This window comes from Dermacentor andersoni, chromosome 3, assembly GCF_023375885.2.
Source record: "Dermacentor andersoni chromosome 3, qqDerAnde1_hic_scaffold, whole genome shotgun sequence".
In the NCBI taxonomy this organism is placed as follows: domain Eukaryota; kingdom Metazoa; phylum Arthropoda; class Arachnida; order Ixodida; family Ixodidae; genus Dermacentor; species Dermacentor andersoni.
This window is the reverse complement of record NC_092816.1, coordinates 23,320,838-23,452,474: the sequence shown is the minus strand read 5'-3', so window position 1 is coordinate 23,452,474 and position 131,637 is coordinate 23,320,838. Positions and strand designations below refer to the sequence as shown.

At 46.3% G+C, this 131,637-nt stretch overlaps 4 protein-coding genes and 1 non-coding gene across 5 annotated transcripts; 4 read left to right on the top strand and 1 right to left on the bottom strand.

The window, feature by feature from the left end:
* The first annotated feature begins 15,455 nt into the window (after window positions 1–15,455).
* LOC129388319 (protein I'm not dead yet-like) lies at window positions 15,456–30,165 on the top strand. Its single transcript, XM_055078464.2, has 4 exons — window positions 15,456–15,706; window positions 25,213–25,362; window positions 25,676–25,791; window positions 29,967–30,165. The coding sequence occupies exons 1-4, from the start codon at window positions 15,611–15,613 to the stop codon at window positions 30,163–30,165; spliced, it is 561 nt and encodes a 186-aa protein (XP_054934439.2). The 5' UTR covers window positions 15,456–15,610.
* A 1,174-nt stretch (window positions 30,166–31,339) lies between these two features.
* On the top strand, window positions 31,340–54,544 carry LOC126518949 (solute carrier family 13 member 1-like). Its single transcript, XM_050168564.3, has 9 exons — window positions 31,340–32,427; window positions 40,695–40,877; window positions 42,519–42,641; window positions 43,361–43,438; window positions 46,786–46,890; window positions 48,312–48,492; window positions 49,030–49,191; window positions 49,901–50,038; window positions 53,606–54,544. Exons 1-9 carry the CDS (start codon window positions 32,408–32,410, stop codon window positions 53,765–53,767), a joined length of 1,152 nt encoding a protein of 383 aa, XP_050024521.3. The 5' UTR covers window positions 31,340–32,407; the 3' UTR covers window positions 53,768–54,544.
* An 8,607-nt stretch (window positions 54,545–63,151) lies between these two features.
* LOC126520759 (Na(+)/dicarboxylate cotransporter 3-like) lies at window positions 63,152–93,441 on the top strand. Its single transcript, XM_050169539.3, has 13 exons — window positions 63,152–63,373; window positions 66,615–66,764; window positions 74,578–74,693; window positions 75,171–75,337; window positions 76,191–76,260; window positions 76,794–76,982; window positions 77,203–77,325; window positions 78,970–79,047; window positions 84,804–84,908; window positions 87,926–88,106; window positions 91,291–91,452; window positions 92,373–92,510; window positions 92,658–93,441. The coding sequence occupies exons 1-13, from the start codon at window positions 63,242–63,244 to the stop codon at window positions 92,817–92,819; spliced, it is 1,773 nt and encodes a 590-aa protein (XP_050025496.3). The 5' UTR covers window positions 63,152–63,241; the 3' UTR covers window positions 92,820–93,441.
* LOC126521003 (U2 spliceosomal RNA) lies at window positions 63,642–63,826 on the bottom strand. The gene has a single exon (XR_007597172.2). It is a non-coding gene; the product is annotated as a U2 spliceosomal RNA (small nuclear RNA).
* Window positions 93,442–99,112: 5,671 nt separating the features above from the next.
* Window positions 99,113–128,833, top strand: LOC126518919 (metabotropic glutamate receptor 2-like). The gene is made up of 11 exons (XM_050168556.3): window positions 99,113–99,233; window positions 107,872–108,182; window positions 111,348–111,509; window positions 115,298–115,528; window positions 116,580–116,948; window positions 119,493–119,727; window positions 120,564–120,710; window positions 122,405–122,580; window positions 124,293–124,708; window positions 125,471–125,894; window positions 128,552–128,833. The coding sequence occupies exons 1-11, from the start codon at window positions 99,122–99,124 to the stop codon at window positions 128,768–128,770; spliced, it is 2,802 nt and encodes a 933-aa protein (XP_050024513.2). The 5' UTR covers window positions 99,113–99,121; the 3' UTR covers window positions 128,771–128,833.
* The last annotated feature ends 2,804 nt before the right edge of the window (window positions 128,834–131,637 follow it).

The following is a 131,637-nucleotide window of genomic DNA, read 5'->3' as shown; positions in this document are numbered from 1 at the left end:
TACGGAGGGCGGTAAGTTCAGACCCTGTAGACGTTGTTACATGGCTGATCTTCAACTTCTTGCAGTATAATGTCGACGGAATAACTACCGCACCAGTAGAGCTGGGTAGAGTCGAACAGCCATCTGTATAAATCTGGTTCGTAGAGGAACTCGACCTCATACTCTGGGGGGATGTCGTCGTCGTCGTCCATGTGTCCGGGCGACGGCGTCTGCACCTTGTGATCGGTGTAGTATGTCGATGCCTATCTTACTTGGTGCACAGTGCGTGGCGTGTTCTGGAACGCCAAGTCGATTCCGGTGCCTCGCGAAGTGGTGATTGCATCTATTGGAGAAGCAAGTCTTAACTTGAGATCGGCACGCATCGTGCCGATGAACTTTGATGTTGAACGAGCGCCCTGATTGAAGTCTCCTACGACGAGCATGGACGTGCCGCAGCGTAGAACCGAAGACAGACTTGTGTACGCGTAGGCTGCCGCGTCCGTTCGAGACAGACTTGGCTGCACGTATACGCGCACAACCACGAGTCCCGCTTCGACGAACTGCACCGCGCACATCCCTCCGTCTGCGCCGAAGCAGTCTCCGAGCTGGGCAGGTCGTAGTTGACGTCCTGGCTTGACGTATGTGGCGGCGCCGGCAGCGACGTTGTCGGGTCGCTGAGCGCGTAAAAATACGCGCTCAGCGACCCGACAAAAATAAGTGGTGTACGCAAGGTAGCGTTTAACATCAACTCACCATCCTCGTGTTGGACTAAAAGTTGAAGAAAGTAAACATGCGCCATCAACATCACCGCTAATTATCAGCGATCAGCGCGAACAGCATAGAAAGCTTCACTCAAATCGATTCCCGCAGTGAGTGGGATCTGCATAATTTATACAGCTGTTATTTATTCTTAATTTTCTCGCTTAAAGAAAAAAAAACTGAAGGATGGCATGCCCTCCCGTTTTTCTTGTTTGTGATTCCACCAAAACGCGCGGAACACCGAGCGCAAGATATATATACGCTTCACTGCTGTAGCCACGAGAACGAATTAAAATACGTGTAACGCAAGCTGCATGGATGCCGGATAAATATATAAAAAATAGCAAAAGGAAGGAAAACAGAACCAAACTTTGACATGTTTAAATAAAAAAAATTATCGGAGGTGATGAAATTTGCCGTTCCCACATGCTATACCATCTGTGCACGTGCAGTGAGTGGACAAACATGCAGGGAGTCGTCTCACTCTCGTTCTTTCATTTTTCGATTGTATTTTAGCAAAATCAACCACTGAATTTCACATATTTTGTTTTGGAACTAATCCATTTGGTGTAAGCTTACTCCCAATATTATATAAAATATTTACCAAAATAATCTCCAATAAAATAAGGGCAACAGTAGACTTTAGTCAACGGGAAAAGGCTGGCTTCAGGAAGGGATACTCTACAATGGATCGCATCCATGTCATTAATCAGGTTATCGAGAAATCCGCAGAGTATAATAAGTCTCTCTATATGGTCTTCATAGATTTCGAAAAGGCATTTAATTCAGTAACGATACCAACAGTCATAGCGGCATTACGTAATCAAGGAGTACAGAACGCTTACGTAAATACCTTGGAAAATATCTACAGAGGTTCTACAGCTACCTTAATTGTATACAAGAAAAGCAGGAAGATACCTATAAAGAAAGGGGTCAGACAGGAAGACACAATCTACCCAATGCTATTCACTGCGTGCTTGGAAGAAGTATTCAAGCTATAAAACTGGGAAGGCTTAGGAGTAAGATCGACGGCGAATATCTCAGCAACCTTCGGTTTGCCGATGACATTCAGCAACAGGATTCAGCAACAATGTAGCATCAATGTAGACGAGTTACAACAAATGATTGAGGACCTTAACAGAGAGTGTGTAAGAGTGGGATTGAATATTAATGTGCAGGAGACAAAGATAACGATAAATAGCCGGGAAAAGGAAGAAGCGTTCAGGATCGCCAGTCGGCCTCTAGAGTCTGTGAAGGAGTACGTATACCTAGGTCAATTAATCACAGGGAACCCTGATTACGAGAAGGAAATTCACAGAAGAATAAAAATTGGTTGCATCGCATACGGCAGACATTGCCAGCTTCTGACTGGAAGCTTACAATTATCATTGAAAAGGAAGGTGTACAATCGTGCATTTTACCAGTGCTGACATATGGGGCAGAGACTTGAAGACTGACAAAGAAGCTTGTGAACAAGTTGAGGACCGCGCAAAGAGCGATGGAACGAAGATTGCTAGGCATAACGTTAAGAGACTGAAAGAGAGTGGTTTGGATCAGAGAGCAAACGGGTATAGACGATGTTCTAATTGACATCAAGAGAGAAAAATGGAGCTGGGCAGGTCATGTAATGCGCAGGTTAGATAACCGTTGGGCCATTAGGGTTACAGGATGAGTATCAAGAAAAGGGAAACGCAGTCGAGGATGGCAGAAGACTAGGTGGAGCGATGAAATTAGGAAATTCGCGGGCGCTAGTTGGAATCGGTTGGCGCAGGAGAGGGGTAATTGTAGATCGCAGGGAGAGGCCTGTGAATGAATGCTCGCGCCGTTGGGCTGACTCCAATTGCTGTCGCTCTTGTACGACTGCGCTAACTTTTGCTGCGTCTTTCGGTACGTTGACGATTACTTGGTTCTATGTGATGGCTCTGGCACGAATTCAGATGACGCAGTTTCGGAGGCACTAACATGCTTTAGTCATGCGCTTCAGCCGCTTGCTGTTACCCACGAGGTCCCCACGCAAGGGTCTTTGAGATTCCTTGATCTCCGACTCGAGCTCTCCAAAGGGAAGGTCTGCTGGGCCTATGAACCCAGAGGCGACAAGGCGCCACTGCCATTCGAATCAGCGCATTCAAAACTAGTGAAGAGAGCAATTGCAAACCTTTGTCTAACAAATGCGCTCAAAAAATCATGCATCCACGCAATGGAACAAAGTTTTCGTCGGCAGGTTGACCGGCTTACTAGGGCTGGTTACCCGTCGCACCTTCTTGTGTCCGTTGCGGGAAAAATGAGCAAGAACCTAAAACTCAAGCGTGCCCATGGCGAGCCAGGTAGCGAGAAGCCCAAAGAAAAACGACGGACCGTGGCCCTGCCATACGTGCACAACGTATCTCACCGCCTGAAAAAGATTGGGCGCAAAGCTGGTGTTAATGTAGTGCTTACTGCCCCGAAAAAACTAAAAAGCCTCTGCCGACGCGTCAATGCTGAAGAGCCGACAAACCAGGAAGGGTACACGACTAATCACCAGAATCGTTTTGTGGAGTGCACGGAAGCCGTTGTGTATTCAATACCTCTGAAATGTGGAAAAAGGTCAGCGCTTGTGGTGTCTTCTTGTCTCGTCCCTTGTCTACATTTTGCGCTGTTACTAGCAGGGCGTTAACTAAGCTGGACGGCGTCGGCCGTGCACGCAGGAGCCTCGAAGGAAAGAACTTCACTAGTTGGAATCCGTTTCGAGACTGGTTTATTTACAAAGGAAAGATCGAAGAAAGAAAAAGAGAGAAGAAACACAAAGTGCACGTTCTCTGTTGGCCGCACCGACACCTTAAGCGCAAGACACGCGGTCCGATTCGGTGTCCGATTCGGCGTCCGACGCGCCGGAACGGCAGCCGGAATCGAGGTGTTTTGCCGTGCCGAAGCGCAGGATCGGACGCCCGGCGTGCGACAAACCGGGCAGACTTTCATCACGGCCGCTCGATTTCATCGATTCATCGAGCGGCCGTGCTTTCATCGTCCGACGCGTCCGACAACCGCACCGTCGTTTGACCGCAGCCAATGAGAGCGTGGCTGGCATGTGACGTCTTCTGACGTTCCCTCCACAGAGGCGGGCCGGCGGGCCGGTTTCTCGTCGTCTCTCTTTTTTTTTTCTTTTTTCTTGCCGGCTGCAGTTACCGGTTCAGTTACCAATAGTTACCAGTTCAGTATAATTATATATCCCATGTCGTGCAGTCGCGCGCGCGGAGAACGAAACTGTCATTTTCTACCTTGTTCCAGCGCACGATCACGCTCTGTGGTGCTCTTGCGTCTGCCTCCGTGTTCGTGTAGAGCTAACTTATACCGCGAGTCAGGTGTTCTCGTGCACAGCGCGCAAAATCAGGCGCTACGTGAAACGAGACAAACGCAACAGCTCGCGCGCGAGACTGTCACCAGAAGTGCGGCGCGCGGGAAAAAGAACAAAAAAAAACGGAAATTGCTTTGTATCTAGAGGCTGCAGTCCATACACGCGAATAGTAAACATAATGTTGACGCGATTCATATTTTCCTAATTTAAAAAAATTGGTGCAGCTAAAAAAAAAAAAACGCCCTGTATACACACACAGAGAGAGACCTATTAGATGCACACGCCGCAATAACAGTAACCGTTCGCTGCAGAACATCAGAACACTTATATGATTCGTAACACCCATTTTATGTCCAACCAATCATGTCTGGTATTACGTAGATGTCAAGTGAAGTTTAGATTGCATATTTTTGTTATAACCGTTTCCTTTGCAAATAAACCATGGATAAAAAGTTAGCCTCACGCACTCTGCAAGAGCATGCCCAGATCACAATGATTCTCTGGACCAATCCGGACCTAAGCGCCGTGACAAAATGTTTCATTTATTTCGCACCTATGCCTCCCGGAAAGCAGCTGGTAGCACTCGCCCAGACTGGCGCCTTCGCTTGCACGATAGGAAAACAACGTTTAAACATATGTCTATGAGAAATCGCTGTGACGTTTAGCGTTGCGCAAACACGCCTGTAGACGTCAACTCGAGGTCAACTTATGTCGCTTGTGTGGCGTGCGTCGGATCATCATCATCCTGTCGAGATCACATGTTTTTATTGGTATTCGTATTGCACGCTCAACGTTTTCCAACGCGTTGCGACAGCGTTTTCCCACAGACATCCGACGGCCGACCGTCCACTGTGTTCCGCTGCGGCTGGAAGGAAGTCGGGCCTCACGCCTTTTTGGGTCCGACTGTGCAAACTGCTGTGACCGGCATGAACTACAGTCCGTCCACGAAGGACACGCGGTGAGGCAAGCAGAACACGCTTTTCTACTAGCCAGAATTACTGCTCACCCAGTTTCACTACTGTTAAGGGTATACACTGACATATGTTCGACCATTCATTCTTATGCGTTAAATGAAGGTTCTAGACCTCTTAAATGCAAAAAAAAAAATTAATGACAGACATCAGAGCGCCATTACAAATTTAATGCAATAGTTCTTTTACAGCTAGTTATGATTCAGTTTTCCAGGAGGAGAGAGAGAGAAGTAATTATTATGAGAGAAAAGCTGAGAGGTCGGCCTGAATCAATGTTCTGACCTGCGACTCGGCGTTGGGTGAAGGGGAATGGGCCTAGAAAGAAAGAATAGAGAATACGTTGATTATGAGGAAGAAGATGGTGGTGAAAATCTTGCATGCTGAAAGACTCTTTAATGCCTCTTCTCCAATTACAAAAAATTGTTGAGAGCCTTCAGACTATCAGGCTGATGACGAGGATCAGGCGAAGGCCCTCACAGAACTTTTTCAGTTATTGAGATGCAACCATATATGAGCGCCGACTACGGGGGCGCTCCAGGGCCCGAGCCCCCCCCCCCCCCCCCCCCCCCCCCCGGGCTATGCCGGAGACCCCCCAGACACATACACCTAAGGTGCAATTACCAGAGCTTTGTCACCCACATCATTTGAGATTTCGTTTGGCTTTCCTCGACCTTTTTACTTGAAATCTTACTGGGGCTAATAGCTTACTGCATTATTGTTAGTGCCGACGTGCACGGCTTTTAATTCATGCTTTCGCTTTATTTCTGCAAATCCTGACAATAGGAGGAAACGCGTATTAGAAGCAGTAGCGGCGGCTGCCTCATCCGTATTTTCTCACCTCAACGTTGTTTGAAATTTCCACTGTAAACACCATGCACATACACAATATATTTAAATATACACACAGGACAAAATTTATACATTTTTGAAAGAGATGGAGGTAGCCAATTAAAGCTTATTTTTAAAAGTAGGGATAACCTATGCCTAGGGAATGAATATGTTGCTGTATAGGGCTCTTTGTTTCTTTTTTTCTTTTTCTTTTTATTATAGCGACACACTCTGCTCCCTTTCCACCCTTCGCCATGCCCCGCGCACCTTTACTTTTGCTTTCTTTTTGCCTGTCCGCGCCATGTATTTTTTCTAATCGCGCGCGCGCGCTAGGCCAGACATTGGCATTGTGAACTGGCGCGTGATGCGCCGTGGCTTCTTTATGTGTTTACACGCACGCAAGTCTCGTCCATACTTTCAGAATGCCAGCATATGCCAGAACAGTTCTAAATTCCACATCCAACACAACAGATTTCGGGCCTCGTTTTATTGACCTCCGTCTCCGAAAACAAAGATTTTCGCATAACTTGGTATGATACACGCTCAGAAAATGAACAAAGGTGAAAAATGCATGACATGTCATGACTACTAAACAACACAAAAGTTCAGAGACAGTGAAAAAAAAATGAAACTCAAGAAAACGCGAAGGCCGTTTCAAGTACGCACATATAAAAAAAAGAATTTTATATTATGCCCTAAATACCAAAGTGTAGAAGAGATTCTGATATGCGCACTGAGAGCTTCTGATATACTCACTGAGATATTGCACAAAACTGGAAGACGTGTATGACATGGTCATGACAGCTAAAGAAAAGAAAATTCACTGGTAATGGCAAAAACAATGACACGTAAGATACCTAAAAAACAGAATAAAATGCTAAGATTGTCTTATTGACTGTCATACAAAAAAAAAAAAACAATTGCTTACTTATATACCTGAACAAAAGTATATGAAATGCGTGACATGTTTATTACTACTGAACAAAATGAAAAAGACATGGCGTAACAAAAATAACATTGTACTAAAAACGGAAATACACATTATCACATTATTTTGCACTTTGCCACAACTAGAGTAACGGTGGCAAGGGGGAGCAGAAGGTAGTCAGCTTTTGCAGCAGCACATAGAAATCGTTCGCCGAAAGCCCTATTCTTCAATCAAAGAAAGGTGAAATAAGCCAACAACACTGCTTTTCTTTCACCACGAATGCAATGCGTAGTAATAAAATTACGTCACTTAAGGCACTAAGTCATACCTACTTTCTGCAATAAACACTAACTGCAAAAATCTGCATATAGGACATTTGCAATGCTCATGCTTTCCATAAAAAAAAAGAGTATCATGCCTACACATGAAGGTTGTTCGCACGGTTTTCCTATCGGCAATTACTGAGATAATACATAAACACGAACAGTAATTTTTCAGCTGTTAGTACGTTTGTAGAATGGTGACACACAGAAAAAGCAATGAGGGCGGAATGTAAAGCAGGGCGAGTTACTGAAGTTGCAGAATGAGTCATGGCCCAGAAAAACAAGACATAGACCAGGTGACAATGAAGAGGAACATCTAATTGTCAGCTTTCTCTACCGGTAAGAGGGAAGTGTAGCACAATCAAAGTGCAGAGACGTCTGGAGACTCATGGAACACACACATGCACAGGGCCGTGTTCGTGTACATGCATCTTCTTATGTCCTTGGGTCTGCGCGCTCACCTATTGTCTTTAGGCACCCGGAAGAACCTTGCAGGGCTTGTTTTTGAGGTATTCGTGCACCACTGCACGATGCACGAGCGGTGCGAGTCGTGAAACGGGTGAAACATCGTGGCGCAAAAGGACACAGCTATCGAGAACCTCGAAACCGACGAAACTGCCGCCCCCCCCCCCCCCGGTCAACAAACAGCAGCGCACGCTTCCCGATAACAGCAGATAACGAAACATGAAACTTCATGCAGCGGGCTAAGCTGGCGCCGGCCCGGCGGGCGCGCGGGGAGACAGCCGAAAGTAAGATAGTTGGAAGGGATGGCAAGGGGAGAGGATTTAAGAGAAGGGCGAAAGCGCGCAGCCACCTGAATGTTTGAAGTAGTAACTCCTGAATGGGCGCGCAGGAAGCCGTGCAGGGGTAGCGAAGTTGCTTTTCCGCCCTCCCGATGGATGGCGCTAATTACCTCTGCCACCGAAGCGGTGGAGTTTCCGAAACCGAATGCGTGACGTAGACGTGACGCGAATAAAATTGCGCTGGTGGCCCGATTTTACTTTCGTAACGTGACGCTAACTTGACGTTTTGCCTAAGAAACTAAAACGAATGCACTGAATGTAAGGTTCTCGGTAAAGCAAAACAGTTTTCCTCCGCAGTAATAATAAAGCAGCTAGCTCAAAGCGCATGATTATTCCGTCGAAAACGCTTCTCGCTTCCGTCGTCTGCTGTGTACAAGCCGTCGTCTGCTTCATTAGCTAGGGTGCGTGTCCCCGGGAATGAGTCATCGTATGGTGGCACCAACGCTATTGTTTTTCTTCCTTGAGACAATGGGTCTGTTCGATTCGCCTGCACCACTGTGAACCAGTTCACGGCGGTTCACGAGTAGTACCCGCCGTGATTGCTCAGTGGCTATGGTGTTGGGCTACCAAGCACGAGGTCGCGGGATCGAATCCCGGCCATGGCGGCCGCATTTCGATGGAGGCGAAATGCGAAGACGCCCGTGTACTTAAATTTAGGTGCACGTTAAAGATCCCCAGGTGGTCAAAATTTCCGGAGTCCTCCACTACGGCGTGCCTCGTAATCAGAAAGTGGTTTTGGCCCGTAAAACCCCATAATTTAATTTCTTTTTCATGAGTAGCTCACAAATTGTGCAACTCTATTTCTGAGGAGCAGGCCCAGAGAAACTCTCGAAACGAATGCAAAAGTGCAGACACGGTGCAGGCGTTATGTTATGTCAGACTAATGTGTACTGAGTGTGTACGTTTGAGGGACCCTGAACTTCAGGTATGATCGGCTTCTGGGGCGCAAATACACACCACATTTGCGTAGACACATCAGATGTGCGCAAGCGGAGTTTTAACGGAGTTCGCGCCCGTGTGCTGCGTTGTCTGCTGCGCCGCTGCTTCGCGCCTGTACGCCTGCACCAAGTCAGCACCGACAGTCGGGTGGGTGCAGCAAAATCATGAACCAGCCCTGCACCATATATCTGCACCTTTTGAAACGAATGTCGTGGTTCAGCAGGCGCCATTGCCGCACCGCTAAAACAAATGGCAGGGTGCAGCGCCTCGTGAACTGGTTCAGGTGGTGTAGGCGAATCGAACGTACCCAATATACGCAACCTACTATAGCGGTGATACGCGCACGTTCTAGCCATGTTATCGCTATTATGTGAAATTAAGCAAAATAAAAAAAAAATTGCGTGACACACTACATACAAAAGTGAGCAACATGCATTTGGTCGCGCCGTCTTAGAGCGCATCAGCGTATTTTTAAACTCTGGCTAAAATTAGCCTGAACAGAGAGAGAGCTCCCGGAAAAGGGTGTCTTGCGGTGCTTTCTCACGGGCCCCAGAAATCGTCACAGTCAATGGACGGACGCGGCGGCTAGTTGCGGGGTCAGCTCTGAAATCAAGAGGCGCCTGCTTGGGTCAAGCGTATCAACCCCTGTCTACGAGAACCCTCTCACCTCGGTGTGTTCAGTGAAACCAAAGTGCGGAAGTGAGTGTGTGAACCCTACCCCTCAAAGGCGGGTTGATTACGATGACTTTGGACCCTCCCATTGGAAGAAGGTTGAACGGCAGTTTTCCTTCACCTAGGAATCTAGGGAGGACAGAGGGTTTTTAAGCAGCCATTTGTGGCTGTTCGGGGTGCTTTCTTTTTCAGTCATGCTAGACTAATGAAATGTAAAGTTCTCCACCCTTCATGCAGATCTTGTAAATAAATCCCATATTCCTCGTTCTCGATGAAAAGAAGTCCCTCCCTTCAACGTCCATAGCGTGGATGAGTCGGATGACGGCATGGGCCAGCTGCCACTTATTTCATACCCGACCCCAGCTCTTAAAACATAGTCTGTCTCGGTGCTTCTTGAAGCAGTGACGCCAAATCAAGTCGCGGACGTCAGAGTGAACACACGAAAAAATGTATTGGCTATTGATGTTGTACATAAGACTGCACTGCGAACTTTGAGCAAATTTACTTACGGAACTTGGCGGCATGAAGGTCCGCTGGTATATTCCTCTGGACAGTGACACCACTACTGGTGTCATCTACAACGCGGACGTCTCCATCTCCAGCGCTGACTTGCCTCTTCTAGTGAAGCCAGCCGTTGATGGCTTCGCCATACCTCACGTGTCTCGACTCGGCGAATCCCGCTGTGTGAAGGTGATTTTCAAGGGTGAATCTCTTCTCTCATACGTCAAGGTGGGCCACTTTAGACACCCCGTGCGACTCTTTATCCGAAAGCCATTCCAATACCGCAGTTAATTGCCTGAGGCTGGGATGATGATGATGATGAAAAACGTTTATTTGCTCTATTTTGCAGTGATTTTTGCGGCTTCAGATGGAGTCTTCCATCTTCTCTCCAGGGTCGGTTCCCCTAGTGCAGGGCTCCGCTGAGGGTAGCTGCCCTGCGTGCACGCCTTACTAGTCCTTGATGGACTTTCAGGATTTCGCTGGATAGCATCCTCTCCCACTGTTCCGCACTCGGGTTTTTTATTATGGCTAGCCCATCTATTTTCTGGCAAGCCCATGTGGTATGGTATAGGGTTGGTTTGTCTCCACACCATGGGCACTTGCTCTCGTACTGCGTGGGGTAGATCTTGCTTAGCATGTTTAGGCCACGTGAGCGCTGTGTGCGAGAACACGAGAGTTTGCTCGCGCTGCGCAGAGCCTCACGCTGCAGACTCCTGTGTGTACATACATGGGTAGCGATGCGCCCGGCGAAGACCAGAAAAAAAGGATGAAGGATGTTCGAAAGCACCTTGCACAGAAGCCGGGCGACGTGCGACGGAAGTGATTGTTTGTGCCGCAATCTTTTTTGCCGACTGTGGTATATACTTTCTGTAAATAAAAATAATTTCAGGTATTCAGAGAAAGACTTATTTTCTGCCAAATAACACAAGGCTGTGTATCTGCAGGCCTAATAGGCTTAGGCCATGAGCTCCAGCATGCCGATAAGCATACAGGCCGATACGCCAACAGGCCGATAAGCCAGCAGGGCTATAAGCCAACAGGCCGATAAGCCAGCAGGACATCAAGCCAACAAGCCCATATGCCATATTTCCGCATAGGCAACAGACTGGTAGCTTGTTGGAATTTTTGACTGGGATATATATATATATATATATATATATATATATATATATATATATATATATATATATATATATATATACAGTAGATTCCCACAACATCCTCTTTTTATATTTAGATAGAGACAGAAAAACACGCAAGAAAGCACGAAAAGATAGAGAAAAGGAGAGAAAAAAGAAAGAAAGAGAAAGTAAAGGGCATGAGGGAGAGAGCCTAGCGCCAAAGAGATGATTGTTGATAACGGGGTTATTCATGGCGCATTCGTCATTCCCCTCATCATTGGCAGTGTACAGATCGTTGAGGCGGTCTCCGTTACGAGCGCTTTCATATGATCGACGAACACGCAGGCCATTTTGTGGTGTCTTGATCAAATATATATGAGAGAGAGAGAGAGCAAAGAGAGGAAAGGCAGAGAGGTCAACAGACGAGCGTCCGCTTTGCCACCCTACACTGGGGGTGAGGGAAAGGGGGAATATAAAGTAGAAAAGAGGAAGGAAGTGATGACTGTGTGCGCAGTGAAGCACCGTGACACCAAAGTGGAGTTCCAAAGCTGGTGATGTGAGTTGATCACATCTGGGACGACCAAAGGGCCAGTGGTCGTTTCGCGAATAGGAGGCTGCGGGTGAGCTACGGGGCTTACTCGAGAGTTGCAAGCACTGGATTAAGAGCATCCAGTATTTACACGGCACTTCGCGCTGACAGAGTATGCAACTTGCTGAAAAGTTCACGAAGGGTATTTGTGAGGGACCGAAGCATCACAATCACTTGCTGGTCTTCGGACAATTTTCAGGAGTCGGCGCTGTGGACTCTACCGCAGTGCGCTGTATGATTTTATGTGACTGTGGCTCCGGCTGTGGCACCGGCTGTGGCATCGGCTGTGGCATCGTTCATGGCTCCGGCTGTGGCTGAGGCATCGGTCATGGCTCGCTCTTGAAAAAGGTTGGGTAAATAACCATAGATAATCGCGAAGTTGTACTTCTCAGCTTTCTGAATATGTTTGGCCTATTAAAAACCCAGTCACCTTTACAGCAATGGCTGCTAACTACTCCACTTCCAAGCGGTTGTCTCTTCGCTTCCCTCCCATTACGATAAGTTGTGCTGCAATCGAAGACGCCACGATCAAGTATGTCCACGAGAACTTCAATCCCGTTGAACGCGAAGCTCCACCTTTCGTGTGCTACAGCGGCTGAAGGTTCCGCGATGTTCCAGGTCTCCTTCAGCATGTGGCACCGAGAGTGCCGATGCTGGTGCTACGGCGTACAACGCCACTCTCTCAAGACAACTTTAAACCGACTGGACTCGAGACCGTTCTCTGAGTCAAAGATACTCGGACCATGACCACACCCGTCATTGGCACAAAAAGCGATTCGCGCGCTAGTACACTACTTGAAGTGCCCCGGCTTAAGAGACGGCTTATAGTGTCCCGGCGCATCCTCCCACATGCACTCAGTGCTCAAAGCTATGAAGGCACTTTCGTCTTTCTTGAGAGCGACTGGCATATGTGACCGTCTTAGACTCGCTCAGGCCCTCCGCGTGCGTGCGCGAGCTCACCACGATTTCCTCCCTCTCCCCTCCCTCTCTCTATCTTATCTTTCTATTCCCTCTTTCCCGTCCCCCCAGAATAGGGTACGTAGCCAACCAGACGCATTTCTGGTTAACATCCCTGCCTTCTGTATGGTAAAGAATAATAAATAAATAAATAAATAAATAAATAAATAAATAAATAAATAAATAAATAAATAAATAAATAAGTAAAAGCGACTACGTCAAAGAAGCTCGCTTCTGATGTCACTTCATTGAAGCCAGTTTGTTAACCCGTCCCTGCATACCAGCACTGTTAAGGCCATTAAAGGTATTTGCAGCTTTTACGGCGGGACCACGGGTGTGTTTTTTCTGTAGCCACAGTGGCGCAAGTGCCGGCCTGAGCGAATGTGCTCTTGCCTGCTACTCTGCACAGCTGGGGAGGGGAAATTGGGGAAATATGGCGGGTTTGGTTGACGATAACGTTGGCAAAAACGAATGCACACGTGGCACGACAAGAGATTTTCGCAACTGAACATGGGACTGAAAATTCGATTTGATAGGCACCATGAAAGGCACTTGCAGAGTAGCAACAACCTAGGAAGGCAGTACGTGTTTTGTTCACGTTCTTAAAGTGCATGCGTGCTGTGCCTATCCTTCTTTGACACCGTTGACCCGAATGTATTCATGTAAGCGTCACAAACGAGAATATGGTGCGCCCGTTTCCTCACTACGAACTCACTAATACTACGAACCTTACTTCGTGTAGTTGTCTATTCTTATCAGGCTTCGTGCTTTGGGTGAAACTGTGAAATTTTTTTTTCGTTTTAGGCTTGGTTCGGGTTCACGCACGTTCTAAGAATCTCGATTTGGATGCACTTCCAGCTTAAAATTCCTGTTGGCCTACGGCTTTCGGTTAGGGCTCGTCTCGACAATCTGCTTATAACGTACCCCATTCTCCTCCATATGTAAAGTTCCTGCCGCATTTGCTTCTTCCAGGACACCGCTAAAATATCCTAAGCGCTTCGTACATGTTACGCCTCAGAACAAAGAGAAAGCGAGTGTTTAGCGATTCAATTAGCTTCTAATAAATTCAAACTCTTTAATCTCGGCTCACACATCACCTATAACGTGCTCCCAATTCCCTTCAAACTTAAACTCGGGAGAATACTTAGCTGCTCCAGTACATTGCAAAACATACGTACAAGGCTTTGAAACGCTTCAAGTATGTCCTGTCAACCGAGAGGCTGCAAATGACAAGCATCTAAGCTCATATTTTCTGGCGTGCCGTCGCAATGACTAAAATGAAAGAAGAACAGCGCGTTATCGGATGCACATAGTGTACTGTGTTCGTTCAAAAAGCAAAGTGCAATGCTACAGCACATGGAACATCATGTTCAAGTTATGCAAACAAATGGAGAAATCACAAGCTACCCAAAAATTAAAAATGCTTATTGATTGACTTGAAACTGTAGTTGAGAAAACGCTAGCTGCTTCATGCATGCACGGCTTCCCTGCAGCAGAGTTCTTTAAAACATTCATATAATAGACTATGCTGCTATAATATGGGACCCCTATACAAAAGGTAATATTCTGAAACTATAGAATGACCAAAAAAGGCCGTACAGTTCATCTATAACAACTTTCGACGCAGCTCAGTGCCTGAACTACAAGCTCGCGCTAACCTAACCCCGTTATCCGATAGAAACCGCTCATAACGACTAAAATTTTTATATCAATTAGTTAAGCGGAACTATAAGATCGACGTTAGCGAATGGATTACATTTTCTTCCGGTTATTCAACACGCCAAAGACATTAACTAACAATAACACCTTTTCGTTCTCATAATAACTCTTTCAAGTATTCATTTTTTCCACGAACAGTCAGAGACTGGAATAACCTCAGCAGCTGCATCGTTCAAGCAGACTCTTTGTCAGCTTTCGCATCCCTTCTTGATGGGCTGAAATATAATTGGTTATCTCATAGTGACTGTTTATATGATATCTGCGTTGATTGTTCCTCTGTTTCATTAGCACATTTCATAAATGCTTTGCCCAAATTTTTTCGTGTTCTTTCTTTACAGTGACCTAGGCATGTATATATATTTTGTTTGCCATTATGTTGTATTTTCTCTCATGTATTGTATCCCACCTTGCTAAAATCCCAGTGGGGATTGCAGTATCAATAAATAAAAAATGAATAAATATGAATTTGGCCTCCTCCGTGTATGTATTGTTATCCTTTACACTCGAACAGAAAAAAAAGATTCAGCACCTTCGAATACAGGATTGTCGACTCCAATCTGAATAGCAGAGTTATTTCTACGTATATAAAAGTTGGAACATTCGCACAACCTTTTCAGAAGGCTAAAAGTATGCTATGCGTTTTTAAAACAAACTTACAGCAGACTGGCCACTCATGGTGACAGAGCAGGCGCAAGACTGCCGTTGAGTTTTCAGCTTAAGAAGTGTGGCGCCGAGCTCTCATCGAGTGTATTTTGTTCACTGTAAAATATTTTGTCTTCCCACAGCCCTTACAGGTCAGAAAGCTCTCCACGCGCGAAGATCGCTTCAGCGGAGGACGCGAGGAGAGAGTCGTTTAGAAAGAATGCTAAAACACGTGGCGTCCTGCAGGCGTATGCGAGTTCGTATCAGCGGGTGACGCAGTCTGTCGTTCGGTCACCTTATGCCTTTTTTTACGATTTTTGTGGCGCGGCAGTCTTTATCAACAGCGTAACCATCTCGTGCATGATGCTGTCTCAGCGACTTTCGGCGCTATAACCAATGGTACATTAGCTCGGAGGTTTCGGCTAGCCGATATACGCTTCTTCGTCCGCAGCGGTACCACTCCAGTGGAAGCAGTGCTGGGCCTGTCGCTTGCAACGCCTGTATAGAAGGTCCGCACGCGTCGACACGTCACGATTGCTAACTGGAGGATGGGTCTGCTGCCGTTGCTTCGACACTGGAAGAGGATCCTCATGGTTGCCATTCCAATCTTGCTGCTCCCTCTGCTGTCCTTGGAAGATCAGATGGTGAGTCGGAACGTTTTTGACACATACGCCAGCGATTCGCGCGCAAAGATCATTAGCCACGTCAAATTGCGTATGGCATTGATGTAGGGCTAAGGCCTTGAAAGGATGTCGCTGTTGCGGAGACGAGCGCAGTTCACGAAGAGTAACCCAGATGTGTGACAGTGGCTTACCAGGGTACAGTGATTCACAAAAGGACTTCAAACGTTGCTCCGGCAATTTGCCCAACCGGCGATGGATTTTCTTCTGTGTTCTCCGTGCCATTCCCATGTCACAAACTACCTTCGTGCGCATGTATCTCCTTTAAGCTCACCTTCCAAGCACAGTTTGTCTCTCCAGTTCCATGTCGAATTATGAACGATTCGCTGTCAACGCTAGGAGGCATGAAGCTTTTATCATTGCCTCTGTGATGCTATCCTTCAGGTTGTGGCCAAGGCTTTCTCTGTCACGCATTTGTCACGTGTAGTTTAAATTTACACCAGTCGATACTGCGTACTACATTCGACGAGGAGAAATTGTTTAGCCCCCTGCTCCGCACGCAAGTGGGAATATGGCCACTCTTATACGATCCTATGTCTGAAAACCGCTGAACTTGCGAACTGAATCATCATGATACCAGAGACAAATCCAGGCAGCTGCTGTACTTAAGGCCTCGCAGGTATTTAGAACTGCCATCATTCATGACACAAAGGTCGAGACCAGAGGCGAATGACACCAGATTCCTGCCTCTGAAATTGATTGTCGAGCTACCCCAGAGTAAGTGAGGCGCGTTGAAGTATCCAGTTATAATCCAAGGAACACTGATCTGTAGCAATGTATCGCAGCCTATCGCGTTCAAGTCGTCCTGACAGAAAAATCTAGACACCAATGAATGTGGATGACGCGTGCTTCTTTCTTACACGTAGCCAGACATATTGATTGCTGTCACGTGGTTGTACTGCGTTGTGGGGATACGCAAAATCCGTGTGGTTGTAAACGACAATTTTTTTCGCGTTCCTCGCACGTCGAAGAAGGAAAGGTTTCTTACCATGACAGTTTGATGAGAGCAAGTACGTTAGGTTTGCAATTAACGATAATGTGAATCCGATTTGTGAAAATATATTGATGGAAGGATTAGATGCGGGACCTCAGGCCTCTGCCATTCAACTGTAATATCGAAGTTTGTCTAACCTCAGTGTGAAATGGCAGTATTGGACTAGCCATGGTGTCTACTCAAAGCTTGCAAGTACTGGATATAAAACATCCAGTACCTGTAGTGCTGATGCTGTATTTAGTTTGCCGGGGAGCCCGCGAATGCCGTTCATCAATGGTCGAAGCATTAAGGTCACTTGTTTGTCCTATTCAGGCAGTTTATCGGCGGGCGCTCCAGAATTCAAGGCTGCCTATGTGTACTGTGAATTTGCACGTAGCTGTGGATTTGACAACCTAGGCCAAGCTGCATCAGCCCAAGCCTTGCTTATTTCGGTATTCTGGTCCCTATCAGCCACGGCCGGTCTGAGCGGCAAGGGAAGTGTAGAAGTAGGACACGCTGTAGAGGCACTGACTTTCTTTAACGAGCGTCGGCGACGATATCACCGTTTTTGGGTGGCTTTGGCAGCCTCCCGATGAAACGAATGGTCTCTTGCCATTTGTTTTAAGACAGCCAGCTCCTTTTTAATTTTTGGGCAGTCCTTTCACGAAACTTCATGGAATCCATGACAATTCGAGCATTTAAGAACAGGCGCCCTGTAATTATCCATGGAGTGGGTTTTAGCGCAACGAGAACAAATTGCTGTATTCTCGCATAGGCTTCTCATGTAACCCAGCTTCAAGCAGTTGTGATATTGTAGTGGCTTCGGTACAAGAGGTTGCACAGGATGTCGAACATGACCCACATTTACATACGAAGGTAGACAGTCACCCTTGAACACTATCGTCAAACAACGTGAGTTGCCCAGGCGGATAACACTTGCGATGTAGCTTCACTGGCTGACTTAACAAGAAAGTCTGAGTGAGGGCTGGGAATGACGGTAGCTACAATGCCGATGACATCGGTGATGATGTCAGAGCGCAGCGGGATGTGGGAACAGATCTTCATTCCGTCCGGGTCGGTGACGTTGCGCAGGGTATTCACCGTGGCTGCATGTGCGACATCAATCGCCAGGAAGTTCTTACGTGTATTCACTCTGATGTCGGTAATTTCATTCGGCACCAATCCCTGAAACAGCACCAGATGAGATTACCTGTTGAAACGGTTCATGTTGCCGTTCGACAGAGCTGGAATGAAAAGGATGGCGTGGGTCGTATGCCTCCGTGACGTTCTTCCACTCAATCTCCTCGAGGACCAAGAGGTCCTGGTGTTTCGGTTCTTTGGCTTGCGGCGACTAGCATGCAACTCCGGGCGACAAGCGTCACCTATGAAATGACGCCTTCATATACTGCTCAAAGGCGGTCAAAGTACATAGGCAAGCACAGCAACAAGCACAATGATAATGTATGGTCGCGGCCAGTGTCCCTGAGAAAGCCTAAGAGCGCCTCCGTTGCGCACAAGCACTAGCAGTCCTGCTCCATGGTCGAAGTACATGGAGCTGCCACGTAAATTTAGAGCAGGTTTCAAAGCAACCCTTGGTATTGTGGGGATGCGCGACCCTCGCGCCTCCCCTGATGTTTTCCCGCATAGCGCATCCCCTGATATGCTGTTTTTCCCGCACGGCTCGCGTGGCCTGGCGCCCGCGGCGCTCGGAGTGGTACAAGCGCGGTGTGAGAGATGGCGCCACCGTCGCGGCGGGGTTACTCGGGCGCCGAGGGACAGGCGCTTGCTCTCTTTCCCGGCGGGTCGGGGGACAGCGTGGACGTCCCGCGCGCCGCCGACCCATGCTTCTGCGAGACCGCCTCGCGTGGCCGCCTTGGAACGCGCCACCGTCCGCGTGACCGTACACGCGAATGACCAGGCGTTGGGATCCAGCATGGGGCGAACATATTCGCTCGCCATGCGGTCGCGGTAAGTCGAACTTCTAGATTTGTCGCGCGCCCATCGGCATGTTTTGGGGATAGCAACTCGGCTAGCTGGCATTGATCTATGAAAGGTGCAATAAATGCCCTTGTGATTGTTTGCACTACTGTGTTGTCGTTCCTTTGTCCCAAGAGTACGGAGGAGAACCCCGTATCTCCCACATCTGGCTGCCCAACGTGGACCTCTTGTGGCATCGGACGATAGATTTAACAGTTTTGCTTCGTTCAAGACCTTTGTTTGAACCGAAGCGTAGGCCTAGCGTGAATTTTGATCGCTAGCATCGGCGGCGTGCTTTCTTGAGCGAGGCGACGGAGGCTGTAGTGTGTTTGAACATGTCAACATGCTAAGCCTTTTCGCAAGTGTTTTTTTAATGACATTCGTCGGTACGAGAGCCACGTGGTCTGCATCCTGGGAGAGCGAGGCTGAGCGCCCGCGGAGCAGTGGCAAGCCTGAAGCGAGTGAGTACGGAAGCCTCGTGGGTGGTCCGAATTTCTTATGTAAATAGCTTCTTCTATCTCTTTGACTCGGATGAAGTCGCGGCTCTGGGAGCCGGGTGGCCGCGGGCCACGGGTGCCACGACGGGCTGACTGGTATTGCGGCCTGGCACCGGGCGCTCCGACACCGTCTGGGACGGTGGGCGCCGTCAACTCGGATGCTGTGTGCACCGAGCGGAGTAGGACCACCTCACAGAGCTAACGTCTCCTCGCGGCTGCCTGTTTTGCGCTCATTTTGAGTGTTGTTTTTGGATGCCGGTTGTTGTCAGAGTAGCGACGCTTTAGGCCTAAGGCTTTACGAAGCTGCCTGTCGCACGTGGAGGGACACAACCTGGTGGACCGTGGCGTTGAGGTGTTGCAAGTTGCTTCCCTCATTCTAGTTAGCCTCGCACGAATTGAAATTACTCGTTCGACTCAAGAAAGCGAGCTTCGTTCACGTGAACTTAGCATCTGAGTAGCTGCCCGATCTTTTGCTAGCCGAGTTGAACATCGTACCGCGTGGGCGATGCGCATGCAGAATTCCTCTCCCTTGCACTACTGTAGTGTTTGCCGAGTGTGTTGAGTTTACGCAGCGTGATTGGAGTCACCCCTGGCTTGCTGTCACCTGCACATCGTCTGCGCTGCTGCCCCGGACTACGATCGAGTCACCCCGGGCGATGGTGATGCTGTGGCCAGTTCGGCGCAGCGACTTCGGCGGCCTCCTGCATCCAGCTTACAACCCTCGGCGGCGGACAAAGGAGCCAGCGGTCACCGACAGCTACGGTGGCTCTTGCCAGCAGGGCGCGTCGGCGCGAGCGACGCTTGCTCGTACCGACTACTGCGTCGTCGTCTCCGGAGTCCTGGCCTGGAATGATGCCGTCGAGTCTGCAAAGCTGCTGCTGTGACCGGCGGACGCCAGCGGTGTACCCGAAGGACAGTCGGCTCGCATGTTATGGACAGCGTGTGGACATTTCCCCGGCGCGGCCACTGTTGCATGTACCACCTTGTTCGCGAAGCACGTGTTGATGTTAGACCGTGTCACATGTTTCGCCGGAATAAGAAGTGATTTAAGGTTGGGGGGATGTGGGGATGCGCGACCCTCGCGCCTCCCCTGATGTTTTCCCGCATAGCGCATCCCCTGATATGCTGTTTTTCCCGCACGGCTCGCGTGGCCTGGCGCCCGCGGCGCTCGGAGTGGTACAAGCGCGGTGTGAGAGATGGCGCCACCGTCGCGGCGGGGTTACTCGGGCGCCGAGGGACAGGCGCTTGCTCTCTTTCCCGGCGGGTCGGGGGACAGCGTGGACGTCCCGCGCGCCGCCGACCCATGCTTCTGCGAGACCGCCTCGCGTGGCCGCCTTGGAACGCGCCACCGTCCGCGTGACCGTACACGCGAATGACCAGGCGTTGGGATCCAGCATGGGGCGAACATATTCGCTCGCCATGCGGTCGCGGTAAGTCGAACTTCTAGATTTGTCGCGCGCCCATCGGCATGTTTTGGGGATAGCAACTCGGCTAGCTGGCATTGATCTATGAAAGGTGCAATAAATGCCCTTGTGATTGTTTGCACTACTGTGTTGTCGTTCCTTTGTCCCAAGAGTACGGAGGAGAACCCCGTATCTCCCACAGTATCGAAGAAGTATATCAACGTAATCTATTCAGTAGGCCTTTCATCGAATTAGTGCACCCATGCTAGCTCTCAACATAACTCACCTTCACAGCCAGCCCGGTACATCTGCATAGAAAGATGGCTCCAAAGAGGGAGCAACCCACCTAACCCTCATTTCTGGTAGAAGGGACTGCACAGTGAAAACACACGCCATGGTGGCGTAGTGCTTTTGGCGTTGCGCTGCTAAGCCCGAGGGCGCGGGATCAAATCCTGTCGGTAGAGGCAGCCGTGTCTTGATCGCGGCGAAAAGCAAGAACGGTAGGTCTTGGATATAAGCTGTTGCATCGCCCTGCTGAAAGCCTCGTGTTCAAGCAGTCAATCACGTGTAAGGGCAGTAAAGTTGTTTACACTTTAGGCCATAACATCACCAAGAGAGAGAAAGGCGTTAAAAAGATAACAGCGCGCATGGCGCCCATTGCAAGTTTTCGTGCTGCTTTATATGGTCATAGACATGCTGTGGTCCGCTAGAGCCTGAGTGGAGGAGTAGAGTAAGGCGTTCTAAAGAAAACCACAAAGTTTTATTGAATTGCTCGGTTTATCGCCTCCTAAGCAGACTGTTAAGTTTCGGAAGGCCTCACGGCTCTACGAAACAAGTGGTATATAAGTTAAAGAAACTGGCATTGTCGGTCTATGCTGATATTAATGTAAGGACATCCAGGCCTGCAGTTACTGATGGAAATCGCTGCTACTTTAGTGTGTTCATTGTACTTAAGAGTTATCCCTTATTGGTGTAGAAGAAAGGTGACTTTCTCGATATAAGTCTAAAGCGAAACCATTTCCGCTTATTGCAAGGGGCAGCCCTTGCGATAAGCAAGGCATGCTGCCTAACAGCAACACAGCCTGTTTCCTGTCTGCGTTGCAGGTTCCGTGTTCAAGCTATAGACAACAACACTTAGTTTGGTTTCTTAGCCTTTCTTTTTCGTTTCCTTTTCTTTCAGCCAGCGTGTCAGACGCCGTTGACACGCCGGCTAACTCGCGGGCGTTAACACGTGATTGACAGACGGCCGGGTCACTGGCCCTGTGCACAGTGCTCCTTTATTCTCAATTCGACACGCTAACGCACCTTCGCTCGTTACCGCACCCACCCGCCTTACAACTTCTCCCCTTTAGAAGAACCCCACCTATATATACTGTGGCGAGGAAAGCATATGCCGCCTTGAAGAAGACAAATCCACTTGTCGAAACGTTGGCTCCTGCTTTCGCCTTGTTCTCGTTTTGCCCATCGTCTTGAATTTCCGTCTCCCGCCTTCCCCGTGTTTTTCCTAGGTTCCGTGTTAGGCACACATAAAATGTGTTGTACACCTCGACATCTCCCACAACTCGCAGCTCGTCTTACAAGCATGTTGCCTGTAACACGGGAACTTGTGTCAATTTCGCCCATATGTTGCAAAGGTACATGGCTGCTTCCGTCGTGGACACGCTGGGCAATATCATCAACTGTGCTTCCGACCGGACGACGAACCCCGAGGTGGCCGAGCAAGTGGCCATTGCACTCGTCTTGCAAGACGGTCGGAGAGAAAGGGTGTATAGCGATTCGAAAGTGACCGTCAGGGCATTCCAGAAAGACCGGGTAGCCCGGCTGGCAATTCAAATTCTGAAAGGCGCCAAACACGGCGACACCTCCATACACTCCATCCTTTGGTTCCTTGCCCACGTCGGGGCGATTGAGGGGGTTCCTCTGAACCTCAATGAGTCTGCCCACGAGGCTGCGCGTGACTTTACCGACCGCGCTGCCCTCGGATCGGGCGACTCTCTCCCCGCACACAGAGACGCGCCTATCAAGCACAATGAACTTACCAAATTCTTTTACTTAGAGAGAAGGGTTTTCCCGCCGCCTCACTCCAAGCTAAGCAGGCCGCAAGCGGTCACACTCAGACTCCTGCAAACGAACTCCTACCCAAATCCGGCGTCTCTTAACAGCATATATCCCGAGATTTATCCGAATTGTTCATGCGTGGTCTGTGGTGAGGTTGCTACTTTGCCTCGTATGCTCTGGGAGTGCAGGTCGCTGGGCCCGAAGTTCACCAAGGAAGAGTGGGACGCGCTCCTGGGAAGTCCCGTCTTTGAGGAACAAATCCTGGCCGTCCAGCGCGCCCGTGATCGGGCTGGCAGACTAGATCTGTCAGTCCCGTCGTGGGATTAGACGGGTGCGCGTTTTATCGCGTTTTGCTGGACCCAATAAAGGTTTATTCATTCCCACAAAGGTACATGACTCCTTTGCCGGGAAGTCTCCGGTTTGTAAACGGTAGAGTTTTGTTAAGCGAAGTTCAAATTATTGTTGAAAGTGTTGCAACTTTTATAACGAGAGGCGACAGGTAGTGCATTGGCTAGAAATCTCTCAGCGTGCACAATATGTGCGGTACGACAGTGGTCTGAATTCACTGCACTCTTAGTCATTCTCACTGGTGGGCAGCTCATATCGAGCACATGCCTTTTCCCCCGCCGTAATGAGTTAGTACACGAGCCATCACTGAAGTGCAACAATCTTTGGTCAGAGCGTAGTGAATTAGCGATGCGCTGTTGTTGTGGAATGCAGTGGCATTGCCAACAGACTGTAACTGAGTGGTGCATCATGTTGTCGAGCGTGAAAAGATAACTTGCCTGTCCTACGCTGTCCTATTTTACCTTCAGTTCATTTCCCATCCTCAGGCAAACAGTCAATCAGGCAAACTATCAGGCAATCTATCGATCAAATTGTGTATTGAAACTAATATATCCACCTGTACTCAACCTTCAAGATTGCAGTCGAAAGCTTTCTTCATATTTTTGCCTCTAAATATACTTTCGAAGGCACTTCCTTGGAGCATACATAAGGCAAACGCGGCATAAACTGCATACTTCCGAGACAACTGTGCTGCACTGTAGCGAGATTTGCATGAGAGTTTCAACGCGAAATCGTTAAGGGCGGCGTGTCGCAGAAAATCCGGTCTTGGCTTCAGCGGCGTTGTCCGTTAGAGAAAAATCATCCTGAGCCATGTATCCCGAGCCACGCAGGCCCTCCGCGTGGCGCATAGGCGTTACTGAACTGATTGAATTTCTCAATGTAAAATGCGTCAGAAAATTCGTAAAGTACGACTTACAACCAACAGACATATTATCGGACTCTATTTTGAATATGCGAGAAAACAACATTCCGTTACGCGAAAACTTAAACACGTACCCCTTTTCCAGCTGCTGTTTGAGGTCTGTCTTTGTAGGAGCGACGCGCCCCGTTCGGTTCATTGCAACCACATCCAGGTGGCGCTCACCTCCGCGCATCCGCGACGGAGCATATTTTATTAAAATGTGAACACGTCTACCCAGCGGTCGATTTAGGCACCACTGGCCTCCTTGAAGCCCTTGGGTTCAGCGGGAGCAGTGGTAAAGCAAACAGGTCCGCAATAGACATTAGTAAGAGGCGATTGGAGGATTGGTGGAAGAAAAGTAGGGAAACGACAAAAGACGGAGACGTACAAAAGCACAATTCGCAATAGGGGATCAGAAAGTTTGGACGTGGTAGTTCATAGTGTCTTTTTTTTTTTCATTGGTTAACCTAGGTAGGATATTAGGCAGCATAGTAGCAAGAGCTTGGTGGCGCAACCCACCGCCCCGTTCCAAAGGGGACGCTCATAACATCCATCCAGCCATCCATCCGCGGCAGCAGCGTCGCCCGCCGTGGGAGGGAAAGAAAAGAACAAGAAAGCTCGCTTTCGTGGATAGCGTTCGCCGTCAGCGTTTCCGGGAAAACATTGCAGTTACATAAGCTGCAGTTGCCGGGAAGCGTGAGATGCAGTTAGGGACCTTCGAATGCTGTCGCGTTCCACTCTTAAAGGGGCACTAAAGCGAAACAATAAATCAGTTTAGACTAATGAAGCGTTGTTTGAAAACCCTGCAGGCAGTCATTTTAAAAAAATAGTTTGATTATTATATGAGAAAATGAAGGTCCAAGTATCAGTATTTGAATTTCGCGCCGAAACCCCAGCGCCGGTACGTCAGCGTGACGTCAGGGTTTCCAAAGTATGTTTTCGCATTTGGGCCGCGTTGGCCGAATAAAGGTTCCCGAAACTTGCCATGTTTAATATTTGGTTCCTTTAGAACACAATGTAGTCAATCTGTACCGCTATATATAATTAGTAGGCCCTAGAAGATGCCATCAAAATCCAAGACGTCACAGCCCCCAGGTGCGGGAACTTAAGTAGGCGTCGCCACCCGTGTTTCGTTCTTGCGCTTTATCTGGCTTACCAAACGTCTTATCGTTGTAAGAGTGGTGTTTTCGGTGTTGTAGAACGGTAATTTACTGATGCAGAAGGAATCATTTTTCACTTTAGTGTCCCTTTAAAGGTGAAGCATCCTCCAAGTTCTTCCCGCTTTATTTCTCCTACCTTTTCTTTTATTTCAGAAATCTCACTGCGCCTACGTAGTCGGTGTCGTGGGACTGTACTGGATCGTAGAGCCTATCCCACTGGGAGCCACGTCCCTCATCCCCATCGTACTGCTCCCCATGCTCGGAGTACTCACAACGGAGAGAACCTGCCAGTTGTACATCAATGTGAGCTCGTAGATGTGATATTGAGAATGCCAGGTCCAATATATTCTTGGCCAGTTTTGAGTGACGAGTAAGGGTCTTATTTTGTTACGCTGAACTGCGTAACTGAGCTAGCCTCTTTTAAGGAATAAACCTTCAGTTGTAAAATTAAGGCATGGCACATCACTGCAGAAGCTTGAAATACATTGGATGATGGCTTGTATTACTGGCCCTTAGGTTCATATTTTGGCAACGCTGCTATTTGTTTCTGTTACACTGTCTGAGAGCGAATGGCTTCAACGGCCTGATTTTTATTCCTTTTTTTCTGCTGTTTCAGGACACAAACATAATGTTTGTAGGCACATTGATAATGGCCATCGCTATTGAGCACTCGAACTTACACCAAAGAATCGCCCTCAAGACACTCTGTCTGCTAGGAACCGGCTTAAAGACGTGAGCAAGCCGTTTGATTTCTCACATTTTAATTTTTTTAAATGCGAAAGCGTCAAAAGATCTACTGAGCGAAAAATCCTCGCGTCTGTCGTCTGTAGCAGCGAAACAGCACCTAAGCTCCCATTGCCATTGGCTGTGACGCCCCGTCGCGAGTGCGCCTCGATGGAGCAGAGCGGGGGAAAGGGGACGCCTGCGGCCGCCATATCAACGCAGCAACAAAGAACGTCAAGTGGAAAGTCCGAGAGGCTGAGATAACCTCATGGATGGCGGATATGGAAAAGAAACCATCTATGAGCAACTACTTAAAAGGAAAAAACGAAATTAGGAAAGAAACAATTTATGATAACTCAAAGGGAAGCTCATTGCTTTCCGAAGCGAGATCAGGATGCTTCAGAACACGCACTTATGCACTTTGTAGCAATTCTACGATTGGGTGGATGTCTAATTTTCCATTAATTAATTACGTCTCTACACCTTGCGGTTTTCCCCAAAACTATTACGTCTAACTCATGGCTTTGCTTCGAGTTGTTGACAAATTCGACTTGGCCCTCCCATCTGCTAGACGCCTGGTTATCTCAGATGGTAGAGCGGCTGCCCCGGAAAGACGGTGGTCTCCGGTTTGAGTCCCGGACCACGACGAATTTTTCTTCAACTGCGGGGCTCTTCTTTCGAGGAAACTGTATGGGTTTCCTTTGTAGAAATTGCTACGAACGGGTCGATGTCTCATTTCATCATCATCATCATCATCATCATCATCATCATCATCATCATCATCATCATCATCATCAGCCTAGTTACGCCCACTGCAGGGCAAAGGCCTCTCCCATACTTCTCCAGCTACCCCGGTCATGTACTAATTGTGGCCATGTTGTCCCTGCAAACTTCTTAATCTCATCCGCCCACCTAACTTTCTGCCTCCCCCTACTACGCTTCCCTTCCCTTGGAATCCAGTCCGAAATCCTTAATGACCATCGGTTATCTTCCGTCCTCATTACATGTCCGGCCCATGCCCATTTCTTTTTCTTGATTTCAACTAAGATGTCATTTACCCGCGTTTGTTCCCTCACCCAATCTGCTCTTTTCTTATCCCTTAACGTTACACCTATCATTCTTCTTTCCATAGCTCGTTGCGTCGTCCTCAATTTCAGCAGAACCCTTTTCGTAAGCCTCCAGGTTTCTGCCCCGTAGGTGAGTACTGGTAAGACACAGCTGTTATACACTTTCCTCTTGAGGGATAGTGGCAACTTGCTGTTCCTGATTTGAGAATGCCTGCCAAACGCACCCCAGCCCATTCTTATTCTTCTGGTTATTTCAGTCTCATGATCCGGGTCCGTGGTCACTACCTGCCCTAAGTAAGATTCCCTTACCACTTCCAGTGCTTCGCTACCTATCGTAAACTGCTGTTCTCTTCCGAGACTGTTAAACATTACTTTAGTTTTCTGTAGATTTATTTTCAGACCCACCCTTCTGCTTTGCCTCTCCAGGTCAGTGAGCATGCATTGCAATTGGTCTCCTGAGTTACTAAGCAAGGCAATATCATCAGCGAAACGCAAGTTGCTAAGGTATTCTCCATCAACTTTTATCCCCAATTCTTCCCACTCCAGGTCTCTGAATACCTCCTGTAAACATGCTGTGAATAGCATTGGAGATATCGTATCTCCCTGTCTGACGCCTTTCTTTATTGGGATTTTGTTGCTTTCTTTGTGGAGGATTACGGTGGCTGTGGAACCGCTATAGATATCTTCCAGTATCTTTACATATGGCTCATCTACATCCTGATTCCGTAGTGCCTTCATGACTGCTGAGGTTTCGACTGAATCAAATGCTTTTTCGTAATCAATGAAGGCTATATATAAGGGTTGGTTATATTCCGCACATTTCTCTATCACCTGATTGATAGTGTGAATATGGTCTATTGTTGAGTAGCCTTTACGGAATCCTGCCTGGTCCTTTGGTTGAAAGAAGTCTAAGGTATTCCTGATTCTATTTGCGATTACCTTAGTAAATACTTTGTAGGCAACGGACAGTAAGCTGATCGGTCTATAATTTTTCAAGTCTTTGGTGTCCCCTTTCTTATGGATTAGGATTATGTTAGCGTTCTTCCAAGATTCCGGTACGTTTGAGGTCATGAGGCATTGTGTATATAGGGCGGCCAACCTTTCTAGGACAGTGTTCCCACCATCCTTCAACAAATCTGCTGTTACCTGATCCTCCCCAGCTGCCTTCCCCCTTTGCATAGCTCCCAAGGCGTTCTTTACCTCTTCCGGTGTTACTTGTGGGATTTCAAGTTCCTCTAGCCTATTCTCTCTCACCTTATCGTCGTGGGTGTTACCGGTACTGTATAAATCTCTATAAAACTCTTCAGCCACTTGAACTATCTCATCCATATTAGTAACGATATTGCCGGCTTTGTCTCTTAACGCACACATCTGATTCTTGCCTATTCCTAGTTTCGTCTTCACTGCTTTTAGGCTTCCTCCGTTCCTGAGAGCCTGTTCAATTCTATCCATATTATAGTTCCTTATGTCCGCTGTCTTACGCTTGTTGATTAACTTAGAAAGTTCTGCCAGTTCTATTCTAGCTGTAGGGTTAGAGGCTTTCATACATTGGCGTTTCTTGATCAGATCTTTCGTCTCCTGCGATAGCTTACTGGTTTCCTGTTTAACGGCGTTACCACCGACTTCTATTGCGCACTCCTTAATGATGCCCATAAGATTGTCGTTCATTGCTTCAACAGTATGGTCCTCTTCCTGGGTTAAAGCCGAATACCTGTTCTGTAGCTTGATCCGGAATTCCTCTAGTTTCCCTCTTACCGCTAACTCATTGATTGGCTTCTTATGTACCAGTTTCTTCCGTTCCCTCCTCAAGTCAAGGCTAATTCGAGTTCTTACCATCCTATGGTCACTGCAGCGCACCTTGCCGAGCACGTCTACATCTTGTATGATGCCAGGGTTGGCGCAGAGTATGAAGTCGATTTCATTTCTAGTCTCACCATTCGGGCTCCTCCACGTCCACTTTCGGCTAACCCGCTTGCGGAAAAAGGTATTCATTATCCGCATATTATTCTGTTCTGCAGACTCTACTAATAACTCTCCTCTGCTATTCCTAGAGCCTATGCCATATTCCCCCACTGACGTGTCTCCGGCCTGCTTCTTGCCTACCCTGGCATTGAAATCGCCCATAAGTATACTGTATTTTGTTTTGACTTTACCCATCGCCGATTCCACGTCTTCATAGAAGCTTTCGACTTCGTGGTCATCATGACTAGATGTAGGGGCGTAGACCTGTACAACCTTCATTTTGTACCTCTTATTAAGTTTCACAACAAGACATGCCACCCTCTCGTTAATGCTATAGAATTCCTGTATGTTACCAGCTATGTACTTATTAATCAGGAATCCGACTCCTAGTTCTCGTCTCTCAGCTAAGCCCCGGTAGCACAGGACGTGCCCGCTTTTTAGCACTGTATATGCTTCTTTTGGCCTCCTAACTTCACTGAGCCCTATTATATCCCATTTACTGCCCTCTAATTCCTCCAATAGCACTGCTAGACTCGCCTCACTAGATAACGTTCTAGCGTTAAACGTTGCCAGGTTCATATTCCAATGGCGGCCTGTCCGGTCTCATTTGCCCTTTATTAAATACTTCTCTCCACCTTGCGGGTTTCCGCAGAACTATTACGTTCAGCTACACCATGGTAACTAAATAAACCATGGATAATGACTGTTGCCTTTTGTTTTGTCATAGTTCGGGTGACTCACACGGATTGACCATGGGTCATACTTTCGCACCGTCAGTTTCTTCGAACTCTCGCTGTGGCACGACGTACCGCGAGGCATGATGTACGATTCAGGGCTGCAGATGGTCAACTGGTGTGGTAAGATGAGGCTATTGACAAGGGGCAACTAAAGGTCTGCATGCATTAAATTGGGCTAAATGATAACGACGATGTTTCCTAGCGTGTAGTCCGCTTGCGTAGGCTTAAGTATCGTCTGTTCCATGATGTGAAATCAGCACTGACGGGAGGCGTGTCCGACTCAGCATTTTCTGTCACCCCACCGCCTTCCGCGCGTTTAGAACACCGAAATGTACTGACAGTGATGCCGCCGAACCATATCGATTCAAGAGTGAGATCATCGGTAACGCCTCGTGCGGCACTACCGTGCATTGCGCAGGTTGGTATTCGGCGTCATGTTCATCTCGATGTTCTTATCAATCTGGATCAACAACGTGGCCATCGCCGCCATGATGATGCCCGTGGTAGACTCACTGTTGCAGGGCCTGCTGCAGGAGGGGCGAAACGACCCTCATAAACAAGACGAAGACGCAGAGGATACACTAGGTACATACTACAACGTCTCACATTTTTTGTAACTCAAATGTATAATATAATTCATGAAGTTGAACGTGTCGATGTACCGCTGGACTGTCATGGAGTGGACAGTTTTAGTGGAGGGTCTTAGATTAGTTCAGGGAGGATGGGATGTTAATTAATGCGTCATGTAGTCGTAAGCACATGTGGTAACAGAGCGAAAAACAGAGAAAGAGGGAGGGAGGAAAAAGAACGGGGATTACATGACCAAAGTTATTCCGATATTCAAAGACAGAAACAGACACTAACTTGGTAACTACCACCCCATTTCGCTAACATGCATTTGTTGCAAGCTTCTCGAGCACTTTACTGCCTCCCATATATCCAACCATCTTGAATCTACTAATACTTTTTCTTTCAAAATCAACATGGTTTCGGTAAAGCGTTGTCATGTGACACTGAACTATTGGAATTTACGGCAGATTTACATTATGGCATCAACAATAGCAAAATTATTGATTGCCTCTTCTTCGACTATGCAAACGCATTTGACAGAGTGCCTCACTGTCGTCTAATAGCTAAATTTACTGCTTTTAGGATTAACTCATTAACATTATCCTGGCGTCGCAATTGGCCATCTAATCGGCAACAGTTCGTATCTATGAATAACTTAAGCTCCTCCGCATCACTTGTAACGTCAGGTGTACCCCAGGGAAGTGAATTAGGCCCTCTTCCTATTTTTTTATCGATGATTTGCCGAGCGACATTTTCTCCTGCATACGACTTTGTGCGGATGATTCAGTAATCTGCAGAACGATTAACTGTCATGATGACTATCTAACTTTACAAAATGACCTTCACCTAGTTAATCAGTGGTGCCACCGTTGGTAAACGACACTTAACACATCTACGTGCTGTGTTCTTTTCTTCACTCATGTGAAATCATATCCTAAGTTTCCTTACAAAATCTGTTCGGCTGAAGTTCTTCGTGACTCTACTTACAACTATATTGGTGTTTATTTTTGTACTAATCCTGCCTGGAGCTCTCACACCGAGAAGATATGCGCTAAAGCTAACAGAACTCTAGGGTTTTTACGTCGTCATCTGCACCTTTCCCTATTTACCATCCGTAAAGAAGCCTACCAAACTTTTGTGCGCCTTCAACTGGAATATGTCTCATTGATATGGTCTCCTCATCACCGATACCTAATAGATAAATTGGAATCCATCCAAAATCGTGCTGCCCGCTTTATACCTTCTAATTACAATCGTCAATCTGCTATTACCCAAATTAAATGCGATATTCCCCTTTCTGACTTGGATTCCCACCGCTCTGTTGCCCTTCTATGCCTCTTTCATAAATGCTACTACAACGCGTGGTCCAGCCATCTGTCGCTTGAAATTCCTTCTCGCACATCTACTCGACCTCATAATCATCCTAATTTCAGGCGCATTTTTGGCCGCACACAGTCACTCAACAACTCTGCATTCCCGCGCGCCACCGCACTATGGAATAGCCTTCCAAATTATGTTGTTTCACTAGAAGATCCTGCCAAATTTCGTGAACATTTGGAACTTCACATGTTCGCTTGACTATGTTTTACGACTTTGTATTGTATTCGCCTTTGTATCATTTTTCGACTTTGTTTTGTATTGTATTCCCTTGACTGTGTATTTTTTTTTCTGTTTACCAGTATTCCTTTCTTTCCAATGTACAAATTTATTTGTTTCTCCTACTATTTAGTTCCCTTTTTGTCTTAATTATTGTCATTTTTTTCTGTAATCCCCTACCCAATGCTCCTCCGAGCCTGTAGAGTAAATTGACAAAATAAATAAATATCCAGTTGGCTACCCTACTTGTAGCTAGGGGTGATAGAGAGAAAGAATACAGGAATTTGGTTATTCAAGAGCACAAAAGAGGCACAACGTGTCTACAGCGTGTCTACAGCCGGGCGCTTAAGTTTGTTGCCATCAGATGTTGCATAAACACTCTTCTAGCTTTCTGGACTGATGAGCTGTCAGGCCATCCTCCCGGCACCTTTGGCATAGGTAAGAGGCTGATTTTGGCAAACTTTTCACCAAGTCCTTCAGAAACAGGCTCTACTCGTTCAAAAAAAAAAAAAAAAGCTAAGCGTTATGGACTGCTAATGCTAATGGGAAAGGAGGCAACATACTCTGCGATAACCAGTTAATTATAATTTCTTGATGCCATGTGAGCTATTTCTGTCGTAAACTTTGCTGTTTTTGACCGAAGGTCTGACTGAACGACATGAGAAGAGTGCTGTCGCCAACGAAAACGCCGTCATGTTTGCACACCAAGACAGGTGCGTCAGAGTACTTGTTTATGCTTATTTGATGAAGAGCAATTGTTTGTTTGACGGTATAAAGAATCTGTATACTGGAACTTGGCCGTTTATTTTATAACAAATTACTTTCGAAACAGCTGCTGCTTTGTTGCTCAGCCTTTTTTTTTTTACGTCGGTAGTAAACGAAGAGAGTAATTTCCGCATCGCTCAAACGTAACAAAATAAGAAAAGCACTGCCGTTTTGTTTGCAACAATTCGTGCCTCGCTGCTTGGGGTTTTACGCACGTAAAAACTAAAGAGGCATTGGACTAGAGTGATCAGGTGCGGCGGGCTTGTGGTCATCAACGAGGTGATCGCGGCCGAATTATTGCAGTGCACTTCGATGTAGGAGTGGCTAAAAGGAACTCAGTCTCGAACTCGGAAGCGCTCCTCTGTCTTACGACAGCGACTACAATCATCGTCAGTGACGCTGTTGCAAGCAGAGTGCAAAGTGCACTTTAGTGCTGCAAACAGCACTAAAATGGCGCGTGCTAAGTTAGTGATTGTATCCTCACGAAAGTAAATATGAATGAATGAATGAATGAATGAATGAATCTATCTATCTATCTATCTATCTATCTATCTATCTATCTATCTATCTATCTATCTATCTATCTATCTATCTATCTATCTATCTATCTATCTATCTATCTATCTATCTATCTATCTATCTATCTATCTATCTATCTATCTATCTATCTATCAATAAATCAAGCAAGCAAGCAAGCAAATATTGACACGCGCAGCGTATATATGTCATCCAAAGGGTACAATGTGTTAATGACCGAATGTACGTACCAAGCAACAGTAGCTTGTTCAGTGCATATTTAAACAACTGAAGGAGAAAGCTTATTTTTCCTAGTGCTACGATCATGTGCCTTAAGCATACCTACCAACACTACCGATTTGTCCGGGAAACTCCTGAGTTTCCACCAGTCTTCCCGATTGTATGAACACGCCATCAATATTCCGACGAACTGCCCGAACCCCACAGTGATGAGGAAGAATAAGCTTTATTTATAAAAAATGAGTCGACGGTAGAATCGTTCTACGTGAACGGCGTCTCTAGCCTAGGATGCCATGGTCCTGAGCCGATAGCTTGACCTTAGTCAACACACGACGTTAAAAAAGAAAGAAAGAAAGAAAACGTCATGCTGTTCAGTCGCATCGTAATTGCCATTATGAGCTAGGTAATCAGCCGAAATCATATGTATATTCAAGCTACTTGTGCGCAGGCAGTGTGGGCCTAACTCAGTTCGCTCCAGATCGAGTAATGCGTTGAGGAGAGCGCATGAGAGAAATGTGTAATATGCGTTGCATAATGGCTGGTGTTCTTAAATTAGTTTTGCTGTAATACAGTACTGTTATGCAGTGAAGCATACACAAATTATTTTGTTGAAGATAGAGAAATGAAGAGGGAAAGGAAGGGAGGTTGACCAATGACGTTCCCGATTGAAGCATATTGAAAGAGGAAAGGGGCCATTGTCACAGGACGTAGTATGTGTTCTTTAATTATACACGTGCTTAAGCACCGTCTGCGGTCATTTTACGAGCACAGAGACGGCTAATAGCTGTACTAACACTAATCAGAGCAGGTTTCGACGTTGCTGTGGCCCAGAAAAGAAAGCGAATTGCTTTTTGTTTTGTTGTCAAGTCGCCCCCCCCCCCCCCCCCCCCCACACACCTCCCGCCTATGCAACCTGCCCCCCTGGTCGGCAAATCTCTCGAATATTTAGGTCCATAGTTTGGGAGCTATGCTCAAGGTCTAGAGATCCCTAGAAAAGGGTAATTATCGAGGCATTTCGTTAAGAGGAAGCTTTAGCTAGGGCCTAACTCCGATGCAAAGCGGACAAACACTTTTCTAAGATAACCACTGCCGTCATTTTAATGAAATTTGTTGCATTTAAGTAAGTTAAATTTTAGTGACTGTTGGAAGCAGAATTTTGATTTAAGGCCAGAAATTTTTAAAAGGAATTTTCAAAAATGAGTAAGTATGAATAAAATAGACGTACGAACTTTACAAAATTGAAGCTCTGAATGAAGAACAAATATCGCATTTCTGTAAACGGTATCCGTTAGAAGACCCAAAGTGGACTAAGTTGATATGTCGATATATATCTTACATGAATTAGTTACATTGTTTACAAGGGTCTTGCAAACGTTTTACACACATATAAGTTATTTATTTGAGAGCCATGTATAATACATAAATATTTTAAGATTTATATTTACTATTAGATGCAGTTGACCGAACTGGGATATCCTTTCTCTTTGATAAGTTACCAGCATTGTAAACTTTATAGTATCATTTCCTGAAAACTTGAGATCTTTGCTAATTTTTTTATTAAAATATAGAAGGCCTATATCAAAACTTTGCAGTCAACAGTCATTAGACTCTAACCTTCTCGTTTGGAAGCAACAAACCTAATCAAATTTGGTGCAGCGGTTGCCGAGAAAAACGAATTCTCTTTTCCAATGTATTTAGATAGGAGCCTCAGAGCTCCTAAAGCTTGCTCTGAAGTCGTTTCAACCACATACGCCGCAGGCCCCAGCGTGTCTTTGGTCGCTAGGAGCGCTAAGGAAGGGGATATATAGGCACAGCCGCAGAGGACAGCGATGAACAACGCGTTTGCGACAACCGCCAACCAAAAATGCAATCTCCTACTCGACGCTTCATCTAGTAAACATACGAGAATTTCTGGTCACGTTGATGCGCGCGAAGCCACTGTCTTTACATTTAGTGTTGACAAAAGAAATGTTCGACAAATTCGGATAGCGTGAATTTTCTCTGATAAGTTATACTATAACTCTGGAGGAAGCTCTCGCAAGTCATTTGGGCAAGAAATTTGATCGTCTGCCAGTAACGAAGAAGAAACGGAGTTAAATTAGAAATTAAGTTATGGGGTTTTACGTGCCAAAACAACTTTCTGATTATGAGGCACGCCGTAGTGGAGGACTCTGGAAATTTCGACCACCTGGGGTTCTTTAACGTGCACCTAAATCTAAGTACACGGGTGTTTTCGCATTTCGCCCCCATTGAAATGCGGCCGCTGTGGCCGGGATTCGATCCCGCGACTTCGTGCTCTGCAGCCTAACACCATAGCCATTGAGCAACCACAGCGGGTAGAAACGGAGTTGTTCCGCTTTATTCGCCTGTTCCTTTTGACTACACTACACGTCGCCGGCCCCTGCCACTTACAATTTTTCAGCTTCTATAATAATATTCTAGTTTTTTCCTTCGGATGTAAGCACTAGTTTGCTAGTTTCTTCACTTGTAGGCGTTCGGTTTCACGATTTCATCCTGTCAGCAGTAAAAATGTAGTGAAAAATAAAGTCGCAGTTTCGCCCGGAAGGCGAAGCACCGAGTGCGATAGCAAATTAGTAGACAGCTATAGGAAGTAAGCATATTAGTTTTATCGGCCGTATAAACTTGCAAACATTCGCTTACTAACTAAATTAACAAGCACGGTGTCACGGGCGCACAGGTAAACATGAACATACTTCGCTCGATGACCGCGGAAACTCGCTGTAAAAACGCTGGAGTGAAGAAGCGCGTCCGCAGCAGCGAGTGAATTTAACGTCGTGCTGTCTCTTGCTGCAGCTCGAATTAAACGTCGATAACACAGCGCATAGGAAGCTACCGGCACTCCGCGTACTTTGTCCACATCGCAGATCGCTTTGAAGATGAGGTCCACACGAGCGCGCACTTTGTCGACGTCGGAGATCGCTTGCAAGATACGGCGCCCACGTGGCCGCGCCCTAAGCAACAGCCGCCGGAGTAAAACGCCCTCCCTCGCCTCCGCATCCCCGTGCCTCGCACGCGACAGAAGACGGCGCGCGTCCGCCCCGCCTTTCTCCCACACGCGTGCTAGGTTGAGCCGCGATCGTCGGCTGACCCTCGCAAGCTGTCACTTGCACAAACAGCGTACGGCGCGCGGCGACGATGTTACCATGTTTGGATTTTGAACATCACGGCGACGGCAATGACAGAAATGCGCTTGGAGCGTCCATATATTTCCTATCGCAATTAAAAAAAACAGAAGTTACTGGATCCGAGCCAACACGCGCCCCCACGCGAAGGTACACTCTGATAGCATTCTACTCGTAAAAAAAAAAATCTAGGGGCCAGTGGCAATGTCGGGCTTATTGACGGTGCACAAAAACAACACAATTAAATTAAATTATGGGGTTTTACGTGCCAAAACCACTTTCTGATTATGAGGCACGCCGTAGTGGAGGACTCCGGAAATTTCGACCACCTGGGGTTCTTTAACGTGCACCTAAATCTAAGTACACGGGTGTTTTCGCATTTCGCCCCCATCGAAATGCGGCCGCCATGGCCGGGATTCGATCCCGCGACCTCGTGCTCAGCAGCCTAACACCACAACACAATCCTGTCATACAATTGTATAGCTGAAGAAGTGTATATTTATATCAGTGTGCTTCTTTATTTGTACTGCTGCCTTGTACATAATGTGCGTAATGTCATTACAAATTGTATATAAGCTTTTCTTTTCTACTTCTGGTTTTATATTGTTTCTTTGGAGTGTTGTGTTCTTTTACTGTTGTCATATCGTTATGTACGCTTTAAAGGGAAACTAAAGGCAAATATTAAGTCAAGCTAGAGTGATAGATTAGTGCTAGAGAACCTCTAAGGCGTGGATATTATCGCGAACAGACCCTTAATAACCGAGAAATTGAGGTAAACGCAGGACATGATTTGAGACTCCCCCGGGGTATTCAAGTACTTGGCCGATGACGAAAGCACTCTTAAGCTAAATTTTGTTACTAGTGCTCAACCACTCGTTGCAAAGGACGTCATTGTATCGTATTGTAAGACGAAATAAAATGCTGCACGTCTAGTTGTATTTCATTTCTAGAAAACTAACTCATTGAAATTACCCTTGACAACGACGCGGGCTGTTGACAGGTTTCGTTTTCGCTCGACTCCACGCCGCCCACGCTTTCCCGTTTCGGCAATTTCGTTATCGCGTAGTGCTGCGCTTGTTTTTCCGGCTTGCGAAACTCGCACAAACTGCAACTAGCAGAGGATTCAACTTCTATGTGATGTTGCGGGATGCCCGGACGGTCTGCGCCACTTGACCAAAAAGCAGCTGCAGTGGCTCGGTACTGCCGTCTGTCTGGCGCCGATTTACTGATTTACTCACAAACTGCGGGAAAGGGTGGTGATGGCGTATGCGACGTCACCACTCCCCGGTTGGGTGGCGGGAGATTTGAATTTAGAAAAAAGGTATTCGGACCCTTCAGATGCAACTTTCTCGTAAACTAAGTCTTTTCTAGGCTCGAAACAAGCGTTGCGAGGTTTATGGAATGTTATTTAAACAGTCCACGTCGACTTAGTATTTGCCCTCAGTGTCCCTTTAACTGCAACAAACTCATTTTTCTGCACAAACTATATGCGTGTGCATAAATGTAGCGGAGTATACATGTGTACAATTGGTTGTGTTCACAACCCAAGAAAAAAAATGCCACTGCCGCATTCTCACAATATCTTATCTGATATTTATCATGCCAATACAGATATATCTTTCCTGAACTATGCCTTTTAGAGGGCAAAAACCACAAAATTATGACAGTGGGAGCGCAAATGTGCAGACAAGGCTCTCAACGACATGTCATAAACTTCCACTCAATTAACATGACTTTAACGCGCTGACAAAGATTGCGCAATAAGAATGAACGTTGTGGAGCAACACAAGCGACGCAGTTATTTTCCGGCATTGATGATGTCGGCGACCCGGCCAGCTGGGTCAACAGGTCAGAAAAATATCGAATTATTTGCAGGTAAATATCGTCAGAAAATACAATAAATCTATAATAGCGAACCCTTCAGCTTATCAGCGATAAATCTCTGTCGATCTGTCGATGATACATTTTAGTACCTTTTTAGAATGCGGTTTTTTCAAATTTATATGTGGGTAGAAAATAGTTCAAGGAAGAGATATTCCGTATTTCCAATTGATTATTTCACCGCCTTAGAAAAAAAATTCACGTCGTCGGTTATAGCTAACGTACGCAGACGAAATGCAAGCAGCAATTGACGTAGTCTGTAAAAGATGTTCACAACCGGAGACCATTATCTTGTAATTTTGCTGCGATAAATGTTCTAATTGCTCTATAATGCATACATGCTTCATGCGTATAGCACCAAGTTCTTGGTATGTTTTCTCTGTCTAAGAAAAAGAAAAGAAATAAGAAAGACACCAAGATTGTTGCTATAGAGGTCAACAAAGTCCAGTGTAAACAAGCAATGCCCATAATCTTATGCGGTACTATAATTAGTATTCTCGACTATGTGGGGCGAAACTAAACCTAAAGCGCCACTCTCTTTCCTGTTAACTAATGAACAGTTACGTAATCTTGCCCAACAAAGCACGTCATAAAATGAAGCAACATTTCATAAAATAGGCTTCGTTATACGCACAGCTAAATCAATTTAGCATGATTAAAATCCGGGGCACTAGATGCTCCACGAAGTTTTTTCTTATGCACAAATATTTCTTGGAATAGTAACAGTGGAATGTGGACCGATTTAAAGAAATAACAGAAACGCGTGAGGGCTTTCTCTCGGCTTCATGGCCCTGTCAGACGGGGTGGTTGTGTCGTATCAAGCTGTCTGTGAGCGGAACACTTGTCAAGGTGGAAAACATCTGATGAACTTAACCATTTAAGGGAAACAGAATAGCATGTTTATTGCACTCAGGGTATAAGCGAAGATACTGTCGTGTGGTAGTGACGGTCAGGAACACAGTAGCAAAATTGTAAATTGAAGTAACCTGTTGGGCGAACTTCTGCCCAGAAAACCAGGCTAAACTCAAAGCACAATGGTAGCGGCGAACACAGTCGGCGATCGTCGAAAATCTGATCAGCGGGTCAAGCACGTCGGGTTTTATACATGAGTCATCGAAGCTTCCGGAGTAATCGCTGGTGCCCACCTGTCTTCCGGAAAGTACCACAAAATTCGCGCCGCGCATACATGCGATCAGATTACACAAGATTTGGTGACAGCGGATAGAACGATCGATAACACTCGAGAAACTTCGCTGAGCGATAACATTTGTTGGAAGGCGAACCGCGGTCACCCGATAAACATGTGCACGTATCAATATGCTCTCGTAATTGGCATGCTGCACCCTTTCGACTGACATATATGCTTCAGCAAAATTTAAACTGCGCGAGGAAGGCAGGACGTATACAGAAACACAGACGCACACACAAAGCGCAGTGTGCACTGGTGCGTGCGTCTATCTGCATGTCCTGTATTCCTCGCGCACTTTAAAATTTTGCTTAATCTATGAACCAACTACCCCAACAATATGACTTACATCTAGGTATACGCACACGAGGGTATTATCAAAGTACGTTGTCTCTCTGCTAATTATTTGTTTTCTTTAGTTACGATACTAGTAATTTCTTTGTGCGACCATTGCATAATCGTTTATTTTATAACATGTGTGCGGGTGCCGAGAGAGGGAGAGAGAGAGAAAGAGAGAGAGAGCATGCACAGAAATGCAGAGTTCAACCAGAGATAGTTCAGGTTGGCTACCCTGCACGGGCGAAGGAGTAGCACGATAAAAGGAGAAAGAGAGCAGGATGCGAGAGAGAGAGAGAGAGAAAGAGAGACTAGCACAAACGAACCACGTACACTATAGAACGGTAGCGGGCGGGGTTCTTAAGTCCTCTCATGATTGCCCGTAGACCGCAGGAACCTCAGTAGCGTAAATCAGGCTTTCAGCGCGGAGTTTCTTTGAGAGCACTGGCCCAGAACTTTCAGTTCTGACAGTGGACGATCGCCCATTTGGTCCAGCACTCAGCATATCGCTTGACTCTCGGCAGACACAGATAATGTGTGCGAGCGCCTCATCACAGCCACATGTGTCACAGGTGGGGCTGTTGGCCATTCCGATAAGAAAGGCATTAGAGTTTGTAAATGCGAGGCCTAGCCACAGACGGTACATCATGGTCTGTTCACGCCGGGTTACCTCGGTGGTAGATGTATCTATATATCCGGAGGCAACGAACGCAAACGAGATATGGTGAACACGTTCGAGTCGTACAGGGGCAAAGTGCTGAAAGTAATGTGACCGTTATTAGAAACACAAATCGTTAGATTTAGCTATGCAAGGCAGGTGTAAACATACAGAAAACGTAATTTGCCTGTGCATACTAAGCATCAGAATTAATGAGTTGTTTAAAAAATTTAACATCCTGCTTTTGCATTTCAGAGAGATGTTGCCAGTGCTGATTTTGCCTATCCCCGCACGTACCAAGAGCTACGTCGAAGGGTCTGAGAAGCAGCGCATTCGCGTGCTACTCTACCTGTGCGTCATCTACGGCGCCAACACTGGCGCAATCACCACCATCACGAGCGCTGCTTCTAATATCGTCTTCAAGTTCGCCATTGAGGAGTGCGTGGAATCCATTTATAAACCATGTGGCTAGCACTTAGGACGCCCAAACTGCAGAATAAGTGACTTATGTTTTCCTCCGAGATATCCAGGGAGGACATTTAGCAGGACCTTGAGGTCACAACATTAAAAATGCAGCCAGGCAACTGAAAACTTATTGGGTCTGAATTGCTATGAAATTTTTAGCTTGCTAGAGGCAAAAATACGCTCGGGAAGACGCAAATAGGGAGAGAACGGCTGGAATTAGGCTCTCACGGCAACCTCGGAACAAATGCTAGCTCGAACTTGTTGCGGCGAGATCATACAGCTGCGCAAAAAAGTTTTCGGGACGCGGCAACGGCGAACCAACTGAAGTACACACGTCACGGCCTATGCATAAAGCCCGAAGTTAACGGGAGTGCTGCACCGGCGCCGCACTGTGGTATACAACGCAGGAGGGTGCACGCTAAGACCGAGGAATATTTTGCAATTTTCAGAGCCTCGGCCTTCCTTTAATTGTGGTGGACTGGTGTTTTCTTATTGATGAAGATGCCCATGACAGTGTTTCACGTCGGCAGCCATAAACGAATTCGAAATCAACCACAGCACGGCGATGTTTACGCGACGCGACCCTTCGTAAGCCGACACCCGCCGTGGTTGTTCAGTGGCTATGGTGTTAGGCTCCTGAGTACGAGGTCGCGGGATCGAACCCCGGCCACGGCGGCCGCATTTCGATGGGGGCGAAATGCGAAAACACCCGTGTACTTAGAATTAGGTGCACGTTAAAGAACCCCAGGTAGTCGAAATTTCCGGAGTCCTCCACTACGGCGTGCCTCATAATCAGAAAGTGGTTTTGGCACGTAAAACCCCATAATTTAATTTTTTTAACTTCGTAAGCCGAGGACACCGACACTCATGATCAGAGGGATAAAGCAGCAAAAAAAAAAAAAAGGAGAGATGATTCTCGGCGTGCGCTAGCGCACAGATGCCACTGCATTCACCCTTCCTGAACGCAAATAAGTTTTATTATTATTATTATTATTATTATTATTATTATTATTATTATACTCATTTACATAAATAAGTGCATTCACCTGCGAGCACATGTTTGACGTTGCGCTTTACAACGCAGAAGTGCACTATTCTAGATATATTAGAATATATCTAGAACAGTGCTTCGTGTTACAGTAGGGTAGACGATAATTTTTTCCTTTCAAGAACTTTCCTCCACTTTGAGGACTTCCGTAGAACTGACTGGCCATGCCCTATTATGAATACGCTTGGACACATTCGAGGATCTCAGCCGCTTTATTTTTGCCTATTTGCCTGTACATATAACTGTGTAAGCGCTGACTGTTTTTCTTGCTATTCTTCAGCGTCCATGCTGAATTCGTCTCATTAGAAAATGTTTGTGCTCTAGTTTTAAGCTAATGTAAATATGTACGCCGTTCATTTGCATATTCTGCACGCTATATGTAAGTGCTTGCAATCTCTGCGTGTACGAGTGCGAAGATTTTTCGCACTCCCTTTCTTCCTTGATTATTTTCTACTTGCGTTTCTTAAGTATTATTTTGATGCAGGAAGCTTCCTTGCAGTTAAGTTTCGCGTACTATCAACCATAAAACAGTAAGAACAACGGGTCCTTTCTATCTTATACCGCAGCTTGTACGCAGGACGGGCTCCGGTCGACTACGCGCTATGGCTGTTCTTCGCCCTGCCGGCAACGATTATCAGTACGGCCATTATTTTCGTTACTGTGCTGCCTGTGTTCTTCCGGTGTAACAGGTGAGTCAGCGAAGACTGGCAGTGAGTGAGTGAGTGAGTGAGTGAGTGAGTGAGTGAGTGAGTGAGTGAGTGAGTGAGTGAGTGAGTGAGTGAGTGAGTGAGTGAGTGAGCGAGTGAGTGAGTGAGTGAGTGAGTGAGTGAGTGAGTGAGTGAGTGAGTGAGCGAGCTAGCTAGCTAGCTAGCTAGCTTTGGGTTGCATTTTTTATACTGCAGCTCTTAGCAACAGCACTTTGACAAATACGTACACAGAGCAAGTAATGATTACACAGCATTGCTACAAATCTTGAGCCAGGCTGAATAGCTCAAGAAAAAGAAACTTTCAAAGTATACAATATAATTCGTGACATAACGGATAGAGTCGTCAAAACCGAATAGAAATGTGGTCAAATGAAATAAGTAGTTTGGAACGTTTGTGCTTGATCTTTTAAATACCGTAATAAGTTTACACATTAGTGTTGCAAAAAAGCTAGCAGCAACGAACAAATGAGTCTTTGGCACATATTTGTTGAAACTATTCGTCTGTTATGTGGTGAGTGAGTAGAAGTTTAGCTGCCATGCATTTAGAGTTAATTTAGTTCTTGGTCGACCCCTCGATCGTCTTTCGCTTTTTCGCTCCCCCCCCCCCCCCCCCCCCCCGGAGATGTCTTCGGTTGCCTTAGATGGAATGCAGTCTTTCATCTGATTGTAATGTACTCCTAATGTACTCCTTAATGTTGCAGGCCAAGCGTTGGCCAAGAAAGCAGCAGCTCTGCGATGGAATATGTTCGTCGCAACTACGCAGCCCTCGGACCAATGAGGTACGCCAGCGATTGTTTGAAACCACGAAGTTTTGTTGAGGACACTTCAAGGGGAGCCTCAATTCTGTGGCATTATAAGAAATAAGAGGACAGCGAAGGAAAACAAGACGTGTGCGCATGTGGGAATTCTCTGCCTTGTCGTCCTTGTTAGACGCCCGTTCTAAATTGAAGGAAATGAGGTCACTGGAGGAACCCACTCCAACAAAGCGCTTTTTTAGAGACGTTTGATTATCGAAATTTTCTAATCAAATCGAATACCAATATTCAAGAAAAGCGACCTGCAGATATCGAACCGACTATCCAATATTTCATTTCTGCGCACAGAAAAATATGAAGTTAGCGTGGCGCCCTCTTGGTAAAATCTCATTAATGTTATTTACATTGCTTATCTACAGGCATATACATATGAATGTAATGCTTCGCAAATTGACGCAACTGAAGGCGCTTGTATATGAGAAACAACTGTTTTCAGTTTTCTAGTGCACCATAAAAATGACAGTAATGAACAAAAGGAAGTGAACAACATGTCATCAGATGCACGCAGATTCCTTAGTTCGTTCAAGGAGAGCAGTATGACACAACAGCGCGATATAGTTTAAGGTACGAAAACATGGTGAAATTGGCCGAATAATATATTGGTTGGCCTAAAGCAAGACAACGAATTCATATATAGGCTCCCCAAAAGTGAGGCGTCCATAATAAGGGATCGAAAGCAGTTGAGCATTACTTATCTCCCTCGCACGTCCGCTCAGGAACTAGTACCTGTGTGCAGCAACCGTAGCTCTCTGGTGCAAGAATCACCCGAAACACTCCTCACTTTCATCGTTTTCTGTCCTCTGAGGCACCAACAAGTGTTATGCTATCCCTTAAATACATAAAAAAATATTTGACAATCTTGAATAGTGATATCTCGAATCGAATAGCAAAAACTACATGGTTCATATTTGAAATTTTGAATATTCGCACACCCGGATACTTTTTACGGATGGTGTCCCCAAAAGCACTTCCTGTGAGTGCCTCGCGAAGAAGTACCAATAGTTGCGCAAATAGGTGCCACGGGCACACATGACCCTCCTGGCCATACTTCTGGCTTATATATACGCATAGTACGGAGGAGGCATTTCATGGTGAATGAAGTTTTAATGGTGTACCTGCGTTTGGAGTATACATTCGTTGCCAGTTTCGCGCAGCATAACTTAGTGCACGTCGCCTGCGGCTATGCCCAAGGTTATAAAAAAAAGGAAAGCAGAATCTGCAAGGACGGAACGGTGGTGCCGCCTCTCATCGTCAAGGAGAAAGCAGAAAAACCATAGCCCATGGGAGAAACACGACGCGCGCCTTGCTTCGCTGTTTCAGGAACAGACGTTACCACCGTTGTCTCCCAGCGAATTCTACGCTTTTAAGTATGAAATGCTCCTAGTTTTCGTTGCCAGCGCCCTTCAAGTTCCCTTCAGCCAAACGCGATAGGAACAAAACTAGGATCATCCTGATCGACGACCCGTCAAAATTTAAGAAAATGCGGCCTCTAGCCCCCAACCTTCTGTGCAGGACTACATTACATCATCATCATCATCATCATCATCACCATCATCATCATCATCATCATCATCATCATCATCATCATCATCATCATCATCATAATCATCATCATCATCAGCCTGGTTACGCCCCCTGCAGGGCAAAGGCCTCTCCCATACTTCTCCAACTACCCCGGTCATATACTAATTGTGGCCATGTTGTCCATGCAAACTTCTTAATCTCATCCGCCCACCTAACTTTCTGCCGCCCCCTGCTACGCTTCCCTTGCTTTGGAATCCAGTCCGTAACCCTTAATGACCATCGGTTATCTTCCCTCCTCATTACATGTCCTGCCCATGCCCATTTATTTTTCTTGATTTCAACTAAGATGCCATTACCTCGCGTTTGTTCCCTCACCCAATCCAGTTCGCTAGTTCTGCTAGTTCGCTAGCAGAACTAGCATTCGCTAGTTACTGCCCAGATAAGCCGAAAAAAAGAAAACAACCCTTCCGAGCTCTTCCTAATGTTTGTTCAGAATATCACTGAAGCTATAACTTCTAGTACGCTGAAATATTATGTGTCACTTCCAATAGCAACGTTCAAGAGACAGATACAGGGCACCACACACTTCACTGTCATATTTTGGCGCTAAGCGCTCTATTGAACGCCAGAGGTCCGTGAGTACCACGGCGCGGGTTTTGCGTCGCCTCGAGAGGTAGCACCACGTTACTTGGCGCCTCCTTCATGCGCTTATACCTGCTGTGGCGGCTTAGCAGTTATGGTGTTGCGTTTTTCTACGCACGAGGTAGCGGGAGCAAATCCCGGCTGCGGCGGCCGCATTTCGATCAAGGTGAAATGCAAAAGCGTCTGTGACCCGTGCATTGGGGGCACGTTAATTAACGTTAATTAAAGATCCCCTGGTGGCTAAAATTGATCCGGCGTCCCCCACTACAGCATGCTCCATACTCAAATCACGTTTTTGGCGCGTAAAATCCCAGAACTCAAGTCATTCTTCTTCTAGCTGAGTAAGGCACTCTTTCTCCCTGTAGTCTTTCACTGCCTGTCGTGCGGACTTCAGCCAGTTTTCTTCTTCTAGCTGGACAGCGTCCATATGGACAAGTGCGCAGTATGGCGTTGTGCGGTGTGGTGTGGCGGGGTGTGCCGTTGCGAAGATACACTACAACCATGTTAATATTGTGGCTAGTATCATCTCCAACCAACCTACTTTGCCGGTTGCCAGTTCATGCTTACATCTACTCTTGATTACGGGAAAGCCAGCAATATCTTTATTTGTCTGACATCGATGTCATGATCACCAGCAGGACCATCAGGTTAACAAAGATCAAGAAAATCTCCTCATTAACGAGTCAATATTACCACGGTCAATATTGTTTTTTGCTGTTACCGATATTGCCAATGAACATATTGATAGGAGCGCTCCAAGGCGACACGCGCTGCTAGTTCAAATGCCCTACTTCGATCACTATCCGATAAAAAGCATGCTCGACTCGCAATAAAGTAGCAACATAGTTAGCGTTTGCCTAGTGAACAATCTATGCATTGTTCTCGCCTAGTAATCTGAAAAATGCCTGACAACATTTGCATAACACTGGAGGTCGCTTTATCGTCATATGCAAATGAATACGTTTACTATCTTAAAATTTCATTTGCCCGGAGAAAAAGCAAATGCCCTGTTCCAATGACTAAACAACCTGCTTTCATATGTAACAACAAACTAAAGCTTATTCAGGTATGGTATGGTAAAACTTTATTCTGGTCCTTCGGAACGTAGATAAAATCGCTGCTGATTCTCATTCTGTACGTCACAGATTCCATGAGGTGGCCGTCTTACTGCTGTTCACGCTGCTGGTTTTTCTCTGGCTATTCCGGGACCCCATGTTTGCCAGAGGCTGGGCGACGTTGTTTGGTTCCATGTGAGTGAATTATAACTTTGTTAAAGCATGTGACTTTTTTTTTTAGTGCTACAGTACCATAAATATATGAATCCAGAAATTTGGGGTTAAAACATGTGAACGTGTAGTTCAGTGTTACGTGGTGTGCGGTGTCGCTTCCTCTGTCCGGCGACAAATTCTAAGAGCTGTGGTAGCTTTACAGCTGCTTTTCTGTATTTTTTAATATTCCATGGTAACTTTCTGTTTTTATTGTGATAGTAATTATATGGACACTCCGCGTGAATTTGCGCCAGCACTGTCTTCATGACATTACGTATAAAGTCCATGTGCGATACGGTCCTACTGGGCCTCGTGCGCGGTGTGCTATGGGGGCAACAAGAAAGCGGGCTAGAGTGAGAAGAAAAGGTTGGCGGCTTGATGCACCCAGTACTGCAGGTCACGTGATCAAGCGCGTGACGTGAGCGGCCGTCTCCTCCTTTAGCCCGGCCGTGGCTACGCATGGCTGTCCGCACGACTGAGCGCATACGCGGCCCACGCGCCGTATCGTGGAGGTAATCTGCGGCGGGTGCAAATGTACGGCGAGTCGAGATGGTTGGTGGTTTCATGCGCGCTGTGTTCCCGCTTGCTTAGTGTTAGATTGATGACGGGTACATTTCCTGTGGCATTCAACAAGCAGTGTATCCAAGCCAATATGTTATTTTACTTATTTCATACTGACGAAACAAAGGCCCAAGCAGGAGAGGCAAGAAAAAAATACCTAACAGCGAAACATTTTCCCGAATGGGCAATATGTGCGATACACATTACAAAATATGTCAATGCAAAAAAAAAAGAAATAACAAGGATATATAACAAATTTCAAACTGAAGCAATAACCAGCACAGGTTACACGACATGAGCCGAAATCAACTCTACAGAATTAAGATAAATTTCCGGTAAACTGTTGCAGTCGACTACAGTTCTAGGAAAGCACGAAATTTTAGACAGGTTAGTACTGGCAAAGTATGGCCTTACAATTTAAATTCAAGGAGTGAGTTAGTCGGGAATCGAAGGGATGACAGCTGCATCGGCAATAAAGGCAATGAAGATTGAAGCTAGAGGTTACAAAAGGAGAAGTTGGACAGAGAAAACGGGGCATAGTAGCACATAGGATTATCTTAAGGAATTATTAATAGCTGTAATGGTTAACAGTATTACTTTACAGACAGTAGTAAAATCTAATAATTTCTTGCGCTTGACTAGTGACCCAACGGTCCATCCAAGTATAACTCTGCATCTTCACAAGAATGCGAAGTTACCGCTAGTTGGCGGCACTCCAACATTCCCTAGAACAAGATGAACCACAGCAATACGAACAACGCAGGCGTCTGTGTTGTCTTTCCCCTGCGGTTCTATAGCTAGCGCTGTTTTTCAAATCGGACTATATTTGGCGTGGCACGCAGGAAACCGAAAGACGCCACTGCGGTCATGATACCGGTCATACTGCTCTTCATGATTCCCGCCCAACCGTGGGAAGGAGCCAAGAGCCCCGGACTTGTCACATGGCCTGTTGTGCAGGCAAAGCTGCAGTGGAGCGTCATCCTGCTCGTCGGCAGCGGTTTTGCCATCGCCGACGCCATGAGGGTATTTGAATAGTTGACTGCAATGCCTCAAAGCTTTAAAAGAATTGAGCACTTTGTGGCAATTCGTTACTGGCATACTCTTGTCAGCTGCCTAACGGTAACCGTCAGCCTGCTTTCTCCCACATCCCACCATCATGAACAATGATAGGTCGAACAACAGATATCGCTAGAGCCAGCGTTTCGACAAGGGTCTTGTATACGCTCCCTTGTCTTATAAAAGCTTGCTCCAGAAATATGTCTTGTTATATCATTGTTAAAAATTTCACGCTTAAATTTTCCTATAACCATCTATCTTCTTTGAAAAATAGGTTACCTGTGTTACCATCTTCTTACGTGTACGGCGTATTACATACTTATGTGGAAGATATCTGATTCTGCAGTACCGTTCCAATTAAAGCAAATGTAAATAATTTTCCGCAGTAGCAGTGGGGCCGCGAGCTCTCGTGAAAAAAAAAATGGTGACTGATCATCGCTTTTCGTATTTCGAGGAAGGGTCCGAATGTCGTATACATACGTCGTATATATTTTCTGTGCGCAGGTCTCCGGTCTTTCTTTACTTCTCGGTCAACAGCTCGGCCACTTGTCCCACCTGCCCGCAGGTGTGCTCATGATGTGCCTTAGCATCTTGTGCTCGTTCATGTCGGAGTTCGTCAGCAACGCCGGCACTGTCACGGTTCTGCTGCCCATATTTGCAGTTCTGGTGAATAGATATAATGTCAATTTTCTCGTGCTTTGGTAGATCGCAATGATCATCGTCAGAAAGTGATCCAAACTACAATACATGAGCAAAACGCTGCTTCCTTCCTACTGTGTATGAAATGGTCTAGTATGGTAAATATGGTTTTTCAAAGCACGCAAAAAAATTATCTCGGCTTCGTAGAATATTATACACATAGTTAGGTCAAATTTATAGCGGAAAACCTAAATAACACTTGTTGAATTTCGGCAACACAATTTGTAGGGATGAAATTAGAGATAAGGGAACTGAGTTTTCTTGTGCAATCAAAGCTTGCGAGTTATTAAGCTTGTAAAATCTCGTCAGAAAATTCAACAACAGTTCTGAGAGCCTTGCTCCGAATTGGGCCCTGCTGTGCCCGGGCATAGAACTAGGGGCCGAAGGTTACATGGCGAAAATATTGCCAGAAGTAGGATATTGGATTCCTGATGGTCGAAGCGCCAAACATTCGGGACGAAGTTAAAAAAGATTAATCACCGCGAAAGCGTCGTTGATTTCTGCCTGGATGACAAAATATATTATGGAGCATAAAACCAGTTATGAAGACTCTGTACACACCAGTAGGCAAGAAATTTTCTTTGAGCAGTCACTGAAACAAATTACGAAGCTCATTACGAGTTTGTAGCATATAAACCTCAAAGAGGCGGTCTTTCTTTTTCCGTTGACCTTCAAGGCTGAAGACCTGCACTTAAACCCTCTGCTCTTAATGATACCGGCGACACTGACCAGCAACTTTGCCTTCGTGCTGCCAGTGGGGACTCCAGCAAATGCCATTGTTTACGAGCACGCACGCCTGAAGGTGTCCGACATGGTGAGTTGGCCTCATAAAAGAGAGAAGAATGCAGTATAATAGTGTTTATTTGCCACCATACATGTTAGATGGGAGGGCGGGGGGAAAAACGCTGCTCGCAGGCAGCTTGACGAGCCAACAACCCCTGGTGCCTTTATTTTGTCAAGCACAGCAACACATCAAAAGTACGCTAACAAAACAAAGCAGCAGCAGCAGCTCCTGCTGCTGCTACTGAATTAAATATAAATACAGGGTAATGATCGAACACAAAAACATTCTAATGGAAATACAAACCATGGAATAACATGAAGTCACTGCGAAAGGAAGTATCCAGAATCAAGCACTATACATAAGGCAAATATTCTGGCAAGAACAAGAAAATAAATCAAAGCTATCTAATTTGTAGGCGTTCAGAAGAGAGCGTAACGTGTAGGATAAACGCTGCTGTCCGGTAGTAAGACGAGAAGTATTTACTAACCAGCTTTCTGCATATCTAGTTGGGTAGTATGGTAATTTGTTTTGCAAATTTGCAAGAAGTTGTAAACTATTGAGGTTACGTCTTACTTCTGTTTTGAACTTCACGCTCAGTCAGTACTTATATAAGTTGTGTATACTAATTAGTCTAGAATTGTGATAAAGTTGAGCTGTGTGGGTTCGGTATGGCGCATTGTAAACATGACGAATGTATTTCTTCTGCAAAAGATGAATGCGTTGCAGGCTAGAGGGCGCTGAGGTTCCCCATGCGAGTTGACAGTAGTTGAGGTGAGAATAAAAAAGGGAGTTATAAAGAAGCAGTTTAGTTCATGTTGACAGCTGATCTTTTAATCGGCCTATCATACCGGTGATTGGGGCTATCTTTGTCGTTAGATAGTTTACATGATCATCCCAAGACATATGACAAGAGAAAATTACGCCCAGACATTTGAAACTCTCTACAATATCTATGTTGCGGAAGATCAGTACTATGGGTTGGTGTGGCGGAATGATTTTGTTAATTGGTCGGAAAATGACTGCCTTAGTTTTCTGTTCATTTATACGCATAGAGTTTGACATTGCGCATCTTCCTAGCGCGGTCAAGGTATTGTTACATGCGGATATCATTTCAGATATATTTTTTCCTGAGAAGAACATAGTAGCATCATCTGTATAAATAATAAATCTTACATCAGTATGTTTGCAATGTTGTTAAGGTACAAATCAAAGAGGAGAGGTCCTAGTATGCTAGCTTCTGGTACACCAGGTTGGATAGATTTAACTGCAGAACAGGAACTAGTTAGCTGAACCACTCGATTTCTCTGGGATAAATACGACCGTATTAGTTATAAAGCCTTACCGCGAACTCCATATTCATGGAATTTTTGTAATAATATGTTGTGATCCACGAAGTCGAAAGCCTTTGAAAAATTGATAAGTACGCCAAGTGCCATACACTTTTTTTTTTCAAACTGTTCAAGTATAAATTCTTTCTGTGCAAGAAGCGCAGTTCAGTTCACTTATTTTTGATGAACCCATATTGATGCGAAGTAAGCAGTTCGTACTTGTCAATGAATTTGGATAAACGCAAGTGCAGAAGTTTTTCAAATACTTTCGAAATCACAGGTAGTAAAACACCGGCCTATAGTTGCCCAAATCATTTCGGTTGCCTTTTTTATACATTACAGTTACCTATGCTATCTGCATTTTTCTGGGAAAGACCGCTGTTGTTAAGCATGCATTAAATATGTTCGCAAGACTTGTTGCTATGATATAAGCGACATGTTTCACAAAGGGCCTTGGAGGTCATCGATGTCACGGCATGTACTGTTTTTTAGGCTCTGTATTACAGATATTATTTTCTGAGCTGTCGCAGGTTGCAGAAATATAGAGTCACTGTTCGGAGTGTTCATGTATTCTGAGGCGTCGGGCAAGCCACTGCTTGTTGCAGTCTTATAAAAGAAATTGTTAAATGCGTCAGGTAAATCGCTTCCAGATAATTCTTCGCCATTGACTTGTAGTTTCGAAGGCGGGGCATGAAACTTACGACGGTGTAGGAGCATGTTCAGTCGTGACCATAGCAAATCATGTCTGTCGATCATGTTCCACGCTTAGAAAAGAAAAGGTGGTACTCTTTTCGTGCGCATCTCAGTTTGTTGGTCAATCTATTTCGGTGTTTTTTTTAAATCTGGCTAGATCACCAGGCGTTCGTGCACTAAAAAATCGATGGTAAAGCTGGTCCCATATTTTCATTTCGTGCCTTACAGAACCCCAATTACATGCAGAACTCCAAATAAGCGCGAATGTTTTACGCAGCTTCCTTTGTGTTACCCCGCTAGCAACGCAGCAGCAGGAGAGTTTGGCAGAAGGTCTAGTGACCAGCAAAATATGAATTAAAAATCATGAGCCATTTCACTATGTTATGGTGGATGACCAGCGAAGCTGTGTCGCACACGACAAATATGTGACACAGAATTTTTAACAGAGGTACCAACACATTTGTTGTCTTGATCAGTGTCATCGTGACGAAAGGTAGGCACACACATTTATTTTTCTACATGCGGGTTCATTCGTGTTATGCGTTCGTTATATACATACGCGTTTCAATTTCGCGATATATCGAGGCAAGGAATTTGAGACCGAAATCAACGCACCTACCGCGTCTCAAGTACCGCCAGCGTCTTCGCATAGGGAGGGCAGTATGAAAACGCTGGTACGATGAGCGGCAACGGAGCCAGCTGTGGAAGACGACGATGACGAACGCGTGAACAAATGGCACGAACCATTGCTGACGATGATGGTTTTTGCTCACACAGATTTTTTTGATGGACACGAAAAATGCACGGAACCCTAGCCATAAACAGTTTCGCTGTAAAACATTATTGCGAAATAGTCTACTGGAATTGCCTCATGCTTCTTTGCATCGATTAATTGAAAAAACATCACCACCAACAAAGAATAATTCACAACTGCTTCAACATGGTTTTATACTTCTTATCTTTCTTATCGCTTATAGCAAGGTTGGCCACTGCATGTCACTTTGCCTCCAATTAGTGTGGACCTTTGTTACAAGTAAATTTGTAGTTGCTATAAGCTATCGCCGTAATAGGACATTACGTTATTCTTTAGAAGCAGATTGTCCTAATGATGAGCTGCGTTTCATACATAGAACGCCATAAAGTAAAGCTATTCTGAACTTTTCTATTCCAGTTCTGCAATCCGCGCGACTGACCGCGCGGCAATTTTGCGTGTATTCACGGGCTTTTTTCACGCACCGAAAAACACTTTTATGTAGCACGTATCGAGCGCCAGAAAGGTGTAGCGGGAGTTTCTCATGATGCTCTACAATTTTCTCATTGACACTTTTCATATAATTATAATAATTGAGAAGTTCAATAATTGATTAAGACTGATTACCTAGTTAGCAGGAGTGAAAATAAGAATCTCAGCATCTCCAAGCGACGGCAAACGACATTTCCTTGGTTCTGTCCGGCTACGTGGCATTTGCATATTTTAAAGGTTTGGCTCAAGTGAAGTGAAACGCCCTTTATGTAGAAAGAGCTAATGATGTGTAGGGCGCGCAATGGAAGACGTTTGGAATTTCTGTGCTCGCAGGTCCTTCCTGGTCTCCTAGTAAAGGCTATCACAATATTCACAACTGTGGCCGTGGCCTTCGTGCTCGGCGACCCGATCTTCGGCATGTTCAGCGAAGCGGACTGGCTGCGACCCGTCGTCGCGGCCAACATCAGCGGCACCGCTACTTCGCCCGCGCGTTAGCCACGACGTCAGCAGTACGTTCGCACGCGACTCTGACGTTGCGCAAACGGCTGAGGCGCTGTGGTGGCACAGTGGCTATGGCGTTCTGCTGCTGAACAAGAGGCGGCCCCAGTGTTGCCTCGGGAAGTTCTACCCTCCGAATCAGTCAACCCGACAGCTGTTAGCATGAAAGGACGTGTGTTGCCAGTAGTGTTCGTTGCACCGGCAAGGACGCTAAGTAGAAGTGCAGGGTCAAGTCTGCGTGCGCGAACCTGTGCCAGTGTGCGGCTGTGGTGAGATTTGCGATGTAACTTGCTCACAGGCCGAGGTGCTAACAGGCTCGCTTAAGGGGTTGATAATAAATGTTCACTTTGGGTTTACATTGAAGACAAGAAAATGTAACGACGGAGATCAAGAGAAATTTACGCGAGAATGATGAAGTGCTCATCGTGATTTTTTTGCCAGTCGTGGTTCTTTCCCACTGTTTTGAGCTCGAATGCTAACCTACCAGCTCGTGTTCCCATGTTAACGAAGCCTTGAGGTGCTCAATGTTCTTAGCCCGCGAAAGTGCTTCACTGGCGTAGTCTTAAGCGAAAGCACACCTTGCCTACCACATAGGGGAATAGCTTGCTTGAGGCTCGGTCCTTAAAGATGAAAGCGAGTGTGCGCTTTTGTACTTGCGCGTGTCGCCTCATCTTTCAACCTTCATTGTCAGTAGCATGGCATGCCTCCATGCCTGTAGCTATTCTATCGGTCAGTTTTCGGTAACATTTAAATTTTTGTCAAGAAATAAATAAAAAATGCGTTTATGTATTTTAGAGGAGCTTGAACAATGTTTCTTCTTATAATCTCACTTCTAATCGATCGTGAGCCCAACTTTTGACCCTCTCTGTCGAAATGGGTCGGTTGATCGAGTTTAAGCGTAATTTCTTTTTCGGCAGAGGTGACGCACTGAACCACGCCTTACTAGAGTGAAGGGCATTCCATCATTCACTCCGCAACTATATGAGACGTGAAAATATTACTGACCAGACGGTTAATATTCCTTTTGTCATATGCGTTCCCACTGGCTATAGCCAATCGATGAACACTGAAACTAATACACTCAGACGTGATTGATTGAAAGGATGGCCAATGGGGATGGTATGCCGCCAAACAGGATTGGCATTTGTACATTACGCCCTAAAGGCACAAGTAGTAAGATGGTGACAGAAACAATGACGTCGCGCTAGTAATACATACAGATAACTAGCAACGCTATGCAAACGTAAACGTACAGGCGACAACAAAGTAAATAAGAATATCTTCGCGCCGAGCTTGTCAGTTTGACATCTGATGCATTGACATGGCTGCAGTTGCACTGTCAAAGCAGCGCGTGCCCGTCTAAACTCAAGTCCCATTAGAAGGTGGCTCTCATAAGGCAGAGGTTAATTACCATGTTCCACCTGTTCTGAGGATGGGCCACGTAAACTTCCCGCGCTTACAATTTCGTGACTTCAACCCATTCCCTACATATCTAAAACTTGTCACGATTATTCTGGAAGATATGTAAGACTGCCCGTTGCAATCTGACTGCGCAACGTGAATATTTCGTCATCACTTTCTAATATATATACGTGCGTATGAGAGAAAGACCTTGTTGCCCTATAGACCGAAGTCAGCGTTAGCAGGTTGGAGAAGGAAGGCAAGAAGGAAAGACCAAGACATAGTTCAGGTCCAGGCCCAGGAGATAAAGTGGCCCAAAAAGACCCAATGCACTGTAGCGGGAGAAGCCCATCGACTAAAGGGTCATGGGTGTGGGCGAGAGGTGGAAAACTGAGCAAGTCTGTCTTACACGGCCACCTAGTTTTCCTGGAAAGTCCCACAAGACGTGAAAATGGGCGTTAAGTGACTCCGGTTTACTTGCTGTTCTTGATCATTTGACTTATCGTTTGACTTGCATAACTTATTGTTTAGAGAGGAGCCCGAAACTCACAAGACAACACTGAATTCAGACTTCCTATACAGAATTCAACCCCTGCAAGCCAAACAGCTTTACTGCGGTGCCGCCGAGAAAGAAAGAAATTCCAAGAGAATACTAAAAAAAAAATGATCGAGAATGACAAGTAAAGGGCGCTTTAGTGGTTTGATGCCAAACGAGCTAAAGGACTTGGAAACAGTTACGAATATTTCCCAGGAACGACACGAAGAACTTGGCCAAGCGTTTCGACGCTTGTGTAAAAGCAAAACGTACGTGTACTGTAAGCCATATACTGTATTTTTGCGTGCAAGAAAGAGAGCGAAGTCGTACAGAGTGAACACTGACGACGCTAAGTATGTGTGTGCCCATGCGTTTGGGCAACAATGAACTTATCGTGACAAAAAGAGTCGCGCTCCCGACAAGTATTTAGCATTCTGATGAGTTTTTACTTGCGATATGTGCTTGTTTCTCATCTGAAAAGTAGTGCCGACATTATCTCTTGGTGACAACATAGCCTTATTTAATCATGTCAATAAAGAAGGAATTGGCAACTGGGCGCATTAATCTACAAATAATTGGCTCATTGTATTTCTTCATTTTTTAGTATATATACTGTGTATGAACAATACACAAATTATTCAATAACGAGCGGAATAAGTTTCTTTATTTTATTTTCATTTCAGTAAAAATGACTTCCTTTGGTAGTGACCAAATAGGAATTACCTGAATGATGATGCAGCATTGTAGTGATAGTTATCTGGATCCCTGGCTTTGGCTGTTATGGAAGTGCATTTCGCAAACCCCGTAACTCAACTCCACCTCTGGCTGACTTGGCACTGCTGTCCATCAGAAGCATTCCTCGTCAGCCGCAGTTTGTTTTGTTGTTGTTGATCTGTTGTTTATGGTGTTGCCATGCGCGCCTACAAGTGTTCGCAAGTAGCATCGCACCTACTCTGGTTATTAAAATACATTTCTGGTTCTGAAAGGCCACGAGGTCCGAGGTTAGTCCCAAGGTATATGCGTATATCCTGCAGCATTATTAATTATAGAAAAGGGTATGCGACTTACCACATTTGAAACTAACCAGACAAGAGACAGTCGCTCTGCAGTCTCTCCAGCAAATTCCAATGTGCACGGCATTATAATGAATAGAATGCACACAACCCGATTCCCATACCTTTAGCAGTCCTTCGGGACACCGGACCCCCTTCACCACATAGTCATGTATACTGCCCTGAATAACCTCGCAAACCCCAACAATCAAGAAAATCTTCGAGGATCGTGGGAGGCCATGCTAGCGGCCCCAGACTTGGAGGACCGGCGTAAGCTCGTGAACCAGGCAAGGGAAGAAGCAGAAGCCAATGACTACCTGGACTGAGGAGGCCAACCGCTTTCGGGGGAGAGAAGCACACTTTCTCACTGGTTCAGATCATTAAACGTTTATTTTCTCTCGTTCCAAATAAAATTTCATTTGCTAGCCAACGGTTGTGTAGAACTCGTTGCTGGGCGAGTTGGTTGGGATCTAATGAATACAGTGTTGTGCCAAAAAGAAAAATAAAGACGGCGACGCCTATCGAGATGCGCGGAGGCGAGCGCCACACGGTGCTGTTGCAAGAAACAGCGGCGCCCGCACGAGCACAGCAGCAGCGCCCGGAAAATCGGGCGAAGAGGCGAAGAAAGCTTCGATTTAAAAGTAAACACGCAATATAGGACAAGCGCTGATTACTCACAGCATAGTGTGTTGAAAAAGTGCCGCACTTTTGTAGCCTCACTGCAGCTCAAACGTGTGTGAACATTTGCAAGACAATATCAATATTTAACTTTCAAATGTAAAGTGTTTGGATCTGTCAACTCAAAAAATCGCGCGCGGTTCTCCCCCTATAATGGTTAAATGAACAGCTAAGTGGTTAAGACGTGCGTGCGTGCGTGCGTGCGTGCGTGCGTGCGTGTGTGTGTGTGTGTGTGTGTGTGTGTGTGTGTGTGTGTGTGTGTGTGTGTGTGTGTGTGTGTGTCAACAGGCCAGCGTTTGCCGCTCTTAGCAACGGGCGCTTGACGTCTGTCCTTTTGTGTGCATGCGGGCGCCGTTAGTTCTAAAACCTCGTCCATCATTGTCGGAAGCGTCTCACTGCGAACGACGGCATGTAGGGAAAGCAGCTGCAGAACTGCGACTATTTGGCGACGGTGCCAAACAATGGCGTCTTCGTCTCTGGCATTTCTTTGCACTAACAGCCCGGCTTTGTAGAAAAACAAAAATAAATTACCATGTAGTTAGCACTAATGCCGCGAATGAACATCGCGAATGAGCACACCAACGTGTGATACTGAGTGTGATAGATGCGGCAACGAATAAGAAGTATTGCGACGTGTTGACCAGCTACGACTACGACTTGTCCGAGCATGCCGTATTGCATTGCTAGGTACATGTGCCAAAGGGACTCGTCTTGCATTCAACCACGGAAAAGTTTGCGTATGTTTTACATATGTGGAGCGTTGTGTGACAGCAAATATTTGTAGAATTAATGTGACTCTACTTAGCGTCATGTAGATGTTCGTACATTGTTAGGACTTCACCCCCGAATGTCCAACTCACGATTGAAGGGCAGCGTATACCCCAAGTAGACAGGATAAGGGTCCTAGGATTACACCTCCAATGCAACCGAGCAAATCAGCATACCTTGCAGGCACTACAAACAACGGTAGATAATACGCTCCGCCTGATAGGGAGGATCTCCAACAAACATGGAGGGCTTCGAGAGAAGGAGCTAATTCAGCTAATCAAGGCTTTTGTCTTGAGCAAAATCACCTTCGCACTACGGTATCTCTCACTCTCTGTGCAGGAAGAGAATACTGTGAATTGCTTGATCCACAAGATACACAAAGTCGTTCTTGGTGTTCGAATTAGAGCTTCCACACAAAGGGTGATGGCCACGGCCACACTAAATACCCTTCAAGAATTAACCGAAGCCCATCTATCATCGCAATACCACAGACTCACCACAACTGAAACTGGGCGTGAGATCCTGAGACAACCTCATCATGCTCCACCATTCAACGAGAGCAAGCGACATCAACTTCCTCCGAACATACACGGCCAATACCACATCCAGCCCCTGCCCAGAAACATGCACCCCGAATTTCACGTCAAACGTCGCAAACTTCGAGCCAAGGGGCTACAACGCAGCTATGGACAGGCTGAAGGAGTCTACTATGTGGAAGCTGCAGCCTACACCCCTAAACATCGTTATGCTATAGCGGTCGTAGAGAACCAGGGCAACACTGTTTGTTCAGCATCAGTCAAGACCACCTCGGCGGGTGACGCGGAAGAGGCCGCCATTGCACTCGCATCGGGGCTACCCGATTGCGACGTCATCATTAGTGACTCTAAGACTGCTATCCGGAATTTCAGTAACGGCTACATTAGCAACCTCGTGCACTCTCTACTTGTAGCTCACCCACCAGAAAACGACATCGCTCTCGTATGGGCTCCAGCACATCAAGGACTCCACGGCAACGAAGTGGCTCATGCCGCTGCTCGAAGGTTCACGGACCGAGTGGCCGCAAATATGGGCCTTACCCTAGAATCCAATGACTCCCAACAACACACCAATAAAGACACACTCGTCGCATTCCATGAAATTTGCACACATTACAGACACCAACGCTTAATGTATCCACCTCTGTCTGTGCCTAGAACGCGCCAGAGAGAAATACTGTGGCGGCAACTACAAACTCGCACTTTTCTTACCCCGCGCACTTTGCACTTATTCTTTCCCGCCCCATACCCGACACCCAAGTGTCGCTTTTGCCCTGTCCCGATAGCAGATCTCTCCCATATCATGGGGCCATGCCCCATCAGAACTCCCCCCCCCCCCCCCCCCACACGCTCAAACCATTAATTCGTAGCAAGGAGCTGTGGGAGACTGCCCTGCGCGGCTCCGATCCCACCCTACAGGACCGAGTCCTGAGGTGGGCTGAGGAGGTAGCGGAGGCCTACCACGACTGGTAGACGGACTTCGAGCCACATAATGTGGTGACGGACGCCTGCTGGGACTGGAGTATTTAGACCTCCCTCTCTCCCCCTAGGCCCCTCCCCTCTCTTAAAAGGGGAATAAAGTTCATTCATTCATTCATTCATTCATTCATTATTCATTCATTCGCACATTGTTGTACGTGCTTATTTAAAGACGCATATCATATTTCGATAAGGATATCACACTGCAATGCATTCCTTGTCGAACTGTTAGCGCAGGCAAAGCACTGGGTTATTTACGGTTTCTTTACGGTACTTTATCGCTGCAAAAATCTGGAATGAAATACTCAGGTTCTTAAGGAAACTTCTAAATACTGTTCCATCATTAAAGCATCACTTTAAATCATGTATATAAAATAACCTTCCATTGCTTTTTACTTTGGGTTGCAATTTATGCTGACTTTTACGGTATGGATTAAAAACAAGCCACACAGGCTAAGGATCCAGATGATACTGTCCATCGTATTGTATTGCACAGTGCGGGAATGAAGATTCTGTTTCTTTTTCCTTTCTTTCTTTCTTACTGCAAAAAGATCCGCCAATGTCATTCCACCAACTCGCTAATGCCATTAAAAAAATTAGAATACTTTCTGAAAAAGTACGAAGACGCTTCCAACAATGCACTTGCATTATCATCTTTACTGCGAGACAACGCCTGAACAATCTGGCGAATCTCACCGATTATTACGTAATTCCATTCCGTGAATGCCGTTATAGGAATTTCTTGAAGCAAGAAGTCAATTCGGTTATTTTTATAGTTGCCGAATACCAACTTCAGCCAAAATAATGCAACTGTCATAAAGTGCCGCTGTTCGCTGATCAGCATGTATAATAACACAAACGAAATTTTGCTTCGTCGGGACTGCCAATAACAGGACTTTCAATAACTCGATTATCCTGCGCCAGTGCAGCATGCTTATATGCACCATCTCAGACATGTCTCGGCCTGCCAAAGGCCTGTCGACGTAGTCTGCGCTTTGTGAGTCCCTCACACCAACTGGCCGCCAGACGACTCCAGTTCCATTATACGAACCAAATCATCACGCTTTCTTGGACTTCATTTTCGTCGCTATAGCTTAGCAGCTATAGCGCTCTGCTGCTGAGCACGAGGTCACCGTATCTACAGCCAACTTCAGCGGCTACGACGCGATGGGGCGGAATGCATCGAGATCTGCACTGTGGTCTTGGTTTTACGAATCGTGGTGTGGGCGCAGGTTAAAGAACGTCAGGTTATCCAAATTAATGCGAAACTCAACTTCTTAAAAGGCAGCTGGCAGGCATGGTTCGAAAGGACAGTTAAAACTTTAAGTTAATAGCCTGTGTTTGTGTCGCACTGTTCGTTCACATTGTATCTGTGCTTTGCACGCCTGTAACTTCAAACTATGGGTATCCATAGCCCGTGTGATGCATTGGGGCGCCAAATCCTATGAATACACCAAACATGGACTTTATGCGGGAAACGACATTTCGCATCTTCGTTACTTCATCTTTTGATCCCGCGTAGGGCAACCTGCGAGAGCATCCTGTTTGAAGAGTTGTTGTTGCATGCGCATATTGTTGTCCATGAGCGAAGTCCGAACACCATTTCGCAATAATGTGCCGCTTAAATAGAAGTAACAACTGCTGCATCAGCCAATGAAAGCGCGATCATGAGAATGCCCTTCTACTATACATGGCGCGTGCCTCTTTGTGTCAGAGCACCGTCTGCTCATCTCCAACGCAGTCTAGAAAACAAGAACAAGCATCGCAGTTTCTTTCAGCACACGGTCACATTATTGTGAAACACAGTGGAGGAAGAAAACGACAATAGAGATTGCGAAGTGCGAGATAGCGGCATAAACAAATACGTACTTGTGTTGGTTCAACAACAGCACCCGTCATGCTAACACCTACTGTCACTAGCGCCATGAACGGCAAGCTTCTTTCTTTGAATTGCAACACCGAACTTCACACCCAGAACCACATGGCTTCGATTTGCAGATTTGTGGCGTTATTTTGGCATTTTAACTACTTCACAACTAGCCATAACAAATTTACTACCATGCTCAAATGAAACACTAACAAGAAAAATCAATAAGATCAACTATTCTGCGTAATTATATAAAATGGTGATATGCAATCTTGGTTTACCCGGGATGTAAAAGTGGCTTGTCCTTGTGTTTTACAGTGCCGTACTTGTAAGTGCCCTAGCCCCAAAACTAGGCGTCCGTGAAGTTGTAACATCAATGTAATGGACTCTGGCGACTATGGAAAGGGAACCGATTGGTTAGCACGTTGAAGTGAAACTCCTCTCCGCCGAAGTAAATAAAACTGTCCCGGTAAGATCTGTACGAGGTTTCATGTTACAGAAGCTGCAACGGACCAAAACTCTGATACCACGCAAGGAAACGTCAACCACGAGTGTGATTTCTCAGGCAATGTGTGATCAGAATGTACTCGCTATGCTGGTCCTTGATCAGTCAATCAATTATTCAAGGAAGCTACCCAACAATACGAACAGACCACAATGCCATCACCGCTCAATCATTCAACCAAATAATAAAGCGAATGAATGACTCAATAAATCAGTCTAACATAGCCGCGATGTCGACATTGACTAAGTCAACTGCAGGGCATGAATAAGCAAGTAATTCTCTTTGTGAAGAAAGAGATAATCTTCTGAAACGTTTCAGCATATTGGCAAGAATTTGCAGCTATCCTTTCGAACAGGTGTTTCAGGTCGTTAAAACAGCATGCAGAGCACGGAAGTTGCATAAAGTTATCGTACTTTTGCTGCTTACAAGTGATAATCGGCTATTTTTTTTTTCTACTGTAAGAGCATACCATCATGTTTGAAAACAATACACATGCTATTTTTTGAATATCTAATACTGGTATTTGCCTGGTATTGTTCAGTGTACAACAGTGCCCTTCAGGGTGAAGAAAAGTCGTTCGAATCTTGGTCCGCCTTCAATGTAACAGACCGTACAAATACAGTCATGTGCACAATTGCTAGCCTTCAGTCACTTTCTTCTCATGTGTTTGCTTAGATCTAAGTCGTACGGCACAATAAAGCATTTTAAAATTAAGCTTGTCCTGTCAGCCACATATTACTTCGCTTCGTCAGTCAAGTGTCGGGAGAGGACAAGTTCTTAATAAACGTTCCTCTCCGTCCTATTGACCAACCGGTAGAAAGAGCGAAGCAGACGAAACACTGTTCACAATGGAATGACGAGAGATCGACCGCAGTCACTGTCAAGACGCGAGTAAGTGGCATGCATAGTTAGGCACGGGGTTGCTCGCGACTTCCAGGTACGCAAACTGAGCAAGCTGTTGCGACGGAACCCGCTGCTCTTACCCTCCTTTCCCGGCAACGACTCCGGTGCTCGCCGCAGCACGTCGCCCTACTATGCCGAAGCGTCAACGAGCTTTTTTCACTTCACGCAAGCTTAATTACCTCACGCTGTGCGTTTTCAGTCCGGAGCAGAGCGCTGCCGGACGCGAGGTTGTACGGAAGTCACTGAATATGCCGTCTTTATCTCCCACCATGGCGACTGCGAAGGCTGTTGCGGCTCGAGCTCTCAAACTTTGGAGGCAAATCTTGATGGTGCTGATCCCGCTCGTTCTGCTGCCTTTGCTTTTCCTCGAAGACGCTCAGGTATGCCGTTATAAAAGTTGCATTTGATGCATATATATTACGCGCAGACTACGGAAGTGCAGCTCCATCCCAGACAAACGCCGAAATATTAAAATTAGAAGGACGAAACAGTTCCGATTAGAGTCTTATAAATATACCATCCCGTTATGCTTCTTGAGATGACATTTCCTGTCGGTAAAATATGCCCGTTGTGGCTGTTCTTGGTGAACTCTTCTTACAGCGAAGCTGTATATGGCTAGTTTTCTGCGGACCGATGTCTGTATACCGGAAATCGTGCGCCGTTCCCGAACATAGTGCTATATATACCGGGTCGGCCCGCAGCGGAGGTGAAGCACGTTTGAAGCACTGAGCCAAGCTTGCAAAAATAAGTGTTATATTTTGAGTCCAAATACAACCCGTATCAGATATTAAGCTGATAAGAACAGATACCACACCTTGACCCGCGCCTGCCATGTCTACGTTCGCACCACCCTCTTTATGTCGGCGTTCCAAGCGCTTGCGTATCTCCTTTCCTTTACTTCCGCTTTCCCGTGGTGGTTGTCCCGCTGACACGTCATGCGTGTCTAGTTTCCTCCGGCGCCTCGCAGCGGCGGTCCCGTCGTCCACTCGAATGTCTATAAAAATTACGTTAAATCAGTCCCAACCTATGTACGCGCCATGTACTACACAGCGTCACCTCTGTGTCATATGCTGAATAGCTTCGCTGGTCATCCACATTCCCAGTGGGAATGGCTAATGATTTTCTTTTTTGTATTTTCACACAACTACTTGGTGGCAACGGCTGCTTGAGCTCTGCTCTTTGGACAGTGATTAAATTGGGGACCCATCGAAAGAAATAATATAACGTGTTGTTGGGCTCGTTGGTTCATATTTGAAGGTTTAACTGTCGCACACATTACACGGGACAAAAGAAGGCAAGCGAAGGCAAACGAAGAACAAGCGCAAAGGAAAGCCTTTAATTGTCTTGTGTTGGCCTTCTTTTACCACGTCCTAGGTGTACGCTTAACACACAAGAAAGGGATCATAAAGAGATTGCTTCTAAGACTGCGTCATCATATCAACCAAAAATTTGGAGGGCGCTTAAACTTCGCCTTTAAGAGTAGAACGCGATAGCATTCAAAGATCCCTGAGTGCTTCCCGCGCTTCCTGGGAACTGCAGCTTATGTAACCTTTATGTTCACCGGTAAGCGCCGGCGGCGAACGCTATGCCCGAAGGGGGGCTTTGCGGTTTCTTCTTTTGATGGTGCGCAAGGAACCGAGGCGGCTGCGGCGCTCCTACTAAGACAGACTTCAAACGGCAACTGGGAAACGCTATCGCCCTAAAAGGGGTTTGTGTTTGAGTTTCCGCGTAACAGAATTATGTTTTCTCGTATATTCGAATTACATTCCCACGCTATCATGTATGTAGATTTTGCGCAAGTCGTACTTTAGGATTTTTCTATGTACTTTAGCTTGAGAAATTCAATTAGTTCAGTAATTTCCTTGCGCCGCATGGAGGGCCTGCGTGGTTAGGTATGCGCGTTTAGGTATGCGCGCTGGACGCCGACGCCGTATTTTCTGCGACACGGGGTACTCAAGGTTTTCGCGTTAAAATTCCCTGTTCATTTTTGTGACACGTGGAGCACACGACTAAAACTCTTATTCTGAGCCTATAGCAAGGGAAAACCTACAGTGGCTGAAGAATTGACTTGAGAGCCGGCCGTTAAAGAACATAAAAAAAACGGCAGATGTGAGCAAGCTTGCAGAATTACACCCAAACTCCAATGCAGCAGCGACCGCGAAAAAAAAGTCACGGCACTAAAGCCGCACGCTGTTATAGACGCCAAGCGTTTTTGAGGTAAAATACCACTTTTGAATGCAGAAATATAATTCAAATTGTTGGTTCGAACGTACACCTTGTGCAAAGTTCGAAGCAAAAATGTTGAGCATTTTGATTACAGCAATAATTGCTAAATATCATTAGCTGCTCTAAGAAGCGGCAGTTTGTATATAAATTTGATACGGCTCCCTTATACAATATACAATGGTGAATTTATTTTATCGCGTTCCTCCAAAAGTACACTTTAACACTTTATTTCTACGACGTTGCACGTTAGGCCTATTATTTCACAAACGGCCCGCGCTTTAGGACCCGGCAAGCATCGACAGGTACTTTGATACACATTTGATAATTTAGTGCGGTATTCCTATCGCACCTATAATTTTAAAGTTTCTCTAGCATGTTCCTCTTAAGGAACACTACCAGATTTCTAATGACTTTCCACCAGAATCGAAAAGCGATTCGTGCACTAGTGCAGTACGTAAAGTGCACCGGTTTAAGAGACCATTTATAGTGTCCTTGTGTATGGTGTCCCTCCTACACGTACTCAGTGCTTACTCTCTCCCTTTCTTCCTCTTTCTATTCCCCTTTCCCCCACCCCCATTGTAGGGTAGGAAACCGGATGCTGTTCTGGTTGCCCTCCCTGCCTTTCCTATCTTTGTTCTCTCTCTCTCTCTCTCTCTTCCACCAGAGTCCATTTTGACATGCGCGATAATTTTAAAAGAACTGTTGGATACCTCATAGAACTCCAAAGAGGAATTAACAGAACTTTGCTAGCTTATTACTTTGTGACTGTTCATTCTAACTTATCGTAAGCATTGCTCTTGACATGGACAAGATCCCTTTACAATTTTATTGTACTCGCTGCAATCAATATGCAAATAAGGTTTCGGCATGATTTAGTTAGTACAGAGGGGTGTGGTTACCGAAGCGGACATTTTCCAACGCACTGAGTCGTAACAGCTGCGCTGTAAAACGCAATTTGAACATTGCCGGCAAGAGTAGGCTAAAGCACGAAAAGCTGCCTTTTACAAAAACAGACTGACCCCCTTCTCGCCAAAACTTGGCCAAGTTGGCTAACTATCGCTTATGGCAAGCCATGGTTATGCGCTCCTCCACAGTACATCTAAAGCTCCACCGAAAAAAAAAAAAACATAACAGAGAGAGAGAGAAAGAGAGAGAGAGAGAGAGGGACTGCAAGGTTCGTATGCGAGGTCTATGCAGATATAAATAACAACTTTGCTGGGGCCACCACACGTTGAAGTTATGATGAATTGACGATTTAATGGATTGATAGAAGAGGTGATGAAATATGTCTGAGATGTCCTTACAAATATAAATGACCACTCTGTTGTGTGCGCCGAACGTTGAAGATTTGATGGATTCGCAGCTAAAGAGTGTAACGGAACATATCCTTTGCAGAAATCTCGTTGTGCTTACGTAGTAGCTGTCGTGGGACTCTACTGGATCATAGAGCCCATCCCACTCGGAGCAACGTCTCTGATCCCTATCGTACTGCTCCCGATGCTCGGAGTTCTTACGACAGAGCAGACATGTGTACTCTACATGAATGTAAGTACAAGCAGGAAATAGAGATTTCTAGGCTCCTTTTACATTACGAAGACAGTGCAAAAAAACATGTTCTGCTTATTCAACGTTCGATAAAGGCTACATCGAAATTTGATTATATTATTTGTGTGAACATCGTTTACGCAGTTGAGTTCTTTCAACGTATCCAACGTTCATATCTCTGAGTCATAACCTCCTATTAGTGGTGCCTAAAGGGACAGCCGATAGTAAGCTCTGTCAGTGTCCTCTGTCTAACCTCAGAAATTGCCTAACGTGCCATTCTGTTCCAGAGTTTTCCCTCTTCCTATTCAACTGACTGTCTATGCTAGTTTGTAAGAATGCTCTTATGTCACCTCGTGTTATCGTTCTTTTAAATCAATGAACAATTTGTAGTGTACTGAGAAGCCGATACCAATACACTTGCTGACATTCCCCGTTACGCGGAAGTAAATTAATAAACAAATGAGAGGATGAGTTTGAATGTTTACTCGAGTTTCGAGTGCGATATTTACATTAATTGTAGGTATGTACGTTGGTCCACAACAATGTGCCATCTGAAATGTTTTGGATAGGAAAAAGCTACCAGAGTAATACTAAACTCGACGAATTTATGTATGTACAAGTATGAATACTCTGTTCTCTATGCGGCATGTTTAATTTAGCGAACAAACATACGCTTATTACTGCCGGGCGCCCCCTTTACTTCACCCTCCTACCTCAACCCTATACCTTTAATGTGTCCTTTATGCACGCCGATGACGGCTTCGAATCTCTGCGAGGCCGCAAAGCGAAGTGGAGGAGCCTCAGGATGTCTTCGCATTCAATTACGCCTACAGTATACAACACGAGCCGTCCTCGAGCCCCCGCCATAGTCTTCATGTCAGTGGTTCCCTCGGACAATCTTCGGCCCCCACAGCGCCAAGCTTGTCCAGCGGCGTCACCACCTCGAATTCTAAAACAGCCGTCTTTGCGCGAGACCAGACGCAACTTCATGAAGGACAAAGAAACCCAGAAAAGTGGTTACGATGTTGCCTGGTCTGCACTGCCAAATGCACGCCCACCTGCTGAGCTTGAGCGGCATATGTCGTTTACACCTGTTGCTTCCGACCAGTTGCCTGAAAAGGATGTGCAGGTGGTTATATTGCTGAAGTCACTAATGGCTGCGATTCGCACACTTTTGGGAAATGCACAATCCTCGACTACTCGATGCGCTTTATAAGTGTTGGATGCTCTCGCTCCTGTGCTTGAAAGCTTGCATTAGAAACCTGGATCGTACACTTCTGCAGAAGCGACTCTTCAAGAAGTCAAGAATGCTTTAATTCTTCAATGGAATGCAAGAGGCCTGTAATCACACATTTTCGATTTTCGTCAATTTGCACATGCAAATCGGTTCCTGGTGCTAGTCATCTGTGAACTCAACGTGACAAATATTCTCAAATTGTCAGGATACTAATCTTTTGTTTCCGCCACGTTTGAGAAGAGCAACAAGGTCCTCGTTCATGTCCGCAAGGAGCTCATGCACTTACGTGGCCCAGGCCGTGCCTCCCCATGACGACAACCAGTGTGTGTGCCTTAGTATAAAGAAGAGGCTCTCCTTCCCATTCGTTCCAAGCTACATTTTCTTATCAAGGGAAAACACGGGAAAGGCGAGAGACAGAAATTCAAGACGATGAGCAAAACGAGAACAAGGTGGAAACTGGAGCCAACATTTCGACAAGTGGACTTGTCTTTTTCAAGGCGACATATGCTTTCTCCGGCGCAGTATATATAGGTAGGGCGCTTCTAAAGGGAAGAGAGGGTAAGGCGGGTGGGCGAGGAAACGAACGAGGGTGTGTTAGCGGCTAGGGCGTATAATTTAAAAAAAAGGTATGCCATTCAACATCGGTGCAGGAATGTGAGGTAGCCTTGTGTGTCAGCAGGTTGACGTGCCACTGTAGGTTTCTCTTTTTTTGTGGGCAGGGCCTGGACGACGACGACGATGGGGGGTGGGGTCTATCTGCTCTGTTGGAGGTCAATGAACTATAATCTCTCTGAAAGGCAGAATAAAAGTAGCTGCAGAAAATGGTGCTCATGAACCATTTCCTTATTAAGTCGTTTAGACTGCGAAGGCTTGGAAATGTTTTGACGGCGGCCTTCAGTCCTGGGATATCACAGTAGATTTTAATGTGCCTCACCCACTTTGGGGAAGTACAAGAACCAATTTAAGAGGCAGGACTCTTGTATATTTTGTTTCGGACCATGACGTCTGCTTTTTGAACGACGGCAGCCCAACATTCTTGAAAGGGTCGTCGTACAGCAGCTACTTTGGTGTCCCGATGCCTTACTTCGAGCGTCGTCTACTGGTTTAGTGACTTGGAAACACGTGGAAGAGACCATATTCCTACTTACGTTGTCATCAAAGGCCTAAGCAGTATGTCTTTCCCTATGGCCTCTCGAACAATTCATTGGCTCGTATTTCAAGCCTCTGTGCACGCCGGATGCAAGGGTGCCATAGAGCTTTTGATTGCGAACGCGATGCATGCTGCGTTGCGCCAATTTTCGTGGTCAGATACTCGCACGGATTTCGACATTGAATTAGAGAGGCTTTGTGAAGTACGTCGGCGCGCCGAGAAGCGATACAGACACACAAAGTCGATTCTAGATTTTAGAGAGGCCAGGCGCACGCAGAATAAAATACGTAATCGCATAGACAAATTAGACGCCGAACGATGGCAATCATTCTGTAACACGTTAGACCCCCGTAAACTCTACTTCGCGTATGGTGAACTCTCCAGGACCTTCGATCTTCTCAGCAACGCCACTGCTTCAAGGCACTGGGACTCCACCAAGGCTGTTGAGAAGTGGATGTTGGAGAAGACTTTGCGAGGCAATTGGAGGTGACAGAGGGCAAACAAAGAATCTCGAATTGTACTATGTTCCCTACATGCAAGTTTCAGCGATGGACGAACCTTTCTCCACTGAAGAACCGGAGGCTGCTCTTCGCCCGGAACGACAACATAACGTGCGCTGCTCTCCGCCACAAGCACGAGAGATCTTGCTGCGTCATCGAAACGTCTCATGGAGAAAACGAAACAAGGTTTATTGATATGCTGGACATGTTAGCCTGGCTGCTTGCTTGTCATGCTACTCCAGGTACTGATGATTATTATATACACAGCCATAAACACTTAACAGCACATACAGTCACAAACACACACACACACGCAAATGTATATATTAAATATGGGGTTTTACGTGCCAAAACCACGATCTGATTATGAGGCACGCCGTAGTAGGGAACTTCGGAAATTTGGACCACTTGGGGTTCTTTAACGTGCACCTAAATCTAAGCACACGGGTATTTTCGCATTTCGTCCCCATCGAAATGCGGCGGCCGTGACCGGGATTCGATCCCGTGACCTCGTACTTAGCAGCCCAACACCATAGCCACTAAGCAATCACGGCGGGTTTATATATATATATATATATATATATATATATATATATATATATATATATATATATATATATGTATAATAGGAATATTTACAAAGTTTTGTTAAGGCTCGTGGCCCCCAAGAACGTCACGCGCCTCGAGTGCTTTCTAGACCATTGCAATTTTTATCCAAATGCGATGACAGGTTTTCGACGTGGCCGTTCGTCGATCGACAACGTCATTGATATTGTGTCTTCGATTCAACAACAGAAATAATTCAAACACTTCTCTGTAGCGCTATCTTTAAACGTGAGGGGCGCTTATGATAATGTTTCTCATGAAGCCATTATTGACGCGCTCGTGGCTGCTGCGATCGGCGGCCGCACTTTTCGGTGGATTCGGAGCTACCTTACCCAAAGGAGCTTCTGTGTATTCACCGAGGATGGTGAAACTACCGACCCCTACACTAGGCATGGAGTTCCACAAGGTGGCGTTTTGAGCCATGTTTTGTTCAACCTGGCTCTGATTCGGTTGGCGGAAACCCTGCCACAGTCGGTCAGTCTGGCAATTTACGCAGATGACATATGTATCTGGGCTTCAGGAGGAACTTGCCCGCAGCTTCGCATAATGTTTAAAAAGGCTGCAACGATGACGTCTACTTATCTTCAGAGAAAAACAAGAGAAAAATCTGCACTAGTCACCTCCACGCGAAAATCGATGACTGGATCATCATCATAAGCATCATCATCAGCCTATTTTACGTCCACTACAAGATGAATACATCTTCCTTCGATCTCCAATTACCCTTGTCCTGCGCCAACCGATTACAACCTGCACCCGCAAATTTCCTCATTTCATCACCCAACCTAGTCTTCTGTCGTCGTCGACTGCGCTTCCATTCTTTTGGCACTCATTCTGTAACTCTAACGGTACACAGGTTATCTAACCTACGGATTACATGGCCTGCCCAGCTCCATTTTTTTCTTTTAATCTCAATTAGAATATCGGCAATCCTCGTTTGCTCTCTGATCCACCCCTCTCTCGTCCTGCCTCTTAAGGTTACACCTAACATTATTCGTTCCATTGCTCTTTGCGCGGTACTTAACTTATTCTCGAGCTTCTTTTTCAATCTCCAAGCTTCTGTCCCATATGTTAGCACCGATAAAATGCATTCATTGTGCACCTTTCTTTGCAATTATAGTGGTAAGCCTCCAGCCAGGATCTGACAATGTCTGCCATGTGCGCTCGAACCCATTTTATTCTGCTCTTAATTTCCTTCTCATGATCAGCAACCCCTGTGAGTAATTGACCTAGGTAAACGTACTTCTTCACAGACTCTAGAGTCTGACTGGCAATCCTGAACTCTTGTTACCTTACCAGGATATTTATCATTATCTTTGTCTTCTGCTTATTAATCTTTAACCCCACTATTACACATGCACTTTCTCTGTTCAGAGAGACTGTAAGAATTGGTCTGAAGATTAATATGTTCGGTGTATATTAATGGCCAGCCTATTTTGTACAATAGAACGCATTGATTTTTAGGGATCCCCCCCCCCCCCCCCCCATTGTCGACCGCGACCTCCCCTGGAAACCCCATGTATTCTACCTAAGGAACAGATTCCTTTTGACCAATCACCTTTTCAAAGCCATCGCTGGAAAAGCATGGGGATCGTCGGTAATTCTATGTTTCAACAGTACAAAGCGCTCTTCATGGGTTTCTTGGCTTACAGCATTTCGGTGCTGTCAAGCACCAGGAGTACAAACGTCAGAGTGCTTGTGAGCATGCAAGCTCAAGCACTTCGAACCTGTCTTGGTCTACCGCGATGCGCTTCAACAGCCATAACGATTGCCATCGCCAGGGAATATCCCATCAGTACGTGTGTCGCCACAGAGACCTTAGAAACCATCTTCGATACCTTTCCCGATTATGGTCTCAACGGCTTGCTTCTCTCTCGAAAAGTAGACCAGATGCAACTTTTTCGGGCAATGCAGCCTCCTACCCATCCTCTCTTCCATCCGATTTCACACCTGCAGTAAGATCACCTAGTCCTTTGTGGTGTCTCCGGCAGCCACAAGCGCGGCTTTCCATTCAAGGAGTTGGAAAGAAGTCCGACTTGCCAACCTGTGCCCTGAATCAAGCCGCTCTACATCTACTGCTTGATTCCTACTCAAATCGATTTCACATTTATTGAGATGGCTTTTAGGCTATAACCAGTTCTACTGGTGTGGTAGTTATTCCGTCGACATCATTCTGCAAGAAGTTCAAGATCAGCCACGTCACAACATCAACGGGGTCTGAACTTGCCGCCCTCCGTGACGCAGTGCTTTATGTACGCCAACAGTCACCAAATCAATGTGCTATATCTTGCGACTCAAAGGCAACCCTGCAGTCACTCTTATCAGCTCTGCGCCGCAACCCACATGCACACACATTTGGTAGCAGAAACCGCAGTCATACGATCACGCTATCATCAAGCGGTGGACAGAGGCCACGACATTGTATTTCAGTGCACTGCAACATTTCAGTGCATTGCACTGCAACATTACTGGCAATGAATGTGCCGACAAAGCTGCCCGTGAGGCACATGGTGAATGTGAAAGAACCTCGATACCATTGACGAGAACGGATGCAGTGCGGCACCTCAGTGGTCTTGCCCAAATTATAACTCTAAGAAAATGGAACACACCGGAGTTTATCAAACGGTGCCTATATGCCATGAACCCACATATGAACTTACTTTTACCGGGTTTTAACCGACGGGAAGAAACGTTACTGTGCCGCCTGCGAATAAAAGGTTCCTTTGCAAACGCATACTCATTCCGAATTTGAATGGCGGACTGCCAATTGCAGCACATGTGGTGTTGAGAAGACCACCAAACATCTCTTATGTGACTGCCCCATTTGCGAAGATGATAGGAGTGCCCTTCGGACAGCTTTGAGACACTTAGATGACAGGCCCTTTACATGGGAGATCTTGGGCCCGTGGCCTCGTGCATCTTCAATGTGCAAGGCTACTAACGCGCTGCTGCGCTTTTTGAAACGCACCTGCCTGTATGACCACCCGTGAATAACTCAACGATGCATAGCTCATCTGTGCAACTGTGCAAACTGTAAACTTTTGTCTTCCTTCTCCTCTTTCAATCATTTTCCCCCTTCCCCAGTGCAGGGTAGCCTAGAGGGCTAAGCCTGATTAACCTCCCTGTCTTTCCCTCATGGCTTCTCTCTTTCTCTCTTATGTACGATAATAACCTGCATGAAATCAGGTACCGAAAAGCTTCGATAGTTGTAACGAACAAGTAACCAACAAGGTAAAGTTAAACAAGTTAACAGTCTAGAATTTAGCCTTTGAGCAGTTCAGTCTTCATTGTTGAATCTCTGAATGGTTTGGTTCAGTACTCTGTTACACAGAAAGATGACAGCACACGCAGCGGTAGCCCAGCGGCTATGGTGTTGGGCTCCTGATGTCGAAGTCACGGGATCGAATCCCGTCCGCGGTGGCCGCATCTCAATGGGGGCGATATGCAAGAACGTCCCTGTACATAGATTTAGGTGCACCTTAATTAACCCCAGGTCGGTAAAATTAATCTCGAGTCAACCACTACGGCGTGCCTCAGAATCAAATCGTGGTTTCGGCACATAAAACAGCACGATTTAAGATATCAGCTGCCACTGCTTTCAATTTAGACAGACAGATCCGATAAGGTCCATACCATACGATTAGTGCAGAATTGTTGTAGCACTTCGGCACAGTCCTATAACGCACCACTAGGGACTATACAGTAAAAGCGTATGCGATAACGTAGTAGGCACTCGCCATGGTTGTTTAGTGGATATGGTGTTGGACTGCTAAGCACGAGGTCACGGGATTAAATCCCTGCCACAGCGGCCGCATTTCGGTGGGGGCAAAATGCGAAAACACCCATGTACTTCAATTAAAAAAAATTAAATTATGGGGTTTTACGTGCCAAAACCACATTCTGATTATGAGGCACGCCGTAGTGGAGGACTCCGGAAATTTCGACCACCTGGAGTTCTTTAACGTGCACCTAAATCTACGTACAAGGGTGTTTTCGCATTTCGCTCTAATCGAAATGCTGCCGTGGTGGCCGGGATTCGATCCCGCGACCTCGTGCTCAGCAGCCTAACACCATAGCCACTGAGCAACCACGGCGGGTTACTTCGATTAAGAGCACGTTAAAGAATCCCAGGTGGTCAAAATTAATCCGGAGTCTCCCGCTACGGCGTGCTTCGTAATCAGATCGTGGTTTTGACACGTAAAACCCCATAATTTAATTTTCAATTTAACGTAGTAAGTAAATATGAATTCGGTGGGGCACTATATCGACAACTTATAAAATCTACTCGCACTTATCGCCATGTTGTCTTCTTCACTCCAGGAAACGAATATCATGTTTGTTGGGACTCTGATAATGGCTATCGCTATTGAACATTCTCACTTGCATCAAAGGATAGCCCTCAAGACTCTATGCCTCCTGGGCACAGACATCAAAATGTGAGCTGTTGTTTCTTTGACCGACGCTGTTTAAAAAGCAGAGCGCTGTCATGTGCCTTCGCACAAAGCCTATGTGGAGTGAGCTCGCTATAATACTAGAAGCATGAGAATACAATGCACGTTTATACAATTTTCAGGAAGCATGTATTTTAGTGCCGCCATTGTGAGATGCTAAGCGGAAGCTTTTCAATGGGGATACCGAATTCACAGTGTGGCTGCCAATATGCTAAAGATAAAAGGATCGTTTCCAAGTCTTCGGATATCGCTATAGCATTAGCTAGGCGCCGCAGCAATCAAACAATGTGGAGAGAGTTCTTGTCAACAGCCTATCACGCTCTAGATTGAAGAACGAATATTAAAAAGACAAAAGTTCATCGTTGTAGAATAGCTGCCGATACAGCACGTCGTAGACGTGCGTTGCGAGAAATACAGCCCTAGAGTTACATCCTGGCGCCATTCTGGTGCGGCTTGACGCAGGCTCGTGTTTGGAATCATGTTCATCTCCATGTTCCTGTCCATCTGGATCAACAACGTTGCCATCACCGCCATGATGATGCCTGTGATTAACTCGCTCTCGCACGAGCTGCTTCAGGAGAGGCGCAGAAGCCTTTCGCGGGTCAACATCGATGTCGAGGGGATAGCAGGTACCTGTTGTTCTTCGCGGTGTTTTCGTTCGCGGTATTATAATTGTTTATGTCCGCATACGTCTATGAGTGACGTGCGAAAAGATAAAAGTGACAAGTCTCAAATAAAATTTAGGTTTATTAGCTATGTCAGGCAAGGCACTGCGATTTAAGTGTTTTTTGAGTGATAGGGAAACTATGTGTAACTGAACACGCTGTCCTTATCCATGGACCTTGGGAAAAATTGAGTGGATCATGACGTGTGTTGAGGGCCCATCTCTATGACCAGCTGCACTATCCTCTAAAAGAAACGATTGGCTCATAGTGTAACCATGTTGCAGTTCATTTAAAACGACCGTGCACAGTAACATTAAATGAGCCGATTTGGTTATTCATAGCTCCCAAATATCGGCACTACCTTTCAATTAATTATGCAGAATTTGACAAAGTGAGCCTCAACACTCTGTGAGTCGCATTAGAATTAACTGCAAGTAGTGAAGCAGCTCAGAAACTAGAGTAGAACGGCAGTGAATAAGTTAGGCGCAGTGACAAGAAAGTGTTTTGCTGTGATGTTTTGCTGTGAGGATGAACTAATCTGCTTAGGCTTGCAGCGAGAGAGAGAGAGATGGGAGGGAAAGGGAGGACTTCTTCTATAAGTGCCCATTCTTTGATGCCCAACATACATGCCTGCGTTTATGTAAACGTACTTGATGAAATGTTCGAACGCATGCCACAGTGCTACTGCAGAGCTGTAAATACAGTGCGCCTCAAGATACTTAAATGCTCAATTTTCCGATCACTTCCGAAGGTTTATATGTGCACTAAATCGCTTTGTGCGTTTCACTGATATTTGTTTTTCATTTTCTGGCTGCAGCACTCAGAGAGCGCGTCGAGAAAGCTGCTGCCGCCAATGGAAACACCAGTCTCATCCCACAACAGGATGGGTACGCCTGACTACAATAGCGCAAGCTTTGTTCAGTTCGTGAATTTCTCGTTATAAATATTTCTCGGCAGTGAACTTACGGACACTTGCTACCTTACACTTGATATTGAAGACTTATACTAAGGTGTTAGCCATCCTCGACGAAGCGTATCACACATTTCTGCATGTTGCCATTTACCTGCCACCAAAGCCTATAAATATCTAGACCAGATTAAGACAAATATTTAAGTGCCTCGTCGATAATATCGCATTTTTATTGGACAAAACACTGCGAGATAACTTATATTAGGATATGAAACGTAGAGCGCTTAGCGCAGTCATTTCGTAAATGCAGGATTCAGCATGAGCATCATGAACACGAGAACAGCAACGGAAATTAAGAGCTGCGTGCAATAAGCACACTCAAGAAGACTTTGAAAGGCATTCTCACGTTTACGGGAGTGAACGAACGGGTGGAAAATATGCTCTAGCGAAGAACAGGGAAGTCCCCTAGACAACACTAATAAACGATGGTCTTGTTGAACTTCTGCGCAGTGGCGAAGTAGAGTCTGATGTGGTGATTCCGATAAAGCCGAAGAAGCAGTATCCGCAGATCGACAAGGCAACCGAACATCGTGTTCGTGTGCTTCTGTACCTCAGCGTCTTGTACGGCGCTAACATTGGGACCATCACGACCATCACCAGTGGAGCTTCCAACGTCGTCTTCAAGTTCGTCATCGAAGAGTGAGTCAATACTTTACAACATATACAAGAGCCACTAGGTGGACATCTTAAAAGAGCCGCTGCATGGCATAATTTCAATGAAGAGATGAGAGTAATGTATTGTACACATTAATGAGGTGCAGTGAAGATTCCTTGGAGTAAAGTATAATGTAGAAAATTGTAAGTAATTATCACCTATAGCTATTGTAAGTTTAGCTGTTGTTTCGTTATGCCATTGCAGCCTATACAAAGAACGAGCTCCTGTTGACTATGCGCTGTGGATGTTCTTCGCATTGCCGATTGCGCTGATTGGAACGGCCCTCGTATTCCTCATCGTTGTGCCATTCTTCTTCTCTTGCAAAAGGCAAGTTCATTTGTAATCTTCATTGAGGTCTAAATAATGAAAAAATGATGAAAAGAAATTACGCATATCAACGCACATGTTGAAAACTATATGAAGCGAAGCGATAAACTAAAAGGTACACAACTAAATCTGATGCGTAAAATTGTGTTCATTTGCACCATGCACAACGTGTGATCTCATGCAACGTTTATAATTACGTATCGCTGGCTTTATTCAATAATTTGACAACGCAAAGTAAATAATAATGTTTTTTCAGAAGATACATTCCTATGTCGGTATCACTAAGAATGAAATAGCGGTTGCTATTGGAAAAGAAGTGCTCACAAGGCCACCAACAGTCAGAACACCGATCAGCCACCGGCTGTCAAATGGCGTAATTCGCTGTCACTTTCGGTCGCTTTGGACCCCACCACATGAGCCGTGCGTAGTCAAGTTTAACCGATTGAAAGTCACTCGACCTTGTATACAATAAGAACAGGATGGGCTTGCAGTTAAGAAGGGGCGCTCAAAACTGGGTGACGTATCTCTCCGTTATTCATAGCATGCCAAGAAATTGGCGACGTGGCACAATTTGTTTCGTCCTGCCCGCATTTCAATGTTAAAAAGAATACTTTAGTTGACAACCTGCAAACTAGATAATATCCAAACGCATCTGTGCAACATGTCATGTTCACCGAATGGTCGAGGACAGTTCGTACAGTTCGTATGAGATCTCACACCTTCTACTTGCCTATCTACGCGACACTGAACTCACTGACATGTGGCAGTAGATTCCTGAACTGCGAAAGAGAACAGGCGCAGCTATTGCAGGCCCAGACTGCCATGCTAACACCGACTGATCTACCTACCTACCGACTGACCGACCGATCACTTGTACGCTGTCTTTTTTTTTTTTTGAAGACTGAATAATGCCTCGCCATGATATTAACCTGAAATTTATTTAGTGAAGAGACTGTGTACACCACAGCGTTCGTTTCTAAAAAAATGAGAAAACGATGCTTCTCTCTGGCGAAACTCGATACGCTAACACATGTCCAGTTCCGGGTAGATAATAAGTTTCCGGTGATTCTAGGTACCTCCTGAGAAGAATAAGGCTGGCCGTTAAAATGAAGGGAAGATGACCTAATCTAGTGCAAAAAATTACCTTCTGGGATTTTACGTGCAAAAGACAACAATCTGATTATGAAGCATACCGTAGTGGGGGACTCCAGAATTATTTTTACTACCTTGGGTTCTTTCGCACCGAAGTATAAAAGTACAAGCATTTATTACATTCCGGTCCCATCAAAATGCGGTCGGTGCGGTCGGGATAGAATCCGCAACCTTGAGCCCACAGCAGTGCAACGCCATATACAGTATAGTACCTAAGCTACCATGGCGGGTGATGTATTGACAGAGCCAAACGGCAGTAAAAGAAAATAGTCTGTGCTGGTCTCTTCTTGCTTGCTATGAGCAACCTGTCGATAAACGTAATATATAACTAGGAGGCATAAGTGTTTTTGCCACCGCGGCGTAGAAATTGCGCTGAAGGATTTGCACCTTCACTTTGGGGGACAATGAGAATACTTATCAACGATTCTGAGCTTTCTTCGTCTTAGGCTGCAGGAAAACTACATTCACGCACTTTGTCAACTATCGTTCCAGCCCAAACCTCGGGAAAGAAAGCAGCAACTATGCCATGGCTGCAATTCGTCGCAACTACATGGCACTCGGATCCATCAAGTACGTAGAAGAAAGCAAGAAAACAGAGTACTGACCTAATTTAGCCTTAAGTGTATGAGTAACATAGATCTAGCTAAATACGCGGGTGCTCTAGAGGGTTTGCTAAAACTGAGTGATGCTCCCAATGACACAGTGCTTCACTAGTAGTTTAGATCCGCAAAGTGATAAGCAAGCAAGGGCCCGTCATTGGACACTATAGCGTTATTAAATGGTGTTCAGAATAAAAAATAGCAACAAAAATGGCAACAATTATATATAATAAGTAGTAGTTATTAAAGTTCTTGTTTTCTTCCGGTGCTTCGTCATCAGCATCACTCTTCAGCATAACAAGTATACTGTCATTAGAAAATGTAGACCACCTAGTACTCCGCATCAGGTGACGAGTCCTCGGAAGACGGCTTTCGACTTGTCCAGTACCGCAAGGCCAAACGAAGAATGATCAACTCATCTTCGGCGTCCAGCTCGAACACTGTGAAAACAGCGCCTCAACGATGGCCTCACTCCATCCTGTTTGTGCCACAGAACGCTACCGACAACCTGCGCGTCCTCAACAGGCAAGCACTCTCTGTGTATCTCGAAAACACTGTGCCAAACGAGATCAAGGATGTCAGGATAAACACTAGGCGAAACATCCTGGCAATCGATGTGATGAACCCGAGCGCGCTGACCATACTACAACATGTAACGCAGCTGGGAAACATCAAGGTCCGATCCATCATGCCAACGAATGGTGCCACAATAACAGGAGTCATCTATGACATTGACAATGAAATTCCTAATGCAGACCTCCCAGTTCTTATAAAACCAGCAAGTGAACGCAACGTCATTGTGCATGTTTGTCGCCTCGGCAACACACGTTGTGTGAGAATAACGTTCAAAGGCGACTGCCTTCCACCCTACGTGAAGGTCGGCCACTTTCGCCACCAGGTTCGACCATTTATTCCAAGACCAATGCAATGCTTCAATTGTCAGAAGATTGGCCATGTGAAGGGTGTCTGCAGAAATTCGGCCGTGTGCCCTCGATGTGCCGAACCCCACTCAGAAGACAACTGCAGCGCAATCAAGTTGAAGTGTCCTAACTGTCAGGGTGATCACTGCGCCTCTTCCAAAGACTGTCCCCAGATCAAGAAAGAGATCACCATTCTTAAACAAATGGTCAGAGACAGCTCTACACACAAAGAGGCTGCTGTGAAAGTACGGCGAAGACGACGTCACCGTCGAAGGTCTTCACGACGGAAAACATCAAGTTTTCCGGAACAGTCAACTCGTCAAGCAGCATCACCAGCGGAAGTTTCCAGCCCTCCGAACACCGATGTTGGAAGGGAGAAAACTGCCAGATCTCTCTCCACAAAGGAATGGCCGCCACTTCCACGTACACGACCGCCAGAAGAGCCGCAAAAGAAGCCGCCCCCAGTACAGCAAGGTGCTGTATCCGAGGAGTCACGGAAAACAGATGAGCAAGTGATAGCACTTATTAGGCCTTTAATGAATGCCATTCGCGTGTTGCTAAGCAACATGCACACACCGTCTGCCAGAAGTGCGCTTCAAGTACTGGACGCTCTGAGTCCGGTGCTTGCAACCCTTGAGTAGATCATGGCTCCACAGCCACGGTCTTTTAGGGAAGAGGTCCGACAAGCAGCTATTTTTCAGTGGAATGCGCGCGGACTCAGAGCGCGCCTTTCGGATTTCCGTCGCTTCGTGTACGCCAATATGTTTCCAATTATCGTCATTTGCGAGCCGAACTTATCGAATACAATCAGGCTTTCCGGATATGAATTATTTATGTCGTCAACTGTTTATGAAAACAGTAAGGTTTTGGTGTGTATTCGCCGTGACCTCACCTACACTCATCAGCCTGTACCACCTAATGACAATAACCAATATATATGCCTAAACGTAAGGAAAAAGAATTTGGCCTTTACTTTTGTCGGCGCCTACCTATCTCCGTCAAGTCGATTTGATTACAAAAGACTGCAAGACATCTTTTCCTCAACCTCCAATCCCTGGGTCATCACTGGGGATTTCAACGCCCATCATACACTCTGGGGAAGTCCGATGATCAACGCAAGAGGGAGAGCTCTGGTATCTTTCGCCTCCAGTAATGAACTTTGGCTGCTGAATGATGGAAGTCCTACCTTCTTACGTGGCTCCACCTACAGCAGCTGTCTTGACTTGGCTTTCGTCTCACGAAGCCTTGTCAGACGTGCAGGGTGGTTTGCGGACATAGAGACGCACGGAAGCGACCATATCCCCACGTACATCAAGATCAGAGGATTGTCCCCTTCCAAAATACGGGATACGATCCAAAGAGTGGACTGGCCTAAATTTCAGTCTATTATGGAAGAACACTGCGACGCCAATCCATCTTTCGACTTGGAAGAGGCAATCAAGGGCGCGGTGCAAGACACTATGCGCACTCTCACATGCTTTTCGAAACTGAACGAATTTGATGTGGAACTAGAACGACTTCGAGCAATCCGACGACGTGCTGAACGAAGATACCGACGTACGAAAACAATGGACGATTTACGGACCGCAAGGCGCACGCAAAAGAAGATACAGCGCCGGTTAGCCAAGCTCGAATCGCAACGTTGGACTGCCTTCTGCGAGTCGCTAGATCCGCGCAAGCCTTTATCGCAACTATGGAGAACGGTGCGTGGTCTCCGGACACTCCCCGTACAGCGATTCCCATTCAAGGCGCTTGCCCTCTCTCAAAAGAGATCGGAGATTGACGTGGCAGAGGATTTCTGCGCCAGATTATCCGGCCAACTCACAGTTACCAACATATTATCGCCTTCGAGTAACTGTCCGCCACCACGTGATCACCGGATGGATCTACCATTCTCAATCCACGAACTTAAGGCAGCATTAGCTTTGTGTAGCCGCACATCAGCCCCAGGACCTGACGGAATTTCCTACCGAGCTCTGTGCCACCTGGGTGAGCGAGCGAGAGGAGTTCTCCTTGAGGTGTACAATGAATCTTGGAGAGATGGCACACTACCAACAACCTGGAAGACAAGTCGCCTTGTTCCACTGCTGAAGCCTGGCAAATCGCCGTTGGAACTCTCATCATATCGCCCGATCGCGTTGGCGAGCTGTGTCGGCAAAGTAATGGAGAGGATGGTCCTAGGACGCCTGGAGTGGTACTTGGAGTACCACAACACCTACCCAGATGCCATGGCGGGCTTCCGACGTGGTCGATCATCGATCGATAACGTCGTCGACCTGGTCACCTACATTCAACATGAGAAATGCCGTAAGCGTCTCTGCGCTTCCTTATTCCTCGACGTTAAAGGGGCGTAAGACAACGTTACGCATGAAGCCATCCTCTCTGCTCTCGCAGAGGTAGGAGTGGGTGGTCGGATGTTTAAATGGATACGGAGTTATTTATCCATGCGATCCTTTTTTGTAAGCACCGAAGAAGGCCATACTTGTCTACATTATAGCTACCGCGGCGTCCCCCAGGGCGGTGTACTTAGCCCTGTGTTATTTAATCTAACACTAATTGCTCTCCTTGAGCACGTGCCAACTACAGTCAGGCTATCAATGTACGCGGATGACATCTGCATATGGACGTCTGCAGTAACACGCCTACAGTTGCGAGCGAGAATTCAGAGAGCCGCCACACAAACTGTTCTCTACCTTCGTAATCGAGGCCTGGAAATTTCCTCAGAGAAATGCGCACTAGTGCCATTTACGCGCAAACCCATGGCCAACTACAATGTAATGATAAATGGCCAAATAATACGACGGGTCCGATCGTATAAGTTCCTAGGTGTCATAATCGACAGGGACTTGTCATGGAGCCCACACGTATCATACGTGAAAAAACGGTTGACAGGCATCTGTCACCTCTTCAAGTTTTTCGCTGGCAAGACCTGGGGAATGTCGCCAAGTGCGATGTTGCAACTGTACAGGGTGCTTTTCCTAGGATTTCTGCGATACAGCTTGCCAGCAATAAACAACACAGGCAAAACAAATCTACGCACAATACAAAGTCTTCAGGGTCAAGTGCTCCGGATCTGTCTAGGCCTGCCTCAGAGTGCTTCAACAGTGGCTACAATAGGAATTGCTGGAGATCACCTTGTCAGGACCCACATTGAAATTGAAGTACTCAGGACCCATATAAGGCATCTGACCAGGACTCCTCGTCACCACTTGGCCTCCCTAACAGCGGACAGACCACGCACATCTTTCAGCCGGACGATAACCACACATGATGAATCATTGCCAGCTTGTTTCACCCCGGCTGCGAGACCTTCGATTCCTCCATGGTGCCTCGCTCAGCCAAAAATCAACCTCACAATACCTGGTATCTCGAAAAAAGCTGATCTATCATCGCCAGCCCTTAGACAGCTCACGCTACTACATTTGTACGAGAATTACCGTGATTCTACGCATATTTACACTGATGGATCTGTCCTTCCAAGTAGCTCCGCGGCGGCAATCGTCATACCAGCGAAAGCTACAACAATCAAATTTAAGACGACCCACGCGACAACATCGACGGCAGCAGAGCTCGCAGCGCTCTTTACTGCCCTTCATCACATTGGTGATGAACCACCACATAAATGGACAATATTCTGCGATTCGAAGGCGGCACTGCAGTCTCTACTGTCACCTTTACGACGCGGACCACACGAACAACTAATATTCCATATTACAGAGACGTTGCAACATATAAGTGAAGCAGGCCATGAGATAACCTTTCAGTGGCTTCCAAGTCACTGCGGGATTATCGGCAATGAACGGGCGGATCACGCTGCCCGCTCAGCCCATACTGAGGAGCGCCACGTCCAAATTCCTCATTCTAGAACTGACGCAGCACGGAAGCTCCGCCTACTTGCTCGGCAGTGCACCGCGTCGCAATGGAATGAGCCACATTTAAGAAACACGCGACTGCACTCACTTGATCCAACACTAAGTCTTCGAGCGCCATCACAGCTTCGCCGTAGAGACGCCACGCTTTTATATCGACTTTGGTTGGGCGTTGCCTTTACTAAAGCCTATGCATTCCGCATAGGGATGACCGACAGCCCAACCTGTGACCACTGCGGCCATGAAGAATCAATTGGCCATATTTTGTGTGCCTGCCCACAGTACAGTACACAGAGGGCACGCCTTCGCCATGAACTTGACCAACTGGACGACCAAGCGCTATCCGAAAAAAGAATTCTACAACATCGAAAGGACCTACCGTCACAGAAGAAGGCCGTGCAAGCGCTATTGCGCTTTTTGCGATCGACCGGCCTGTGTGAACGACTTTAACTGGAACGCCTTTTGTGTATGTGTGCCTCCATGTGTGCGTGTTCTTTTTCCTTTTTTTTTTGCGTTTTCCTCTCTGTCATCTTTCTAACCCCTATCCCCCATCCCCAGTGTAGGGTAGCAAACCGGAGACTCATATCTGGTTAACCTCCCTGCCTTTCCTCTTCATTCTCTCTCTCTCTCTCTATTGCTTGTCATAATGATATTTCTTCCTTTCGAGAAAAATGACCTTTAGCCTCGTCTGGAGTACTTTGCGAAGTTTGTCAGGTTCTCGGCGTGTATTGCCCATAAATCAATGACGTTTATGAAGCAATAACGCGGGGAGCAACTTTAAGATGCAACAACGCGAGCGACTTTATACTTCGAAGTAATTTTCTTTGCCTCGATTTTCATGAAGTTGTGCCCACATTACAATGTCACACATTTCACTGCAGAATGTTCCCTCTTGTTACCGGACGTTTCTTAATCTGACAATGTTAACAACGCCACAGGTTTCACGAAGTTGCAGTCCTGCTCCTGTTCATACTGCTGGTGTTTCTCTGGCTTTTCCGCGACCCTATGTTCGCCAGAGGGTGGGCAACATACTTCGGAGTCATGTGAGTGTATACGTGAATAACGTGCTCATTCAAACAAACAGGTTCTCATTTTATTGCGATAGCAATTATATGGGCACTCCAGGCGAATTTCTGTCGTCACCGTCGCGGTCGGCATCGCCGTGATGTTCCGCATAAATTCCAAAGGCAATAACACCGTCGCCGCGCGCCCTACGCTGTATGCGCGAGTGAAAGCTTGCGAGGGGAGCCGACGATCGCGGCTCAGTCTCGCCCGCAAGAAAGGGAGGAGAGCGGCGAGGAAGCGCACCGTCTTCCGTCGCGAGCGAGGCACCCAACGTTGCGAGGAAGCGGGGGGAAGCACGGGGGGTGGCGCTCTACTCCGGCTGCTATTGCATATGTAGCGGCTGCATCTTGCGAGCAATCTGCGTTGGGTGCAGAGTCCAGGTGCGTCGGCGACTCGTAGCTTTGTGCGTGCTGTGTGTTCTCGGCGCTCACTTTGCGTTGAAGCGATAGAACGCACGAAGATCACTTCGCTCGCTGCTGCTGCCGCGCTTGCGTACGCCAGCGTTTCGACAGCCAGCGTCCGCGGTCATCGAGTGGGATGTGTTCATGTTTGCTGTGGGCGCTGACATCATGCCTGTTAATTTAGTTAACAAGCGAATGTATAGAAGTTGATACGGCCAATAAAAGTGCTATCCTCACTTTGTATGGGTGTCTGCTAATTTGTTATCGCAATCGATGTTTCGCCTTTCTGGCGAAACTGGGACTTTTTTATAAATGGACTGTGATTACCTCGTTAATTTACTGCTCTTCTTATGTAGAATCCCCGTGATAACCATATGTTCCGCGTAGACGTTCCTAATACTGTTACATTAGGCTGGAAAATAAATAAATCACTAGTTATATTAAAAACAACCTTTACAGATATAGCACCATATTAGTATGCAGTACAAATGTTCAGATCTTCTGGCCTCGCATTTGATGCCCCCAGTTTTACGGCAAGATATGAAGAAATAATAAAATTCGACAGGTGCCATAGAATATAACTTGTAGAAATCAATTGCGTTGTGTGATAAGGAGTATAGCTCTTTAAAGCCTTGAAGGAAGATTAAAACCGCGCGAAAAAACGAGTACAGGCGGAAAGAACACAGAATACACCACGAGCGCAGACTGCCAACTATTTAATCTTCGTATTCGTAGCATAGGCTCTTTAAAGTGAGACCACAGGCACGTGACCACATCGTCACTAATATGACCACATCGGTTGTCTTACAATCCGACGACAAAGAAGACCCCGTTGTCATTTGAAAGCGCGCATTCCAAGCCTGTGAAGCACTTTATAACTTTAGCCTGTTAGTCCGCCCTGGAAAAATCCTGCAAGCATAAAATAGAAACTAGGTTCAATCAGCAAGTGCAGCGCTTCCTTTGGGCTGGATATCCTGACAACTTAATCACCGGTGCGTGCGAAAGTCTCTTGCAGAAACTAAAGTTGCAAAAAACGGAAAGAGACTATCAAGAAAGATAAGCTACATGTTATACCCTAAATTCATTGCGTTTCGCCCAACATAAAAAAAAGAAAACATAGCGAGCCGTTACGGGGTCAAGGTCGTCTTCTCGGCTCCATGGAACCTCAGCATAGTGTGCCCTTTGGTGACACGAGAAATAAGAGTAGGCCTCAGTACACAACGAAGCACTATAAGCAGTTCACTGCGTGTATTTGTGGGGTTGTGTATTTAATTCCCCTCATCTGTGACAAGTTCTGTATCGGACAAACGGGTAGGTGTTTTAATGATAGGGAACGTGAACATAACTGGAATGTAAAGAACAACACAGGAGGCATCTTAGCCCAACATTGCAAAGGATGCAAAGGTTAAGGCGACGGTAAACAAAAGACTCCTTGCAAATCGATCTTGGGAAACGCAACTTTTTTGTTCATAGCGAGAGACCAGACCGAAAGTGAGATTGTCAATGCATTTCATATCACAAAATCTAGCGGTAAATGTTTCAGTACGCTTTGTTTCACTTTTACAGGAATAAACTGGTTTTCTGAAAAGCCACTTGTAAAAACTGGTAACTTTCACGTGCGGTTTGTTTGGTTCTATTTTTTTTTTCATGAATGTAATCACCCGCGAGTTCAAGCTGAGCGTCATCATTTTTTACCGTGTTTTATTACTCTCCCCTCATGTCACTTTTTTACAAGTTTTCAGTTTTTTTTTCAGTACCGTCACTTTCGCCTTTGCTTCGGCTGATTGTTGTTTTATAATTCTGACATCTTCGAATTGTTTCTTCCCCTTTTTTTTTCGTCGCTCGTGTTGACTTCGCCTAAACCACGTTTTATAGGTGCCATCGCGTTTTGGTTACCTTACTTATCGCCTACACTACGGTTACTGTTAAGAGACATGTGCCGTCTTCGGTTCTTTTGCCTGTTCAACATTTTCTTTCATTGCATAGATTGGTTTACGTTTTTCCTTATATTTATTCGGTGCAAGTAGTGTTACACAATTAGTCTGCAGAATTCTCTCTTACGTTATCTTCACAATGTTTAAGTGACAATGTGATCATGTGCCTGGGGTCTCGCTTGAAGTAGCCTATGTGTTGAAATACGAAGAATAAATAGTTGGCACTCTGCGCTCGTGGTATACTGCGTGTTCCTTGCATTTGCCCTCGTTTTCTCGTTCAGTTTGAACCTTCCGTCAAGTATGAACCAACAAGCCAGAAGAAACGTTCCATTTATAGCCTACAGGCTGAAGTGCTTGCACCAATTTTCCATGAAATTAAACTTGGACATGTATACATATGTAAAAAACATTCGCACATCTTCGGTGATCATTTTTCTTTAGGTGGCAATTCAAAGCCCCATTTCCCTGAAAATAAAAGAGAGCGCTCTTTCACTTTGCACTATCATGACATGTTCATCACGACTTCATGAAATAACTTTTTCCAAGGCAACCCAGTAAACGACCGCAATCGTCACCAAAAGGACACACAATATATACATATCATACATATATCGTTGCATGCAGATATATGCTGGTTTATTCATTCGTTTCCTACCGCAGAAAGCCTAAGGACGCCACAGCAGTGATGATACCTGTGATTCTGCTGTTCATGATTCCTTCGAAGCCTCAGAAGGGCTTCAGAGGCCCCGTCCTGTTGACATGGAAAATGGTGCAGGCCAAGCTACAATGGAGCGTCATCCTTCTCATCGGCAGCGGCTTCGCCATCGCCGAAGCCATGCGTGTAAGCTAAACGTAGTGTGTTGGCGTACGAAGCTCACACTAAGACTGTGTGCTGGCGACTCCGTTGTGCAGGAGCGACTCATTGTTTCATGTTTGAGTCAACACTAAGGAGTTTTCGTGTTTGCGGACGGTGTACATTACAGAACTTTAGATTAGATAACGCAAGCAGTTTGCGTCCCTTGACTGTAAGCTCTACCTTTACTGTGCTCATGCTCCAACCAATGTGAACGCACGTCGTTGGAAAGCATGCGGTGAGGGGGTATATGAGATCTTTCGGTAACTGGGTTAAATATCGGACGAGATGCTTTTCCTGCACGAGCATATTAGCGGCAGTCCCTTTGAAAGCTTGAAAGTTTATTTAACATAATTAACGTATGCAACTGCAAAGTACACACTTTTGGGGCCCAACAAATTTGTTAAAGGGTCCCTACCGATTGTTATTAGGAAAAAACACCACTATGGCAGCTGTTTTTTTTTTTATTCTGTAAAATCACATAAAACTGAAATAGCTGAAATAAGTAAAACAAGAAAATACAGTAGTAGGACAATTTTCCCAAATGAGATACATTTTTCTAACCATTTTCTTTTTTACATCATCGAAAACATCGGCACAGGAAAAAGAAATAATAGTAAGGACATGTACAAGCATGCGAAATGTTACGCATTGTTAATAAGTGAGTGCTTTAATTGTTTAAGAAATGCATGCAATGTTCTTAGAGTGGTTAGGTCACTATCAAGCTTATTCCAAACTGAGGTGACTGTAAATTGTAGTGTAGAGCGACCGTAATTAGTATTTACCTTAGGCAATAAAAAACGACAGCGAGATGCGTTCCCAACATTGCGAAGTGAGGGTTGGAGCGAGACTGTTGTCAAGGCTAGTTTTGCATTAACTATTTGATGCATGACGGAGGCGATGTTGCATGTTGTCAAATCATAAATATTGAGGATGTTCAGGGTTTTAAATAAATCTTCACTCCTAATATGCATATTGTTGGGTGCTATAATGCGAAGAGCTCTTTTTGAAGTGTAACACTGGTGACAGATGAGTTTTGTATGTGCAACCCAAGATCGCTAAACAGTAATTAATGTGAGAGTGAACAAATGCGTAGTAAAGATTGATAAGTATGTGGGGAGGGAAATAGCGTCGACATTTCGATAGCACATGCAAGCCATATGAAGCCTTATGAACTACAGAACGCACATGAAGGCGGAATTTTAAATGGTTATCGATAATAACACCAAGAAATTTTGTCTCACTAGATTGTTTTATCGGATGGTTATTGTAAACGACATCTGAATGTCTTTCTTCCTTGTCTGTTTGTTGTCTCGAGCATTGGCAAACAACAAGTTGGAATTATGTAAGGTGCAATACTGTATATAGCAGAAAAAACAGCATAAAGTAAAATTTTGCGAAGCTCCTTAGGCAACGTCAGGTCGAAGATTTACTACAAAGCTAGCTGAATTCGTAACCTCACGAAAAAGAAAAACAATGGATTCAGAAGGGTGTAAGATTGGGCTTATTGGTAAAACATGCTTAAAAGTTTGATTAACTGCACAAGAACATCAGAGGCGACAGAAGAGGGAACAGAGCGCTGACTTTGAACAGTTTATTTTCTTTTCAGGAAGCATCACTATATATATATATATATATATATATATATATATATATATATATATATATATATATATATATATATATATATATATATATATATATATATATATATATATATATATATATATTGCGCAGAACGCTGCGAAAACAGACGAGCACATTCAACGTAGTGATAGCGCGAGGTATCTCATCTCCTTCTCAGTGAGAGCGACAGAGGGGGTACTGACGCAACCATCTTTTAAACATATTTTTCCGCCTGTATTATCTCGCGCGTGACACGATCTCTTTGTTTTGCGGTGCTACTACCCTCATTGAGTCTATCGCTACATCCACAAGTGCTGCAGTGAGCAGAAAGCCATCCCTGTTTTGCGCTGACTGCATTGTGCATATGTTCCTTCAGCCTTTCATTTACGGAACGGCCTGCCTGTCCGATGTAATATTTACTCATGATTTAGAACTCCGTTGATGCAAAGTTTCCTTTGAAGTTAACCTCAGGTATAAGCGCATATATAATATTAAAGGAAGTGTACGGTGCGTGGTGTTGTCTTTCTAGGCGAGAAAGATAACTTAGAAAATTTATTGCAGCTTCACTAACGCAGGCTGTAAGTAGCCCCAAATGTCCAAGCGAAACTGGTGCAGTAATTATTTTAGTGAAAGGACGCATATACTCTTCGTTAGGGCGGTATTATCATTGTTTTATTGCCTTAAGCCCACAGGGAAGGGACATCTCCATGCTCTTGTTCCTACGTTTGTGCAAGAAGAGAAGCGCTGTCCCGGTCTTTTGCTGTAGTGAGTAAAAAAAAAAAAACACTTTCATTGTTTCCAAGAATGAGAACGTGCAGTAGCTTTAGACAGTTTCCAGGAAACAACCAGAAATAAAAATGCGTTATCTGCAATTTCGTAGGCGATTAAGCAGCGGACCACCAATTCGACGCCGACCCTTGGAGAAGAAGAATTTCTTTTAATTATTAGCACCCTTTTGGAACTTCACCCAATCCGCGGTATGTTTGTACGTGTTTTTCTATCCTCATCTAACCCCTTTCATGCCAATTAACTCGGGTCACTGGCTAGTCCATGGTCCAAAGGTGAGAATATAGGGCTGCTGTGCAAAGAGATACTGTACCAACCGTCAGACGAACCTAGGCCGCTGGGTATGTGCCAGTGACAATGACGATGACAGAAAAAAAATATCGTTTAATATTTCTCCGGTGCTGGGCGGAATCAAACCCGCGTCATATATAGACAATCTTGCCTGAATACATATTGAGGCACACGCCACGCGCAGGCTTCGCGGCGGCGGCGCCAGATGGCGAAGTGTGTCCAGAGGGAAGCGCGCGAGAAGAGCTCCGGCTGCAGCTCCTGCCTCGTACGTGACGCCTTTAGGCGGTGCTACATTGCTTCAATGCTAAACGCATTAACGTCGACAGTCATCACGAGATGGTTCCCGCAAGAGTTTATTTTTCCGCGAACCCTATGTGTTGGGAACGTCTATAATATATGTGCACTACGGGGATGTGTGCACCTACAGGCTCGTCTCAAACAAACTTTCTACGGCGTTGTGTGGCCGCAGGTATCGGGCCTGTCAGAGGAGCTGGGGCAGAAACTAGCTGAACTGGGCCATTTGTCACCCGGTCCACTCATGATTTGCCTGAGCATCATCTGCTCCTTCATGTCTGAGCTCATCAGCAACTGCGGAACGTGCACCGTCCTTCTACCCGTTTTTGCCGTGCTGGTGAGATAACTGCCGTAACATGTGTGCTTGTTATCTGGTTCGAGTGTTTTGTTTCGTAAGACAAATAATCGGGTACTCATAACCAATCTGATAACGAAAAACGTTTTTGTTTTCTTGTTCTTGTAGCAATCAATTGTTGCAAAGAACTATTCATACAATTTAATTGCTTTAATTGGTAATATGTGCTTTATTATGTTTGGCTTTTTCGAAACATTTCTGCTGTATTTGTGTCGCAAATGTTTCAACAATAATTGTCAATGCCTATCTTGCCAAATGCACCGCTGTTGCGTTGACAGCGGGCAGTATCATTAAATCAAATTAATATGTTAATTAATTATTTGACTAATTAATTAACTAATTAGCAACTTTATGTGCAATAAGCCAGAACTATATGGTCGCATGGCAAACAAGTTATCAAAGACGTTGCTGCAGCTGCTGTCCGCTTTTGTTTATATCTTTCTCATTATGGCTCGCAACAAATTCTTCAATTAAAAAAAGACACCTTCTTTTCAGTTTACGTGGGAGTTCTCATTGAAAAAAAAAGCGGCTGAGTAATCATGCATCACAGTCAAGGTAGCACATGAAAAGTTGCTCAACGATCACGCGTAGAGTAAACAAAATATTGAGAGAGATAAATGTAGGAAGTGCAAGAATGTTGAATTGATGCACGTAGTTATACTACTTGGCCTTCGCTCTGATGCAGCGGTGGAAAGGAATAACAAACGATATACTGTTTCAGGCAATAACCATAACGGCAGCATGAACAGATGCACAAATCACGCGCAATGTTTAACTCAACGCGAACGACGTGCCCGACGTGGACAAAGTTTTGCGAAAGCTAGTTTACGATACATATTAGCAATCCGAGTGCAAAGACAAAAATCCCTGCTGAATTCATTCTTCTTCCTGGATTTTTCAAGGCAGAGGACCTGAACCTGAACCCCTTGTTGTTCATGATCCCGACGACGATTGCTAGCAACTACGCCTTCCTGCTGCCCGTGGGGACGCCGGCGAACGCCATGGTTTACGAGCACGGCCGGCTCACAATAATGGAAATGGTACGCCCCAGATTAAAAGAACAAAAAAAAAAAGATACTATCCGTTTCGGTGGAAGACGACAGCTAGTGGCAGAAACACAAATAGAACGGCAGTAGCTACGTGGCAATATCGTCACTGACCAGCCATGCCTGTTTCCAAACTTGCAGGTTGTTCCTGGATTTCTGGCAAAGATCATCACCATGCTTGTGACCGTGGTGGTAACATACGTGCTGGGCGACCCAATCTTCGGCATGTTTCAAGAAGCCGACTGGGTGTCGGCTATCACCGCAGGAAACTTCAGCACCACTATCGCCTCTGCAAAAACTTAGATGTTTTTTTTTTATTGCGAGCTTTCCGTTCGTAAGAATTGTGTGAGTGCCACCTACGATTGTGCCTTTGTGAAGCCAATGGATATCACAAGTGGTAGGCGTACGAGCGCTGCCAATGAGGGAACGCTATCAGAAATATGAAGTGTCGTGAATATATACTGGCGCTGGACCATGCCTCACGCCTGTCCGAACTCAGGAAGTTTCGTAAGAATGGAGCCGACCAATCCTGAGAGCGAACCAGAACAAAAGTGTTGCACCTTACACAATCTTTAGTATACGGGAACACTTCACTTGCTGCCTATAGCTTCAACATCGCAGTTATTCATTTCATCCTATGTTGCTTAATAAAAAGATAACGAATTTCAGTTTAGTATGAAGTCCGTGACTGATTATGACAGATCCTGATGTCCGTCGCTGCGAATGATGTGTTGCCGGAAATCTTCATCTCTCGTGTGCAGCGTTTAATAAAAGACCCATGTCTTCCCTGAAGCACCCGGCACAATTCTCACCCAATGCGAGTTGCACACTCATCAAGTGATAACTACAGCCTTGCGCCGCTTGCAGCGACGCCGATTTTATGACATTGAAGAAATATTGCCGCAAATAAAATGTTACTTTCAAAGCGCTCGCCCGTTTTTCAGTCAACGCCAATCCAAGAACTGGACTTTTCTCAGAACAGACAGGCACATTAAATTACAACTTTCATACTTGCAGGTACGTCAATATCAACAGGTGTCGTTCCTATAAACAAAGAAGTTGAGGGTGATGAAAGTGAATATAATAGTTATAATATTAATAAGTAAACATTTATTTCGACGCAGCGTATTTAGAAAGAATACCATGGTATCATGACAGCCACAAGAAGACTTGTTGGTGGCGCCCGGTAGAGATGGCCGTGTCAGCGATGTTTAGCTAAATGAGTTATAATAGTTGAAAGGTGGTATACAGACCTTTTCAATAATAAGAAAGTGAACAAATGTATTGCAAATTTTCTAAACAAAATACAGAAGCTCGTATGTAGTAACATGAACTCAATAAAAATTTGTTTTTAGATAGCCTCATGAAAATTTTGAGGGACGTAATAGCACATTGGCGATTCAACGTAGTGAGTAGCGCTCTTGGTACTACGTATCGGAGCATAAGTATTATTGCTATGGCCTTCGTAGCTTGTGACTTGTATTAAATTTTTCAAAAGTAGTTCACAATGACAATTCGTTTAAAAATTATCTATGTCAAACGAAGGCAGGCCAGATGCTTTAAACAGGACTTGCATTTGATCTATGCGGGTATTATAAAGAACACTAGGACATATATTTTTTAAAACTAACTTTGCTTGTACGACGCGCACTTTTAAAGAACCGGTAGCTCTCCCGAGCTCGCGAGCAATTATAAGTTCGTGGTAGCGTCTCTGGATCAGTCATAGTCGGAAAAAGAGGAGAAGGGTTCGATTCGCGGTTCGACGAACAGGGATTGTAGAACTTTGTTTCATTCGCTGCATCACTTGAAGAGAGTAACGTCTGGCGAAAGTAGTTTTATGACATCGACAACGTCAGCGACACTGTACTTGATCAGAGATTGTCCAAAAGTGCAACGCTCTACAACAGTTCGTCTGAAACTTGCCTGACGTTGGCTATACAATGATCACGAGCATTAAAAGGCTTGTGACTGGCCACTCGAGGTACTTTGCGTGTATTAGCGGGCTTCTTCCACGCTCGGGAAAAAAACTTTTATGTAGGACGTACTGAGCAACAGGAAGCTGCATCGGGAGTCTTTCATGGCCCTCTACAATTTTCTCACTGACATTTTTTCATCTAACCATAATATTCGAGAAGGTTATTAATAAATTAGGTCTAATTATGTAATTAGGTAGAATTAAACAAAAATAATCTGAGTATCTCCAAGCGACGGCAAAGAACATTACCTTGGTTATGCAAAAAAGAGGTGAGGCGTGCAGACAGGACACAAGAGTAGAGAAGTGGACAACACGAACGCCGACTATCAACTGAAGGGAGTACTGAGGCGAAAAGAGAAAGAAGACACAAAACTCATCTGCGCAAGCTCAGGAATGGTATCACCACGTGTCAGTCGGGTACATGTGCCGGTCTACGTAAGAGATAACTGTTGATAGTCGGCGTTCGTGTTGTCCACTTCTCTAGTCTTGTGTCCTGTCTGCACGCCTCACCTCTTTTTTTGCATAATGAATCCTTACCAACTAGCTCAGCTTTCTGTCGTTCTAAGATATTACCTTGGTTCTGTCCAACTACGAGGCATTCACATATCGTTAAACTCTGGCTAAGTTTAGCTGGGACACCCTGTATGATGCTCACAGGCGATAAATGAACCAGTGAGAGAGCGATGACTACTGCATCCCTCTACGCAGCAGCGCTCGTTGGCATGCGTAAGAAAGGCCACGGCGTGGCCGAGTGCGGTCCAGCGCAGTCAGCAGAGTTGTGCGGCCAACGAGACGCGCACGATCGCCTCGATCAAGTGCAGCTCTATTGAGGAGGAGGCGGAGCCGGCCGCTGCCATGAGAGACGCATTACGCGACCCGCGCGCCCCTCGGGTGTCGGGTCTCCAGTGTCGACGCCGGCTGCGACCGAAGAGGCCGCCGCCACTCGGACCCGGACTACCGCCGTGGCCCCCTGAGCGCGCGCCGTGGACCGCGCGTCCGGACCCACGCAGCGTGAGTCGTCGACCACGTCGCCTGTCACCTAAGGCGAGTCCCCGCGGAGCGATCGGAGCCCTTTGACCCTTCAGCTGTCACATCTTTCGTAGAGAGCGGCAGTCCAAGACGACCGACCACTGTCCGTCACTCCGGGAACTGCTCTACGACTTAGATTTGCAATCCGTACCATAAGTCAAAATTTATTGAAACTGTACGTGGCCGAGTACATATTGACCTCGAGTGGAAAGCACCGCAGAGGCACCAAACAGGACAATTCTCGATCACGATCGACTCCGCCTGTACATTGACAGTCAGTGGTAGCAGGGCTCAAGAGGAAGTAATCGAGTGTAAAGCAGCGTGTAACGCCTGTCATTTTGACGGTGGTTGTTCCAAGTGGCTTTGACCGTTTCTGTTAAATTACTTTGACGTTTCGAGTATTGCCTTCAACACTATGCCAACTTGGCTCAAAGAAGTCGTTGAAAGAACAGAGACTGTTCGGAATTAGTTGTCACCGAGAATGTTCGTTCTAGAGCAGGGTCCGGAAGATAGCGACTAACCACGACTCTCGTATATATATCGGGAAAATTAGCACCTTGTCTTTTCTATTGGCAAAGCCATCTAATAAATTCGCACGTTGCTGTAGCTCTCACGGGTCGCAATTCGCGCACGCGGAAGGCTGCCACATCCGTCATGTACTGTGGTGTGAGCCTTCTGCGGTGCGTGCCTATTACCGTCAGCGCTTACTTGTTGAGCGAGTAGTGGCTGTAACTTGTGTTTTGACTTTTGGTGCTCTATATTTAGTGTCTTGTTCCTCAGCTGGCAGCGTGTAACTAAAGTTGGTTATTTCGAGGGACACTATTGTAATTTACGGGCGCGCAGAATGAGCTGATAGTGATCTTTAAGGATGCAGAATAGTTCAATCTGAAGAAAAAATAAAATAAGGCATGATATTAAATGTTTTCGATTATGCTTCGCTTATACGAATGTCGTGTTTAAAAGCAAAATTCTATTATCATCACGTGCACCCGACTGTTGAAGAGAGAGAGAGAGAAAAGGAAAGAAACATGCACTAGATTTGGCCTTTTCGAGACCGCGTTCTGACGTCTCATTTTAACGAAAGCGACCGCCTGCCCCGTTATAACTGAGCGTTTCGTGAATGCATGGTTCAAAACAAAAAGTTGGTGCCGATTTATTTTCACCTCAATAGCACCGCTTCTTTCTCCCACATGTTCTGCCATTCTGGAAAAAAGTTTTAACAGGTCCGATATGTTCTTCCTCAGTCGTACTTTTTGGATGGGCGGCACAGAGAAACATGCTTGACAAGATACCAAAGCGGGAAAGAGAAGTCCTTGCTTGATGCCACGTGCTTCGCCGCTGCGGAAAACAAAACCGAAGGAAAGTTCCGCGTGCTCACGTGGAGGTGGAAAACAAATCCGCGTGTTTTGCTCCTCCTGAAACTCGCTTGTGCTGCGTCTTCGTTAACCAGCATTCGCAACGCTCAATATACTGCGATAAATGTAGATGAATCAATACTTCAACATATTTTTGGTTTAGTCACTCAAATACCCTACTTGCCTGGTCATAATTTGACAGATAAGGGTCCTTACCGGAAATGTTACTCTTCAAATGTCACTTGCAAATGCGCAAGTGACATGTACGCATGTGCCAGCAAGCTTTAATGATTTTCTTCTCAAATAACTGCACAAGCAGACATTGCTGCATATCACATTGCTGTATTATTTCCAACTGCTTTATATATGTACGCTGTAATGTGGTTTTGTAGTCCCACCTTTCTTGCGGGTCTAGGGGCGTTAACGGTTCGATTGGTTGCTCCGAAGATTTTCTCACGCTGTCTTCGAGAAAGGTTGCTTCGGTGGGTATGAACTGTTGCGCTGTATGTTTTTTTTTTTGCATCAGTGAAGGTCACTATCATTAAGGTTATTATAATCATGAGTACGTATAAGGCATATCCCTGCCCCAATATCCGGTAACTTATGCTAAACGGCTGGATGTCTGACATAATTTATTTGATAGCATACTGCCTTTCGAAGCGTAACAATGCATTGTGAGGCATGCCTTAGTGGAGGGCTCCAAGTTAATGACGTTGCCCACTCAATGTACTAACCCACACCTAAACAAAAGTGCATGAACATTTTTGTACACTGCCATCTGCTGCGGTGGCACGTTTTCTCAGCAGCAGGACCTCATACACACTGAGCAACTGCAGCAGGTGAAAGTCAACCTTATCAGTTCATTAAAGTATAATAAGAATAAGAAATAAGTCACGCAACAACGGTACATAACACAACTGCGTCTGTTCAAGCTTAAATTACATTAAAAATTTAAATTATAGGGTTTTACGTGCCAAAACCACTTTCTGATTATGAGGCACGCCGTAGTGGGAGACTCCGGAAATTTCGACCTCCTGGGGTTCTTTAACGTGCACCTTAATCTAAGTACACGGGTGTTTTCGCATTTCGCCCCAATCGGAATGCGGCCGCCGTGGCCGGGATTCGATCCCGCGACCTCGTGCCCAGCAGCCCAACACCATAGCCACCGAGCAACCAGGGCGGGTAAATTACATTAAAACACGCTTTCACTGTATGCGACCAGCAGAAAATTAGCTAAGCGTGCGCATCGCGCTGACAGTTCTTTCACTTGCGAAACAGAACAGCAAAGTCCGTAATTTCCAGAGCCTCCTTATCTGCGGCGCACAGAATATAAGTGACAACCGTTCAGGATGCGTTAAGACCAAATTATACTGGAGACCGCTGTTAAATTCGGGAGTCCGCAATTGCTGTTGACAAACTGCACAGAGAAGCTTCAGAGAAATGCTAACATGCGGAACACAGAATACTAAGGATGCAAAGTGCAAATAGGTGAAGTCCAGAGTTATACTAAAATTGGCAATTAATGGATGGAAAAGAATCGTAGTTTCGCCCGAAAGGCGAAGCATCAATTGCGATAGCATATTAGCAAACAGCAATACGAAGTAAGGATAGTACTTTTATCGGCCGTATCAACGTGTAAATATTCGCTTGCTAACTAAGGTTTGCTAACTAAATTAACAAGCATGGTGTCAGCGCGTACAGCAAACATGAACTCATTGTACTCGATGACCGCGGACACTCGCTGTCAAAACGCTGGCGTGAGGAATCGGGGCAGCAGCTGCGTGCGAAATGACCTTCGCGCTTTCTATCGCTTCAACGCACACTCAGCGCCGAGAACACAAAGCACGCACAAAGCTACGAGCCGTAGATGCACCTAGACTCTGGCCCCAACAGAAATTGCTCTCAAGATACAGCCGCCCGACGGCGCGCAGCCTCCAGATACGCAGTTGCAGTCGAAGTAGAACGCCGCTCCTGCTCCCTTCCCGCACCCCGGGGCCTCACAACGTTGGGTGCCTCGCGCGCGATGGAAGACGGCGTGCTTCCTCCCCGCTTTCCTTCACTTTCGCGCAGGCCAGATTGAGTCGCAATCGTCGGCTCCCGTCGCAAGCACATACAGCGTAGGGAGCAGGGCGACGGTCTTATCGCGCTTGGACTTTATACGGAACATCACGCCGACGCCGAGGGCAGAAATGCGCCTGGAATGTCTATATAACTGTTATCGCATTAATAATCAGTAAACACAACGAATGCCTCCTGCAGGCTTGCAAGCGCCTTGGGCTGAACAGGACATGCTGCGACGTCCCTGCTGTTCTGCTGGAAGCTTGGTCCCAACTGGCCGAGCTCTGGTGCTCGCTGCCGGTGAGTTTCGATGCAATTTCACACGGTTAAAGGCTGAGGAACTAAAAACAGCGCGCACACAGAAAATTGGTACTGAGGCAAAGACGACGATGCACTACTGAGCTTACAGCTTTATAGAAAGAGAGAGCGATAATGTAAGAGTGTTTACGACGGAATACGCATTGCGCCTGTCGACAACCTAGCAATTCCCTCTGAGAGCCAGAAGCTTGACCTAGGAAATTTTCGTTCTTTATTAAATAGTAGAACAGAAATCGAGCTGATACACTGCGCGCTTTGTATGCGAATCATTCCTGCTTCAATTAGTTCACGCACTGGTTTGTTTTTATCCCTGCTCATAATTTCCGTTTCTTGAGAAAGTGGCGGGCATGCACAATTGTTACTATCTAATACTCGCTGCTAACACGTGCTACTAGCCCTTGCAAAAATCTAATAAAGAACTAAAACTGAATAGGTCGAGCTTCAGGCTCTGATAACGAATTGTTAAATTGTCGACACGAGTAATGTATATTCTGTGGTAGACATGTGTATATAAATATTGCGCCCTCTCCCAATAATAATGCTACAAGTTCAGCGCTGTCGTGTCGTTTCCGCCCTCTCCCCCTTTCTTGTTTTGTATGTGCGCATTTGTCTCTACTCTGGTAATGGCTGAGCACGTCTTATCAACAGTGGAAATGTTAAATTATCTCGCATAAGCGGAGCTTATTGGGCGACCATACTCACAAAAAATTATGTGATTTCAGAGGTCTCTGAATGAGTCGTCCTTTGTTTAGGGGTACGGGAGGTTCAGTGGAACGTGTTCACTGAATGGACGTGTGAGATGCTTAACAGAAAATCTTCGCACAGACAGGATCTGAGTGTACTGTGAAATTGGCCTCTACTGTCGGAGGGTCGGGTGGGGGGGGGGGGGGGGGGGAGGCAACTTGCAATGCCAGCGATAGCGAAAAAAAAAACTTTTACAGCAAAGAGCTAGGTTAACACTTCCCAAAATGAGGCTGGCAGGCAAGATGTTTTACAAGGTCCAATGATAAGCACCACCCAGTGCATCGACTCCTTGCAGAACAGGCAAAGAAGTCGCATTCACAAAAATCCCTGAGCGAGAGTGGCTTGCATCTTCGTCCATCATGCATCAAGTTCATTTCGTCAGTGTATGGAATGATTACGCGTTATCCGTAGTGTTACCGCTGTCTACAGGCAGGTGATTATCTAATAGTCCGCGGGACGTCCACATACAAGCACAATTAATCGATTATTGTCTAACTGTGTCTGCGGGTTACGTGCAAACAAAAGATATGTGAGCAGGGCAGCAAGGTAGCCTATGCCTGTATAAAGTTGCTCGACTGCCTAAATCTATGTAAAGTAAAGACTCTGATGTAGTCCTAGCGGTTTTGCTGAGAAACTTGGTAAACGCTTCTCAGCGAAAACGCGTCTAAAAGAACGTGATGGGACACTTCTGCTACATAGTTGTTTAAGCGGTTTGGCTCGCAGCATCAGCTGGAAATGAATTGGTCCACAAAATCAAGCGCAATCACTTGTAGGGCTTCGTGGTCCCTTCCGGATTAGGCAGATTGACGCTAACATTTTGAAAGCGGTGAGCCATCAATACGTGCATGTTCTCTTTGTCGTGCGCGGTGGAATTAAGCTAGGGCAGTGAGCGAAGCTGCACTTTTCTGTACGACTATCCTGCAGTTTACACAGTAACATAATACGATGTCTCAGACAGTGCTCAAAGAGAACTTCCGCGCTGGCAACCACAACTCGCGGTACACAAGGTGTTATTTATATCTACAAGTGGCAATGACGCAGAACATTCCGGACGTACGTCAACCATTTCTCCGAGAAACTTATACCCTCGATCCGCCCCCATCTTCCAAATGGTCAGCAATCGAGCCCTTAATGAGGAATACACGCGTGAGGCCTCTGTCCGTGCCATGGCCGGAAAGGCCCCGAGGAGGCCTTGCATGCCCGCACTGCCCTGGGGAGTAGGGGTGCAGCAGAAGAAGCCAAGGCGCGGCGCGGGGTTTCCGCTTCCGGGAAACCCCGAGCTGTGAAGGCAGTAGCGGGGGCCCCCTGCAACGATCGGCAATCACGCGCCGAAGAAGCCGCGCTGGGGGGCCCAGCGCCACACTTGGAAGTACGCTTGTTTACGCGCTCGCCAGCTGCCACTGTCGCCCGCCGAGAGTAATAGGGAAATTCGCTCGGCCGGCGAGCGCGGTCACTGTAGTGTGCGTCGGGACAGCCGTTGGTTCCTCCGCAGGCTGCGAGTACCGGACGGTTTCGGGAAGGTCAGGAACTTGAGGCGGTCAGTAGCACGTGAAAGGGCGCTTAGAATGTTTATTTTTGGCGTCTTCAAGGCTCAGGCGGGACTAGAAGAGCTCCTATGGGCACTCATGCGTGCCGTCCACCAAGTGTTCTGCGAGATCTGGTGGCTCCCACAAAGACCCCGGACAAGAAGCTGTGTTAAATAGCTTTTTTATCTCTTAATCTTTTTTACGCAATTGCATAAATGGAACCATGTAACCCTGAGAAAAATGCCGGTAAGGCAGAAATGAGGGGGAGGCGGGGAGAGGAACAGATTGTAGGGAGTAGGAGACTTGTGCCTAATCAACATCATCTAGATAGCACATGGCCTATTCACTCCGATCCATGACGTCGTGTCACCTGGTCCGACAGCCATGAAATTTAATAGGGATGCTCCCGAGTAAACCCCAGTGATTTTGGTATCACCGCTTTCTTCACGCCAACCTTGGCAATGGAAATTTCGGGCCAGGCAGCCTAAAGTCATGGATCGGAGTGAACAGGCCTTATGCTATCTAGGTGGTGTTGGCCTAATGTTCTCAGTCGCCGTCGGACTCAAACCGAAGAATCAAGGCTCATTGACAGTGGCATAACTTTATCAAACATGTGTAAGGAACCAATATAGAATGCTTTGTAAGGAAGACACGTTAAGCTAGCATCCCATTCAAGGCACGCCAAACAGGAATCTCCACAACACTCCGCTGGAGTACCAAAGGGGCCGTGAAGACCCCGTTCGCGTGAAGTATGATAACGGTGACAGTACAGCAATAGGATAAAGTTGCGACGATGCTTCCTGACTGCGGAGACTTCTTGATGTGTCACGGCCGTATATATAGCGATTCGGTCGGGAATGGCGGTCCTGCAGTAGACTCGTTTCGGCATTCGTTCATTCTCCCGTATTCTGCGCTGTGTACTCGAAAATTATTGGTCGACGATAATCATGGTTACTCGTCTGCGTTGTATGAATCTCATGTGGTTAGTGCAGCATCCAACGGCTGAAAACCCGCCCCGCTTGGAAGTGTAATGCTCTAAGAGCGAAAAGATGGGCGGGTCTAGCTCAAAAACAAACAGCCATATATAACTCAAGTATGGATGCCGGGAGTGTGGCCTGGAGGAAGCAACCGTGATGCACCCGCACATACACTTTCACAGAAAGTTGCCTGTTTTCCACACAATCTTATAGCACAAAGGCCACAACTGCATACGAGTGAACATATGTTGCTGAGTTACTAGAATGCAACGACTCCTAATACAACGTACAGGCCGCTGCGGTCGTTATACAGCCATGGCAGCTTAGGTGCATTGCCTCCCGAGTGTCCGTATCCTCAACCACTGTATCTCCAAGTCGTCAGTCTCAAAATTCTTCCTAGGCTGCGCCGACCATGCCGAGTCACGAAGACTGCAGTAACGCCTTGCTGGGCTCATTTGAGAGGATCACTCCTGGAGACCTTTTGGTTCTGCCCGCGCGGTATACGTACAGTGGCATGCACCGGAGCGGCAGACGAACACGGACATACGAAGGTCCATGCGCATTACTGAAATTCAGTTGGTTACCGCGGAATGTATGCCCCGGACCATGTTTTGGGTGGTGAATCTGATGAGCACTTCTCAGTGCGCGGCCTCGCAATTACGTCGTCGACACTCGGTGAAAGTAGATGGGCCGCCCGTTCCCTCCCTCGCCCGCTCTTGCTCCGGGGGCAATCGTGTTTCACCAGGGCGGAAATCTGATTCGTGCCACCGATGGGCCGCAATGGGGGCCACTTGCGCAGTTCCCTGCACGGTTGCGGAGGCTGCAAATCGCGCTCGCTTCTGCTGGAAGCGTGAGCTCTCGGCTGCACGCTGTCTCTCGACCGTATGGAAGCGCGCAAACTCGCCGGCTGTCGCGGGCAAGTCGCCTCGAAAATAATGTGTGACCCTCGCTGTGTATACTACGCTATTTGCTAGACGAAACGGCAGCTTCGGTCTTGCGACTGAGCCAACACTGGATGCGACGCCGGTGGCAGAAAAAAAAAAAGTTATCGTTTCTTATCACAGACGACAGCGTGTATGCGACCATCTATCTCGTACCCTCAATGGCGCACGAGAGTGAGCACATGTTTTCGTAGCAACAAGCGTGCCAACGCATACAAAACTTCTGATCGTGCCAGACAGTACAAATCAATTTGTGGCAGTCAGCTTTACTATAATTTAACGCTTAATGAATAATTATAGGGCCAAATTAAGGAGGTGTGAGGTATGGGGCTAACAGCAGCCTCGGTGTTTTATTACCTTATTTTGAGGAGCCAAAGCTCGGACCTCCACCTTTGACAACACTTCCCCGATCTCCTTAAAACCGCTGCTGAGTTATAACGTCGCAAGTCGATCAATGAAGAAGCAGGCTATTGCTTGTACCTCATTTGTACTGCATTGCTACGAGCAGGCATGTTTAAATAAAGAAACAAAAATAAAGAACGCTTAATACTGGAGAGCACGAAAGTCGGCCACGGTTAGAGCTTCGAGTGTGATTCGTTTACGTTCTACATCGGCTACACTCCGTTTTAGCATGTGGTTGGCGGAGAATGTCCGTCGCAGGAGTGGGTGAAAGTTTATAAATATAACCATTGGAGCTTGCGAAATGAAACATAGAGGGACAGTTGGTTTTTGTATCTCACGTGGTATGTTTGTGGGAAAGTACAAGTAGGGAGCAATTAGACACGCTTTTGCTTTGTAGCTAATGCGGTCCTTAAAACTGAGTTCTTTCGAAACGCGTACGAAAATGAAATTAATTGTGAATAACATGCGTGCGCTATGTGATGTTTTTGATATTTACACAATGAGAAAAACCTTTACTGTGTGCGCACCACTAAGCGTATCAAGTTGAAACTTCTAGGAGTACAGTGTGCGTTCTTGTGAATAAGTTGAATCAATTGGGAATAGCTCGGTGTTTCTCAGTGTAGGATAGTTCGGCACAATAAACGGAGCTTACTCACAAAATAAACATTTTTACTAGGGCTCATACTCCCCAGAATTCTAGTCAGCCTTGCTCACTTAGGCTCCCGCCCCTACGCTCTAAAAACTGGGGAAAATATCTCAGGGGCAAAGGGTCTGAGTTACCACTCAACGCATTGATTTGCTCTCTCGAAACGTCGGATGGAGTGAAAGGCATGGTTCACTCCAAAAGAAATAAGATAACTAAATATTTTTGTACTCCTTTCTTCACATATAGAGTTAAACGTCCGTTCTACTCTTGCAGCAACAGAGAGAAAACTTATATATATATATATATATATATATATATATATATATTTGAAGAAACGGAGCACACTTACGAAAATTGCATTTTTAATGGTTTAAACCATTAAAAACCATTAAAAATGCAATTGTCGTAAGTGTGCTCCGTTTCTTCAACTACCTATGCACCGGACCTACAGAACCTTTCCTTGTATTATATATATATATATAGCGAATACTCCTGCTTCAGCTGCAGGAGGCTGGCTCTGTTTGTGCGCTTCCTCCCCTTATTTGTATTTAATTTTTTGTACCTATAGTCAGGTTTGTATTATTTGGCTCTGCATTTACCTCTTGCATTTGCCTCTCCCCTCTGCAATACAAATGTACCTTGAGGGTATAATAAATAAATAAATAAATAAATAAATAAATAAATAAATAAAACCTTTCTCGGATGTAGGAAGACAACGGGCTGGAGCGGCCTTTACATCTGCCATCACCTAGTCCTGGGGTCTAACACATGAAGAGCTGTCAAAAATGGGCTGGTCCTGGATTTAGCGCACACATTCGCCGCCTGTTGGCTCTGCCCAGAAACGAAGACTACTCGAGAGATAACCTTCAGAGCTGCCAAGCTACGAACTGATCAATCAGACAATTATATGCGTTGGCAGATCGACGATAAGTTCGCTAAGCCATTACTGAAATGTCTACATGACTCCGCCGTGGTTGCTCAGTGGCAATGGTGCTAGGCTGCTGAGCACGAGGTCGCGGGATCGAATCCCGGCCACGGCGGCCGTCTTTCGATGGGGGCGAAATGCGAAAACACCCGTGTACTTAGATTTAGGCACATGTTAAAAAATCCCAGGTAGTCGAAATTTCCGGAGTCCTCCACTACGGCGTGCCTCATAATCAGAAAGTGGTTTTGGCACGTAAAACCCCATAATTTAAATGTCTACATGAGGACGGCTTCCGCAATTTTATTTAAACAATTTATTTTATTCGGAAGTTTCTCCTGCGGCTCAATGCGAAAGGGCAAGCTGCTCGGGGAAAGTAGACTGCTGCTATGACGTAATTTGTCCGTAGCCGTTACGATGTCATTCTTGCGCTACTGACGCATTTTTCTTCCCCGGCATCCTCCGGTTTCGGTTACTCTGACGTCGAAGAGCTGGCTGACCTCCACCGCCTTCCACTATTGCGCCACTTACGCTCGCTTCGCGACACTGTCGCAACAAGTCTCCGACTCTCTTCGATTTCAATCTCTTAGACCCCACGGGGCAGTCTCAACCGATCAACCTCCACATAGAAGGAACCGTCCTAGCATGGAAACCGGCGAGGATGCAAATATTTCTCGTTGAAACTGGAAACGTGTCACAGCTACCGATCGTTCTTATTCACATGTACTTTGAAGAAGTAAATAAAGCTTGCAACGACTAACGAAATAAATTTGCGGTAGGAAAAGTTACCATTGACCTGAACGAAACATTTTCTCGTGAATCTATCAACACTTAGAATTTACGCGGAGATTTGTATTCCATGCATGCGGTATACCAGGTGACTTTTTTAGATACACGAAATATTTAAACATGGCTTGTGTCAGATAGCATATCTATAACCCTTCAGCTAATCTTCTCGATGATGCGGCCAAATAATTTATAGGAAATTAAAATGCTTAATAGAATGATTAAGATCATTACACTATCTTTTTTGATTAATTGCTCTACGGCACATATCTTAATTTATGAATTTAGCTGGTGAGTTCGCAAGGCGTATGCACTTGGAACGAATTCTCAGGACTACACTAGTTTCGAGATACTACAGTTTTCAAAGTTTCAAAGTGTCCAACGAAATGCATTGGCGTTCCAGTTATTTTGTGATGAAATGCACCAAACAACGTTATATATATATATATATATATATATATATATATATATATATATATATATAGTAAGAGGAACAATAGTGCATTTTTACCGCAAGTCTGACGATGCATATATCGAAACCGGTGCCATCCTCAGAATTCGTTCCAAGTCGATATGCCTTGCAAACTCACCAGCTACAACTCGTAGATTGCAATATGTGCCGTAGAGAAATAATTTAAATGTTAATTAATGTAATTATGCTAATTATGCTAATTATTCAATTAGGCGTTTCAATTTTGCGTAAAAGTAATGGCCGCCTCATCGAGTAATTCACTTCTATGGTTAGAATCGTGCCATCTGCCACCGGCAATTTTTAAAAATTTGGTGCAGCTAAAAGCACATCCTATAGAGCTCCCTTTGCCGACGCTCAGCCACATAGCTCAGATGCTTTTACTTTAGTGTGCATTGCCATAGATATCCTGCCAGCGAGAACCGTAGGGAATCACCACGTTTCAGGAGCGTTTAGTTCAAAGCTGACGGCAGTGTTAACTGCTCAGCAATGGATAAGCAAGAGACGTTTCGACTATTGACAGAAAAAAGCAAGGGAGAGCTGGAGGCGCGATCATCGCAGGTATAGGTAACTTTAGGAGATAAAGCAGAGAAAAGCAGAGTGGCGATATGGTAACGCGTAAGAAGCTCGCGTAGGCTAGGTGACTTTAGTGACCATCCCAATTCAAGTAGGATACCATTAGCAGTCGTCATCAGTAACAATAAGTATGGATACAAACATGGAAAGGAATTCGGAAAGAAAACGGAAAGGCTCTTTTTCATTCCTACATCTTGGAAGAACTAAGAAGAATTCGCAGCATTTCCTTTCCCCCGTCCCCTTCCCTTGCTCCTTGCTATCACCGCCTCCTCCTCCTCCCCCCTGTTGAACATTTTTACTTGCCTCAACCTACTCAAGTTGCCGCTTATCTTATCAGCGCCATATAAACGCTGTCAAGGAAAGCAGTTCAGGCACTGACGAAGACAAGTCTCTCTTCTAAACACTGAATACAGAGACGTATCTTATTCGACCGCTGTTGATCATAGCCCCACATTAATTTGGAACAATAGTTTTCTATGCTCTGGTTGCCGCGTGATGGCGCCACCAACGCTACTACTCCCATCTACCTCTCAGGTATTCCATATATGATAATCGCCCACGCACAACCTTATGTACCGAAACGCCGGAAGGACTGGCGATACTGATCCGCGTCTCTTCCAACCGCACACAGCTACCGCCGCGCTGGCGTGGCGTCCCGTGTGTGGCGGCGGCGGCGTGGCGGGCTGGCCCATCCAGCGCATGACCAACTTCAGCGGCGACATCTTGCTGGGCGCGCTGTTCCCCGTGCACGAGCGCAACGCCACGTACGAGTGCGGACGCATCCAGGACGAGGGCGTCGAGCAGCTCGAGGCGCTGCTCTTCACGCTGCACAAGATCAACAACGACTCGGCGCTGCTGCCCGGCGTGTCGCTGGGCGTGCTCGCGCTAGACTCGTGCGACTCGACAGAGTACGCGCTCGAGCAGTCCCTAGACTTCGTCAAGGTGAGCCTTTTTGTCCCCCGGCACGCGGTGGCAAAAATTAAAGCAGGAATGCGAGTAACGCGACACGCTCGAAGCCTATAGTAAGCGAGGTGAAGGTTTGTCTACTGCAGGTGAACCTATTCTTGCCGTCGAAGTGTTCCGAAAAATGAAGAAACAAATTCACAGACGATTACGATATTCCCTAATGCGAAATTTGAGCGCAGCTCTATGCGTGTTTTAATTTCGCGATATATTGGCTAGCGTGGACAATCTGACTCGTGCGGAACGTTACAAACAGAGCGAAGTGCGGCGCGACTGCCTCGCTAATTGGGCGATCGAGAGAGACAACGCGTGGGTGGCGCGTGGGCGAGATTCACAGTAGCCGCCGCAGACAAACTCTGCTCATGCAGCGCTTTGTTTTCATACAGACGACGTGCGCTACTCTGGCACCATGTCGTAGCCATCGTCGCCAATAGAGATTCTTAAGTAAAAGGTATTAAAAGGCAGCAAAAATTCGCGTCTGCCGATACTATATATAGAAACAAAGCGCTGCCGTGTGCTTCGGACCCACATCGCATGCGCTACTTCGCCCGCGCCGCCGCCGCTAAAGAATGCGCATGAGAATGCGCTCCGCGCGAGACACGCATTCCCGTGTTCACGCTTCCTTTTTGAACTATGAATTACGCGACCTGTGGTATTCAAAACACCTAAATAGCTGCGATCAAATTTTGCATTACGGAGCATCGTAATTGCCGGTTAATTTATGTCTACATCTCTCTAATCTTTTTTCATCCCCACCTGCGTTCCGCGTTCGCTCTTTCATCCGCTGCACTCGTTCGCTCGGTTTCGCCGGGAACGCCGACGATCGACGCAGGAACTTGTGCCTAAGAGGTGCGCTCTGAAAAAGTTGCCCACACGAGTTACTGCATCGTTAACGGTATTCCATGCGCAGCATCAACTGCATAGCCTAGATCTCAAGAAGTTCACACAAACCATCCACGTACGTGACATCACAGCTTCAAACACCCAGACTTTTGCTATATCGGTGGTGCTCTCAAAGAGACACGGCCACTAAGGATTTCGTCACTCTCTTTTACGTGAGATTATGCGACTGCAACCAGCCACCATGTCATTTTGCAGTTAGTGCCCCGCTATGCACAAGCAGATAAGGATAAAGTGCTCCTGCGCAAGGGACGCCGAGGCGCAGCCGGGAAGACAGTAAGGTATGTGAGCGTGTCAGTTACTCGGAAACGTTGAAAAGTGTTACATGCTCTATTGTGACTTATGACAGGAAATTCGGGACCATTTGGGGCATTAGCTGCGCTCCCGCAGACCAATGAGAAATGCAGAGAGGTTAACCAGCAAAGAAAATCGAGTCTGCTGCCCTATACTGAATGATGGGGGAGGAGGAGCTAGAAAGACAATAGAGAGACAGTGAACACACGCATGATTACCTCACGATAGCACAACACTGGATCACGTGCAGCGCAATGAATGCCAACTCAGGCTAAAGTTGTTTGTGCAGGCCAGTTGTCCTTAAAGAGTGTTGCAGTGACTTCGTCGTCCTCTGCTGCAATGGCTTATGAGCTCGGCATTACAAAATGGTTTTCTCTGATAAGCAGAGGCCGGGTGTCTAGGCACTAAAAATGCTGTTTTAGGCACCTATGGTATGCACTAAAGCTGTCAGTAAAGGCACATATGGGCGCCAAATACTGTCCTTTAAGCATGTATAGGCTCAATAATTAATAACTTCCGCTGCGCGTGTGAGGATAAATTATTTTTTTTTTAAGGAACACAGCTCACTAAACGTATGTTTAGCGAAATTAGTTTTATTTTCTCGATAAAACGGAACGGGACAAGTTTCCTAGGTTACAAGATTGATCTGAAATTTAGTGTCACTAGGCAGCATGAGAAATATTGTGAAAACAGTGACAAACAAGCACGATCTCGAGATTTTCGGGTATCATGTCACACTTCCTTTCACTGAGTATTAGTTTGTATGCAGAAAAACAACGCTTAACATCCACCGAGGTTACCGGGACATATACTTTAGAACGATCGATGATCCAGTGCCCTCTGGCATTGCAGAATGTTCGCCGGTCAGAATCCCTTGAGAGCTCTTTCACTGCCGAAAACCCGGAAGTTTCGTCCGAGAGTTTCAAACAAACTGCATCAGCGAATGGTGGCGAACCTTTCCTGAATGACCAAAATGAGCCCCACATCCCGGGTCATAGTTGCGCCTGAGCATTGAAGTTTCTCGATGATGTCGGCTAAACACGTGAAATGAGAGCACAAGCGTGCTAACTCTTCAGGTGCACCATCGCGTAGCGCAGTTTGAGCCCTTCAGCCATGATTTCGTCTACTGCCAAGCTGTTACAACAGTCTTTACACCAGCAAACTCTTTGTGGCAATATTCGGCTTGCCTTCAGCCAAGTTTCCCAGCAGGTGATAACAATATAAACAGAATATGGCTAGGACAAAACAAGAAAAAAGTCATATTTTAGGCTCTGAAAATTCAATATAGCCATCAATATCGAAGTAGGCACAATAAAAGTGTCACTAAAATGTTTCTAGATCAATAGCTCGTGCTTATGTGCTAAATAGGCCCGATAAGGATGTAAGGAAGAAATAGGCATTCCGCCTAAAGTTCCAGTATATACTGATAAGGGTCTGTGACCAAAGCGAGCTGGCGCGGTTACGAGCGATCGCCTCATATACTGTAGCGAGGACAGTCACAGAAACTGTTGAAGGGTCTCCTCGCCACCACATTCAAACCGCGTACTGTACCGCGCTGTCGGTCATTTCACTGCTAAAAGCAAAAGACTTCGTAAAGGTCACTCCTAGCCATAGCCGACAAAGCAGAATGGTCTTGCATTGGCATTGTCCAGTAGGGATGCGAAGGCGGAGAGAAGAGTCCAAATGGTGCAGTCGTTTGTTTTAAAAACCTGGTGTGTCCTCGCAAAGAATGTGATGTCTCCTGCCAGCACTTGAAGTGAAGGGAACGTTTGAGATGCGTCCTGTTGCGCCATGAGTGCAGCCCGGCCATGAACATTTTAGATCCCACGTGTTCACAAATCTAACTGCACTCTTCGTTCACGTTTCACTCAATGGCTGTTGCTCAGCAAACTGCAACTGCACTTCATCGCAGACATTTGTACAAGAATCGATGTCACATTTATGTTGCAGGGCTTTATCGCGCGAAGCAGCGTGGGCTTCGCGTGCACGGATGGCTCATCGCCGGCGTACCGGCATGGAGCCTTCGACCGCGTCGTCGGAGTGATCGGCGGACAGTCCAGCGCCGTCTCTATCCAGCTGGCAAACCTGCTCAGGCTATTCCGCGTGCCACAGGTCAGAGCCGCCCGCTTTCTAGAATAAAGCTACATTTGCACATGGCTTGAACTCCGTTTTCACGCCAATACCCATTCACGTGTACGCAACCAGTGCGGCTCTTTGCAGCTCTTGACACTGCATACGCCATGTTGCATGCCGCGCATGTCGCACACCTTGTCTCAAAGAACCTTGCCCATCCGCCACCATTGTCAGGAGCAGCACTGACCAACGCCCTAAAGGCGTTCTTGATTTAAAGTAAAGGAATCAAAGCTTACGCAAAAAAAAATTCCTATATCAGGGTGTCTACCAAGTTGACATTTACAAATTCCCCAAGTTTTCCAGGTTTTCCCTGAGTGCCTTCGCAACATTACCTGAGGTACACGGAACTTCGTTTTACGTCATGACAGGCTGACACCATGTCGCCCGAGGTTGTCACTCTCTAGAAGCATGCTAAAAAATAAAGAAAAACACTTAATCCAGTTTGAATAGTAAGGACTAGCATTTATTTTATTCAAAAAGAAATCAGAATGGAGGGATTATTAAAATTCAAAGCGATTAAATATTTTTGAAAAAATTGCTAAAACTCATTGCAAATCGAGTCGAACATTCTCAAATACAAATAAAAAGGAGATGCATACATAAATAAATGTTTTTGAACATCCACTTCAGTCACGAATTATGATCGACTGTCGATACATATGTGTGAAACAAATATGTGGTGCTTGAGACACCACTGAGACACCAAGACACCAAGCAAATCATGTTGATAGAATGTCTCTTTGAGCATTTTACGATGAGTCATTATAATTACAGAGTAACGAAGTGTTTGAATATTGCAAAGTCAGTCAAGCTACGTTCCTTCATAAAAAGGAATAAATCCCCCACTCGAATTACATGCGCAAGTTATTAATTGACCTTAAGCATTTCAAATAAATAAATAAATAAATAAATATATATATATATATGTATATATATTGCCCCACGTCAAGCATCACATAAAACATGGTAGTGCCTTCACCAAAGCGACACTCTGTAACAATACATATCACTCAGAATCAAAATGGAAGTCATTTAGGTTATCAGAATGTTAAATTTGTCCCAAGCTTAATGTTCGTGCTCTAATCTATGCTACCACTGCACAGAAATGGCAAAAATAGGTCTTGGACGCCATGAGTGAAGTGGATATGAGCTATTTTTACTAATTGATAGCGAGGTCATTGACATGAGGCCCGAACTTTGTCACAAGTGAGATTCTCTCTCAACAGCTGGTGTGTCAACTTCAGCTGCCCTGACATACTCTCAGCCCGTGCACAATGCTTCAGTGTTGCGTTTCACTGCTTTAAAGAGTTTATTTTGGTTTGGATGAGGGACACCTGCATCTCGGCGTCAGCCAACACTTTGTTTTTTGAGCTCAAGCTCCTTGAAAGAAGCGGCGGCAGGCCTCCTTTTCCCTTCATTCCTCAATGCGTAGGCCCTTCTGTTCTCGTCCTCCTTCCACCACGCGTTCGCCCCAGGGACCATTTGAAGCACCCTCTTCGTCAGTTGTACTGTCAACGTCCGATTTTTCGGAATCCCTAGGAGCCGCAAAAACGTCCGTAAAATGAACACATGTATTTTACTGCCGTTAAGGGCTCGAATCACCCCAGGCACCTCCGAAAAGGCCTACCAGTACACTTATTAGGCATATCGATGCTCGTACAGTGGCAGGAGATGGCGGATGGACGCGTGTATAATTAAGGAAAAGATAGTGTGTCCCGTGACAATTGCCCCTTCTCACTCTTGTTATGCTTCACCGCAATACTTTTGCGCATGCTTCATCGCGCAACATTTTTGTACTGAAGCAAAGCTGACTTTCGGAAACCGGCATTATGCAACGTGCCGTGCTTTCCGAGCTTCGAAGCCAATCGCGAGAACTACAAAGACGGAGGCGGTGCCATTGCTTACAGCGGCGATTTCTTTCAAAGAAAAACACGGCGCCGAACGGCAAGAAGTTTAATAGCGAACGTTAAAGCAGCGAGGCCTAGCGTTAACCACGGCGTCGAGGGAACCAAACGGCGGCAGTGGTGGCTTTGATTAATGCCGTTTTGGACCTGCGGTCACGGCAAAAAGTCCGGAATATCGGACGGCGAAGGACTCTTGCGTCTGAAATATCAAACGTTCTTATACATTTACTCTATGGGGTACGTGGTGGTGCCACGAAGCCGTCCGAATTATCGGGCGTCCCGAAAGTCGGTCATTGACTGCACACTGGAAACTCTTTCAGCCGACGACACGGCGTCAAAAGACGATTCGTTACAATCCCTCTCTGTTACGCGAGCCAGCATTACCGCGACTTTCGTTCCCTTTCAATAAAATTACAGCTAATTCTCCCTGATTGAAGCACCAATACCCCGAGTGCTACCAGATTATTCAAAATCCCTGAGATTTCCCGCTTTTCCCGGTTGTTAGACACCCTGTATATACTATCTTGAGGCGAATAGCGGAAAAAAGAGTCGCAGTTTAGCCCGAAAGGCGAAGCAACCATTGCGATAGCAAATTAGAGCAAATAAGTGGACATCTGTACGAAGTACGGATGGTAGTGTTATAGGCCGTATAAACTCGTAAACATGGCATACTAACTATATATATATATATATATATATATATATATATATATATATATATATATATATATATATATATATATATATATATATATATAAATTAACAAGCCTGATGTCAAGCGCGCACAAGCAAACATGAAGAATCTGACTCGATGACCACGTAAACTCGTTGTGAAAACGCTGCGATGAGGAAATGTGGCAGCAGCAGCGAGCGAATTGACCTTCGTGCTGCCGCTCGCATCAACGTGAAGTATGCCGCGAAAACACGGCGCAGAGCGGACTCTGTACGCAACGCAGATGACTTTCAAGATACAGTGGCCCGGCCAAGCGTGCACGGCCGCTCGGGCCGCCCGGAGCATAACGCGCTCCCCCCTTTCCCACCCTCTCCCCGAAGCCTCGCGCGCGACGGAAGGCGGCGCGCTAACTCTCCACTTTCATCCGCTGCGTGCGCGAGATTAAGCCGCGATCGCCGACTCAAACTCTCGCACGCCTTCATTCGCACATACAGCATACGGCGCGCGGCGACGATTTGATCGCTCTTGAATTTTGTACGGAACCTCACGGCGACGCCGACGGCAGAAATGCGCCTGGATTGTCCATATAATTGCTATCGCAATAAAAATGATACAAAGGCAAGGAAGACGAACACAGCGCTTGCCTTTGTATGAAAATTTTTTTCACACTGGTTGCCTTCCAAAATGAATACCGACTTGCGCAGCGAATCATACTTTTGAATTATACTACTACTCTCACTGTTTCAGGGGAGCACCCTTGGCGGCTTGTACAGGTCAGGAGTTCGATCCCTGTTAGGAATAATGTTTGCAATGACTTGCCCTTCCAACGCCTTTCTCAAGCTAAAAACAGGGTGCACTTGCCTTTTCACTCGTCGTATTGTATTAAAGTGTAAAGTTGGGCGAGTTGGTACACATTCATAATGGGAACAACGCGAACAAGACGGCAACGAAGTGCTCGTCCTGTGTCTTTTCACTCCGTCGTCGTCTTGTTCGCGCTGTTCCCATTATGAACGTCGTATTGTAGTTGACTTGTGCTGCCCGCGTACCTTCTGTGTCGGAGAAACTCGATGGAACGCTTTCCTTAAGGTGCAGTACTGCTGAGGAAGTAGCGACATGTGTCGTTTGCCCACGAGTGTACTCCTTCAGCACAGCTGACTGACCGCTGAATCCTGCATGCGCGCGTGCTCAGGTGAGCTACCAGTCGACCAGCCCGACGCTCAGTAACAAGCACAGGTTCGGCTACTTCTTTCGGACGGTGCCGTCGGACGTCAACCAAGCACACGCCATCCTGGAGCTCCTTCGCGCCTTCCACTGGACGTACGTGTCGGTCGTCTACTCGGACACTGACTACGGAAACAAGGGATACGACAAGCTACAGGAGCTTGCTGCCCGATACCGCATATGCCTCTCCAATCCACAGGTGTGTCTCCTGGCGGTTGCTGACCATATATAGGGGCTGATTATTCCATAAAGTGCTTCTTCTGCCAGAGATGGAGACGCCATGAAAATATAGACAAATTCAAAACTGCCTCGAAACCGTCAAGGTAAATGACCCTCAAAACCAGATAACACAATCATCGCTGAATTTGCCGACACGTACGTTATATATTTGACAATGGCGTCAGATGCAAGACTTATGTGCAGGTGAGTCTTATGCATATTCGGTAAACACCTGAACGTTCGCACCTATCCGTGGTGCGCCTCGTCTACAAGAGGATTACGCGATATACAGTTTCCATACGCAATCAGTCGTTTCGGACTAATTTCTAGAGCACCGTCTCATGGCGACTGAACCTCCTTCGTATGCTGCACCATAAATGCACAGTAATCAGGGCTGAAATATGTTCCGTTGACATAGGGACATAATTACCGAAAGAAGCGAGTGTTAGTCATATTTCGGTGACCACGACAGTGCGGCTATGGAACGACGCGCAACCTACCCTCCAAAGCCGGGCACGCCATATGCGAAGGATAAATATATCAATTGAAGTTGCACGCCGTCCTCTATAATATATTCTTAGCACCAGTATCCGCTAACACGCTTCTAGTGCTTCTGGCCACCCTCGACAGACGCAAACATTAGTAGAAGCCCACTGGCGCTCGCGCTGCCTGCGTGTAACGGTACCACACCGACAGGATGTGCCGACGCAATGGCGCTTGGGAACCTCGAAACGTCACTCCTTTGGGACCTGCGACGGGTCACATACGGTCAGTGATATGGAAAACTTCGTGACATGTACAATGCTCTACACATGTTATAAAATTAAATAATTTGGTAAATTGAATGCCTGCCATCTTTGCTTCTTAATGCTGTTTTCTTCTCGGGCAATGGCTCCTTTTAACCCCTTGAAGCACTGGATAAGGACTTTGGCCATGCGTGCCACGGGCACGCGCACACAGGCGCACGCGACTTTTGCGACCTATATAATTCTCAGCTGACGTAAAATCTTGCGGCCCTGCCACTCCCCCAGAGCATCCCCGTGGACCACTACACCGACGCAGACTACGACGCGGTAATCCGCAGCCTGACGCACCGCAGCAGCGCCCGGGTGGTGGTGGTGTTTGCCGACAAGGGCGCCGCGCGGAGCCTGATGCGCGCCGCCTGGCGCAGGCGGGCGCGCTTCGTGTGGATCGGCTCGGATGCCTGGAGCGGCCTCGAGAGCGTCGCACAGGGCCACGAGGAAGTCGTCGAAGGCTCCATCACCGTGTCGCCCATGGTGCAGCCGCTGAACGGGTTCGAGCGCCACTTCAGCCAGCTGACGCCCGACAACAATGCGCTGAACCCTTGGTTCCCCGAGTATTGGGAAGAGAAGTTCCAGTGCCGACTGCCTGACTTCCAGGTCGGCATCTTACCTGTCTTATGCGTGGGCATTTTGCGCGTCACGGTTGCTTTCTGACTGTTGCGAACGCGTGTGCAAAGAGCCCATTATATAGTGAAGGCGGAAACAGTAGAGGCCAGCAAGTTAATTGCTCATGAGAGTCCGAGGAAATGAGCATCGGATACTGCTTAATTTCTCCCTATTTCTCTTGTCGCGACATGCCAGAAGACGCCATGCGTCACTGCACCGGAGTTCGATATGACACAGCGAACAAAGCAGCGATTCATTTGAGCATATGCGTAGGCGATCGCATCAAGTTTCCGTAGAGTTAGCTGCCCCGGAAATGCAACTTCGCTTCAAGACTTTGACCATATTCTCGGCAGTGACAGTATAAAGCATTCGGATTTCTCATGATATTGTGCCGAAAAGTAAGAAGTTCCCATTCCGGTATGCTCAGTGGGCGCGACTTCGCCCATGGCAGTCGGGCTCACGATTCACACACATAAGCAGGGTAGCCGGCTTCAGAGTGGCGCGCTATAGTACAACGGTTTATGGTACACCGAAGCCAAGTCCACAAAAGCAACAAATGGTGCCCTAGTAAGCAGAAGAAATTCTGTCAGAACCAACCTCACGATGGCTGTCGGCGTCAATGCGATTCGCGTTCAAACAATGTAGCGAAACACCGTATTGGTGAAGACACCTTTATTAACATGTGGTGGGTCAAGTAGGCTAAGAATGTTAATCGTTAATACAACCACACTTTCCGACGCAACAAAGAAAGCTTCACTAACAATGGCCTCCAAACCCCAGCCAGTTTTGCCCCACTGGCACTGTAAAATTAGGGTTCAGCATATCCGACTACGAATGAACTATACAGGCGTAAGACTGCTTCATGACAGCAAGAAGGCCACGCGTTCTCACTCTTATAAATCGGGCATGTGGATGTAATTTACCTTTCTTTTTTTTTCGCACTCTGAATTGGGCGAAGTATAGGCTAAGAATGCTAATAACATTTTTTTATCTATACATAGTGCAGGCCGCAGTCGGGCCCAAGCAGGAGTGAAGAAGAAGAAAAGACGTAATACATGAACGGCATGTTAAGAATATAAAAATACAATGTCACAGGGAAAAAAAAAAACACTTCAGTACAAATCGTGAGTCGGGCAGTCTTGCACAATGAACATGTTATATACCGAAGTTGATGTTCGAAATATTATTAACGAAGGATTCTACCGAAGTAGAGGAAACAGCTACTTCTGGTAGTTTATTCAAGCAGGCAATGACGGCTGGAAACAACGAATACTTGTGCGAGTTCGTGCGGCTTATGGTTTGTTTGACCATTTTACTGTGACCCGTGCGAAGTGAATGTCTCGTGAGGTCAGGTTGGTAGGCAGAGTGACTGATCTTCAAGTGGCGATGATAGAGCTCATACATAAATTTTAACCTCAATAGGACTCTACGATGGACTAGTGACTGTAGGTTAGCTTTCATGGCTAACTGGCTAACACTGCTCCATCTTGAATAATCTGAGAAGGCAACCCGAACCGCTAATCTTCGTATTCGTTCCAGTTTGTCAATTAAATATTTCTGATACGGGCTCCAAATTGTATCGGCATACTATAAGGTAGGTCTTACTATAGACTTTTGTAAGCTTTCAATTTTACAGGCACTGTTGGCCCGCGCAGTTTCTCTTTCAATAGTGACCATTTACTCTGGGCTTTACGACAAATTTCATTAATGTGGGTTTCCAAACTTAGGTTATTTGTCATAGCTACCCCCAGATATTTTATGCACGAAATTCTGGCTAGTGGGGTATAGTCTAATGCGTATGTAAAGTCAAGCGGGTGTTTTCTGCTGAAATGTATTTTGTTTTAGCAGTGCTTAGTCTCATACCCCATGCCTTGCACCTCTGTTGAATAGAACGTAAAGAGTTATTTCACATGAGTTGATCTGAACAGTTAAGCACTGACTTATATATGACTCAGTCGTCTGCGAACAATCGTGCATTTACCGACGGGTGAACACAGCACTGAATGTCATTGATATAAATTAAAAATAATATGGGTGCCAAAACCGATGCTTGCGGGAAACCAGAAGAAACACTCAATTCCTCATCGGAACAGCAATTCACAGTAACACTTTGTTTCCTATTAGTAAGGTAACATGAAATCCAGGATACAAAATTTTTATGAATACCATAAGCATAAACTTTGGTAATTAGGTCAGCGTGGGGAACAACATCAAAATCTTTAATACTGTTTTGCGTCATCATTTAAAAGCTGCCACCCAACAGAGCAAAATCGCCAGTCAACCACTTCCATTCCTCGAAAGACTCGATGACGGAACCATAGCCGGACCATACATTCGTCATGTGACCCACTGCCCTCGAAGCGTTCGCGCAGTTCTGCGACAAGACAGAACAAATCCTCTCCTTGAAGTAGTTCCCTACCAAAAGCAGCCACGTGATCGTTCCGCCACATGTATTTCAACTGTCACGCGGCAGTACGCATAGCACAGATCTTATAGGAGGCGGGCCTTCTGACCACGTGCGCTGGTGCCGCGCAGGAGACCCCTTTCAACAGCCAGTTCCGGCTGTGGTGCCCGAGCGTCGGCCGGCGAATCCGACCGGGCTACCGCGGCTTACAGTTCGTGCGCGATGCGGCGTACGCGTTCGCGCACGCGCTTCACGACATGCAGCGCGACCGCTGTGGGCCGCAGCACCAGGGCCTGTGCGCCTCCATGGCGCGCGAGATGCAGAGCGACGCGCTGAAGCGGTACCTCGAGAAGGTATCCTTCAAAGGTGGGCCCCGTACTCGGTCCTCTGTCGCGATCTCTGCGCGATTGTCGCATGCGCCCTCCAAGTGGCGATACAGCGTGATTCGCAGTTGTAACATTGCTTGATGAAAGTACAATATTGTGACCTCTACTAGTAGCTAGCATTTCACTGTTGACGAAATTTGGGTGCGCCTATATTGTGAATGCTTGTTCATTCTGTTATCAATGTGTAGCAGGTTGAAGGCCCGTCAAGGCACCTCACTTTAGCCGTTTAGAGTGAATCTTTATAGGCTGCAAATTGGAGGAAATGAAAAGATTCGCGATGTGCGTGAGTGAAACACGTAATGACCGGAGAAGCCGGTGGTCACCTGCAACCTAGAAAGGCATAGAAATTAATGCTGTATAGGGTGGTGAATTACTTCAATGTTTCTGCAACCGTGTTTCTTATAAAGCGGGAGGCAGTGAAAACACACACAAAGAAAAGGGAGCACCAGAGTCAACTTGAGAAGAGCCTTGCTAGCGGGATCCGAATCCACGTCTTTATTGTGTGAGCTCACTCTCTGCACAATTTCTTGTGCAGTTGAGTACAGGTGTATGTAATCAATACATAAAAACATCAGTCTGTGTAACTCTTAATCGTGTTCTGAACAGCCTGTAAGCGCCATAAGTGTCAAGGCCCTTACCAACTGCTGAGAGATCAACGTATCGGTTGAATAACTATCCAATATGTCTGTCATAAACACACAGACAAAGAAAAAGGAACATTGCCAGATTTGAAACCATCACTCTGCAATATATGTAGTACTAGCGTTACCACTCTGTCCCATGGAGCCATAAAAAATTACTTTTCCAAATATGCAGACGAAGGAGGCAAGACATTCCGGTTCCTACCGAGTGGAGATGCGCCTCCACGCTACAGCATCCTCAACTTCCAGCGTCTAGACAACAACAGCGCTGCCGACGGTGGTCTGCCTCGCTACGGCTGGCGGCACGTGGGTAGCTACTCGCGTGAGTGGGCCTCCTTCATGCACTGAGAATATCAGCAAGGCCTCCTACGCATATGTCGTGACTCGAATATTGAATGTTGAAACTAAGGTAGATGTAATTTTAATCGAGTGAACTGCCTGCTGTGGCAGACAAGGGTTGCTCCGGCCTTGCCTATAGAGCAGATTTATTGCGTTAAGCAAAGTGCTATTACGGTCGTTTTCAAGCGAAGCTTGTATTGGCTCACTAGTGGCGCTGTCGTGATCACGCAAAAAAAAAAGAAAACCTAGTTTCTCCCTGAGCAGCGCAGTTGAGGGAAAGGTCGGCAAAAATCATTTCGAAGCACGGATGTCCAACCACTCTTTCATCACCTAAGTTGCTCAAACCTTGTTTTGCTTTCTTTACGAAGTTATTCGTCGGGATTTTGAAAATGATAGCCCACAAACAAATGTCATGTAAGAAAACACCGAGAACACATGCATTTTATGTTAGATCTTCTCAGACTGAAATAATAAAAGTGCGAAACAGTAACAGGAGATTGGCCCACACAAGCGGCTGCGTTTCAATCAGAAAGTTCGCCTTCGTGCGTATATAGCGTTCACCGCCAGCGTTTCCCGGTAAACATTACGGGGACGTAAGCTACAGCTGCCGGGAAGCGTGAAAAGCAGTCAGAGATCTTCGAATGCTATCGCGTTCCAGTCTTAAAAGCGAAGCTTAAGCGTCCTCCAAGTTCTCAAGCGAAGCTTGTATTGGCTCACAAGTAGCGTTGTCGTGGTCACGCGAAAAAAAAACCCAGTTGCTCCCAGAGCAGAGCAGCTGCGGGAAAGGGCGGTTTGGTGAGTTGACAGATGCACCGGCGCTGGAGCATGAGTAATTAGCGAGGATTCCAGCTGCACAGACACGCGCTCTCGTCACGCGGGCGACCAGTCAGAGCCGTTTCGCTTCCGCCGAGGAGGAAAAAAGCAGGGAAGGGTTTCACGCGCTGTGCCGGCTTCGTTTCCGATCAGTTCGGTCTCGGAAAACGGATGGTACACCCACGCGTTGTGCGTTCCTCCAAGGAACAGAAAGCGTTCAATGAGCAGCGGCGAGAACTCGCCCGTGAAAGGGCTCGTCGTCGGTGCACCGATCCAGCCGCTAGAGCCGACCGAGCCCAGGCGATCCGACAGAACGGGAAGATGCCGAGCTGAGGGAACGGGAGGTCGAAGCGATCCGGCACCGCTACCTGTGGGTTACTTAACCGTGACGAAGGTCAAGTGCACGCATGACAAGCTCCACTTACCTCCATTTTCTGGTAGGGGAAGGGTCGGTGATTTCTTTTTTAGGCAGCAGTCATTTTACAAACAGAGGTGTTCAGTACAAGACTGCAGCCACGAAGTAGTCAACTCTCCATAAGAAAGTGTGCAGTTCATTTGGCATTCATGGTCCCTCTGTCATAAGAAATGTGCTTCTGGCGACCTCATTCCCTATAGGAACTCTTCCCGATGGGCCTCGCTGCCCGTCATAAAGAAAGAGGAAAGAAAATAAAGAAAACAGATTCTTGTCGACGTCTTGTAAGCGTTAACATTAGATGGCGGCAATTCTGCAGCTTCAGCTAGCAGAGAAATAAATATACCCGTAAATCGTTATTATCGAGAAGCCGAATGCACAATATAACAGCTCCAAGAGTGTTCTCGTACAAACTTAGAAAGAAGGCTATCACAGTCCTTCGGTGTGCGCAGTGGGGGACGATGGCGAGGCCAAGCTGGACCTGGACCTGGAGGCGCTTCGCTTCAAAGCGGACGAACCACGGTTCCCGCACTCCTTCTGCAGCGCCCCTTGTCGCCGTGGACAGGCAAAGTTACAGCTGGAAGGAGACACCTGCTGCTGGTTGTGCAGCAACTGCTCCCAGTACCAGGTATATATCTTTCGGTACATGGACACTCGATAACTGCATTCAAGCAAGATTGCACAGACCTAATAACAGTATTCAAGGCTGCCTGCGTGCATTTATTTCATTGAAAAAAGGGTGATTGTAGCGGAGAGGAAGAAGGTTAAAGAAATCAATATTGGTTAAATAACAATTTAGAATCATAGCGAAAATGCCTATAGTTGCTCAAGAGGATAGTGAGGAATACTGAGTTGGTTCCATTCTCGCAGCGCATACCTCGATCCTTTAAGGCTCAGCACAAGTTAGATGAAACACTCTGCGAGAGGCCTGTCCCCAAAGTTGGTGCAGTAGGTTTAAAAACAATTCATTTCACAAACTTTCTGAATGATCAATGTCGTCACTTCCATGCAATGCCAATTAGAGACAATACACTGGTTCCACCTCCTCTTTCATTGCTGGAAGCACCCTTGGAAGTCCTTTTTCTGTTAAGCACTTCGGCAGCGATGTCACTTCATTTTGAATTTACATCAAAACCCCACAATGCCGCTCCCAGAGCACCCTTTTGCATTTGGGGAAGGGTGCAGCATGCGCTGAGTAGGGAGCATGTTCCGGCACAGTGATGCGTTCCGGAACAGTGCCCATCTCATTTGATTGCACGCGGCGCACCCGATCTTTCAGACGCTTCAGGAAATAACTCCGAATCGAAAGCTGCATGGATGGTTTGACCTTCAAAAAGGTGCGAGACCGGGCTAGTTGGTATTCCATAATGACACAACCAGCACGAAAGTAGACACGTAACGTAAAAAAGCGACAAGGACAGGCGCTGTTCTTGTTAGTACAAGGGCAGTGCTTGTTGCCTGGAACGACCCTTAGCAAGAACTCACTATCGTCAGAATTTTTGCAATTTAATGCAATTCTTATGGTCGTCACTTTTGCTCAGGAGTCGCCAGTTTCTATACCATCTTGGCGCAAACATCCTTCATTTTCAAAATTTCAGTCAACATTCAGTCAACAGACAACTTTCTCAACCAAATGCTTCCGATATCGTTACAACAGTCATTCGGCAGTCACTGAGCACAAGGAAACGCACAGGACTAATCCTTTCAACTTCACACGAGGTGGTGAAGGGGGGATGGTAGCGTCCTAGTCTGACATCGTCCTTGCGGTCTTCACAACCTTTCCGAAAACGCTGGACCCACTTGAACAGTTTTCCTTAGGGCCTCTTTTCTGTCGGCTTTCCCTTGTGCAACATTTGATGAATTTCTGCGCCGCTCTTACTTAATTTCACAAGTAACTTTATATTGATCTTTTGTTACGTCGATCTCCATTTCGAAAGACTGAAAAGGGGTTGTGCAAAAAGTGCGTGCATAAAATTCCGCCCTGTCATGCAGCAGTCCGGCTCGTACTAGAAGTCACCTGGGTGCTTTTGTTTGGAGAGAGGGGCGCTGCTACACCCTCTTCCACAATTTTGCTTTTTTGGTGACTCACTACACGAACTTTTGGGACAGACCTCATTTATGCAGTGTGCAGATCTCCTACAAGGAACTTCCCAAGGGCGTACTTTAAGCCAACTTGACTGAACCAATGTTCTAGGTTGTGCTCTATAAGAACGTCCCGAGTATGCGACTAGGATGTTTTGACCATTCGAGGTGATCCTGCCAACATTTTGCATTGTCTGGGAGCATCCTCGTTCCGTCTTTTTTAAAACTTGTTCAAACAGGCTGATTTCTTGAGCGCAGTACCTGGCGGATGAATTCCACTGCCGGGACTGCCCCTTGGGAACGGTGCCAGACCCAGAATCCAAGGCGCGCTGCCTGCCGCTGCCCGAAGAGTTCCTAAGTTACGGTGACCCATGGGCTATCGCTGCTCTGGCGGTCGCAGCGCTGGGTGCCGCTGCCGTAGTGTTTGTGGCGCTCGTGTTCCGTTCGTACGCCGACACTCCCGTGGTGAAGGCGTCAGGGCGCGAGCTAAGCAGCATGCTGCTGCTCGGGCTGCTGATGTCGTATGCCCTGACGCCGGTCATCGTGGCCAAGCCGTCGGCGTGGAGCTGCGCGCTGACACGCTTCTTCCTGGGCCTCTGCTATGCTGTATGCTATGCGGCGTTGCTCTGCAAGACCATTCGCACGGCGCGGATCTTCGGAGGAGGACGCCGAAGGTCAGTGCATGTGAATGCGAAATTCCTTGTACTACGGTTTCTGCGTCGACAGCCCACACACATTAATAATAGTACACCGAGATGGAAAGGAGGTTACCTCTGATCATGTATGCTAATGGTACCGGTAGCGCTTCGAGCGATCGAAAGACACGCAGGAAAGAAGAAAGAAATACTCCAGTCCTAAACCACTGTAGTTCTTGAGCGAGGCGTCCCAGCATGCAGCAGAGAGCACATCTGGTCACCTGAAATGATATATGTGCCTTTGGCCACAGCTGTGCAGAAAGCATGCAGTCCGCTGTCATCAATAGCGGGCCAAATTGCATGGTCAAGTCGACACTTTTTGGTCCTAACGCAAATGAGACCAGCAGACTTGGGAAAAAATACAATGCGAGACCAACAATTTCATGTTACGAAAAAAACTCGTCCTGCGACGGCATTGCTATACTTAAGTACATAGCCAACGTTCTCATGCATGGCGCATCAACGCCAGGTAACTCGACTTGCTTTTCCAATGCAAAACCTGTTATGACGAAAGCATGAATGCGGCAAGCGCTGCTTCTCACTTTTCACCTTATTTATTTGAACCTAAGGACAGTCGGATGGCTTCGCGCCTCAAATAGTGCAAGAGTCTTGTGTTACTTGGATAGTGTTGGTGCTTTCCAGAGTTACACGGCTTAGGCATGCCGATTCTGAAAGCACCAACTTCTTGCTTACGTCACCATCGACCTGCCATCTTCGGTGCAATTGCCTTATCTTTTTCAGGCTGCGCTATACAAGCCCTCGGTCCCAGCTACTGTTGGCGGGCCTGCTGATCAGCGTACAGGCCACCCTGGCCGCGGCGTGGCTCATGCTCGAGCCTCCGTCTGTGGCGCACGTGTACCCAAGCCGAGCGCGCAACGTGCTTGTTTGCCAAGGCTCGGACCGTGCATCGTACCTGCTGGGGCTAGTTTACCCGTCACTCCTGATCGGAGTATGTACCGTATATGCTTTCAAGACGCGCAAGTGTCCCGAGGGCTTCAACGAGGCCCGCCACCTGGCGTTCGCAAACTACACCACTTGCGTCATCTGGCTCGCCTTCCTACCACTGTTCCTGCTCTCCGGGTCACCAACTATACGCACGCTGGCACTCAGCTTCCTTCTCAGCCTGTCCGGTGCTGTCCAGACAGCTTGCCTCTTCGCGCCTAAAGTACGTATGAACGGTCTCGATTGCAGCTACTGAGATCCGCCATTTTGTATTGGCAATGCAAATGTTTCCCAACTGTACAGCTCGTCACCTGTCTTAAGCAGTCTAAAGCCTACGGAAGCGGAGAGTCTGCGAGAGCATTAGTTTAAAAGGCGGCACCGCTGGTCAAAGAGCGCAGTTCTGGTCATGCGCTGCCAGGCAGGCAGGACACCGCTACCACGCGTGGAATGCGTAAGGCAGCTTTCCATTTCTGCTGCTCCCAGAGCTTGAAACCAAATCAACCTGAAAGAAATTGCACGGCTTGAGATGAAAACTTTAGACAGGTTAGCTCACCATGCACCTTCGTTGTGGCCCTTTCCAGAAGGACAACTGCCATGTGAGCTTGTGCTGTAGTGCAGACTGCCCCGCAATCCTGCCATCCGCTTATTTTCCTAGATACTCATTACAACGGCTGCCAAGTTCAAGTTCGGTCAGGTCCCGGAAAGCTCGGATCCGTGCATGTGGTTCCATGCAACACCACCAGATGGTGTCGCTTTCCGTGCATCACTAGGGTGCCTCGATGTAGCGAGCCGCCGTAAAGGCGGAGACACTGCCTTCGTGACGGCCACATGCATGGGGCAAGCGCACATACGGTGGGCAATGGAGCGTCGGCCGATATTCTTGTTTAGCATGCACTTGCACCAGCAAATTCAGGTGTTTAAAGGTCTTGCACATTTACTTGCAATCCTAAGCGCTTCTTGTACACAGAAATAGCGCATCCGTGCATGCGCTATTTTAGAGAAAATGACTACTGTGCAGCTAGGTCCGCGTTCGCCAACTGGGATGCTCAAACCGATGAATTACTCGAAATGCCAGCGCATTATTCCAGATGCCGGAGAATTCAATGCAACGCGCAGGGTATAGGCACCGAAAGGCTCCTAAAAGAAAGGCTTTATTAAGCAGACTTGCGCCTTCTAAAAACTGCACAACTTCGCGGCGGCGATAGCAGCAAACGTGCTCGGCTTTAATTGACGAACAGGATGCCCGCCGCTCTCGGCCAAGCTCAATTTAAAGTCGGAAAGAAACTTTGAGATAACATGTTAAAGACAACGACAAAATTCTGGAACCCGACATAGTCGCACGTGGCTCGGATCAATCGAGATAAATCTGGTCGCATCTCGCGTCACAGAAGAACTGATAATTCGGCGTGCCGGCCGCTTTAAGAATGATCAAACAAACAAAAGAAAGCTTCGCGGCATTATTAGCCGGCACACAGCGGTACACAACACCCTCGCATGCTTGTTTTTACGACTGAACACAGTTCAACCGCCCAGCACTTGGCGCACAACCCCAGAAGCTTCGCAAACTCCCTAACAATGCTGCTTTACCAACGCTGGAAGGAACGGGCGCAGCAAGCGACTCATCCCAATATGGCGGCCGCGGAGCAAAACGGCGGCGCGGCGCAGGCCAGAAGGTGTCATCAACCTGTACGGCAGCACGCTACATCGAGGCACCCTATGAATCACGCGGAGGGACGCTCATAACATTCATCCATCCATCCCACGGGTGGCGCGACGCCCAGCCCACCCATTGCGCCCGCAGAGTCGTGGAAGGTTCTTTGTTTTATGGTGGAAGTTATAAAGCGAAAGCTTTACTGGCCGCGGCCGTGCTCCGAGGAGGCACATGACGTCACACCGCGTTCCTCGTCGTTGCGTTCGCTTCCGCTCGCTTCGCAGGCTGCGTCGCATGCCTGATAACATGTCGGAGGATTGAAAAGGAGAGCTCGCGTGCGCCGCAACCACAGTTGACGCGGCAGTATGGACGGCGACAATTCTGATAAACAGGAGGAGGCCTGGAATCGACATCGGAACGAATCGAAGGAAACGAATCGCCCAGGAAACAGACGAACAGCGCGCCGAACGACTGGCTAAACGCCGCAACATAGCTAGACGACCAGACTAACCTGGACTTGCAATAAAGATTAACCAAGGCTAACCATGCTATGCCTTAGCTTTCGCTACGTATATCCTGGCATAGCCGAGCTAAGCCACTGCCAATTTTTTGCAGCGGCGCGGGGCGTGGACGTTTTCCGCTAGATTGGAAGCGCTGGCGGCGGTGACACATGGCGCGCGTTCAGCTGCGCCAGTGTATGCTTAAAAAATCGGCGAGCCCTCGAGCATCGAAGAGTTGCGTAGTAGTTTAAAACAGAACGTTATAAAACATCATTTACACAGTATTGTCATGGAAGAATCATCAGGATCTTCAGAACACCAAGCGATTCGGCGACCTCGAGAGCGAGAAAGCCTAGCCCGCACCGCAGTCCTACAGCCTAACGCTTAAACATTTGCGTTACACACTCGTAACCGTCATGATCTCTTTCGGACCCCCACTGTCTACTGTCTTGTTTTACAATATGCTGTGGCCTCGCTTCCCTCTTTTGGAAAAAAGATTTAATGGAGCGGTTGCACGTGCGTGTTAGTACATTGTTTTACTATTCTAAATCTTTTTCTTGCGACTTTCGCATTGCCACTGTCACTATAAGATCTTGATGTGAAATGCCTTTTTCGTTTCTTCTGTAACGGAACTCAATATTCCGGCGACAGCCTCATTCATGTGCTACATAGGTTTGTCCCTTTCGTAAAGAGATGAAAAACTTCAGTTGCATTGTGTCAAATGCGTAGGTGTACATCGCTCTGTGCAAGCCGGCCAAGAACACCCGCGAGGGCGTAATGAGTCACCATCACGGCGGACGCTGTGCTGCGGTTGGCTGCGCTGTGCACCCGCCGTTAGCACTCAACAACTTGGCCAAGGCCGACAACCTCGACAACATGGCCGCCGAGGCTGCTGCTGCCGCCATCGCAAACGTCAAGCCTCCCCGCGGACAGAGCAAGACCCTGTGACGCGCGCGCCCGCTTTCCACTGCCCCTTCCGCAAAAACTGCAGTAAATGGCTGTGCTTGCAAATTTATGCTGCATTTGCATTCACCTAAACAGTTACACTCGAAATGCCAACAACCAGCTATTATTCTAGCTTTCTGTATCACTTGCATATTATCTGCACAGCACAGGCACAGTGTGCGGTGATACCAATGCCTGGGTGATACTATATCTACAGTCCGACGCTGATAGCTGTATAGCCTATAGATGTAGTACATGATGTACAGTCACATCATGTACTTGTTGCTGTTCTCCTGAACTGCATTTGACAGAATGGCATGATTTCTTTCCTCTTTCCCCAGAATTATCAGCTTGAGAAGGTACTCCCTGGCATACTTGAAGCAATGCTTCACTACATGGCATATTGGAAGCGAAGCTTCAAATATAGCTGTATCAAAATTCTTTCACCTAATTTCATTCTTCAAAATTTGACAAGCACCAAGCTACACCCACCTAGAGCGCTCATGCCAGCTGCGGGAGGTTGTGAGTTTGATTTCCACTGCCACCGGGCACCCGTTGGTTCAAATGGGCACAAGTGTACTTCGGCCTGGCATTCGGCACTCTTCAAGGGTGATACGTTTGGGAAAGGAGCCTGCGCCCTAAACTCCCGTTGAAACCCTCGTGAGCACACCAAAATGGCAGCCATTTCCCATGTGGCGCCCCAAATGAACCTATTGAGGTGGGGAAGCCTTCGGGTTGGAGATAAACAACCCTTTCCAAGCACTGAGGTCCTATAATGGCCAATCACCAGGCTGGGAGCACACTTGTACCCACTTTACCGGTAGGTACCCTGTGGCAGTACTCGCCTCTCCAACAGGGCCGTCTGTGGTTGGACAACCAGGCACCCATAGACAACTGGTAAATCTCTATTGAGCCCCCTTTTCGAGATGTGAACCCCCAAAAGAGCCAAGCACAAGGCCATGGAACATTTCTACCCATTAGAAAAAAAAATTGTTAATTAAATTATGGGATTTTAGGAGCCAAAACCACTTAGGCACGCCGTAGTGGAGAACTCCGGAAATTTCGACCACCTGGGGTTCTTTAACGTGCACCTAAATCTACGTACACAGGTGTTTTCGCATTTTGCCCCCATCGAAATGTGGCCGCCATGGCCGGGATTCGATCCCGCGACCTCGTGCTCAGCAGCCCAACACCATAGCCACTGAGCAACAACGGCGTGTCCGATTAGAAAAGACCAGTAGGTTTCCGGTGGCACCGGGATTTTAACTTGGTACCTCCCGCATGTGAGGCTATCGCCAGGCCACCGCTGTGGTCTGAGCAACAACACGATCAAACAACAGAATGTCTTAGAAAGAATACAAGCTAGCATATGCATGAGAAGTGCTGGTCTAAGATGTAAGAGTATGTAATTCAATGAAACGTGGGTGAGGTGGGTTGCGCAAAGCAATTTGACTGTAGTAGTTCCTTCTTAAGCAAGTCGACTGCCATACAGTGGTCTAGTGGCTTGGTTCAAGAGTCTGTGGAGCTTTATTAGCGAAAACGTATCCACCTCTTAAAGAAGTGCATTGTGTATCTGGTGTTAGAAAGCTTTGATATATCAAGTGTCTTGTTTTAGACCATGCAGAATTTTAAAAAATCGGCTGTGGCAGATAGCATTATTCTAGAGCTATTATTATTATTATTCTTGCTCGAGGAATCGATATGTATAATTGACCAACAAAATTAATACTAAATAAAATTTTATTATTTGCTTTACAGCACACTCTGCAGTTTGAGTGAGTTCCACTTGGAACGAATTATCAGGGTGGCACCAGTTTAGAGATTTTCATTCCCAAAGCATGTGATGAAAAGCATGGGCGTTTCATCTACTTTTGTACTTCAATGCATGAAACAGCTGTTTGTCAGAAAAGTAAATGAAACAATAGTGCATTTTTATTGCAAGTTTCAAGGCGCATATCTTGAAAACCGCGCAAGGCTTAGAAGTTGTTCCAAGTGGATATGCTGTGCAAGCTCACCAGCTGCAACTAGTAAACTTCAATATATACCTCAAAATAATTAATTAAAAAGTTCATTAATGTAGCTTAAATAGCTCATTATGCACTTCAATTTCTTATGAAAGTAATGTCCACTGCTTCAATAATACATCATAAGGACTACAATTATGCCATCTACCACAGGCAGTTAAAAAAATTTAATAAAGTCTAAAGAAAAAAAAGACACCCTGTATAGTGCAATAAGCACTGTATTATCGTGATTCATGCAGGTGCATGCTCAAAAAATGTGGACATGGTCCCACATAACTGCATTTGCTGCTGCAGAGGATTGCACAAGTTCTTGTAGGATGTCATATTATAAGCTCGTGGCTACAGTCACATTACACATTGTTAGTGTTGTGACTGTAATATTATCACTTAACTACCAAGTCGTCAGAACTTCCTCTTTGTGTCATATTTGGTGCCATGTGAATATGGTTAATGCCCGACAGTGCTTACATACATATGTCAAAATACACGCACCCTGAACGGTTGCAAACAGGTGCAGAAGGTCGGCACTGCAATTTTCCCAATGCTTCCAAGCTGGAGCTTACGCACACTTGCCACAGTCCAGCGTGGAATTTTGCAGCATCCACACACCTTTTGCTAAAATGGTCCACAAGCACTAGTACGTATACCCTTTTTATTCTAAAACATTCCTGGACATTCCTCCACTTGACGTCTCATCTGGACTTAAAGAAAGTTGATGGAGGTGCCACTCTTTTAGATGGAAGTGGCCACTGTGCTTCAATGGCTCATCCACAGCAATTTGTGAGGTAATATTTCCCTCTTTCAACATCCCCATGAATGCACTGGGGCAAAGGTGCATTTTTCAAA

What these genes read in the sequence shown, in the direction of transcription:
- LOC126518919 (XM_050168556.3), top strand. Translation starts at nt 99,122, where the DNA reads ATGCCTCCTGCAGGCTTGCAAGCGCCTTGGGCTGAACAGGACATGCTG. An exon ending in GGCTATTCCGCGTGCCACAG is followed by an intron (nt 111,510 to 115,297) that starts GTCAGAGCCGCC and finishes GCGCGTGCTCAG; the next exon opens with GTGAGCTACCAGTCGACCAG. An exon ending in CGAGAAGGTATCCTTCAAAG is followed by an intron (nt 119,728 to 120,563) that starts GTGGGCCCCGTA and finishes CCAAATATGCAG; the next exon opens with ACGAAGGAGGCAAGACATTC.
- LOC129388319 (XM_055078464.2), top strand. Translation starts at nt 15,611, where the DNA reads ATGGGTCTGCTGCCGTTGCTTCGACACTGGAAGAGGATCCTCATGGTT. An exon ending in TGTCCTTGGAAGATCAGATG is followed by an intron (nt 15,707 to 25,212) that starts GTGAGTCGGAAC and finishes CTTTTATTTCAG; the next exon opens with AAATCTCACTGCGCCTACGT. An exon ending in CTAGGAACCGGCTTAAAGAC is followed by an intron (nt 25,792 to 29,966) that starts GTGAGCAAGCCG and finishes TGCATTGCGCAG; the next exon opens with GTTGGTATTCGGCGTCATGT.
- LOC126520759 (XM_050169539.3), top strand. Translation starts at nt 63,242, where the DNA reads ATGCCGTCTTTATCTCCCACCATGGCGACTGCGAAGGCTGTTGCGGCT. An exon ending in TTCTTCTTCTCTTGCAAAAG is followed by an intron (nt 77,326 to 78,969) that starts GCAAGTTCATTT and finishes CTATCGTTCCAG; the next exon opens with CCCAAACCTCGGGAAAGAAA. An exon ending in GCAACATACTTCGGAGTCAT is followed by an intron (nt 84,909 to 87,925) that starts GTGAGTGTATAC and finishes TTCCTACCGCAG; the next exon opens with AAAGCCTAAGGACGCCACAG.
- LOC126518949 (XM_050168564.3), top strand. Translation starts at nt 32,408, where the DNA reads ATGTTTGCACACCAAGACAG. An exon ending in GCGACGTTGTTTGGTTCCAT is followed by an intron (nt 46,891 to 48,311) that starts GTGAGTGAATTA and finishes CGTGGCACGCAG; the next exon opens with GAAACCGAAAGACGCCACTG. An exon ending in TGCCCATATTTGCAGTTCTG is followed by an intron (nt 49,192 to 49,900) that starts GTGAATAGATAT and finishes TTGACCTTCAAG; the next exon opens with GCTGAAGACCTGCACTTAAA.